Source organism: Heterodontus francisci, chromosome 8, assembly GCF_036365525.1.
Source record: "Heterodontus francisci isolate sHetFra1 chromosome 8, sHetFra1.hap1, whole genome shotgun sequence".
Classification (NCBI taxonomy): domain Eukaryota; kingdom Metazoa; phylum Chordata; class Chondrichthyes; order Heterodontiformes; family Heterodontidae; genus Heterodontus; species Heterodontus francisci.
The window spans coordinates 39883832-40004541 of record NC_090378.1 but is presented as its reverse complement, the minus strand read 5'-3'; the positions used below and the strand labels follow the sequence as shown (position 1 = coordinate 40004541).

Sequence of the window (120710 nt, the reverse complement as noted above, 5' to 3'; positions counted from 1 at the left end):
CATAAGACGTTAAACTGAAGCACCATCTTACCTGCTCAGATTGATGCAAAAGCATAGCACTTTTCCAGAGAAAAAAAAAAGCATCAAGTGTCAGTGCCCAGTGCCCAGTGTCCTGGTCAGTGACACTTTTAACACGATCATATCTTGGCTTGACACTTCCGCCCCCCCCCCCCCCCCCCCCCAAACTCCTCTGGCACATTTTACTCATTTGTGCATCTCATCTTGTTGCAGCCCTCTCACCTTTCTTTAAAAAATCGTCACTCTATACCACCCTTCCAAGTACGATTAAAGTTTTCTCACTAAGATATCTGCATTGCTTTCCTCCCTCATCCTCGGAGATTTCAACTTCCATTTCAACTCATCATGTTCTCTCTCTTCTGAGCTCACTGCCCTCTTATCCTCCTTAAATCTCTCCCTCCATGTAAATTCCCCAACCCCTATTCACAGCCACGCTTTTGACCTGTGATCTTGCTAGTATTGCATTAATTACAGATAAGGCCATCTCTGATCACTTTCTTATATCACTTATCACCCACATCCCCCTTCCATGCCCCAACCGACCACCTTCATCCATCCCTGGAAAAAAAACTATCCCCCAATTTACTTACAACTGCACTTTTAAAATCTCAACTGTCTAGCCTTTCGCCCTCTGTTCGCCACAACATTTCTGCAGCTACCAATTTGCTCAACCACACCCTCACCTCCAACTTTGATTCCCTAATCCCCAATAAAACCATTGCTCTCACCCTGGCTGTTGCCCCGATATGTCTCTCACCTCCACTCCCTTAAGTCCAAGGGATGCAGACTTGATGTGACGGACAACTGCTTCAGCATCCACCGCCAGATCTGGCTGGACCACGTCAAACACTACTGGGTCCTACTTTTTTTTTATTCGTTCATGGGAAGTGGGTGTCGCTGGCCAGGCCAGCATTTATTGCCCATCCCTAATTGCCCTTGAGAAGGTGGTGTTGAGCTGCCTTCTTGAACTGCTGCAGTCCATTTGGGGTAGGTAAACCCATAGTGCTGTCAGGAAGGGAGTTCCAGGATTTTGACCCAGCGACAGTGGTGGAACGGCGATATAGTTCCAAGTCAGGATGGTGTGTGACTTGGAGGGAAACATGCAGGTGGTGGTGTTCCCATGCATTTGCTGCCCTTGTCCTAGTTGGTAGAGGTTGCAGGTTTGGAAGGTGCTGTCTAAGGAGCCTTGGTGCATTACTGCAGTGCATCTTGTAGATGGTACACACTGCTGCCACTGTGTGTTAGTGGTGGAGGGAGTGAATGTTTGTAGATGGGGTGCCAATCAAGCAGGCTGCTTTGTCCTGGCTCGTGTTGAGCTTTGAGTGTTGTTGGAGCTGCACCCATCCAGGCAAGTGGAGAGTATTCCATCACACTCCTGACTTGTGCCTTGTAGATGGTGGACAGGCTTTGGGGAGTCAGGAGGTGAGTTACTCTGGCCTCCTAGCCTCTGACCTGCACTTGTAGCCATGGTATTTATATGGCTACTCCACTTCAGTTTCTGGTCAATGGTAGCCCCTAGGATGTTGATAGTGGGGGATTCAGCGATGGTAATGCCATTGAATGACAAGGGGAGATGGTTAGATTCTCTCTTGTTGGATATGGTCATTGCCTGGCACTTGTGTGGCATGAATGTTACTTTCCACTTATCAGCCCAAGCCTGGATATTGTCCGGATCTTGCTACATTTCTACATGGACTGCTTCAGTATCTGAGGCATCACGAATGGTGTTCAACATTGTGCAATCATCAGCGAACATCCCCACTTCTGACCTTATGATTGAAGGAAGATCATTGATGAAGCAGCTGAAGATGGTTGGGCCTAGGACACTACCCTGAGGAACTCCTGCAGTGATGTCCTGGAGTTCAGATGATTGACCTCCAACAACCACAACCATCTTCCTTTGCGCTAGGTATGACTCCATCCAGTGGAGGGTTTTCCCCTGATTCCCATTGACCTCAGTTTTGCTAGGGCTGCTTTATGCCATACTTGGTCAAATGCTGCCTTGATGTCAAGGGCAGTCACTCTCACCTCACCTCACCTCTTGAGTTCAGCTCTTTTGTCCATGTTTGAACCAAGGCTGTAATGAGGGTCAGGAGCTGAGTGGTCCTGGCAGAACCCAAACTGAGCGTCACTGAGCAGGTTATTGCTAAGCAAGTGCCGCTTGATGACACTGTTGATGACACCTTCCATCACTTTACTGATGATTGAGAGTAGACTGATGGGGCGGTAATTGGCCAGGTTGGACTTCTGCTTTTTGTGTACAGGCCATACCTGGGCAATTTTCCACATTGCAGGGTAGATGCCAGTGTTGTAGCTGTACTGGAACAGCTTGGCTAGGGGCGCCGAAAGTTCTGGAGCACAGGTCTTCAGTACTATTGCCGGTATATTGTCAGGGCCCATAGCCTTTGCAGTATCCAGTGCCTTCAGTCATTTCTTGATATCACACGGAGTGAATCGAATTGGCTGAAGTCTGGCATCTCTGTTGCTGGGGACTTCAGGAGGAGGCCGAGATGGATCATCAGCTTGGCACTTCTGGCTGAAGATTGTTGCAAATGCTTCAGCCTTATCTTTCGCACTGATGTGCTGGGCTCCCCCATCATTGAGGATGGGGATATTTGTGGAGCCACCTCCTCCAGTTAGTTGTTTAATTGTCCACCACCATTCACGGCTGGATGTGGCAGGACTGCAGGGCTTAGATCTGATCCGTTGGTTATGGGATCACTTAGCTCTGTCTATCGCATGCTGCTTATGCAGTTTGGCACACAGATAGTCCTGTGTTGTAGCTTCACCAGGTTGACACCTCATTTTGAGGTATGCCTGGTGCTGCTCCTGGCAAGCCGTCCTGCACTCTTCATTGAACCAGGGTTGGTCTCCTGGCTTGATGGTAATGGTAGAATGGGGGATATGCTGGGCCATGAAGTTACAGATTGTGGTTGAGTACAATTCTGCTGCTGCTGATGGTCCACAGCGCCTCATGGATGCCCAGTTTTGCAGTGCTAGATCTGTTTGAAATTTATCCCATTTAGCACAGTGGTAGTGTCACGCAACACAATGGAGGGTATCCTCAATGTGAAGGTGGGACTTTGTCTCCACAACGACTGTGCGGTGGTCACTCCTACCAATACCGTCATGGACAGATGCATCTGCAGCAGGCAGATTGGTGAGGACGAGGTCAAGTATGTTTTCCCCTCTTGTTGGTTCCCTCACTACCTGCCGCATACCCAGTCTAGCAGCTATGTCCTTTAGTACTCGGCCAACTTGGTCAGTAGTGGTGCTACCGATCCACTCTTGGTGGTGGACATTGAAGTCCCCCACCCAGAGTACATTTTGTGCCCTCGCCACCCTCAGTGCTTCTTTCAAGTGCTGTTCAACATGGAGGAGTACTGACTCATCAGCTGAGGGAGGGAGGGTGGTAGGTGGTAATCAGCAGGAGGTTTCCTTGTCCATGTTTGATCTGATGCCGTGAGACTTCATGGGGTCCAGAGTCGATGTTGCGGACTCCCGGGGCAACTTCCTCCCTACTGTATACCACTGTGCCACCACCTCTGCTGGGTCTGTCCTGCCAGTGGGACAGGACATACCTGGGCATGGTGATGGCAGGCTCTGGGACATTGTCTGTCAGGTATGATTCCATGAGTATGACTATTGGCTGTTGCTTGACTAGTCTGTGGGACAGCTCTCCCAACTTTGGCATAAGCCAAAGGAGGACTTTGCAGGGTCGACAGGGCTGTGTTTGCCGTTGTCGTTTCCGGTGCCTAGGTCGATGCTGGGTGGTCCGTCCGGTTTCATTCCTTTTTATTGACTTCGTAGCGGTTAGATACAACTGAGTGGTCTGCTAGGCCATTTCAGAGGGCATGTAAGAGTCAACCACATTGCTGTGGGTCTGGAGTCACATGTAGGCCAGACCAGGTAAGGACAGCAGATTTCCTTCCCTAAAGGACATTAGTGAACCAGATGGGCTTTTACAACAATCGACAATGGTTTCATGGCCATCATTAGACTAGCTTTTTAATTCCAGATTTATTAATTGAATTCAAATTCTACCTTCTGCTGTGGTGGGATTTGAACCCATGTCCCCAGAGCAATACCCTGGGTCTCTGGGTTACTAGTCCATTGACAATACCACTACGCCACTGTCTCCCTGTGATAACCAGAGTGTAACAGGAAGGGACAGAATGTACTAATATAACAGTGCACCAGCAAATAGAGACACAGAGTGGAGAAAAATGGCAAAAGACAGAACTAAAGGCTCTTTATCTGAATGAACACAGCATTCGTAACAAGATTGGTGAACTGAAGGCGCAAATAGAAATAAATGGGTATGATATGATAGCTATTACAGAGACTTGGTTGCAAGATGGCCAAGGCTAGGAACCAAATAGTCAAGGGTATTTGACATTTCAGAAGGATAGGAAGAAAGGAAAAGGAGGTGATGTAGCTTTGTTAATAAAGGATGAGATCAGTACAGTCATGCGAAATGATCTTGGCTCAGAAGATCAAGATGTAGGATCAGTTTGGGTGGAGATAAGAAATAACAAGGGAAAGAAATCACAGCTGGGAGTAGTTTATAGGCCCCCTAACAGTAACTACACTGTAGGACAGACAATGAATCAAGAAATAGTGGGTACTTGTAAGAAAGGTACTGCAATAATTGTGGGCGATTTTACTCTTCATATAGATTGGACAAATCAAATGGCAAAGATAGCCTTGAGGACAAGTTCATAAAGTGTATTGAAGACAGTTTCGTAGCACAATATGTTGTGGAACCAACCAGGGAATAGGCTATTTTAAATTTGGTAATGTGTAATGAGACAGGATTAATTAATCTCATAGTAAGGGATGCTCTTGGGAAGAGTGATCATAACATGACAGAATTTCACATTCAGTTTGAAGGTGAAAAACTTGGGTCTGAAACGAGTGTCTTAAAATTAAATAAAGGCAACTATAAAGGTCTGCAGACAGAGTTGGCTAAAGTGGACTGGGAAAATAGGTTAAAAGGTAAGATGGTAGATCAGCAGTGGCAGACATTTAAGGAGATATTTCATAACTAAAAAATATATATTCCATTGAGAAAGAAAGATTCTATGAGAAGGCTGAACTATCCATGGCTAAGGAAGTTAAGGATGATATCAAATTGAAAGAAAAGACGTACAATCCTGCAAAGATTATTGATAGGCCGGAAGCTTGGGAAAATTTTAGAAACCAGCAAAGGATGACAAAAAAGAGGGAGAAATTAGAATATGAGAGTAAACTAGCAATAAATATAAAAATAGATAGTAAGAGCTTCTACAAGTATATAAAAAGGAAGAGAGTAGCTAAAGTAAACATTGGTCCCTTAGAGGATGAGACTAGGGAATTAAGACATTTAAGACAGGGATGAGGAGAAATTTTTTCTCTTAGAGGGTTGAGAGTCTTTGGAATTCTCTTCCTCATAAGGCAATGGAAGCAGAGTTTTTGAATATTTTTAAGGCAGAGGTAGATAGATTCTTGATAAGTAAGGGGAGTGAAAGGTTTTCGGGGGTAGGTGGAAATGTGGAGTAATCAGTTCAGCCATGAACTTATTGAATGGCGGAGCAGGCTCGAGGGGCTAAGTGGCCTACTCCTGCTCCTAATTCGTATGTTCATAATAATGGGAAAAAAGGAAATGGCAATACACATTGAACAAATATTTTGCAACTGCCTTCACAGTAGAAGACACTAAAAGCATCCCAATAATAGTAGAAAATCAGGGGGGGAAAGGGAGAGAGGAACTTAAAACAATCAATATCACTAGTGAAAAAGTACTAGGAAAGCTAATGTGACTAAAAGCTGACAAATGCCCTGGACCTGGTGCTCTGCATCCTCGGGTCTTAAAAGAAGTGGTTGTAATCTTCCAAAATTCCCTAGATTGTGGAAAGGACCCAGTAGATTGGAAAACTGCAAATATAACACCCCTATTCAAGAAAAGAGGGAGACAGAACGCAAGAAATAATAGGCCAGTTAGACTGACATCTGTCATTAGGAAAATGATGGAATCCATCATTAAGGAAGTAGTAACAGGACATTTAGAAAATCATAATACAATCAGGCAGAGTCAACATGGTTTTATTAAAGGGAAATTGCGTTTGACAAATTTATTAGAGTTCTAGAGTTTGAGGAATGAGTCCGGCCAGGTGGTCGAAGTTTCAGTAGGGGAGCATTTCGGGAACAGTGACCATAATTCCGTAAGTTTTAAGGTACTTGTGGATAAGGATAAGAGTAATCCTCGCGTGGAGGTGCTAAATTGGGGGAAGGCTAATTATAACAGTATTAGGCAGGAACTGAAGAATTTAGATTGGGGGCGGCTGTTTGAGGGTAAATCAACATCTGACATGTGGGAGTCTTTCAAATGTCAGTTGATTAGAATCCAGGACCAGCATGTTCCTGTGCGGAAGAAGGATAAGTTTGGCAAGTTTCGGGAACCTTGGATAACGAGGGATATTGTGAGCCTAGTCAAAAAGAAAAAGGAAGCATTCGTAAGGGCTGGAAGGCTGGGAACAGACAAAGCCCTTGAGGAATATAAAGACAGTAGGAAGGAACTTAAGCAAGGAGTCAGGAGGGCTAAAAGGGGTAATGAAAAGTCATTGGCAAACAGGATTAAGGAGAATCCCAAGGCTTTTTATACGTATATAAAGAGCAAGAGGGTAACCAGGGAAAGGGTTGGCCCACTCAAGGACAGAGGAGGGAATCTATGCCTGGAGCCAGAGGAAATGGGCGAGGTACTAAATGAGTACTTTGCATCAGTATTCACCAAAGAGAAGGAATTGGTGGATGATGAGTCTAAATAAGGGATGGTATATAGTCTGGGTCATGTCGTTATCAAAAAGGAGGAGGTGTTGGGCGTCTGGCAAAACATTAAGGTAGGTAAGTCCCCAGGGCTTGCTGGGATCTACCCCAGAATACTGAGGGAGGCAAGGGAAGAAATTGCTGGGGCCTTGACAGAAATCTTTGTATCCTCATTGGCTACAGGTGAGGTCCCAGAGGACTGGAGAATAGCCAATGTTGTTCCTTTGTTTAAGAAGGGTAGCAAGGATAATCCAGGAAATTATAGGCCAGTGAGCCTTACGTCAGTGGTAGGGAAATTATTAGAGAGGATTCTTCGGGACAAGATTTACTCCCATTTGGAAACAAATGAACTTATTAGCGAGAGGCAGCATGGTTTTGTGAAGGGGAGGTCGTGTCTCACTAACTTGATTGAGTTTTTTGAGGAAGTGACGAAGATGATTGATGAAGGAAGGGCAGTGGATGTTGTCTATATGGACTTCAGTAAAGCCTTTGACAAGGTCCTTCATGGCAGACTGGTACAAAAGGTGAAGTCACACGGGATCAGAGGTGAGCTGGCAAGATGGATACAGAACTGGCTCTGTCATAGAAGACAGAGGGTAGCAGTGGAAGAGTTCCTATCTGAATGGAGGGCTGTGACTAGTGGTGTTCCGCAGAGATCAGTGCTGGGACCTTTGCTGTTTGTAGTATATATAAATGGTTTGGAGGAAAATGTAGCTGGTCTGATTAGTAAGTTTGCGGACAACACAAAGGTTGGTGGAGTTGCGGATAGTGATGAGGATTGTCAGAGGATACAGCAGGATATAGATCGGTTGGAGACTTGGGCGGAGAAATGGCAGATGGAGTTTAATACGGACAAATGTGAGGTAGTGCATTTTGGAAGATCTAATACAGATGGGAAGTATACAGTAAATGGCAGAACCCTTGGGAGTATTGACAGGCAGAGAGATCTGGGCGTACAGGTCCACAGGTCACTGAAAGTGGCAACGCAGGTGGATAAGGTAGTCAAGAAGGCATACGGCATGCTTGCCTTCATCGGTCGGGGCATAGAGTATAAAAATTGGCAAGTCATGCTGCAGCTGTACAGAACTTTAGTTAGGCCACACTTAGAATATTGCATGCAATTCTGGTTGCCACACTACCAGAAGGACGTGGAGGCTTTGGAGAGGGTACAGAAGAGGTTTACCAGGATGTTGCCTGGTCTGGAGGGCATTAGCAATGAGGAGAGATTGGATAAACTCAGATTGTTTTCATTGGAACGACAGAGGTGGAGGGGCGACATGATAGAGGTTTACAAAGTTATGAGTGGCATGGACAGAGTGGATAGTCAGAAGCTTTTTCCCAGGGTGAAAAAGTCAGTTACTAGGGGACATAGGTTTAAGGTGAGAGGGGCAAAGTTTAGAGGGGATGTGCGAGGCAAGTTCTTTACACAGAGGGTGGTGAGTGCCTGGAACTTGCTGCCGGGGGAGGAGGTGGAAGCAGGTACGATAGCGACGTTTAAGAGGCATCTTGACAAATACATGAATAGGATGGGGATAGAGGGATACGGTCCCCGGAAGTGCAGAAGGTTTTAGTTCAGACAGGCATCAAGTTCGGCGCAGGCTTGGAGGGCCGAATGGCCTGTTCCTGTGCTGTACTGTTCTTTGAGGATGCAACAAACAGGAAGAATAAAGGGGAACCAGTAGATGCAGCGTATTTGGATTTCCAAAATGCATTTAATAAGGTGCTACATGAAAGGTTACTGCACAAGTTAAGAGCTCATGGTGTTGGGGGTAATATGTTAACATCGATAGAAGATTGTCTAACTAACAGGAAACAGAAGCTCGATGCCATCAGGACAAAGCAGCCCACTGGATTGGCACCCCATCCATAAACATTCAGTTTATGGATACACAGTGTGTATCATCTACAAGATGCACTGCAGCAACACACCAAGGCTCCTTAGACAGCACCTTCCAAACCCGCGACCTCTACCAACTAGAAGGACAAGGGCAGCAGATGCATGGGAACACCACCACCTGCAAGTTCCCCTCCAAGCCACGCACCATCCTGACTTGGAACTATATCGCTGTTCCTTCACCGTCACTGGGTCAAAATCCAAGAACTCCTTCCTAACAGCACTAACATCATATGGACTGCAGTGGTTCAAGAAGGCAGCTCACTACCGACTTCTCAAGGGCAATTAGTGATGGGTAATAAATGCCAGCCTAGCCAGCGATGCCCACATCCCATGAACGAATAATTCAAAAAAAGAGTTGGAATAAATGGTTCATTTTCAAACTGTAACTAGTGGGCTGCCACAGGGATCAGTGCTGGGGCCTGAACTATTTACAATCTATATTAATGACTTAGATGAAGGGACCAAGCATATTGCAGCCAAATTTGCTGATGATACAAAGATAGATGGGAAAGCAAGTTGTGAGGAGGACACCGAAGCTGCAAAGGGATATAGATAGGTTAAGTGAGTGGGCAACAATTTGGCATTAGAGTATAATGTGGGGAAGTGTGAGGTTATCCACTTGGGATGGAGGAATAGAAAAGCAAAATTGTATTTAAATGGAGAGAGACTACAGAATGCTGCGGTACAGAGGGATCTGGGTGTCCTCGTACATGAATCACATAAAGTTAGCATGCAGGTACAGCAAGTAATTAAGAAGGCAAATGGAATGTTGGCCTTTATTGCAAGGCCAATGAAGTGTAAAATTAGGGAACTCTTGCTACATCATTTCAGGGCATTGATGAGACCATACCTAGAGTACAGTGTACAGTTTTGGTCTCCTTATTTAAGGAGGGGTATATGTATATTGGAAGCACTTAAGAGAAGGTGCACTAGGTTGATTCCTGTGATGAAGGGGTTGTCTATTGTGGAAAGGTTGAACAAGTTGGGCCTATTCTCATTGGAGTTTAGAAGAATGAGAGGTGATCTTATTGAAACATATCAGATTCTGAGGGAGCTTGACAGGGTAGATGCTGAGAGGATGTTTCACCTCATGGGGAAATCTAGAACTAGGGGGCACAGTTTCAGAATTAGAGGTCTCCCATTTAAGATGGAAATGAAGAGGAATTTCTTCTCTGAGGGTCATTAATCTTTGGAATTCTCTACCCCAGACAGCAGTGAAGGCTGGGTCATTGAATATATTAAAGGCTTAGTTAGACAGATTTTTGTTCTACAAGGGAGTCCAGGGTTATGGGGGGAAGGCAAGAAAGTGGAATTGAGGCCACAATCAGATCAACCATGATCTTACTGAATGGCTAAGCAGGCTTGAGGGGCCAAATGGCCTACCCCTGCTCCCATTTCTTATGTTCTTCCACTTCCATTCTTAACTGTGATAGCCAGAGAATGACTTGCAATGGCTTCTCTTCCTGCTCCCACCCCTCCCATGTCTCATCTACATGCTGCCCCTCAGCGACATCATCCAAAAACACAGCATTAGTTTACACATGTACGCTGATCACAAGGAGTTCTACCTCTCCACCACTTCTCTCGACTGCTCCACTGTTGCTAAATTATCAGACTGCTTATCTGACATTCAGTACTGGATGAGCAGAAATTTCCTCCAATTAAATATTAGGAAGACTGAAGCCATTGTTTTCAGTCCCTGCTCCAAACTCTTTTCCTCTCTCTGGTAACAGTCTAAGATTAAACCAGTCTGTTTGCAACCTTGGTGCCACATTTGACCCTGAGATGAGCTTCCAACCTCATATTTGTGCCATCACTAAGACTGCCTATTTCCACCTCCATAACATGGCCTGACTTTGCACCTGTCTCAGCTCATCTGATGCTGAAACTCTCATTCATGCCTTAGTTACCTCTAGACTTGACTAATCTAATGCACTCCTGGCTGGTCTCCCACATTCTGCGTAAACTTGAGTTCATCCAAAAGTGTGCTGTCCATGTCCTAACTCGCACCAAGTCCCATTCGCCTATCTCCTCTGTGCTTGCTGACCTACATTGGCTCCCGGTCAAGCAACATCTTGATTTTCAAATTCTCATCCTTGCTTTCAAATCCCTCCATGGTCTTTCCACTCCCTACCTCTGTAATCTTCTCCAGCCCCACAACCCTCTGCGCTCCTCTAATTCTGGCCTGATGTGCATCCCCGATTTTGATTGCTGCAGCTTTGGTGGCTGCTCTTTCAGTTGCCTCAGCCCTAAGCTCTGGAATACCCTCCCTACACCTCTCCGCCTCTCGACCTTGCTTTCCTCCTTTAAGACAATCACTAAAACCTACCTCTTTGACCAAGCTTTTGGCCATCTGACCTAATGTATCCTTGTGCGGCTGGGTGTCATATTTTGTTTCATAATGCTTGTGTGAAGCACCTTGGAATGGCTTATTCCGTTGAAGGCACTATAAAATATAACTTGGTGTTGTTGTAAACTAGTCTACATGCAATTGCACCGTTTAGAGAGTCAAAGTTCTCGACACAAACATCATAGATCTCTCAGCGCAGCTTTCTTTGAGGTCCGCAGCGAGTACCCTTGCTTTGCCACTGACTGCAAAATCTGGGCCAATGTTATTAAGCTGCTAGCCTTTTGTATCTGCCCCAGTTCCAGCAGTCATTTGCTTAGACCCATTTCTGCTCTGCTGTCCTTTAGGTCACAAAAGAACCTTCTCGATCATTCAGCTGCCTGTATATTTCTGTGCTGATTTAAGTTTACTTCTGCCTATTTACCAATTAGGTCCTGAAAAATACTCCCTAACCTTTGCCCTGTATGCACTACTTCCTGTAGTGAGTTTACCTCACTCCTGCAACCTAAAAAATTCTGGTCCTGCTTTCTGTTACTCCCTTGCCTTTGCCATGCACTTGCAACTTAAACTTCTTACCTGTTCCTGGTTTGTTCTACTCATGCTACCTAAAAGATCCTGGCCATGCCCTATATTTTCCCCATTCTACTTACTTAAAAAAGCCTCCTGACCTCTCAAGTTCTCATTCAATAATTTTTTATTATTTGTTTCATGGGTTGTTGCCGTCGCTGGCAAGGCCAGCATTTGTTGCCCTGCCCCCCCCCCCAGTTGCCCTTGAGAAGGTGGTGGTGAGCTGCTTTCTTGAACGGCTGCAGTCCATCTGTTGCAGGTACACCTATAGGGGCGGCACAGTGGCGCAGTGGTTAGCACCGCAGCCTCACAGCTACAGCGACCAGGGTTCGATTCTGGGTACTGCCTGTGTGGAGTTTGCAAGTTCTCCCTGTGTCTGCGTGGGTTTCCTCCGGGTGCTCCGGTTTCCTCCCACATGCCAAAGACTTGCAGGTTGATAGGTTAATTGGCCATTATAAATTGCCCCTAGTATAGGTAGGTGGTAGGGAAATGTAGGGACAGGTGGGGATGTGGTAGGAATATGGGATTAGTAGAAATGGGTGGTTGATGGTCGGCACAGACTCGGTGGGCCGAAGGGCCTGTTTCAGTGCTATATCTCTAAAACTAAAACAATAGTGCTGTTAGGAAGGGAGTTCCAGGATTTTGATCCAGCAATAATGAAGGAAATGCAGTTATATTTCCACGTCAGGATGGTGTGTGACTTGGAGGGGAGCGTGGTGCTCCCACGTGTCTGCGGCCCTTGTCTTTCTAGGTGGAAGAGGTTGTGGTTTGGAAGGTGCCGTTGAAGGAGGCTTGGTGAGTTGCTGCAGTGCATCTTGTATATGGTACACACTGCTGCCACTGCATGTCGGTGATGGAGGGAGTGAATGTTTAAGGTGGTGGGGTGCTGGGCAAGTGGGCTGCTTTGTCCTGGTTGGTGTTGAGATTCCTGAGTTTGTTGGAGCTGCACCCATCCAGGCAAGGGGAGAGTATTCCATCACATTCCTGACTTGTGCCTTGTAGATGGTGGATAGGCTTTGGGGAGTCAGGTGGTGGGTTACTCGACAGAATTTCCAGCCTCTGACCTGCTCTTGTAGCCATAGTATTAATGTGGCTGCTCCAGTTTAGTTTCTCATCAATGGTAACCCTTAGGATGTTGATAGTGGGGGATTCAGCGATGGTAATGCCATTGAATGTCAAGGAGAGGTGGTTAGATTCTCTCTTGTTGGAGATCGTCATTGCTTGGCACTTGGGTGGCGTGAATGTTACTTGCCACTTATCAGCCCAAGCCTTAATGTTGTCTAGGTCTCACTGCATATGGACATAGATTGCTTCATTATCTGTGAAGTTTCGAATGGTACTGAAATGTTGCAATAGTGGATATAAACTATTTATATCTTATTAAATTTCTTGTATAGGGTATGTGTTGCATTGAAATCTGATATGTAAACATTTCCATTGGGAATTCTCATGCTAAAATGCCAACAACAACCTCTAGCTATTATTTGTCACACCAATATGTCATAACCATATAATCTTTTTTTCCCACAAATCACTCAAACTGCTTTAAATAAAAAGTGTGAACTATTATTGCCATTTCTTTGTGATTATTTGAAAAGAAACTAATTACTTGCTCAAAACTTTTCAGCTTCACCCCAAAATTCACAACATTTTTTATGCCTGCCTTCTAATTCAAGTTGATTCCAAGAATAAATTGGTGTAATGATATAACTCCCACTCTGAAGTTGAATCCACTGTGTCAGGAATGTTGCTCTAGGGCTTTACCTTATAGGCTAATGCCACCAAAGCCTCAGGTCTAAATGTTACTACAGCTGTCTCTTTCTTTTCACCAGATCCACTTTCAGGCGAGCTGATTAGAGGAGCCTGTATTGAATACCCCATCACAAAGAATGCTCTGAATTCCATTAAATTAAACCCAGTGCTTTGTAGCTTGTGCAATCATGTAATTATAACTTCCAATTTTTTAGGATGCCTTTCTTCAATATGTCTTGTGCCTTGCAATTTTACATGAAACCTGAGGATTTTAAAGGTGGCTGCAATTGCTCCCTCTTGTGGGTTTGACTGTAAATGCAGTGAACAACCTTCCAGCTCAGTTTTCAGCTTTAAACATTCTGCTAATTCAAAGAACCAAGTAAAATATCCAGGAGTAAAATATCCAGGAAATAGTAGTTCAGTCAAAGGGGTTAATTCCGTAAAGTCCACCAAAATAGCTTAATTCCTTCCCTGATGTGATTTTAGAATTCAGATAAAGGCAATTCATTATCTAAAAGACAGGGGGTATCAACAAAAAGGAGGACACTTCTTGGATAAAATCCAAGCCATACTGTCATTGTACAAGGAACTTTCAGGCCTCTTATCAATGAAGCATACTTTCTTGTTAGAACTCCAGGTTTGAAAGACATGTCTGTATACTTGAGTGAGACAGAAGCAAGGGATCTGTGTAATCAAATTGACCTTCGATTAATGATTCACCTGAACTGGATTCCTTTATGACAGCTAAAGATATTTAAGGGTAAACTCAATTCACCAGAGAAGCTTACTGCTTGGCTAAATGTGAAAGTCAAGAAGGTTAATCGCGTAAGTTTTACTCACCACATACCAATCAATAGTGAACATTACAGTATGCATCAGTTTAACTCCATTAAGAAAGTAGTACCACAAAAGTAAGAAGGCAGCCAGAGAAGAGGTATGAACCTATTAAAGATAGAAAATGGGCTTGAGACTGAAGATTATCCTAATAATAGCATAGATTTTGTGGTGGCAATGATGGCAAAACTGTCAACATTTGCCATCGTTACTGAAACTGACAGCAACTTCTAGAGTCTCCCTTGCATCCACAGAATAATGCAGAAGTCCAGAAGTTGCTGTAAGTGATTCTTCGCTTCTCTAGAGGGTACACTGTTAAGGCTTCCTCAGATTGCAATGAGTGGAAATTAACTGAATTGATGAGAACTTCAACTCTTATGCTGCTAGTCTGGCTGCAAAAACACTTGACTCTTAATTTTAGCTTTTATCTTAATCCAATCAAAATCATGTATTTCTCTTTCCAAAAATTTAAAGTGAAGAATATTAAGTGGTTTTAACTTCCTGGTTTGCTGTGTGTGAATATTTCAATGTGATTGGCTGCATACCTGTTTGCTGACATCATTGCTGCTCCACACCAAGACATCCTCTTTATTTGGTACCCAATTTAAAATTACATTGGGAAAGGGCAACAACCATGCCACAGAGATCATTAGACCTTAGAGGGCAGCTTTCTTCAAGGTCAGCGGCAAGCGCCCTTGCTTTCCGCTGACCACAAAATCCAGGTCAAAAACTTCCTTCAAGTATTTACACAGCCTCCTCTAAAGGTAACCGAAGCAAAATTCATGACTTCAATATAAAATGAGATCAAAGTCCTGGAGAAGCTAAAAGGGCTCAAAAAAAATAAATCCCCAGGGATCAATGGTATTGATCCCAAAATGTTTGGAAAGATTAGGGAGGGAATTGTGAGGAATGGACACCCATTTTGAGGGAGCCACTGGATACTGGAAAGGTACTAGTAGATTAAAAGCAGTCTAATATGATGCCTATTTTCAAATAAAAGACACAGACAACTACAGAACCTTTAGTCTTCTACTTTACTGTGTAAAATAATGGGATATGTTATTAGAGTAAACATACAAACATACAAATTAGGAGCAGAAGTAGGCCATTCATCCCCTTGAGCCTGCTCTGCCATTCAATGCATGGCTGATCTGTTTGTGTTTCAAATTCCACACTGCCATCTACCCCAGAACATGAGGATTGACTATACAAGGATAGCCCTCCGCAAGATCCTCCAAATTCAGTGGTAAGAAAGGTGGTCCAACAACAGCGTCTTTTCCCAAGCCAACCTGCCCAGCATCGGGGTACGAATAACCCAAAACCAGCTCTGCTGGGCGGGACGTGTCATTTGCATGTCTGACACCAGACTCTCGAAGCAGCTGTTCTACTCAGAACTTGTTTGCGGCAGGAGACTCCCAGGAGGACAGCAGAAATGTTTTAGAGATATCCTCAAAGCATTCCTGAAGTGATCAAACATTCCCGTCAACTTGTGGGAGTCCCTGGCTCGTGACCGTTCTAGATGGAGAAAGCTCATTCGGGAAGGCATCGTACACCTCGAGGGATTTCGTTGGGAACATGCAAAGCTGACTTCTCGGCGTCGGATGGAGTGCACAAACCTTCAAACTACTCATCTGCCTGACCCTTCAAGCACCACCTGTCCCTCATAGCAGAGTCTGTAGATTATGCATTGGATTTATCAGCCACCTCAGAACCCATCAAGTCGGAGTGGAAGCAAGTCATCCTCGATCCCGAGGGACTGCCTAGGCAGAAGATTAAACAGCAGTCAACATGCCCCCATTGCAGGAAGGTCCTGCCTGACCAATGTTCTCCTTTGAGGAAGTGACATCTCAAATGGACCACAGAAAGCCCTAAGACTTCCAAAAGGCTTTCAACAAAGTTTTTTGCACAAAAGGCTATTAGTTAAGGCCCTGAGAGAGCGCAGCACCTGTCTATAGTGTTCTCTCTAAGTTGCATGGATGCATGGCCACGCAGCAACCCTGAACGCTCCAAGCACTACAACAAACAGGCCACATACAACATATGTTCGCTTTAAGGTGCATACGTGCGCAGCTGTGTAACTTTTAAAGAGATAGCACAGTGAAACAAGCAGGCTGCACACAACAATAAAAAAAAATTAGAGGGAACATTGCTTGTCTGTGCTGTGGTGCCAACCTCACTCCCAATGGACTGTGACTCATAACTCCCACTGATCTGAGGGAAAGCAGACTGCAGTAGATGAGCGACACCTTGAAATCCCTTGCTTATATGGTTCACCAGACTATCCATTTGGTGCACCAATTTCTCCACGATGGGACTCAGAGTTTGGGTGGTCGCCATCTGAGAATCCATCAAAGCTGCAAACATTGGTGACACAAGCTCCATACTTTCACATACAATCCTCAAAGTCTTTGGTAAGCCTGTAAATAACTCATAATCACTGGTGTGCCATAAGCATTTTTCTTTTGTCCCATTAAAATCGACTGGTCTTCAGCAACTTTCACATTTCATGGTGCACTGCTTGTTTCAGACCCCCAATGAACAGTTAAAAGCGAGCCAGTGGTTAGTTCGATATTCGAAGCAACAAGACTACAAAAAAAATTGGGAGGATGGTTCCACAACATGGAAAACACAAAGCAGAGTTTCTTAGCAGCTATGCTTTAGGCATAAAAACTTTGGAAGATGCAAGAGTTTTTCAGAGTGAGCATGCATTATATTTTGGAGCTGTGAAAGTTCAAAATAAGGAATTGCTCTGTGAAGTTCGATGCTTTCATAACTTTCAGACCGAGAGGCCACTTTCAGGAATTTGATTGTCTTCTTGATGAACTAGCAAATACTGGGAGACCACACGTAGGTTGTCATCAACACATCACAGCAGCCAGCCCACTAAAATCTATTGCCGGAGGCACCTCATTTCTCCATTCAGCATCTCAGGAGGATATTGAATGGATAGCCGAACTAGACATCCTATTACAAGCTTTTCCCGTTGTACAAAAATAGTCGTCGCTCTGTGAAGTTTATGAAATGGTTTCACCTAAGGAGCTCGGATAACTGCCATTTTGATTTGTGCATAGGAGGTCTTTTACTGCAAGTAAAGGCTATTTCAGCTTCTGTGTTCTGAAACTAGTCTTATTTTACCAAAATAAAAAGGACTAGTTCTACACGGTAGGGAAGTCATGGATATCCTTGTCTCTCAGTAGAATTTCATGAATCTCATTGCGTGCAAGAACGATCAGGAGCCATCAAAAACTTACAGAAGCGGATGAAGTGGGAGATTGTTAGGGAAGTCAGACATGCTTGGAGAATAATAAGCAGGAAGATCACAGAAGTGCACAGAGGCTGATAATGTATCAGTTCTGGCTGGATTATCGAAGAAACTTAGAAAAAATATTCCTTTCTCATCCTAGATCATAACCTTTTAAAATATGGGAATCCTTATGGAGATAGAAACACAGGAGTTCTCTTATGCTTTTCAAGTACTAGTGTTTGTATAAGGCTTTTAAAATATTTATTATTGTAGGGAAACTTGCAATATGAACATTCCAAAGGATACTAAAGTGAATTTCAGCTTGAAAATTAAACTTAATCATTAAAAGGTAGCCTGACTCTAGTTTAAAAATGGCATTAATGTTTTACTGGGACAACTGAGATGGCATCACTTGTGATTTATTTTTTGCTCCTAATAAAGCAAGTTGTGGTGCCCTTGGTGACGAGAATAAGAATTTGTATTTAATTTCAAGTGGCTAGGGCTATAAATGAGGCCTCTTTACCCCACAAAGTACAAAATGATCAGAGCCACATCATCTGGATAAACTAGAGAGGCTAGCAAAAGACATGGCTGGATGGTGGGAAAGCATGTTTAAAATGTTTATGGATACAGTTTTGACGGACAGATATATAATTTGTATATGTGGTCCATGTATGAAAACAGTCTGACCATCCCCTCTCTTCTCCCCCTCCCCCATCTTCTCACCCCTCCCCCCTCTTCTCCAGATTCAAACTCAATAATAGGTGTGGAAAAAGCACCACAATATCAGATGGCATAGAGATGAGCAACATCCAATTCCATTGTCTAACACTGACTACACCATCAAACCATTTATGAAAACACAATGAGAGAGAAACCTTGGTCACCTGACAGAAACCAAGTCTCTGAGGAGGAGGTTTTAATAAGACGTATTGCTGAGCCAGAAAGACAGAAGCCAGAAGGCTGAGAGAGATCTATTCCAGCAAAGAAGACACTGCCTGAATACCATTTTAAAACTGCATCGAGGCAGAGATGGAAACTTCCTACCTGAGAGATTGTAACAGGATTTTTCGCCATCAGACTGTGTCTGAGATTTAAACAATGAAGTCTGCAGCAAAGGGTCCATCCACTTGAAACTTTCTAAGTTTGACTTCAGTGAATCAGGAAAAGTAAAACCATGCCTGTACCATTTAAATTTTCCTCCTGGAAAGACAAACAATGTTGCACAACGACCTCTTTTTAGAAATACCAGACCTAAATGCATGCTATCTTTTAATCTTTTCTTGTGTGCGGCTGTGTGTGAGAGTGGGTGAAGTTGTGAATATTTTTGGGTATTGTTTAATCAACAATTATCTTTCTTTAAACCTACAAAAAAAACTTGTAATTTGTCTGTTTAATGGCCATTAAAATGCTCAAGGAGTAAAAAAACAATTCTAAACAAAACACTACGATCAGATGAGAGGTGTAATAAGGGAATCCACTCCTATCATTTCGCACCTGTACGAAATCCAATGGTCCCCTTTCCAGCCTCCCACTTTGCATACTCTGCTGCTTGTATCCTAACTTGCACCAGGTCCTATTCACCCATCACCCTGATCCAGCAAAGCCTCAAATTTAAAATTCTCATCCTTGTCCCTTCCCATCTCTGTAATCTTCTCCAGCCCCACCCCTCCCCCCATCCCACCCCTCCAAGATCTCTGCACTCCTCCAATTCTGGCCTCTTGCGCAGCCCTGGTTTTCTTTGCTCCACCACTGGGAGCCATGCTTACAGCTGCCAAAACTCTCAAATCTGGAATTCCCTCCCTAAACCTCTTGGCTTCTCCACCTTTCCTCCTTTAAGATGCTCCTTAAAACATAGCTCTTTGACCAAGGTTGTGGCCATCTGCCTTAATATCTTTTTATGTAGTTTGGTGTCAAATTTTGTCTGATAATTGCTTGTGAAGTGCCTTGGGATGTTTTACTATGTTAAAGGCATTATATAAATGTAGGTTGTTGTTTTCTGTCAGACTTTGTTTGCTTGATTACTTTAAAGGTTTTCCATCAAAGAGGTTCCTAGGGATAAATATCACAGTTCTGGCTACTAGTCTTTAGTTCCTGTGATGTACCAGACTCCTTGTGTACTGGAAGCTTGTGTATTCGAAGTATAAAATCTTACCTGCTTCAAGACTGCAGCCTGTGTCACTAAGTTTTCATATTGCAAGTTATATATTCAGGAAAGAGAACTCAACTGGTTAATCCCAAGGCACTGTCTTATCAAAAAGTTCATCGGCCTATAACATTCTCTGCAAATACTGCCTGACCTGCTGAGTATTTCCTGCATTTTCTGTTTTAAATTTACAATCTATGGAACTATCTCCATCACAGCACTTCCCAATATTTTACAAATCAAGAAGTTCCACCAATTCACAGAGTATAAGCTTAACTGCTCCAAAACAGGCATGTCTCTCAGATAGGATCTGCACACATATTTGTGAAACCTACCCCTTGACCTTGTGAGAATCAGATTTCAAATACCTAAATGTAACTCTCAAGCTCAAAGAAATGTCCCCAACACTCCTGGACAGCATATAAGTGGTTAAGAGGAAGAAAAATAACTAACAAAATAAAAAATAAATTGTGTATTTTTTTTGCTGGTCACAAAACTAAAGGCAGCAAGATAAGTCAAGGATTGGAAAAGAATGAATTTAAATCCTTGCAGAAAACGTGTGAATTTGTAATTTACAATGTGGATGCAGTAAATCTCAGTACTATTTATATTCCCTAATTCAACAGGGGGTGAGGATCAATGCTTGCAATGGTGAAAACAAACTTATCTGGGCATATATGTTGTTCAGGGACCTAACAGAGTGAAAATGGTGAGATGAACTATTTGTTTCTTTGTTCCTTCATTATCAAGTTCTAATTAATAATTTCTATAATACACTCCTAAATGCAAAACTGCTTAAAATAAATTTAGCATTTGTTTAAAATGTTACAATTTATTCATGGAGCTAACATCTATCATCAGTGCAGAGGTCAGTAAACCTCTTGTTTTTGGGACTGCAATAGCTCAACTTTCATGAAAATTCCTGTTTCACTGAATGATTTTAAGAGGCGAGAGCCACTTTTACCTAGATAAAGCATACCATTTATAATCAACTGTCTCTATTAAGTTTATAGTAAAAGCATATCTTTTACAATACATGATTTTTTTTCAAAGGCAAAAATTTAATGTTCCATTAATACCTACATAATACCCTGTTATTATACTCATGAAGAAAAAGCGTGCAGAGAATAGTGCCAATGAACACCTGAGTACAGAGCAATTATCAGATAAATGATCACATTTCCAGCAAAATTTTGGCCATGACAACAGAAGAAATTTAAGTTTAACATCCTTGGATTGAATTTCGGAATAGATAGTATGCCCTCTGCTGGTCAATTTGAATTGAAGATTTCTACTATTCGTAGGAACTTAGGAATTCCTTGAGGAAATTACGTGAGAACACCACAGTGTTGGAGAGCGTTGGGAACCACCCTCGCAGACATTTGAGCCATTATGCTGAATTGCAGTTGAGATAAAACTATAAAACATAGAATATTATCTACTTAGACACTGAAAACCATAACACAGCTTATATTTAGTTTAGAGATACAGCACTGAAACAGGCCCTTCGGCCCACCAAGTCTGTGCCGACCATCAACCACCCATTTATACTAATCCTACACTAATCCCATATCCCTACCACATCCCCACCTGTCCCTATATTTCCCTACCACCTACCTATACTAGGGGCAATTTATAATGGCCAATTTACCTATCAACCTGCAAGTCTTTGGCATGTGGGAGGAAACCGGAGCACCCGGAGGAAACCCACGCAGACACAGGGAGAACTTGCAAACTCCACACAGGCAGTACCCAGAATTGAACCCGGGTCGGCGGAGTTGTGAGACTGCGGTGCTAACCACTGCGCCACTGTGCCGCCTTGTGAAAACTATCACTGGCAGAGTCTTGGGGGAAATTACCTACCTGTCTTCTCAGCTGGTGAGATATGGGAAGGCCTAACAGGCTGAATTTGTGTCTTCATATTATCAATATTTTGTCAGTAATGGGATGGGAATCTTTTGCACTGGATCCCTACCAATTTTTTGCAGCATCACTTCGGTTGAACATGCCCACCCAAATTAAATGGGTGCCTATAATGAGGCAGTAAGGACTTGATGATGTTATACATCCTATTTTTCATCACTGTTATGATGCATTTTAATCATACCTCCATTTAAAAAAAATGACGTTCAGCTTTGCTAGGTAGCAAATAGAAAGGAAGAACAAAGCAAAGGCAGTCCCACAGAGTTAGGCAATGGAGGAGAGGTGAATGGTGTGTCCAATGATGTCAAATGCTGCAAAAGATCAAAGAGGTTAAGGACAGATAATGAACCACAATTAGAGTTGCTCATGACTAAGAGGAAAATGGCTGTAAATGACAAACATGTTTAGTACAGCACATTCCTGGTAAGTGTGCTTGATTCCTTTTGCCTTTTCTAACCTGATAAGATTATAAAACTCTTTTTTTTGTACTGAGCTACTACGTATGGCATCATGAAGGCGCCGTTTATAACAATGGCCACCTCCTTCCACTGTACCTGAGCTCTTCTTTCAGATGTCCTTCTCCTCTCTGTCTCAGACAGGACCTCTTTCCATCAGCCTTTTTTGGGCCAGTAGCACTTCCACTGATGCCTCTGAAAATGTGGGAACTCTGTGCCATACATAAGCTACGATTTACAATTTTCCTGATGTATAGCCCTTTAAGCTGCCACTTGTGTTTGCATCCTGCAGCAACATGTTATTTGCTGTGCTTTTCCTACCCCATCACCCACATTGGCAAGCTCCCAATCAGGGTCTGTCTAGAATATTTAAATGAAGCCAACCCTGGAAATTTCACCAGGGTTAGCTGTTCGTCATAAAGACAGAAAATGCTGGAAATACTCAACAGGTCTGGCAGCATCTGTGGAGAGAGGAACAGAGTTAACTTTTTAAGTCGACGACCTTTCATCAAAAACTTTCATCTCTCCACAGATGCTGTGGAGCTGCTGAGTATTTCAGATTTACTGCATCCACAATATTTTGCTCTGGTATTAGCAGTCGGTAAGTTGGGCAGGCATCGCACTTCCAGCAGAAGCCTGCCGAGGAGGGTATTCCAGATTAAAGTGTGGAAAAGATAATAACATTTTAAAATTTAAATAATTATTCAAAATATTTTACCAGAATACAGTATTATCCTGTCTGCAACACAAAATCAGTATAAACATCATATACATTTTGTTTAGTACCCATAGTGTGATGCAGCCATTAAACATCACAGTTAGAAGATAATCTCATCAAGTAAATCCATTTTTTTTCTAATTTGTCTTTTAGTCTGTAAAGACACTTTTTAGTCGTTTGGTCCACAGAGCCACCACTATTAATTCAGTTGAGAAGATGGCTAGGCAACATACTACCAGAACTCACCTAGTGTCACTCTAGAACCTGGTGCTCAACAGTCGCCTAAACCTAGGGATTGATTACTTATTCATCCTGCTGTAAAAAGACTTGTCTCCACTTGATGGTTTGTCCAAAATTGCTAACATAGAATGCAAGTAAATTGGAGCATGATTCATTATTCTATTACTCTGCAATAGTGGATACTGATAAAATAAAGGCTACTAAAATCGACTGGAAATATTAATACTGCACTCAATGGATTAAAAGCTTTCTGGAGTCGGACAGCTTCAGACTGCCTCCTATGCAGGTCTGAAGTAACTAAACCGACAGAAATGGACAAAGCTGCTTTGGAATGCAAGCAGCACTTTCTTTAACCTAGCATTAATGGAACAGCTTTGGAGTGAAAGAAGGGTTCAATGAAGCAACAACATTAATGCTACTTTGGCAAAGCTGTCAGATTTATTTGACATACATATTTTTCAGCTAATGATGGCTTTAACCAAAAAGTACTCCTTGTACTTTAGTTCCTTTTAAGTTTGTAAGTAGCACAAGAGGACACAAACAAAAAATTGTCAAGCATCCAATGAGCCTCGAGATTAGAAGAGATTTTCCTCCATATGTAGATTGCATTCTTATCTAAACTTGTTCTGTCAATTAACACAAGTAACCCTTTGAAAAGAAGCCAGACAAATATTTGACTATAAAATGGACTAAAGGTTATGGGAACAAAGATAAATTAGGTGATCAAAGGCCCTAAGGAACATCATTGCGTTCATCCAGTTGGGATCTTGGAAACTTCATTAAGGCATAAGAAAGCATGGAACAAGAAAGGATATTTGGCCCAATCAAACTCAACACTTCTATAGATTATATTTAATCCAACTACTACATTTCCTGAGGAAAGAATATGCAAGGATCTCCTTGGCACCTTGTAAAAATTCAAGCAAAAGTTCAGATATCCTAATTTACAGAATTTTGACTAGTCATATCCCTTGACATGGGATTTCAATGGTTCCAGCAGCTCAGGAAACATCGTGCTGCACATAAGGTTCATTCATGTTTATATGAGATTATCTTTATAACCCTAAATCCTGCTCCGAAACCAGATATTCATTCAACTCTTTTTAAAAGGTAGTAATTAATACTGCATTAATTCAATAGCTGCAGTCCATTCTATATATCTATTATGATAATGATAATAAAAATGCCTTGTAACCTCAATTTGCCTGAGGCTAATTATTTCATGTCCCTCTAGTTCTGCACAGACAATCCAAGTCAACAGAGAATAATGCAGTCAGTATATAGTTTTTTCCCCAGTTTTTGTTGCATGATAGCGGATGTACTACTTGTCATACTTGACCCCATGTTGAGCTTTCGACCACATGCCCACGCTTTTAATAAGACCTCCTACTTCCATCTCCGTAACAATACCAACTCCACCCCTGCCTCAGCTCTTCTGCTGCTGAAACCCTCAACCATATCTTTGTTAGCTTCAGCCTTGACTATTCTAATGCACTCCCAGCTGGCCTCCCACATTCTAACCTCTATAAACTTGAGGTCATTCAAAACTCTGCTGCCCATGTCCTAACTTGAAGCAAATTCCATTCACCCATCATCCCTGTGCCATCTGATTTAAACTGGTTCCCGGTTAAGCATGCCTCAGTTTTAAAATTCTCATCCTTGTTTTCAAATCCCTCCATGGCCTGGCCCCTCCCTATCTCAGTAATCTCCATCAATCCTACAACTCTGCAAGATATCTGCGCTCGTCTAATTCCAGCCTCTTGAATACCCTCGATTTTAATCGCTCCAGTATTGGTGGCCATGCTTTCAGCCGCCCAAGCCTAAGCTCTGGAATTCCCTCCCTAAACCACTTTGTCTCTCTATCTCACTTTCCTCCTTTAAGACACACCTTTAAACCTACCTCTTTGGCCAAGCTTTTGGTCATCTGCCTTAATATCTCCTTATGTGGCTCAGTGTAATATCTTGTTTTATAATGTCTCTGTGTAGCGCTTTGTGACATGTTATTATGTTAAAGGTGCTATATAAGCTAAATCCAAGTTGTTATTGTACTGAACGTCATTCTAAGGTTTAGACTGAAGAAAAAAACGTAATGTTTATTTACTTGTCCATTACTAATGATGCACAATTATTCTTGTTCTTTTGCTGTATTTGGAGAAAATAGCATTACTGTTTCAAAACTTACTAGTATATCAAGAGGACAAATAAACTAGTTTAAATTGGAGATAAAGAACAACTTGTTTATTTATAATACTTCAAACAACATTCCACCCCATTCCTGGCTGAAACATTCATTAAAGCAGTCTTTAAGCAGATCTTACTAGTCACCACGATTGTAGCAGTGATACTGCGCCTGTTATCTCTAAATCAAAACATCCTTCAAAACTGAGTGTGAGATCCTTGCTTAAGTTTAGCAGTAATGTGACTGAGAAATACACAATACAAGACTAGTTCCTTTCCGAGCAGCTCCATAACGCAGGACTCTGTGCTCTACAGGTTGTTCTCAGGGACACACACCGAGATACATCATTTGCTGCTGGATGACCAACAACTCAGTGAAAGACACTCTTTGGTCTGTCAGGAACTTGTTGGTCTTCAAGTTACTTGCTACTGCAACATAACTGAAAAAAAATCAGGGCAAGTGCACACCTACGGACTATTCTGAAGAAATCTTCTATTGAGAAAACTAACAATATGTGTACTGTTTGTATGAATGATAAACATTGTGTACTGTCATATAAAACAAAATGTACCCATTTTGCCAAATTCCTAATGTGTTTTCATCCAGACAGTAAACAATATGTTCGTTGTGTGCCAAAATCTGAATTACAAAAATGATTGGGGTTTTAGGGTTATTTTACATTTGCACAGGTCTTCGGCTGTTCCAAATATTGTGGGTGAAATAGCTTTTCATAAGTTGTAACAAACAAATAATACAAGACAAACCAGAACCCGTCTTTTTTCATGTTCCTTCATTTTACTATTTACTACTCATTCAGATTCTACTTTGCAATACCTTTCCACTAGCCAACAGCTTGTGCCTAATCTCATTAGCATTCACTGACTACCAGCTTCTGTTTCAGTCTGTGCATCAGCTAGCAGCTTCTATCCTGAGTTTATAATTTTTTCTCCCAATTTACATGCATCTATATGTAGAAAACGAATTATGGATATCAGTGTAGTAAAATATAACATTTTTCACTCCAAGGAATGAAATAATATGTTTAGCCAACATAGTACAGTTGTAGTGTCAGCTATTGGCAGCATACATGCATATGAGAAAAAAAAATCTCTTTTCATCAAATCGTTTCTCTCTCCACCACACCAAATTGTTTCTTGCAATTTTTTCTTTATGGCCCAGAATTTGCAGTGTTTTTGATGGCAAACTGTGCACATTCCCCTTCGTTACCCCTCTGAATTTGACTGCACATATAGGATTTAGTGCAAGCAGACTAACATGGAAATGTTGAAGTTATAGTCTGTCATACACTGCTCCGCAACAGGCTGATTGATGAAGTGGATTTGAATAATGATGGAAGAAATATAAATTAAGGTGCTCTTTTACAGAAAGGTCACTTTTCAGCAGTAACTGAAGGAATAATCCAATTGTTTGGAATGGAAACTGGCCATGCATAGAGGCCTGGAGAAAGGCAATTATGATACAAAGCTTTTGACTAAAAAAATGCTTATTTGCTTGTCCATTACTAGTGATGCACAACTATTCTTGTTCTTTTGCTGTATTTGGAGAAAATAGAATTACTCTTTCAAAACTTGCTGGTATATCAAGAGGAAAAATAAACTAGTTTAAATTGGAGATAAGGAACAACTTGTTGCTTTTTGTAATACTTCAAACAGCACATCACCCAATTTCACCACGATTGTAGCAGTGATACTATGCCTATTGTCTCTAATTCAAAAGAGCCTTCAAAACTGACTTGTGAGATCCTTGCTTAAGTTTTAGCAGTGATGTGACTGAGAAATGCACAATACAAGACTGGTTCCATCCGAGCAGCTCCGTAACGCAGGACTATGTGCTCTACAGGCTGTTCTCAGGGACACACACCGAGACAAACATCAGCTGCTGCTGGACGACCATTAAATCAGTGAAAGACGCTCTTTGGTCTGCCAGAAACCTGTTGGTCTTCAAGTGCAAAGAGCTGACCATGACTGAGTGTTGCAGACTGTCACATTCCAAGATCCAGGACTATATGCTGAGCAGTGCAATAAAGCTTGGGGCAAAGGTTCAATGGGGAAAGTCCACAGTCTAAGGCCCTCCCGCCATAGTACACCGAGGAGCCGGAAACCGTGTAAAATCCCCAGGCTGTATGCACCAGAGAATGTTTGACGTGAAATGTCTATTGTAAATATAACCTGTAATTGTAAGTGTAGTGAGGCACCTCAGAGTGCCATGTACTGTATTGAAAGAAATAGAACTGTATTGCACTTTATGTAATGTCAAATTTGAACTGTAATGTAATACACTTTTACAAATTTTATGAATAAAGTACATTTTTGAAAAATAAAATATAAATTTGCTTCCTGGGATGAGGGGATCGTAACGTATTGGGAATTGCATTGTGCATTTTGTCCACTTAAGGCTACCATACACATGTATACCAACAGAGAGAGCCTGAAGGAGAATAAGAGGAACCCATGTTTTTAACAGCATGCAGCAATTCTGTCTCTTACTAAATCTGGCTGATTCTTACTGTTTAGTCTCAAGAACATCACAATGGCAACGAGGATGGTGAGAAATAGGAAACATTGCTTTCAGATATGAAACTTCAGGTGTAAAGGTGTTGGTCTACTTTCTGCAGATAGTATTTTAAGTTGGAGACTTAGAGAACACATGAAATCTGTGTTAAACACACACAGGAAGCACGCACAATGTACACACACACACTGACCTCTCCAAAATAACCATCCAATCAAAAAAAATTGCAGTTCATTACAGAATAGTTTTCTTTGAAAGGAATGCGATCCCGGATCCCTGATCACGCACAATCACTGTGTTGCTGATTGATATAGTATTGTCTGTATTGATCTACCACCGTTTGACATGCATTCGGAACCGTAATCTGTATTCCCACGTTGGCAAAAGTGGATGCAGTGTTTCGATGGTGCAATAACAAGTTTTGCAATCACAGATGACAAAAGTGAAAAGGCCTTACTTCTACACTATGGAGGTGAAGAATTGAAGGATATCTTTGAGACACTTATACCTGAGAAAAATGATTATGACTCAGCAAAAATACCATATACGAAATAATAGTCTTCTGACAATTGACCAATATTGCACGCGATTGAGACAACTAAATGTGACTTTGGTGTTGTTGAATGGTAAATTAAAACACAAAAATTCGAAGGTTGGCTCTCTAGTCAACTACACTGAAAAGCACTTGAGAAAGCCAGAACTGTTGGAGTGAGCAAGATCAGTCTCACTCTCAGAGTCCAGAGTTACTGAAGTGGAGGCTGCCAACAGTAACTACCCCCCCATTTTCAACTCCATTAAACACTGTTCATCGTTCACACGCCAGGAAACCACCCGCAAAGTAACAACAGCAGTCTCACAAACAGAGTTGTGACTTGTCCAAAGAATGTTTCTACTGTGGTGGTACTTATCCACACTGGACAGAGTGTCCTGCTACTGGTAAAAAGTATAAAACTTGTGGAAAACCCAACCACTTTGCTCATATTTGTCGTTCTTCAGCAAAATTAACTTCCTTTCCTTCCTTTTGGTCTCCCTGTCTCAAGAGACAATGGGTAAGCGCCTAGAGGTGGTCGGTGGTTTGTGGAGCAGTGTCTGGAGTGGTTATAAAGGCCAATTCCAGAGTGACAGACTCTTCCACAGGCACTGCAGGTAAAGTTGGTTGTCAGGGCTGTTACACAGTTGGCTCTCTCCTTACACTTCTGTCTCTTTTCCTGCCAACTGTTGAGTCTCTTCGACTCACCTCTCTTCAGCCCCACCTTTATAGCTGTCTGCCAGCTCTGACGATCACTGGCAACTGGATCCTACGACTTGTGGTCAATGTCGCAAGACTTCATGTTGCGTTTGCAAATGTCTTCAAAGCAGAGACATGGACGGCCGGCGGGTTTGATACCAGTGATGAGCTCGTTGTACAATACGTCCTTGGGGATCCTGCCATCTTCCATGAGGCTCACATGGCCAAGCCATCTCAAGCGCTGCTGGCTCAGTAGGATGTATATGCTGGGGATGTTGGCTGCCTCAAGGACTTCTGTGTTGGAGATACGGTCTTGCCACCTGATGCCAAGGATTCTCCGGAGACAGGGAAGATGGACTGCGTTGAGACTTCACTCTTGGCTGACATACGTTGTCCAGGCCTCGCTGCCGTAGAGCAAGCTATTGAGGACACAGGCTTCAAACACTCGGACTTTAGTGTTCCATGTCAGTGTGCCATTTTCCCACACCCTCTTGGTCAGTCTGGACATAGCAGCAGCAGGCGCCTTTCCCATGCACTTGTTGATTTCTGCATCAAGAGACAGGTTGCTGGTGATGGTTGAGCCTAGGTAGGTGAACTCTTGAACCACTTCCAGAGTGTGGTCGCCGATATTGATGGATGGAGCATTTCTGACGTCCTGTCCCATGATGTTCGTTTTCTTGAAACTGATGGTGAGGCCAAATTCGTTGCAAGCAGCTGCAAACCTGTCGATGAGTCTCTGCAGACACTCTTCCGTGTGGGATGTCAGCAAAGCGGAGTTCCCTGATGAGGACTTTCCGTACTTTGGTCTTCGCTTTAAGACAGGCAAGATTGAACAACCTGCCATCTGATCTTGTGTGGAGGAAAGTTCCTTCTTCTGAAGACAAACGCATGTGAGAGCAGCAGTGAGAAGAAGATCCCAAACAGTGTAGGTGCGAGAACACAGCCTTGTTTCACACCACTCAGGATGGGAAAGGAGTCTGATGAGGCACCGTTATGCTGGATTATCCCTTTCATATTGTCATGGAACGAGGTGGTGATGCTTAGTAGCTTTGGTGGACATCCGATCTTTGCCAGTAGTCTGAAGAGACCACGTCTACTGACAAGGTCAAAGGTTTGGTGAGAGCTATGAAGGCAACGTAGAGGGGCATCCGTTGTTTGCAACATTTCTCCTGTAGCTGGCGAAGGGAGAACAGCATATCAATAGTGGATCTCTCTGCTCGAAAGCCACACTGTCTACCTCAGGGTAGACACACTTAGCCAGCTTCTGGAATCTGTTTAAAATGACTCGAGCGAAGGCTTTCCCCACTGTGCTGAGCAGAGAGATTCCACAGTAGTTGTTGCAGTCACCACGGTCACCCTTGTTCTTATAGAGGGTGATGATACTGGCATCGCGCATGTCCTGTGGTACTGCTCCCTCATCCCAGCTTAGGCAAAGCAGCTCATGGAGTGCTGAGAAAATAGCAGGCTTGGCACACTTGATTATTTCAGGGATAATGCCATCCTTTCCAGGAGCTTTTCCACTGGCTAGAGAATCGATGGTGTTACTGAGCTCCGATTTTGTTGACTGTTCGTCCAGCTCGTCCTTGACTGGCAGAGACTTGGCTGCATTGGTATCAGTGACATCATTTTCCCTGGAGTACAGTTCTAGGTAGTGCTCCAACCAGCAGTCCATTTGCTTGCTTTGGTCAGTGATTGTTTCTCCTGATTTAGACTTGAAGGGGGGCGATCTTCTTGATGGTTGGCCCAAAAGCTCTCTTAATGCTGTCATACATTCCTCTGATGTTTCCGGTGTCGGAGGCCAGCCACTTTGCTCATATTTGTCGTTCTTCAGCAAATCAACTAATAGCACCAATACCAACAGAAGGGTGCCGTGTATGCGTACCACAGCAAAAGGCTGACAGAATGTAGTCAATATAGAGGCGGATGACCCTGAATATACTTTTGTGCTCTTCCACAGACACAGCAAACAACCATGTGTGAGAGTGACCATTGTCTTCTTGGACGTAGATGCTGGCATAGATAAAGGAGCATCTGTCAATGTCATGGGAGACAAAACATTCAACGAACTTCAAGATTGCCCCATTCTCTGCAAACCAGGCAATATGAAAATTTTCCCTTACAATATTGACAAACTACTGAAAGTTCTCGGGATTTTTGAAACATCAGTCTCATTCAAAGATACTAGAATGAATGCTGTATTCTGTCACACCTAGAGAATATGACATGCTGATCAATTTCCACACAGCAACAGATCTGCACATCAACATTCCTATGCACATCAACATTCTCGAACTGTTGCTGACTGCTTCACTGGTATCGGAAAACTGAAAGGTGTTACATGCAAGCTGCATGTAGACCCTAATGTGTCCCCAGTCGCACATCAATGGTGGCGAATACCATTTTATGTCAAGAAACAGACAGAGAAGGAACTTCAGCGCCTACTTGATCTTGACATTATTGAGAAAGTCGTAGAGCAAGATGCTGAGGACACAGGCTTGATACACTCAGACTTTTGTGTTCCGTGACAGTGCACCATTTTCCCACACCCTCTTGGTCAGTCTGGACATAGCAGCCGACACCTTTCCCATGCGCTTGTTGATTTCTGCATCGAGAGACAGGGGTTACTGGTGATAGTTGAGCCTAGGTAGGTGAACTCTTGAACCACTTCCAGAGCGTGGTCGCCGATATTGATGGATGGAGCATTTCTGACGTCCTGTCCCATGATGTTCGTTTTCTTGAGGCTGATGGTTAGGCCAAATTCGAAAAAGAACCTATATTTATATAGCACCTTTAATGTAATAAAATGTCCCAAGGTGCTTCACAGGAGCATTATAAAACAAAATATGAATTATGTCATCAAATTAGACATCCAATTCAACAACAACTTGCATTTATATAGCACATTTAACATAGCAAATCCTCCCAAGGCACTTCACCAGGAGAGATTACCAAACAAAATGTGACACCCAACCACAGAAGGCGATAAGATAGATAGCCAAAAGCTTGTATGAATAGATAGATTTTAAGGAGCATCTTAAAGGAGGAGAGACAGGTCAGAATTTGGAGACGTTTAGAGAAGGAATTCCAGAGTTTAGGGCCTCGATGGTTGAAAGCATAGCTGGCAATGGGTGTCAAATGTATTCAGGTAGTGGATAATAATTGGGAACTTACCTGTGCTCATATGTATAGCAACAGACTGAAAGAGGTGTTATTGGTTGGTGGTGTGTGACATGTAATGCTTGTCTCTGTAAATAAAAGCTTATTAGTGCCTAAAGGTGAGGCTCTAATGTTCAATCCTTCACTACTTGGCTATCTTTGTTGTAACACTGGGGATGCACAAGAGGCCAGAATTGGAGGAGTGCAGAGATCTCAGGGAGTTATAGGGCTGAAAGAGGTTACACAGCTAAAGAGTGAGGCTGTGGAGGGATCTAAAAACCAAGATGAGAATTTTAAAATTGAAGTGCTGCCAGACCAAGAGTTGGTGGATGATGGGTAAACTGGACTTGGTGCAAGTTAAAATGTGGGCAAACCACTTCATTTTTTTTAATTTCCAAAATATACTTTATTCATAAAAATCTGTAAAAATTACATTATCAGTTTCAAACAGCACCAAGTCAAAAAATACAAACAGTGCAAAGGAGGTCCATTTGCTTCTTTACAATCATGAGTTGCCTCACAACCCTTCCATTTCATTTGTCATGCCATTAACATTTTTACATTTTACAGCAAATGAAAATTTTTCCGATACAGTTCGAGGGGTTTCCCATGGATCCAGCGCCTCCGTTCAGCTTGGTGGGGGGACCTTACACTGTGGTCTTTCCCCGTTGAGACTTTGCTACGGCTGCCCCAAGCTTTAGTGCATCCCTCAGCACGTAGTCCTGGACCTTGGAATGTGCCAGTCTGCAACATTCGGTCGTGGACAACTCTTTGCGCTGGAAGACCAGCAAGTTTCGGGCAGACCAAAGGGCGTCTTTCACCGAATTTATAGTCCTCCAGCAGCAGTTGATGTTTGTCTCGGTGTGTGTCCATGGGAACAGCCCGTAGAGCACAGACTCCAGTGTTACAGAGCTGCTTGGGATGATCCTTGGACGGCACAGTGGCGCAGTGGTTAGCATCACAGCCTCACAGCTCCAGCAACCTGGGTTCAATTCTGGGTACTGCCTGTGTGGAGTTTGCAAGTTCTCCCTGTGACCGCGTGGGTTTTTGCCAGGTGCTCCGGTTTCCTCCCACAGCCAAAGACTTGCAGGTTTATAGGTAAATTGGCCATTATAAATTGCCCCTAGTATAGGTAGGTGGTAGGGGAATATAGGGACAGGTGGGGATGTGGTAGGAATATAGGATTAGTATAAAAATGGGTGGTTGATGGTCGGCACAGACTCGGTGGGCCGAAGGGCCTGTTTCAGTGCTGTATCTCTAAATAAATAAGATAAATAATAACCACTGCATCTCTTTCCACACCTGCTTTGCAAAGACACATTCCAGGAGGAGGTGGGCAACGGTCTCTTCCCCACCACAGCCACCGCGGGGGCATTGTGCGGAGGGGGCGAGACTTCAGGCGTGCAGGAAGGATCTGACGGGGAGGGCTCTTCTCACCACCAGCCAAGCTAAACCACTTCATACAATCTGTAACTTTAAGGTGCAACTAGATTCGGAGGCAAAGTTACAATGCTGCATGCATTATAACAAAGTATCTGAGCCCACACATTTAGATGAAAGTGCCATAAATAGGCTACTTCCATCAATGTTCGTTCCTCTTTTGTAGTGTTGGAGCTGCCTCGTTAGCGAGTGCAAACATACTTGAATTTTATTTTTGATTTGACATTTTACCTTGTGTTCACTTTTTTCAAAATGAAAAAGGCAGTTTTTTTTAATCCAAAGAAATCAATAATTTTCAGGCTTAGCACGTCTATAATAACAAAAATAGTTACAGTGGAGAATGAATCAGTCAGCCTGGCATTTGGAGAAGATGATGCCTTCGACATGCGCAGCAGACGGGGGAAGTTGACGCATGTCCTGCTTCTTGCCTGGCTCTCTGAGTGGAGTGCTGCTTCAGGGTTCCAGAGTCTCCGCTCTATCTCGGGGCATCACCTGGTGGGACTCGGAGCGTTGGACAGGCAGGTGAGTGCGCTTCACTTGCCTTCTCTCCAGTACACAGAAGTTTATTACTGTTGTTTGTAACCGCCTTTTGTTCATCGAGGCGTGGCATCGTCCGTTATTGATTGCATCACTTGTTGAATGTTGTGCAAAAGATTCACTTCAAATCGGTAATAATACATTTTTTGGCGCCCCGAGACTCCAGGAACTAATATAAAAGATGTTTTGCAAATCTTTTTACTACCCAAGTTTTTATTTGGGGCAATATTGGCAAAAGGTGAAACTTTTTTGGGGGGGTGGTGGGGAGATATGTTTTTTAGTTTGTCTTAATGTTTAGGGCTTTCAGAGTTAAATTAACTTCAACCGAGTTATCAGGACTAATCGTATGAAATCGGTCTTTACTCCGATTTCAGTTTTTTTTTTGGAACAGCACTAACTGCATTGAGATCGGTGTAGGCCTATCCTGTCTCAGTATTTGGGTAGTTTCCTGCTGCATGGAGTTGTACTGTTCGCTCTGCACGGGTTCAGCTCCAGCCCAGCCTTATATAATAAAAGGAAAATACTGCGGATGCTGGAAATCTGAAATAAAAACAAGAAATGCTGGAACCTCTCAGCAGATGCTGCCAGCCCAGCCTTATCCTGCCGGGCGCGTTTAAACTGTTCGGTGAAGGAAGAACTATCATTTCTATAACGCCTTTTCGCGACCTCAGAACTTCTCAAAACGCTATACAACTTGCTGAGGAAAGCGTGTATGGCTCGGAAATCAAATTCAGGCAGCGTGGAAAGACAGTAGAAAAAGTATGCGAAACTCATACTGAGGAGTATGAGTAACTGTCCGGGGACTACAAGAAAAAACTTGACACGTTAGAAGAAGAACTAGGAAGAGCAGTGGTAAGAGTTGGCTGATGAGGACAAGCTGAGCATTCATGTGTGGCGTATACGTTATCAACCTGGAGGCAATGAATTTATTTCTGAACGAAAACATGAGTGGAATATGGAGAGTCTGTATATAGAGAAGACAATTCAGATAGCTGTTCTGACTCTGCACCCCAACCACCTAGTTCAGTTGCTCCTATAGCAACAATCTCACCCTTCAATACCTTTTGACTGATTGGATGGCAGTCTGGCTTGGGTAACATGGACCCATCACATCACAGAGGAATTGCAATTGTACCAATGAACACTGGGCGAAGATAAAGCCAGAGTCCTGTTTAAGTCTGAATAAAGGTGATGAGCTACCAATCTAAAAAGAAGCATTCTTGAGGTGTAGTGTCATAGAGAGATACAGCACTGAAACAGGCCCTTTGGCCCACCGAGTCTGTGCTGACCAACAACCACCCATTTATACTAATCCTACATTAATCCCATATTCCCTACCACATCCCCACCATTCTCCTACCACCTACCTACACTAGGGGTAATTTATAATGGCCAATTTACCTATCAACCTGCAAGTCTTTGGCTGTGGGAGGAAACTGGAGCACCCGGCGGAAACCCACACGGTCACAGGGAGAACTTGCAGACTTCGCACAGGTAGTACCCAGAACCAAACCCGGGTCGCTGGAGCTGTGAGTCGGCGGTGCTAACCACTGCGCCACTGTGCTGCCCAATGTGCTGCACTGAAGTCTAGATTGAGCTCAAATCTCTGTGACTTAGAGCAGAAGAAATTGTTTATTTTTAACTTTATTCATTATGATTGTGTGATCAGGATATTAAACTTGGATGTAGAGACCATGGCTTAAAATTGAGACATAGGGTGCTTTTACATTTGGGACTTCAGTGGTTCATAACACTAGAATTTAGACCACAGAAATGGGCCATTTGGTCCAACTGGCCTATGCTGGTGTTTGTACTCCATACAAGCCACCTCCCACTCTTATGTCTTGCCACTCTGCCTCATGACCTTTGATACATACGTGAGGGAGAAGGAAAGCAATCTTCCCTTTAATAGTATCAGTGTTGTCTGTTTCAACCACTCCATGTGGTGGTGGTCTCTACATTATCACTACGCTCTGTCGAGAAGTTCCTGCTAAATTCTTTATTTGATTTGTTAGTGGCTATCGTTTATAATGTATGACCCCATGTCCACCCTATTGAGCCACTTAATTTATAGATAAAAGCAAAATACTGCGGATGGTGGAAATCTGAAATAAAAACAAAATGCTGGACATACACAGCAGGTCTGACAGCACCTGTGGAGAGAGCAACAGAGTTAATGTTTCAGGTCTGTGACCTTTCATCAGGCTGCCAGACCTGCTGTGCATTTTCAGCACTTTCTGTGATTTATAGACTTCTATCAGGTTTCTTCATTTTCAAGAGTTATATCTGCACCCTGGTTTCTCAGTGTTAACACTGCTATAAGTGGCTTCCATATCCCAATGGGAGAAAAGTAGAGGCATTGAAAACCAGCACACAGATAATGCTATTCTGTGATTCAAAATGCCAAACCAATATGTGCTTTGTAGATTATCAAGAACTTTCCCACCTTCATGTGGATATGTGGAATAGGCACAGAGAACACCCAAATGTTGCGATGATAGCTCCTTGGAAAAAGTAGGTAAAAGTTCAGGGCTGGCAGACTTCATCTACCAGGTTTGACCTTCCTGATTCTAGGTGGGGCTGCTGCTGCATTCTCATGTCTGACTTTGAATTTGCAGATAAGTTTCAGTGAAGTATTTTTGTTATGGAAGTTTAATTTTTGTCTAAATTTTAACTTACTTCCCTCACTGCTCCTGTTGTTACTCACTGCCTCTTGCTGCCTTCATAGACCTTTTGCCTCTACATTTGCTGCTGCACTACACCCCTCCCCATCTTGAACATGGTGCCTATTCTTTGTCTCCTTTGCTTCTGAGTGTACTTCTGCCACTGCTGTTTCAAGTCTTAGACCACCTGTCCACCTTACCTCACATCTCCATTTTTAAAAATTCATTCATGGGATGTGGTCGTCGCTGACTAGGCCAGCATTTATTGCCCATCCCTAATTGCTCTTGAGAAGGGATGGGCAATAAATGCTGGCCTAGCCAGCGATGCCCACATACCATGAATGAATTTTTTAAAAAAGCATCTGCTGCCCTTATCCTTCCAATTGATAGTGGTTGCCAGTTTGGAAGGTGCTGTCAAAGGTGCCTTAGTGAATTGCTGCTGTGCATCTTGTAGATGGTTCACACTGCTACCACTGTGCGTTGGTGGTGGAGGGATTGAATGTGCTGGATGGGGTGCTAATCAAGTGGGCTGCTTTGTCTTGGATGATGTTGAGCTTCTTGAGTGTTGTTGGAGCTGCACTCATCCAGGCAAGTGGAGCGTATTCCATCACACTCCTGTCTTGTGCCTTGTAGATGGTGGACAGGCTTTGGGGAGTCAGGAGGTGAGTTACTCGCTGTAGAATTCCCAGCCTCTGCCTGCTCTTGTAGCTACAGTTCTTATAAGGCTGGTCCAGTTCAGCTTCTGGTCAAGGGTAACCCCCAGGATGTTGATAGTGGGGGATTCAGTGATGGTGATATCATTGAACATCAAGGGGAGATGGTTAGATTCTCTCTTGTTGGAGATGGTCATTACCTGGCACTTGTGTGGTGCGAATGTAACTTGCCACTTATCAGCCCAAGCCTGGATGTTGTCCAGGTCCTGCTGCATATGGACATGGACTGCTTCAGTATCTGAGGAGTCATAAATGGTGCTGAACATTGTGCAATCATCAGCGAACATCCCCACTTCTGACCTTATGATTGAAGGAAGGTCATTGATGAAGCAGCTGAAGATGGTTAGGCCTAGGATACTAAAGGCCTGCTACCCGACGGGACCCGATGACGTGTCTGGTTCGGGTCGGATCCCACTTTTGGGTCCGGCATTCAGGCTCGGGTCGGGCCGGGCCGGATAGGACATGCTCGATTGCCACCTCAGGTAAATGACTTTAATGTTAATTTACTTTTTGGACTTTAAAGGTGGTTTTGTTACAGTTATTTTAAACTTGTGCAGGTAAGGAACAAAGTGAAAAACGGAAGGTAGGTTAACTGATGGTCAGGTTGGGCGCGGGAAAAAATGGAAGGACTCTGACCGGGTCGGGCTCGGGCTTGGATGGGGTTCTGTCGGGTTCAGGTTTCATTTGCAGTCCCGAGCAGGCCTTTATAGGACACTACCCTGAGGAATGCTGTCCTGTAACTGAGATGATTGAACTCCAACAACCACACCCATCTTCCTTTGCGCTAGGGATGACTCCAACGGGTGGAGAGTTTCCCTCTGATTCCCATTGACTCCAGTTTTTCTAGGGGTCCTTGATGCCATACTCGGTCAAATGCTGCCTTGATGTTAAGGGCAGTCACTCTCACCTCACCTTCTGGAGTTCAGCTCTTCTGCCCACATTTGGGCAAAGGCTGTAATGAGGTCAGGAGCTGAGTGGCTCTTGTGTAACCCAAATTGAGCATCATTGAGCAGGTTTTGCTGAGTAAGTGTTGCTTGATAGCAGTGTAAACAACACCTTCCATTGCTTTGCCTGATGTTTGAGAGTAGGCTAATGGGATGGTAATTGGCCGGGTTGGATTTGTCCTGCTTTTTGTGTACAAGACATACCTGGGCAATTTTCCACATTGTTGGGTCAATGCCAGCTCCTGATCATCTGCTAGTGTCTTCATAGGGAATTGTACTTTTCTCTCTCAAAGCATGTATGATAAAAGCTTTGTTATCCAGCACTTTACCTACGGGCAAGCTTTATTATCCAGAATTTCAAAAATCTCCTAAAGCTTTCCCGGGCCAAATTTTCCCGAGTGCATTCTCTCACGTATTACAGGTATATTGGTGCACTGACCCCAAAGGACTAAGGGAAAATTAAAAATATGCTTTCCCAATGCTGGGCCCTGGGTACCCTTTGGTCCTCCAGCAATAACTTCAAGACGTACGGTCTGATCTCCATGCGGACAATGGTAGGTGACAGGGCTCGGTGAGGTGTGGCAGGCAGTACCAGTGCCCCATGGCTGCACCTCTGCCCGGCCGAGTGAGAACAGGAAAGGCAGAAACCGCTTTCCGTCTCTTCAATCCGCAAAGCTGAGGCTGAACTTTTAGCATTGGTTCGTGGTAAGGGGAGCTCAAGGGACATCCAGCGGTACCAGTTGGGAGACTTCTCAACCTATTGGGTTGGACCACCAAAAACCGCGGAATTAAAGTTGCCATCTGCGGATGGAAATACTACCTTGCCTCGGTGACTGATTCCCCATTCGCTATTATGTGGTTCTTGCTCCCTGCAGTCAGACGCATTTTTTTCTGGAGTTCTGCATACAGCTCCTGATTTAACTGGAATTTTTGATTATTCTGCTCCTCTCAGGTCTGGCACATGGGGATAATAAAGCTTTTACTGTGCTTTGTTAAAATTACACTACTCCATACTGGGATGCAGGACTTGAGTTTAGAATGAGGAGGCACAGCCAAGAGAGGAGATGCAGAGCGCAAAGATAAAACTGGGTCAGGTAAGCAAGGAGGTGACAATGGCGACTCAATGGGTTGAGGGGTGAATGCAGCAGAGGTTGGGGCAAAAACTAAATGACAGGGCAGGAATGGAAGTGCTTGGAGGTATTTTGGGCTGACTAAAGGGGCATAGGGTTAATGGTGGAAGAATTGACAGAAAGGAGTCAGGCAGATGGCGTGAGGGTGTAGTAGTTGTAGTTGGAGATAAGGCTGGAGGAAAAGGAAAGAGCAAAATTGACAATGAGGTGGGAGTGATCATAGTCTATGCAGCTGGTGGGGCTGTGGAATCATGATAGGGAAAGTAAAGGGGTGAAAGGAAACTGCATGGGTGGAAAGGAGGATAGGTATGACAGGAAGATAACATAGTGTTGACTGTGGGATGCGTGGCAGGCTTCAGGTGAACTACAAGTACTTTTAAGTGCTTCACTTCTCCCTGTCACCCATTACTTCCTGCCTGATGCGAAGAAAGAGGTGTGTTTATGATGAGACAAACAGGTGAGGTGTTTGAGAGAAGGAACAGCATAGATAACTAAGTGAATATTTGCCAGCTGAGCAGTGCAGTGGGTGATGCACTATTTAAAGTATCCTATTCACTTCCTTTTGTAAGTGCAGCCATTTTCTTTCTCATTAGATTATTGGAATATATTCATACAAAAACATATGAGGAAGTTGACGACGTACTTATGGAAAGTTGATATCTCACTGGAACTACTTGTCTAGCTCGGGGCTTAATCTACTTTATTTTTTTCAAGAAGTAATTTGGGTATGATTGTCATGAGCCCTGTCAATATAAAGCTATTAAAGAAACTTTGATGATCATTCACTAAGTAGAATGTCATGTGCTATACAGGCACACGTCTTTCTAATCAGCTCTGAGAGTGGAGGTTGAATTGATGATCTTTAAAAATAGGTCATGGGTGGTGAAATGGAAGAAGCCTAGTCTCAAAGGTTGGATTGACACTGGATAATTTGGATGTGCGCCAGGGTAACAGTTACCGATTATTTAACAATAAAACAATGTGCAGAAAAACGTCTGTTACAGCATTTCAGTAAGTTTCTTTTCTGAGATCATCATTGTGGCGCCTTGTGTCAGTGTAACCGTAACATATTGCTAAGATGGCTTGCATAGAATTTTGATGTCTTGTGAATGGGTTCATAGATTTAGTATCTAGGTAGATGCATGTCAAATGGCATTTGACATTGATAAATGTAGCTCTAACCACCTTTAAAAGTTAATAGTAACAATAGCAGTTTCAGAAGACAACCTCCAGTCCATTTAGCCCACCTATCTGCAGTATTCCCTCGGTACACTTCTAGAAACCCTGAATCCCATTTATTAACAAGAACCTATCTAGTTCCTTCTTGAAACCCATTCTGGTTTCTTGTTTCACCACCTGTTCCACATACTTATCGCTCATTTTAATAAAAAAAAAAGTTCCCTCAGCATTTCCTATTCTTTTACAAAGGCAAAATACTGGTGGGTGCTGGCAATCAGAAACAAAAACAGAAAATGCTGGAAATACTTAGGCCAGGCCACATCTGTGGAGAGAAAAGCAGAGTTAATGTTTCAAGCTGATGACCTTTCATGACCTGTTCTCTCCACAGATGCTGCCTGACCTGCTGAATATTTCCAGCATTTCTGTTTTTGTTTCCTATTTTCTTGTCTTTTATTTGTAGATATGTTCCTATGTAACTAAATTCTGCATATGGCAGAAGCGCATACTTCGGATGCAATTTGTGCAAACCTTTCATCGTTCTAAACAATTCTATTATATCCCTTCTCGATCTGCTCTTTTCAAGAGAGAAAAAATGCATGATTGTCAATCTTTCCATTTTCGTTATTCCCTTGAGGTTTGCTATCAATCGTCAAGGTCTTCTCTGTAGCCCCTCCAATAATTGAATATCGTTTTTGAAATAGGAAGACCAAAATTGCTCTCTAGCTTGTTGCTCCTCCTTGCCTTTAAGAGCCATCTCAAAACCTGTCTTCAGCCTTGCTTTTTGGTCATCTCCTAACTTCTTTCATCATTGCTGTGCGTTTGCTTCTCCACTTTGAAGGACTTTGAGATGTTTTCTACTTTACAGGTTCTATAGAAAAGCAAGTTAAATTCTGTAGTTGCTTAATGCTCTTAAGTCGGGTGTAATAGTAATTCTGATGTATTTGGAATATCTTTCGTGAATTGAATCATTTTTTAATGTTATATCTGGTGAATGGAGCATCTCTGATTTAGATCTGTTAATGGACTTGAAAGTTGTTGGTCCTGCATATAAATTTAACAAAATTGATTCAGAAAACATAAGGGTTCAATAAATCATCCCTACATGTACTCCCACTAACAATGAATACAAAAAAAGATGATCATTCTTCTTGCAGCTGGAAGGGTGATTTTTATATGCTCATGTAATCAAATTGTTTTTAGCAGAGAGGAAGAGAGAACACAAATCAACGCCTTTCTCCATTGCTGCAGCTTGATCTTAGATATTGTAATATTGTCCAGTAATAATATAGTTCAATAGTTTCTCATCAGGAACGAATGGATTCCTTGTTGGGTGTGTTTGCATTGCTGGTACATTGTTTTGGGAACTATGATGCACAACTCACCGGGCCTTCATCGGCACCTTCCAAACATGTGACCTCTACCATTTAGAAGGACAAGGGCAGCAATTGCATGGGGGTACCACCACCTGCAAGTTCCCCTCCAAGCCCCATACCATCCTGATGTGGAACTATATCGCTATTCCTTCACTGTCGCTGGGTGAAAATCTTGGAAGTCCCTCCCTAACACCCCTGTTTGTGTACCTACACAACATGGAGAACAGCAGTTCAAGAAAGCAGCTCATCACCACCTTCTCCAGTGCAATTAGCAATGGGCAACAAATGCTGGCCTAGCCAGCGACACGCTCACCCCATTAAAGAATAAAAAAGTGCTATAAGTGAAGTAAAGGACATGGCGTTAAAATTTAAGGTTTTGCCAAATGTTTTATGGTCAGACCTTTTTGGTTGATCTGCCCTATTGGGCACTATTTTGAAGAGCAGGGAGTTATCCCTAGTGTCCTGGCCAATATTTATCCCTCAATCAACATCACCAAAACATTATCTGGTCATTATTGCATTGCTGTTCGTGGGAGCTTGTGATGCGCAAATTGCCTGTTGTGTTTCCTACACTACAACAGTGACTGCTTCATTGGTTGTAAAGCACTTTGAGATGTCCTGTGGTCATGAAAGGTACTATCTAAATACAGGTCTTTCTTTCACACAGTTTCCTAGTACAACTCCTTTTTGTTGCTAAATAAATCTAAAGTATAACTTTGACATGTTGGATGGTTAGCCTTTAGGCACTATCTACATATTAATGTGGAGACCTGTACTGTGCACATGAAACTTGTGATATTACTTACATATTACTCTTCTTTGCAGACAGAATGTGTACACACATTGCGCCTGTTTCAGCTGACCAAAATAGGTGACAGTCATTCGCTGGTTCATTGGTCAAGGCAATACCCTGAAGAATCAGTCAAGCTGCCTGGTTTAAATTTCAAACAAAGTTTGGCAGTTAATTGTCAGTCACCATAAACTGGTGCATTCTCCATGACAATGCCTCGACCAATCAGAGTTCACTTACCAACCAATCAGCACACTCGTCTCATGCAGTATAAGTTGCTGTTTGCCCTTACATTGGTTATTCTTGCGTGTTGTCCTGATGAATGCAAAATGAAAAGCTTCGACAACATGTCTCTATTTTCAGCAATTCTCTCGTTCTGCACTACCAAACGACTGCTAGGTAATGCCTCCAAGTTTTTAATTATCTGTGTTTCTGGTTTGTTGGGCATCGTCTTAGTTTCTTCTAGCTTATCCCATATGTGTAAATATACACTATATAGTTGTCTTTTAACATCAAGATGCTTGTTTAAATTTTTTTGCAATACATTGTCCATTTTGCTGGTTTTTTTATGTTGATTGATTCAAATGGTTATTTTTTCTTATTAGCCACTTGAATTATCAGAATAACTATGGCAATACTTCTTGTACCTTGCGAGCACTTGCCACTGGATTGGTGTGCCATACCAACTGCTTCTCCAAGCAAACTTTATCTTTTTGCCCAAAACCAGCTGTGCTTGGTGGGAACTGCTTTCCTTCTATTCCAGGATCAAAAAACTTTATATAACTTGACCTCACAGTTTCTTCTTCGTGTTTTGAATACTTCCTAAAAATGTCTTGGTGCCATCTTTAAGGTTTTTTCATGGGGCTGTCTCCTTATGTGAACAGTTGTAAGCTAGCTGAGGGAAACCTTTTGGCTTATTGTCAAAAAAGGATTTATCGGACATTGTACCAATTTAGGTTTATTAATTGCGACAACAAATACTGGCATTTATATAGCGTCTTCAAAGTAGGAAAATGTCCCACGGCATTTCACAGAAGGATAATCGAATAAGAATTGACATTGACCCAAAGGAGGAGATGTTAGGACAGGTGACTAAAAGCTCGGTCACATAGGTAGGTATTAAGGAGAGGGGTGGAATTGCAAGAAAGTTTAGGGAGACTATTCCAGGGCATAGGCAACAAGTCATGGGGGAAGGGATTGGGAGGAGCATAAGGCCAGGATTGGAGCTCCCAGAGGGTTGAAGGGCTGGAGGAGTTTGTAGAGATAGGGCAGGTAATGGCCATGATGGGGTTTTTACGTAAAGTAGGGAATTTTAAATGGAGGCTTTTGGATAATTTATTTATTTATTTAGAGATACAGCACTGAAACAGGCCCACCGAGTCTGTGCCGACCAAGAACCACCCATTTATACTAACCCTACAGTAATCCCATATTCTCTACCACCTACCTACACTAGGGGCAATTTACAATGGCCAATTTACCTATCACCTGCAAGTCTTTGGCGGTGGGAGGAAACCGGAGCATCCGGCGAAAACCCACACGGTCACAGGGAGAACTTGCAAACTCCGCACAGGCAGTGCCAGAATTGAACCCAGGTCTCTGGAGCTGTGAGGCTGCGGTGCTAACCACTGCGCCGCCCTAGATGCTAGCCAATCTAGATTAGGGAGATGGGTGAGCATGACTTTTGTGTGGGACATGATACAGGCAGCAGAGATTTGGATGAGCTGCGTTTATGGAGACTGACCAGGGGACAATTTGAATATTTGAGTCTGGAGGTGACAAAAGCATAGGTGAGTGATTTGGCAGTAGAATTAGAAAATGTTTCCAAAACTGGTTAAACAAGCTTTCCTTTCTTTTCCTTTGCATCCTCTGCCTGTTGCATTGTTTTTCCCATATTTTTTATTTCTGATGTAGTTTAAAAGTTTGTGCTTAACACCATTTTTTGTTGTCTTAATGGCATTTATGGTTATTTTTGAAGTACTTACCTGTCATAATAGCTTCCCTGAGTTATACGCACTATATTGCCGTCTGACTATTTGCATCACTTAACAGTAAGCGGGGCTTAGAAACAGCGGCCAGAAATTCAGGAGTGCCCATTTTTGGGCGAGTGGGGGCTGTAAGGTTCATATCCTGTGCTAGAATGGTGATGCCTGAAGCTTTCCGGGTGCAGACCATAAATTACCAGATTCTGTCTTTTTTACAATTGACAACAAGACTTGCCATACGTTGCCAAAGGTTTGCTGGCCTAGAAATTGGTCTGCACTGCTAAGGTTCCAATGTAGCAAGCTGGAAGTGTGGCCATATTTCCAGCGCTAGCAGCAGCCTGATTTTATTTCTAGACTTTGTCGGTGATCTGTTATTCCATGCTGGCTCCTTTTTATAATGAGATCCTCGGCCCTCACTTAAGGCAAATTTTTGTAACCATGCCCCTAAAATCCATTTGTAGTATATTGTATATTAATAACTGCCGTACAATGTTGCATTCAGAACTAGTGATTCAAACAAGTTATTGTGACCTGCTTGCAAGTCGTGAAAGAGAATGCCTGATTCAACCTATTGTGCCAAAATCAACAGTGCACAAGACAGGAGAGGTGAAAATTTTGACTCCCAAGTATTTTATTTGTTAACAGTGAAATGTACAGTTTTAATAATTTTGTTTAATAAAGAATTAAAATTCGATACTTATAGCCTAGTTATATCAGTTTCCTCCTCTCTCCCTATCTGAATTGGTTTTTACTTTTCTGCCTGGTAATGCATCCAGCCAATACTAACGGATTTAACAGATTGGTGTTCAGGTTTGGATGTGAGAGCTAAAGATAAGATGCAAAGAGGATACTCCCTTCACAATGTGAATTACTGTTAGTCAGTAAGATGTTTATAACTTGTGCAGCATTTTGTTATGCTTTCTGCAAAATTGTTGGATAAATGCCGCATTTGCACAGCTTTCTTTGGCCTGTGAACCTGTGCAGTCTTTGTTTTCATGCTGCCTTTTTCTAAGTTATGGGGTTGGGCCAGCTATCTGGTCATTTTTCAATTGATTGGCTCATGAGGCAGGCAACCTTTGTGTGTTATTTCTTTCTCCAGTGACGAAGGGAGTGATTATACAAACATTTGCCTGTTTTGTATTGAGCTGTGTTTTCCCTGGTTTATTTTGTATCTATTTTGTGGATGGGAGCTTGTACTGATGTGTTTATAATAGTCTGTTCCCTATTTTCAGGAGTTGAGGGTATGAGCAATGTGAAAGATTATTCTGGAAAATAGTTAGAATATATTGAACAGCAAATGTACTAATTCTAGTTGAGATGCTCGATAACCATCTGCCACTGAGACCACTTGCCTGATCGCATATATTGGGTTTTTCTGCTGTGATGAGCAATTAGCTCATCAGTTTTACAGTATTTTTATATAGGAGTTGTATGCACAAACATCAATATCATGTGGGTGGCTAGTTTAGCTTTTACCTGGTGCCTACTGCAAAGAAAATGGATGTAGTCTCTCTTGACCTAATTCCTAGCGGGCACGAATATGCTGTGGAGAAATGTCACATTCTACTCTTGCACCCCATCTCCAGGCCTGAATTTCAGCAGTATAATTGGTTTGAATTTCGGGTGACAAGAATGTCTAATTATTTAGCTGTTTTTATGGCAATGTTTGTACTTTCTCCAGCCTTTTTTCACATCATGCCATTCTTCATTTCTTAGTACTGTTACGCAATGTGGTGTGACATGGGTGGTTCCCACAGTTCAACTCCCGACCTGACTGCAGCAAGTGTATTTGTATTAAATTTTAGCCCATTGGTGTTTTACTTTACAGATAAAGCGACAGCGACAGGTTTTCTTGTAGATTTTTTTTAAAAAGTCAATTGTTTATTGATTAATATGTCTTCTCCCAAAATTGTCGCAACCACTTCCACTCACGCATTCACTCGCACGCACACACAAGAGGAAACCGAGAAGGGAAAAAGGAAGGTGGCTTTCAGTTGGGGGGGAGTGGGGGGGAGGGGGGAAGGTTATGGTAAACCTGTTGAATTCTCTTGAGAATCAAATTCCAGATGAATGCAGGCCTGAGATAGATTCCTTTCTTGATTGAAGGTTCTGTTGAAGACAGTGGGTTACTTCTAGCTCTCATTGCTGTATAATGTAGATGTTGGATTTTTTCAGCAGGACACGTGTTTCCTGGCTTGCTGGAAGCACAACTCGTTAGATGTTGCTCTATCCTGGGTGAGCTCTGTCTCTCTGTCTTTTTTTTTAAGGTAAAACTGTGTCACTTCCCATAACCTGGTAGAAGACTTTCTCATCTCTTTCCCCATAGTGATTGCACAATGGCCCAGGATGTGGCTACTTCACACCTCCTTTTGTTTCAGAAGAAGACATTCAATTCTGGAATGTTTTAGGATAGGTGTAGGATGGGTTCCATTGACATCTTTTTTTTAGATTAGAGAGATACAGCACTGAAACAGGCCCTTCGGCCCATCGGGTCTGTGCTGACCAACAATCACCCATTTATACTAATCCTACATTAATCCCATATTCCCTACCACATCCCCACCATTCTTCTACCACCTACCTACACTAGGGGCAATTTACAATGGCCCATTTACCTATCAACCTCCAAGTCTTTGGCGGTGGGAGGAAACCCATGCAGTCACAGGGAGAACTTGCAAACTCTGCACAGGCAGTACCCAGAACTGAACCCGGGTGGCTGGAGCTGTGAGGTTACAGTGCTAACCACTGCGCCACTGTGTCGCCCTAGCTTTGAAAGTTTGTCCTTTTGTCTTTGCAGACAGTTTGAATATGCAAAAGGTATTTTGGACCATTGTTCACTTTTTTTTTAAAAAAGGTAAATTTTGTTTTTTAAAAGGACAGTCCGTTTTTCATAACTCTTCAGAGTTAGTCCATGATTGTTGTATCATTGCACTACCGGTGTGCGTGACAGTACTGTTGCTTGAGAAGATGGGCAGACCCCCTCTCCACAGGTCTCTGCCTGTTTCTGGCGATTGGAATATGTGATCAAGTGGCAGAGAGAGAGACTTTGTTTTACTTCTGCTGTCCTTGTGGATATATATGTAATTACTACTTAATAACCCATTACCCAGTGAGATGACTTGAGCTCTCGATGTCCTCATACGAAGAATCAAGCACACTAACATTCTATCACTTTGGCACAATGTGGTGTGGAGTGGTAATAATCTCTGGTACCCAAAGCTATTTCCCATAAAACAGAAAATGTAAATTTTAGCTGCAGGCTGGACATACACATGTGATTATGAATTGCATAGATGCACTTAAGGGGAAGCTAGATAAACATGAAGGAGAAAGGAATAGAAGAATAGGCTGACAGAGTGAGATGAAAATTGATGAGAGGAGGCTTGTGTGGAGCACAAACATTGGGATAGACCAGTTGGGCCGAATGACCTGTTTCTGTTCTGTGCGTTCAAGGTAACTACTCCGTGTGGTAGCAAGCCTTTAATTATACTGCCTTATAATGATTTGTTCCTTTTTTTGATCAGATTGTGACTGTACTTGATAGCAATCTTTATGCTTGTGGTCTGAATAAATGGTAAGTAATAAGTTACCTGGCCATAAGGTAGCATACTGTTGTGCGTGTAAGCTTATCAGACCTGTACTTTCTGAGTTGAAAATAACTGACTCATTTCTATCACTTATTTGGTAAGTACATAAGAAAATGAAAAAAATCATCATGGAGACATGAGGGAGTTCTCTTTATACGTAAGGAACTAGATCAAATGTATTTTCTTGGGGTAGGTAATCTGGAAAAAGTGGCTTTCCTGTGATAATGGAGCAAATTCCAATTCTTCCCTTCCATGTTATGATGCTGTCAGGAGTTGAAATTTTGTTTTGAATAATCTAAGTTCTTATGTGAAGTCTATTAGGAGCCTGCATCTTGACACATCCACTGAAGTAAATTTCTGTTTCAATACATCTTGAGTAAGCTTTTGGTTCTTCTGTTAGAACCTGCCCCTTCTTTCTCTCCTGCTCTCATCTGATTAGCATTTCAAGAGTGTGGGATGATTCACAGTTGTTTCTGGTATTTGATTTTGAACCTATGTTGCATAGACTGCAACCAGTGAGGGGGAATGTTTTATGTTTGTTACCTTGGTCAATAGGGTATATAGGGGAGGTGCAGTAGATGTGGTGTACATGAGCTTTCAGAAAGCCCTTCACAAATTGGACGATTGCAGAAGATTAATGGCTAACTAGCAGAAGATTTGAAAATTGATTAAGAACTGGTCAGGAAGAAAGAAATGAAGTTAGAGTTCAGGTCGCCATCTCAAATGTTGGAAGTATGCAGTGATCCACGTATACTGCTTTGTGGCTGTTTCTGATGACTGTGCACACTAATGATTTGAATATGGGGTAGAGGGAGTCCTGTCTAAAGTTGTACCTAAAACTAAAATAGGAGTCATAGGTAAAATAGAAGTGGGGGAAATGGGACTATTTTCATTTGGACAGAGGTGATTGCAGGTTGATTTGACAGACTTGTTCAAAATTATGATGGAGTGGGACAGGGCAGAGAGAAACCGACTGTTTGCAGTGGTTGATGGGTCACAGAAGATTAAATGTAACTTGGGGTGACAAAGCAGAAGAAACATTTTTACACAGGATTGGATAATTGTGAGATACACTACTAGGGTTGGTGATTGAAGCAGAAACCATTTCATCATAGAGTTATACAGCACAGAAACAGACCCTTCGGCCCACCGTGTCCGCGCCGACATCAAGCACCTATCTATTCTGATCCCATTTTCCAGCACTTGGTCCAGAGCCTTGTATGCTATGACGTTTCAAGTGCTCATCTAAATACTTCTTAAATGTTGTGAGGGTTGCTGTCTCTACCACTTCTTCAGGCAGTGTGTTCCAGATTCCAACCAGCCTCTGGGTGAAAAAAACTTTCCTCTAATCCTCTCTAAACCTCCTGCCCTTGATCTTAAATCTCTGCCCCCTAGTTATTGACACTTCTGCTAAGGGAAGAAGTTTCTTCCTATCTACCCTATCTATGTCCCTCATAGTTTTGTATACCTCAATCAGGTCCCCCTCAGCCTTCTCTGCTCTAAGGAAAACAGCCCGAGCCTATCCAGTCTCTCTCCGTAGCTGAAATGCTCCAGCCCAGGCAACATCCTGGTGCATCTCCTCTGCCCCCTCTCCAGTGCAATCACATCCTTCCTATAGTGTGGTGACCAGAACTGTACACAGTAACATCCAGCTGTGGCCTAACTAGCATTTTATACAGCTCCATCATAACCTCCCTGCTCTTATATTCTATACCTTGGCTAATAAAGGCAAGTATCCCATATGCCTTCCTAACCACCTTATCTATCTGTGCTGCTGCCTTCAGTGATCTATGGACAAATACACCAAGATCCCTCTGACCCTCTCTACTTTCTAGGGTCCTAATATTCATTGTATATTCCCTTGCCTTGTTAATCCTCCCAAAATATATCACCTCAGACTTCTCGGGATTCCATTTGCCACTGCTCTGCCCATCTTACCAGCCCCTCCTCACTAATTACGACACCACCAATATTCACGTCTAAATCATTAATGTAAACTACAAGCAGCAAGGGTCTGAGCATCGATCCCTGTGGTATACCACAGGGAACATATACAAATAGGTTAGCCAAGAAAAGGGCACAAAGGCTTATGGGAATAAGGCAGCGACATAGAATTAGAGAAGAGAAACCTTTTATTTATGTAGCACCTTTCACAATCTCAGGATGTCCCAGACTGCTTCACAGCCAATGAAGTACCTTTTAAAGTGCAGTCACTGTTGTAATGTAGCAAACACAGCATGGCCCCACGAACAGTTAATGCAATAAACGACCAGGTAATCTTTTGTGATGCTGGTTGAAGAATAAATATTGACCAGGCGAACTCCCCTGCTATTCTTCAAATTAGTGCCTCATTCCTCCTCGTCTGATTTGATTGTTCCATCATGGTACAAAGGCTACAGCCCAGGAGTTTTGAAATCTGCAGTGGGGTCAAACAGGAATATGTTTGGGCAGCAGTGTCTTTTTTGGTATGATTTTCTCTTTGCAGCTTCATTATGCTTCCTCATCTAGATCCTGAAGATGCGTTAATCCAACTCTTTTTAACCTTGGTTTTACATTTTGCTTGGAAGCATGCAATCATCTGTTGACAAGTTCTTTTTGCCAACTATGCAGCGGAACTTAAACAACATTGCAAAAGCTTTTTGAAGGCTTGTGATGAGTTTAGTTTAGAGATACAGCACTGAAACAGGCCCTTCGGCCCACCGAGTCTGTGCCGACCATCAACCACCCATTTATCCTAATCCTACACTAATTCCATTTTTCCTACCACATCCCCACCTGTCCCTATATTTCCCTACCACCTACCTATACTAGGGGCAATTTATAATGGCCAATTAACCTATCAACCTGCAAGTCTTTGGCATGTGGGAGGAAACCGGAGCACCCGGAGGAAACCCACGCAGACACAGGGAGAACTTGCAAACTCCACACAGGCAGTACCCAGAATTGAACCCGGGTCGCTGGAGCTGTGAGGCTGCGGTGCTAACCACTGTGCCGCCCCAGAGAAAACAGTGTTCACAGTACAGGGTGTATTGACTGCACCCAAAGTTTCCATAGATAACACTATGCTGGAAGTTGTACACAAACTTTGCTACCTAGGACCCACTGTATCTGGTAACTAATTTCTAGATGACATGCTAACTTTTTGCACGGAAAGGCAGCAACCATATTCAGCCAATTGACTAAGCACGTGTGGAATAATGGGAAATTAATATTAAAGACAACAATACTGATCTACTAAACATGCAGTCTGTGCATGCTGCTGTGTGGTAGTGAGACCTGGACCACCTGTATAGCAGGCAAGAGAGGCAAAACTCTTTGCACGTCTGCTGCCTCTGCCCTATTTTAATTATCAAGTGGAAAGACAAAATCCCTGACACCAAAGTACTCAAGGAAACTTAGTTTCCAAGTCTAATACCATTTTTTAAACAGATGTCTCTGGTGGCCTGTTCAATATTGGATGGAAAATGGAAGTATTCCAAAGGATCTTTTATATTGGGAGCTTGCAAAACTGCTGAGCTGACTGAGGCTCGGGTTGTATCATGTTTGCAAGCGGGTCTTGAAAACTTGAAAAATCAGTACCACAAGCTGGGAAGATGTTGCTAACAGCAGGACACGCTGAAGGGCTGTGCTGCATAGGGAAGTCAGAGAGGTTTAAGAGAGAGGATAGAGAAGAAAGCAAAGCGGAAAGCGCATCAGGCTTCGTGAGTTAATACTGTGGGCTTCCTCATCTGGCCATCTGATTGGTACCATTTGTGGTAAGGACTGTCACTCCAGAATCAGACTCTTCAGCTACTCATGATGCTGCAGCATGACAAAGTAACAACTGTTACATGGTATTTTGAGATGGACAGTTTGATTATAGTAGCCTGTTTCCAGTCTGCCAGTACATCCCTCTGTGCCCAATAATCCAACTTGTAATGATTGTCAATTCCTCACAAATCTCCTCCCTAACAATTGGAATTACTTGGTGCAGATCAAAAGCCATCTCATTCAATTCCAGGCATCTTGGGTGATTGGTATCCTGGGGTACTAGTTTTGATTGATTACTTCAGCCCCTTAAGAGTTACATGAGTCAGTCAGGTCAATATGGGAGAAGGGCCAATGATCCTTTTGGTCAGCTTCCGGGTAATTCAAAAAAGGCGCAAGGCTTGAACATATTCCTTTTGTTTGCAGAGAACAGGTTCCTGCGTATGAATGTATGTCACTTCTAGGAAGCGTAAATGAGCCACATTTTGAGCTTGACTGATTATCTTAAATTGGTTGTTAGTGTAGCTATTAGCACACTCGGGATTGTTCAGCAAGTGCTGCCCAATCGCGGAATCACATCTAACAGAGGTTTTGTTTTGTTCCAGAAGCTTGGGGAGGCTGTAGTTTTTTGTTGCTTTCTCCATGGCAATTCCTCAGCCAAACAGAGTCAGCTTGCCAACCAATCAGCATCTTTTCTCCTGTAGTATAAATTATTCTGATAGTTTTGAGATTTGGCTTTCTTGAATTTGTCCTGATGAGTGCAAGACGAAAAGCTTCGCCAACATGTGTCTCTCTTTTCAACAAAGTTATATTCATCAGTTGCCTTATGGTCTGATCATTCTGCCTTCCAAAGAAAGAGATCATTTGGTGGGACATGATGTATTCCATACAATGGCATGGGTTCCCTGGTATACCTCATATTGGGCAAATAAACACTTTTTACTCTTGAGGGATATGTGGTCATCTTACAGGTATGGTTATTGAACCCAAGTAGTACATCCAGAAATATAATGCACTTCATAATCTTGAAGACCTCCTAACAGATCACCCTCTAACTACTCGACTCCATGGCTGTACCATCTCATTTCTGGTACACCGCCCTTTACATTTTCCATAGCTTTTATATGCTTCCTATGATGGGTGGGTAAAGATATCTTCACAGTCAGTGAATGTGAGGCTCCTCTATGCCACTTAGTGTCAGTAAATAGGAGCCTTCCCTACATCATTTACTATCCGTGACCTATCATGCTGAAAATTCCTTTCCTCCTTTAACTTCCCTTCAACATGATTATAAAAGCTTATTGAATGATCCGACTGCAGTTCTTCATTCCTTGACGTTGTCTCCCACACTGAGATTCCATAATGTGCAAAAGCATTTGCTATAATCTCCCACTTGTACCACTTGCATTCTTGTAGCCTCCCCCATCTTGATTTCTCCATTGAGTGAGATATGAATAAAGCTGATTTTTTAAAAACAGATTTTAAAATTGTGTATGATGTGAGGAAATAATTCAAGAATAGATATATATCCATTCTTGTGTGGTGAACAGAATTGTGCATATCTGGCTTTAGTCATTTGCCTTTATTGCAAGGGGGTTAGAGTATAAAAGTAAGGCAACCTTACTGCAATTATATCGGGCTTTGGTGGAGAACTGTGCACAGTTTTGGTCTCTTTATCTAAGGAAGGATATACTTGCCTTAGAGGGGTTGCAACAGAGGCTTACTTGATTGATTCCTGGGATGAGAGGGCTGTGAGGAGAGATTAAGTAGAATTGGCCCATACTCTCCTGAGTTTAGCAGAATGAGTGCTGATCTCATTGAAATGTAAACAATTCCTAAAGGGCTTGACAGGATAAATGCGGAGAGGTTGGAGAGTCTAGATCTCTGGATCATCATATCAGGATAAGGGTTGACCATTCAGGAGTGAGTTTTTTAAATTCTTTCATGGTATGTGAACGTCACTGGCAAGGCCAGCATTTATTGCCCGTCCCTAATTGCCCTCGAGAAGGTGGTGGTGAGCTGTCATCTTGAACTGCTGCAGTCCATGTGGTGTAGGTACACCCACAGTGCTGTTAGGAAGGGAGTTGCAGTATTTTGACCCAGTGACAGTGAAGGAATGACAATATTGTTCCAAGTCAGGATGGTGTGTGGTTTGGAGGGGAACTTGCAGGTGGTGGTGTTCCCATGCATCTGCTACCCCTGTCCTTCTAGGTGGTAGAGGTCCTGGGTTTGGAAGGTCCTGTTGAAGGAGGCTTGGTGAGTTGCTGAAGTACATCTTGTATATGGTGCACACTGCTGTCACTAAGTGTTGGTGGTGGATGGGGTGCCGATCAAGTGAGTTGCTTTGTCCTGGATGGAATCGAGCTTCTTGAGTGTTTTTGGAACTGCAATCTTCCAGGCAAGTGGAGAGTATTCCATCACACTCCTGACCTGTGCCTTGTAGATGGTGGACAGGCTTTTGGGAGTCAGGAGGTGAGTTACTGCAGAATTCCCAGCCTCTGATCGGCTTTTGTAGCCGCAGTATTTATATGGCTGGTCCAGTTCAGTTTCTGGTCAGTGGTAACCCCCAGGGTGTTGATGGTGAGTGATTCAGCAATGGTAATGCTGTTAAATGTCAAGGGGAGGTGGTTATATTTTCTTTTGTTGGAGATAGTCATTGCCCACCACTGATGTGGTGCAAATGTTACTTGCCGCTTATCAGCCCAAGTCTGAATGGTGTCCAGGTTTTGCTGCATGTGGACATGAACTGCTTCAGTATCTGAGGAGTCGCGAATGGTACTGAACACTGCAATCATCAGTGAGCATTGCTACTTCTGACCTTATGATGGAAGGAAGGTTATTGATGAGATGAGCAACTTCTTCACTCAAAGGTTGTGAATCTTTAGAATTCTCTACGCCAGAGGACTTTGGATATTCAGTCATTGATTATATTCAAGACTGAAATTGTTAAATCTTTGGACACTACCATGGGTTATGGGTGTAGGGTGGGAAAGTGGAATTGATGTAGCCTCCTCCTGCCTGCTCCTATTTTTTGTGTTATGCAATTTGTTTCAATAAACTTCTTGTTGTATTGATCCGAATTAACCTATGACTTTGTCATTTATTTGAACAGAGAGGTTTGGAAGTAAATATGTTAAAATTCAATCTGTAAATTTAAGTAGGATTGAATCTAATTTGCACAAGCCTGGTAAAAGTCTTCTCTTGAAGAGAGCATTAACATCAATTTGCAATTGTCCCGAGTACAGTGCAGTCCAAAGCTGTACAGATTTTGTGATTGTAGGGCACGCCCATCCTGAGAGAATTACATAATAGTTCCAATAAAACTACCATTGTCTATGCTGCTATTATGAGCCTGGTACTTGAAGGAGCTTTGCTAATGGAATGAACCATTGTGGCCCTTTTTTTGTTGTACTGACTGATTTGACTCTGGTCATTGAATTAGCCTTTATATGTAAAAAAAAATGTTTGTATTGCTCTGTTGCAGTCCTGTGTGTTTAACATGGAGTATTATATTTAAAGTTTCTGTAATTTAGATATAAACTACAGGTTTTTAAGGAGTTCCAGTTCAACTGTAGGGTTTCTCACAAGTAGATGTATTTGGTGTAATACCAAATGTTCCTTTTTTTTAAAAAAAAAATCTGAATTTGATTCTTTGACACAGGAACTGATCTTCAGGTTCATTGATTAAATACATTATACCAATTGATTTGTCATCGAAAACGTCAGTGCAGTTCATAAATACAAGTTGATATAAAGCATAAATATAAGCCTGGAGGTGGGAAAGAAGTGGGGAAGATGGCTTTGTTTAGGTTCTTCTGTTATTAAAATTATTTCATCTAGTTTATGAATGGATTATTGGTAGAAGTGGAATATGTGAAAATGTTCCTATTTATCTATCCACAGTTGAGAGAGTCTGCCTGAAAGAGGTTTGTGTCAGTTTTATATTGTATCTCTTGAGTGACATATATTGCACAACAAATGTTTCAATCTTTAAAAATGTTGTGTTTATTCTAATAATGGAATGAAACTGGCCAGACCACCCGGCATCGACCTAGGCACCAGAAACGACAACGGCAAACCCAGCCCTGTCGACCCTGCAAAGTCCTCCTTACTAACATCTGGGGGCTTGTGCCAAAGTTGGGAGAGCTGCACCACAGACTCGTCAAGCAACAACCTGACATAGTCATACTCACGGAATCGTACCTGACAGACAATGTCCCAGTCTCTGCCATCACCATCCCTGGGTATGTCCTGTCCCACCCACAGGACAGACCCACCAGAGGTGGCGGCACAGTGGTATACAGTAGGGAGGGAGTTGCCCTGGGAGTCCTCAACATCGACTCTGGACCCCATGATGTCTCATGGCATCAGGTCAAACATGGGCAAGGAAACCTCCTGCTGATTACCACCTACCGCTCTCCCTCAGCTGGTGACTCAGTACTCCACCATGTTGAACAGCATTTTGAAGAAGCACTGAGGGTGGCAATGACACAGAATGTACTCTGGGTGGGGGACTTCAATGTCCATCACCAAGAGTGGCTCGGTAGCACCACTACTGACCAAGCTGGCCGGGTCCTAAAGGACATATCTGCTAGACCGGGTATGCGGCAGATGGTGAGGGAACCAACAAGAGGGGAAAACATAAATGACCCCGTCCTCCCCAATCTGCCTGCTGCAGATGCATCTGTCCATGACTGTATTGGTAAGAGTGACCACCGCACAGTCGTTGTGGAGACGAAGTCCCGCCTTCACATTGAGGATATCCTCCTTCGTGTTGTGTGGCACTACCACCATGCTAAATGGGATAGATTTTGAACAGATCTCGCATTGCAAAACTGGGAATCCATGAGGTGCTGTGGGCCATCAGCAGCAGCAGAATTATATTCAACCACAATCTGTAACCTCATGGCCCAGCATATCCCCCATTCTATCATTACCATCAAACCAGGACACAAACCCTGGTTCAATGAAGAGTGCAGGACAGCATGCCAGGAGCAGCACCAGGCATACCTCAAAATGAGGTGTCAACCTGGTGAAGCTACAACACAGGACTATCTGCGTGCCAAACAGCGTACGCAGCATGCGATAGACACAGCTACGCGATCCCATAACCAACGGATCAGATCTAAGCCCTGCAGTCCTGCCACATCCAGTCGTGAATGGTGGTGGACAATTAAACAACGAACTGGAGGAGGTGGCTCCACAAATATCCCCATCCTCAATGATGGGGGAGCCCAGCACATCAGTGCAAAAGATAAGGCTGAAGCATTTGCAAAAATCTTCTGCCAGAAGTGCGAGTTGATGATCCATCTCTGCCTCCTCCTGAAGTCCCCAGCATCACAGATGCCGGACTTCAGCCAATTCGATTCACTCTGCATGATATCAAGAAACTACTGCAGGCACTGGATACTGCTAAGGCTATGGGCCCTGACAATATTCCGGCAATAGTACTGAAGACCTCTGCTCCAGAACTTGCTGCACACCGAGCCAAGCTGTTCCAGTACAGTTACAACACTGGCATCTACCCGGCAGTGTGGAAAATTGCCCAGGTATGTCCTGTGCACAAAAAGCAGGACAAGTCCAACCCAGCCAATTACCGCCCCATCAGTCTACTCTCAATCATCAGTAAAGTGATGGAAGGTGTCATTAACAGTGTCATCAAGCGGCACTTGCTCAGAGACGTTCAGTTTGGGTTCTGCCAGGGCCAGCTCCTGACTTCATTACAGCCTTGGTTCAAACATGGACAAAGGAGCTGAACTCGAGGTGAGAGTGACTGCCCTTAACATCAAGGCAGCATTTGACCGAGTATGGCATCAAGGAGCTCTAGCAAATGGGAATCAGGGGGAAGACCCTCTGCTGGTTGGAGTCATACCTAGCGCAAAAGAAGATGGCTGTGGTTGTTGGTCAATCATCTGAGCTCCAGGACATCACTGCAGGAGTTCCTCAGGGTAGTGTCCTAAGCCCAACCATCTTCAGCTGCTTCATCAATGACCTTCCTTCAGTCATAAGGTCAGAAGTGGGGATGTTCGCTGATGATTGCACAATGTTGAGCACCATTCATGACTCCTCAGATACTGAAGCAGTCCGTGTAGAAATGCAGCAAGACCAGGACAATATCCAGGCTTGGGCTGATAAGTGGCAAGTAACATTCACGCCACACAAGTGTCGGGCAATGACCATCTCCAACAAGAGATAATCTAACCATCTCCCCTTGACATTCAACAGCATTACCATCGCTGAATCCCCCACTATCCTAGGGGCTACCATTGACCAGAAACTGAACTGGAGTAGCCTTATAAATACCGTGGCTACAAGAGCAGGTCAGAGGCTAGGAATCCTGCGGTGAGTAACTCACCTCCTGACTCCCCAAAGCCTGTCCACCATTTACAAGGCACAAGTCAGGAGTGTGATGGAATACTCTCCACTTGCCTGGATGGGTGCAGCTCCAACAACACTCAAGAAGCTCGACACCATCCAGGACAATGCAGCACGCTTGATTGGCACCCCATCTGCAAACATTCACTCCCTCCACCACCGACACACAGTGGCAGCAGTGTGTACCATCTACAAGATGCACTGCAGCAACACACCAAGGCTCCTTAGACAGCACCTTCCAAACCCACGACCTCTACCAAATAGAAGGACAAGGGCAGCAAATGCGTGGGAACACCACCACCTGCAAGTTCCCCTCCAACTCGCACACCATCCTGACTTGGAACTATATCGCCCTTCCTTCAGTGTCGCTGGGTCAAAATCCTGGAACTCCCTTCCGAACAGCACTGTGTGTGTACCTACCCTACGTGGAATGCAGCAGTTCAAGAAGGTAGCTCACCACCACCTTCCGGAGGGCAATTAGGGATGGGCAATAAATGCTGGCATGGCCAGCGAGGTCCACATCCCATGAATGAATAAAAAAAAAGTCATTTTCAGTATCTTGGAGCTTCACAGTAATATCTGAACTTTTTACTCTGGTGGTGTGGCACAGTGCATTGGAGCTTTTAAGCACTGCACCAGCGTGGAAACGCACTGGCTTTCCTCTGTTTACTTTCTCATTTTGGCCACGTTGCCAAATATAGGCCAAGCAGTTTATTCACAGTAGAGAATGACATTAGAGAGCAAAAAGATCCCAACTACTCTTGTGCAGCTTCTAGTACCCCATTTCAAAGTAGTGTTTTTAAGTGTTTGAGGAATAGTGATTCTTGCAACAAAAATAAATCTGTTCCAGTTGCTTATCATTTCTGTATCACATTTGCTCATGAATGCATTATTGTAAAAATAAACATGAGAACATTCCATAATTTAACAATAAAGTCACTTTAATTGTAATGTGTTAATCTTTTCAGGACTTCTGAAAAAAGAGCTTTGTGAACTTCATGGCTTCTACCTGGGAGAAGATTCGAGACTTTTATGACTGGGCAGTAGAAAATGGAGGTAAGAAAAGCAGCACTTCAGAGTGGTCTCAAGAACCTAATTTATTAACTGTTTTAAACGTTACGGTTTGTAGGACAAAAATAGGATGAAAATTGGTTGTACGTTTCACAATTTGTGTCTATATTTGGCATCAGTAATTACTCCAATCTTTTAATTGTTGGAGCATGGATTACTTTACTGCAGGAAATAGTTGAGAAGAGAGGATCATTGATATTTTTAAGGGGAAAAATTAATATTTAAAGCAGAGGAAAATACAGGGCTGTGGGGAAAGCATGGGGCAATGGAATTAGTTTTGATACCTCTGGCATACAGTTGTCATGGACCATGTGCCTACTTCCTGTCCTGTAATCTTCTGTCATTCTGTGTCATTAAGTAACTCAAGGCCTTCAGTCTTTTTTGGCTTGAACATACTTGTAAGTTTTTAAAAAATTATTATTGCAGTACAGTGGTGTGCTAAAGGAGCTTGCTTAGTCTTCCTTGGTTATCAGTAATATGCCTGTGAATTTCTGCAGTCCTCCTGTGCATTTCTGCTATATTGCTTGGGCTCTTTCCCTGGCTTCTTGGTCAGTTCCTGGATTTGGCAGGGGGTGGTGGGGCAGGGCAGGATGGCTTTTGGGGTGAGTGGGTTTGTGTGGTAGTGCAGTGGCTACATTGGTCCAAAAGAGAAATTATTCATACCAGTTGTGCCAGCACACGGGCGGAAGCCCAATGTCACACATACCTCTTGGTATGGCCCACTGCTGCGACATTCCTCTAGTAGCCGTGTACCTACTGGAAATCTTCTTTAGTCCTCCATGTAAATTGACCTGTTCTATATTTAAGGTGCTACGCATTTAATATAATTCCAATGAGTATGCTCAGGGAGTAGCAAATGTGGTTAGCAATTATTAAACTCCATTATAATCAGTGCTCTGTTTCATATATTTTAAAAATGCTTGGCAGACAATGCTCACTTGTACTTCAGGTCCATTTTTTAAAGCAAGATGGTGTGTACTACTTGTGGAAAAAGTAGGTTGTAAAATCTTGTGTATTTGTAAATTTTTTTTTAATTGTCTCTTAAAAAATTTCAGACAAGAGGACTGACCCCTGGTTCCTGGTTTACTCGCCCATTCCTGTTTTTGTCACCTTCGTAATCTACCTTCTAATCTGCAAATATGGACCAAAGTACATGCTGAGTCGTGAACCATTCAAACTGAAATATGTACTACTTGTTTACAATTTTGCCCTGGTTGCCATTTCAGCTTACATTTTTTGGGAGGTATGTATGTTTCCTTTTAATTGTTGTAATTGCAAGCCTTTTGCTTGTGCCACCTTTGAACTACGTGCTTGCTTTCTTCTAAAAATTAAACTGCCATGTGGATAAAGCAGGAGGCTGGTCCACTGCCCTTCATCTCTGGGATGTGGGTTTCATTCTACCTTTAAATAAATAGGTTGAAAGTTCTCTCTCTGACTGACTATGGAAAATAAGCTTCCACAGCAAAGACTTGCTCTAATGACATTCTGGCAGACTGACTAAGTAACTAAAAACATTTAAAAATGAAGGAAGCTGTTACTTTAAAAGTAGCTTTCGTAGAGTTTTATATAACAACAGTCCCTGAAGAAAACAACATCTAAATCTTTCTATAGTTAAGAACACTCTTCTCTGAGAGCAACTATTTATTTCTCTCAGCTCCACATTTGAGATATGTGCTTGCTTTCTTCTAAAAACTGCATAGTTTTAGCAGTTTAGTTTTTAGGTGTGTAGTTCAAAGCCAAACTCCAGTCTCTGCTTATCTATAGTTTAAAACGGGTAATCTCAGGCAAGGTTCTTTCTCTTCGATGGCATAAACAGATCTCCTTTGTCTGCCCAGAATATACCTTTATTAAAGCTCCTTATCAGAAACCCAGTTTCTCTTATGTGACCATAGTTTCTCTATCCATTGTCCTTGTAAATGGTTTCTGATGGTGAGGCCATTGTTAGACAATGGAATCCGAGTCATTTTTCCTCATTTTGCCTTGCTAAAGTAGGGCTTTTCACACTCATTCTTTGGTCAAAAAGTCTGCGACAGTATTGTTAACCCAATCAGTTGGAGAGAAGCACCCATTACCACAGAAAAGGTGATTTGCATTTTAATGGTTTCTCAGGGGTGCGTCTGGAAAGGTCATTTGTATTTTACTGACTTCTCCAAGACTCGACCAGACATGAAAATTAGCTGAGGGTTCTTTTAGTTCTATGTGTATTGGCACGAAAGGAAAGATCACCTGACCTCTTAACTCCATTTTCATTTTACAACAAAAGGGTCTATTTCGAGTTTATTTCATAAGTTCATTTTATAGTTCATAAATTCGTATTGCATGAGCGTGACACAATCCACATATATTGAACAAGAGTTAAGTTAGTCTGGTTATGAATTTGTGGCTTTTAGTATTTAACATATCAAGGGATTGAGGATTTTCTGATTTCGGTCAAAGCTCCAGTTGCTATAAATGCCATTTCAATCCATCAGTATTAAATGTCTGAAATACGCTGAGGTAGGCTTTGCTGCTTTTCATTTACTGTTAGCAAAGGTGAGGGATGGCAGCCTCTTAAGGTGATATCTCTTGATTCAAACTGAAGTGGTATTGTATCACACAATTGAAACAGTGACATCTGGTTCTATTTCACAACTTATTCATAACGATGTTGTGCTTTCTATACAACAAATTAATCTAATTTAATTTTGCATTCTAGTTCCTGGTGACATCAGTTCGTGCAAACTACAGCTATCTTTGTGAGCCTGTGGATTACAGCAACAGTGAGCTTGGACTACGGGTGAGAAACATGGATTGAAAAAGTGGTTGAAGGTCTCGTGAAATGTATTCGTAAATCAGGTGTCCAATGCTTGTCTTATTTTAGGAAGTGGGGCAAGAGCTGGAGAATGGGCATGTCCCTTTTCACTTGTTCACATAACAATGTGGATTATTTCATTAAAAGAAGTGAGAACATTTTCCTGTACAGATATGACTTAACATCTACAGTGTGTTTTATTGTCTATTCAGGGCTCATAGTATAACATTTGGAATGGGGCTAATGAGCGAGATCTCAAGTCAGAGACAAAATATTTACACTTGCAAACTCTTAACGAGTTTTGATGTGCTGTAGGTACCTTTTTGAAGTTCGGTGGTAGCAATTACGCCATAAGCTTGTAGTCTGGATCAGAAAACCCCAAAAGAAAAGGCAGTCAACAGTGGCTAACAAAGGAAGTTAAGGATTGTATAAAATTAAAAGAAAAGGCCGATAAAGTTGTCAGAAACAGTCGTAAACCTGAGGATTGGGAGGATTTTAGAATACTGCAAAGGAGGACCAAGAAACTGATTGATTGATAAAGGGAGAATAAAATATGAATGTAAATATGAATGTAAGCTAGCAAAAAACTTAAAAGTGGACTGTAAAAGCTTCTAATAGGTACATAAAAAGGAAACGTTTGGCTAAGACAAATGTGGATCCATTACAGGCAGAGTCAGGAGAATTTATAGTGGGGAATAGAGAAATGGCAGAGAAGCTAAATGATTACTTTGTGTCTGTCTTCACTGAGGAAGATGTAAGAAATCTCCCAGAATTAGAGGTCCAAGGGGCAAAGGAGAATGAGGAATTGAATGAAATTAATATTAGTAAGAAGGTTGTATTGGAGAAATTAATGGGGCTGAAGGTTGATAAATCCCCAGGACCTGATATTCTACATCCCAGAGTGTTGAAAGAGGTAGCTATGGAGATAGTGGATACATTGGTGATCATCTTCCAAAATTCTGTAGATTCTGGAGCGGTTCCTTTAGATTGGAAGGTAGCAAATGTCGCCCCACTATTTAAGAAGAGAGGGAGAGAGAAAACAAAATTACAGATCTGTTAACCTTACATCAGTCATTGGGAAAATGCTAGAATCTATTCTAAAGGATGTGATAAATGGACACTTGGATAATAATGATCTGATTGAGCACAGTCAACTTGGAGTTATGAATGGGAAATCATGTTTGACGAACCTGTCGGAGATTTTGAGGATGTTACTAACAGAATTGTTAAAGGGGAGTCGGTGGACGTGGTACACTTGGATTTTCAATAGGCTTTTCATAAAGTCCGCCACAGGGGGTTGGTTATCAAAATTAAAGCACATGGGATAGAAGGTAATAAACTGGCATGGATTAAGGATTGATTTAACAGGCAGAAAACAGAGAGTAGGAATAAACCGGTCATTTTCGCATTGGCAGGCTGTGACTAGTGGGGTACCGCAAGGATCAGTACTTGGGCCCCAGCTGTTCGCAGTATATATCAATGATTTGGATGTGGGGACCAAATGTACTATTTCCAAGTTCGCAGATGACACAAAACTTGGTGGGAATATGTGTTGAGAGGAAGATGCAAAGCGGCTTCACGGGGATTTGCAAAGACTTAGTGAGTGGGCAAGAATGTGGAGATGGAATATAATGTGGAAAAATGTGAAGTTATCCATTTTGGTAGGAGGAATAGATGTGCAGAGTATTTCTGAAATGATAAGAGATTCGAAAGTCTACATGTACAAAGGGGCCTGGGCGTCCTCATCAATAAGTCACTGAAAGCTAGCAACATGCAGGTGCAGCAAGCAATCAGGAAGGCTAATGGTAAGTTAGCCTTTACCGCAAGAGCATTTGAGTACAGGAGTAGTGCAGTCTTGCTTCATTTGTATAGAGCCTTGGTTAGACCGCACTTGGAGTACTGTGTGCATTTTTGGTCCCCTTACCTTGGGAAGGATATTATTGCCATAGAGGGAGTGCAATGAAGGTTCACCAGACTTGTTCCTGGGATGACGGGACTGTCCTGTGAAGAGAGATTGGGGAAACTGGACCTGTATTCTCTAGAGTTTCGAAGAATAAGAGGTGATCTCATTGAAACCTACAAAATATTTAAAGGGATAGACAGGGTAGATGCAGGTAAGGTGTTTCCCCTGGTTGGGGAGTCTCGAACCTGGGGACACAATTTCAAAATAAGCAGGAAGCCACTTAGGACCGAGATGAGTAGAAATTTCTTTACTCAGAGGGTTGTGACTCTTTGAAATTCTCTATCCCAGAGGTTGTGGAAGTTCAGTCATTGACTAGGTTTAAAGCAGAGATTGACAGATTTCTAAATTCCAATGACATAAAGGGATATGAGGATAGTGTGGGAAAAAGGCATCGAAGTGGATGATCAGCCATGATCGTATTAAATGGCAGACCAGGCTTGATGGACTGGATGGCCTCCTCTGCTCTTATGTTCCTAAATGCTTATGTAATTTGCATACGTGTTTCTTCAGTCTCGACTGAAGGCTAACCAAATTCGCAGTAACTGAGGTGAAATTTGGTTTGTCATCAGCTTTTTTATTTGACACACGTTAAAATGTACATGGGGCACAGATTTAAGGTGATTGGCAGAAGGATTAGAGGGGACATGAGGTAAAACTTTTTCATCCAGAGGTCTGGAATTCACTGCCAGGAATGGTGGTGGAGGCAGAAACCCTCAATTCTTTTAAAAGGTACATGGGCATTCACCTGAAGTGCTGTAACCTGCAAGGCTGTGGACCAAGTGCTGGAATGTGGGATTAGATTGGGCAGCTTTTTTTTCAGTCGGCACGGACACGATGGGTTGAACGGCTGCATCCTGTGCCATCATGGTTCTATTGTACAGAGCAGTTGGTATGATCATAGTCAGTTAGTTCAAAAGCAATTTATGTTCGTGTAATTATGCAGATGAAGAACATGCAATGCCAGTTCCACTTTGGTGGATTATCCTACTTAAACAGAATAACCCCTCTGCATTCTTTGCTGCAGCCCAGTACCAGGCTACAGGCCCTTCTGCCTTTTTTTTTAACCCTCTTGCAGCATTTTGTTCCCTTTTGATTTAGGTCTCTGTTCAAATTTTTAAAATCTTCTTTCTGTATCAAAAAGCCTGGCAATCTATTCTTTTCTACTTACAAGGCTGACACATCAGAGATTTCCAAGACAATGGCATGCGGTGTCTTTCTGAATACCCAGACAAATTAGCAGGTCATTTATTCTTGGTTTACTACTGGGGAGAAGAAACTTCCAATTAGTTTACTAACTACCTTTCTTCAGATGCCTTTTTAAGAAAAATACCCGTGAGAATATATATTTCTTGCTGATTTTTTTTCTTTTATAAAAAACCCACTTTTTCTCAAACTTTTCTGTGGAGTAATGGTCAAATAATCTAGAAATGTCACACTGTTTTGAAAAGCATAGCTTAAAAATACTTGAAGTTCATATTTATTTCTAATTTTTTTTTCAGTTTCTTCCATCAGCAAATAATATGAATGCAGCTGTTATTGATAGAATTCAAACATCCTCTGAATGGGATTACAATGTTGTCTTGCAAGTGATTGACAGTATGTAGTGTTAATCAAATTTATGCTTCTTCTGGATGAAGATTATGATGTCCTTCTCAGCCACTTTATAAAGGCAAGATGCTCAATAAATGAGATAAACCTGTCTTCAAGTCCCACCTGCCCCTGCCCTGCCCACCGAAGCCAACACATTGCTTTTGTGCACCTTTTTATGTTCAAGTTGGTTACAGAATGACATTTGGCAGAGGCCTTCGAGAATGTTACTTGCCTGTTTTTTTTGGAGTAGGTTATGATGTGTCCGGTTATCCTGAAAGGAAGCTATAAATGTACCTAATATGAAATACTGAGAATGTAAACTTATGAAAAAAAAATCATGTCACTAATTAAATAGGAACATGCTGCATTATATCAAACAATTAAAGTCAGACTTGTTGATCCTGAAGAGTTACCATTCAGGGTGAGCCATTCAGTACGCCTGCTATTTTCAATTCCCTAGTACAGGCATAGTGTATTATTACTGTTGATCAGCTTCTGCCACTGTTTAGTTAAAACAGTGGCTCTTTTGCACATCACTGCCTCGGACTTCAACAACAGGAAATACGTCTCCAATGTCTCTAAAGGGTGTGACTGGGTACAACATGCCTGTTTTATGCTGGAACATGTCATTGGGTGAATTGTATACACCTATCAAGTTTGAATGTGTAGTGTTCAGCCAAATGATCCATCAATACTGTAGGTTATTGGAGCATAAAGGAAGGAGGCTGTTGAGTTATCAATAAAGTTTAATCTGGAAATAAAAAGCCGTTCAACAAGCTGAAAATGGGAATTGAATGCCTGTACATAAATGATTCAATATTTCTTGTATGTTGCATAATCCCCTTTTGTATATTCACTCCCCACTTTTTTTTTTGTTTTTAGAACAGATATAGCTATCCCATAGAGCTATGGAATGGAGATTTATTCTTGGTCCTATCAATGCTGCAGTAGAAAGGAGTCAAAATGAGCACATTTTCACACAATGAAGGAACAAGAAAGAACTGTGGTGTGCATCATCCCAAGCCATGTTCGAGTAATAGTGGTTAGCTTCAGAGTGGCATTAGCAGAGGCCGTTGGCTAGGGATGAATGGGTTGATTTAGAGCCAGGTTGCCCAATATACGGCCCACGGGCCTGAATCTGGCCCGCCAAACGTTTCCATCTGGCCCTCGGTTGTAAACTGTTCCCGGGGCAGTTTCTCATCTTCACGTGACTGGAGATGAGAAATTTCCCTTTGTCAGACCAGCTTTTAAACTATTGAGGTGTCATTTTCACAGGTGACAGCTGCTGAGATCGGGAACAGCTGTTTCCCAACAGACTCGGGATTTTCGGGTGGGTTCTGACTTTTTGTAAAACAGGACAGAAATCCCTTGTGTCTGTTGGGCAATGGCTGTTCCCGATGTCAACAGCTGTCAGCTGTGAAACTAACAGCTGTCTTCTTTTTCAAACAACTAACCAGCCAGTTGCTGAGCATTCCACTCTCTGCAACTGTGTGTGAGAGAGATGTGGGGGAAACAGAGCTGGGCGGGGGAGGTGGAACAGAGAGAAGAGTTGGGGAGCAGAGAGAGAGGTTAGGGGAACAGATGGAATGGGGTAGACGGAGTGGGGTGAACGGACAGAGGAGGAACAGACAGAACGAGTGGGGGAGGAACGGACGGGGGGGGCTAATGGACAGGGAGAGATGGCGGGGGAACGGACAGAGAGGTTGGGGAGACGCGACAGACCGGGTGGGGAGGTGGAGGGGAAGGAGGGGGTGGGGGGAATGTACAGAGAGTGAGGGGGGTGACGGTGGGGCAGGGGGTGGGCAGTGCGGAGAGGGAGGGAGAGAGTCAGGGCCATTTACTTAAGGCACAGAAGGAGGCAATTCTGTCCATCGAGCCCATACCGGCCATCCACGGAGCTATGCAGTCAGTCCCACTCCCTGGCTCAATCCCCGTAGCCCTGCAAGTCATTTTCTGTCAGGTGGCCATTCAACTCCCTCTTGAAGTCATTGATCATCTCCACTTCCACCACCCTTGTGGGCAGCGAGTTCCAGATCATTACCACCCGCTGCATTTAAAAAAAAAAAGTGCTTCCTCATATTCCTCCTGCATCTTTTGCACAAAATGTTCAGTCTGTGTCCCCTAGTCCTAGGGGGCAGGGAAGAGAATGACACACACATACAAACACACACACCCACACAAAGCGCGGGGCGAGAGATCAAGGTCTCTCCCGAAAGATGGACATCTATCCAGAATACCCTGCATCACTACATCAAGCGTGTGGGCAGAGATTGACTACTTATTAAAGCAAAAACAATGCCAGGTATGTCACTAAATCAGTTTTCAATATAACGACGAGAAAGTAAGTCAATAAATTAATCTTATCATTTCAAGCTTCTTCACAAAAATGCGCATTTGTTGTTTTTTTATTAGTAAGATACATTTTTAATGATTTTATCCTTTGAAGTTTGCTCACTGCCCGCCCCCCCCGGCCGGGCCGAGCAAAAATTGCAATGCAACCCTCCGCACGAAAAGTTTGGACAACCCTGATTTAGAGAAAAGGCTTGAAAATAGACAAGAAAATAAATTAGTAATAAGAAAAGAAGTCTATCCCTTAATTTAAAGTAATATATTTTTAAAAAATCTACGGTAGATGTAAAACTACTTGACATTGTTGAGCTCTGTGCATGCATGAAGGTAATTGGTTTTGGTTTTTCTATCTCGGTCTGAAAACTTCAGTATTCCTCCCAGGTTAAAGTGCCAAGATGAGACTGCTTAGGTGGGTTTGTGTTGACATACGTGTGCATGGCATAGCAAATGAAAGTGAAGTGCTACCTTGCGTATTGGTAGGAAGGAGACTCAAAGCAAGAGGGAAAATCCAAGTCATCTGTCAGTAATGAACCAGCATTGATGGCAATCATGGAGCAGTCTGGTGGTGAAATCTCTTGTTTCACACTACTGGGGTATATATTACACCAAAACCTCAGCTGAGATTATGTGCTCAAGTTCTAGAGTGGGGTTTGAACCTGCTGACAGAGGTGTGTGCTAACACCGACACCGAGGTATAAAGGGGAAATTTTAAAAAACTAAATGACTAACGTATGCTGCTATTATATTAATATTCAGATTTGTGTAACTGTTCTGGGCCTCGCCAAAATTAATAAAATACCTAAAGACATTCTTCCCCACCCACTAGCATCAAGGTGTTTGAGATTGCAGCACTGTAATACTTTTCTTCTAGAATCCCCAATAATTACCATTTTCAATTGCAGTTTTTTTAAATAGATGGGTGATATTTCTGTAAAAACACTGGATGATGGGGCTATCAACTTAGAATATTCCTTCAGTAATTACAAACTGCTGAACAGCTGATCGATTTTATAACATTTATGCACTATAAATATTTTATCTTCAAATAAAAGTGCAGTTCTCTAATAGGTCAGTGGGAAAGCAAATCATACCGAGTATGATGCTGAGCAATACAGATTAAGAAGTTTGATACTAATACAAAAGCAAGATATTGCGGATGCTGGAAATTACAAACAAAAACAGAAAATGCTGGGAATACCCAGCAGCTTAGGCAGCATCTGTGGAGCGAAAAACAGAGTTGACATTTCAGGTCAATGACCTTTTATCAGATCAGTTCATGAACAGGATCAGACTATGGTATCATGCCTTGCACTCCTGCCCTGATTAACTCTCTACTGACACTCTCAGTTCAAGCTCATATATGAAAAATAGCCAGATATGTAATCTGAAACCCTGGCAACTACAGTTTAAACATTAATTGAATACTTTTAGTTCTGGTTTTCATCATTTTTTCTTTTCTTCGCTACACGTTGCCAAGGATTCTTATCAACCGAGCAGAGAGCAACATAAAACAATAGTATGAGGCACGAGATCTCTCCTCAAGATTTCTCCATGACTACCGTCGATGTTCATGACTGACAGATGACCTGAATTTTCCCTCTAGCTCTCTCTTCCCTTCCCACCAATGCAAGTTTTCAGTGGTGGTGGAATAGCACCTTCTTGCTATTGCACCAGTGAAAGCAATAAAAAGCTAGACCATTTTGTAAGGAGGCTACCACGTACAATTGCAAAACAGCTACACTAGAATAGGTTGAAAGACATAGTTCTGAATCTGCTTACTGAATTCAAGGTTTAACTTTTTAATTTAAAAAGTGTATTTTGAGAAATATGTCCCTGTGCCTCTTGGAATGTTTGTGCTACAAAGTGCGTGACTTCTTCAAAGGTCCAGTTTGATTGTGGGATCTTATGTTTACTTCTGAAAAGGACAGGGATGTAATCTCAATGTAGTTGCAGACCCAGAGCTGAAGACTGCCCACAAATTGTCTATCTCTCAGAAAATGGCTTGTGTGGAAAATGGATGGATTTACAGTGGTAGAGCAGGAGTGCTGCTTGGAGGTTGGATAAGGCAGGTTGTTAGAGTAGAGTAAAATTAGTTTAACTCTGTACCTAACCTTTGCAATAGTTTACCTCTGAATACTTGATGCTAACACTGGTTGCTCAAAATAGATAGTCCCATTTCCAAATGTTAAAGCAAAAAATCCCTTAAAGATGAAAAAGGAAAGACAATATTCCAGTCACATTTCTGTAAATATAAACTTGTACAACAGCTTGTACGATGAACAGAGGTTTACGCTACGATTGTGAAATCCCATTGACCCCAATACCCCCTCCGCCTAACTTTTAACAGCCTTCGCCTATTTGTATTTTCATTTTTCACCACATCAACACAGTTTGCGTAATGGCTTGGGATGTTTAGACTTGTATCATTGTGCAATCAATATGAATTTTGTGATTGTAAATTGTAAGACTGAAGTATAAGTGTTGATTCTTTACCTGTGTCTTCCAAGTAATGTTTTTCCCCTTGCTAGTGCAAGATTCACTCTTGAATGACACTTGAGTACAAGGAACATGAATGTAGTCACAGTAATGAACTCTGATGTCGAAACACTGGAAGATTTGTTCCAGCTCCAGTTCTGGCATGGTAAAATGCCTGATGTATGCATGCCAATTCAATTGCTTAATTTTATGTGACATGCCTGTTCAGCTGATTTCCCATTTTATTTTCCAACCAAATACTCACTCAGTCACAGATTGGATGTCATACTTCTGTTTGTGCACTTGTTGGACTGGCATTATAGAAGAATCAGATTTTTAAATACTTATTTTTAATTCTTCTTTGGCCTCCTTGTCTCGGGAGACAATGGGTAAGCGCCTGGAGGTGGTCAGTGGTTTGTGGAGCCGCGTCTGGAGTGGCTATAAAGGCCAATACTAGAGTGACAGACTCTTCCACAGGTGCTGCAGAAAAAATTGGTTGTCGGGACTGTTACACAGTTGGCTCTCCCCTTGCACTTCTGTCTTTTTTCCTGCCAACTGCTAAGACTCTTCGACTCGCCACACTTTAGCCCCGCCTTTATGGCTGCCCGCCAGCTCTGGCGATCGCTGGCAACTGACTCCCACGACTTGTGATCAATGTCACAGGACTTCATGTTGCGTTTTCAGACGTCTTTAAAGCAGAGACATGGACGGCCGGTAGGTCTGATACCAGTGGCGAGCTCGCTGTATAATGTGTCCTTGGGGATCCTGCCATCTTCCATGCGGCTCACATGGCCAAGCCATCTCAAGCGCCACTGACTCAGTAGTGTGTATAAGCTGGAGATGTTGGCCGCCTCGAGGCCTACTGTGTTGGAGATGCGGTCCTGCCACCTGATGCCAAGGATTCTCCGGAGGCAGCGAAGATGGAATGAATTGAGACGTCGCTCTTGGCTGACATACGTTGTCCAGGCCTCGCTGCCGTAGAGCAAGGTACTGAGGACACGGGCTTGATACGCTCGGACTTTTGTGTTCCGTGTCAGTGCGCCATTTTCCCACACTCTCTTGGCCAGTCTGGACATAGCAGCGGGAGCCTTTCCCATGCGCTTGTTGATTTCTGCATCAAGAGACAGGTTACTGGTGATAGTTGAGCCTAGGTAGGTGAACTCTAGAACCACTTCCAGAGTGTGGTCGCCGATATTGATGGATGGAGCATTTCTGACGTCCTGTCCCATGATGTTCGTTTTCTTGAGGCTGATGGTTAGGCCAAATTCGTTGCAGGCAGCCGCAAACCTGTCGATGAGACTCTGCAGACACTCTTCAGTGTGAGATGTTAATGCAGCATCGTCAGCAAAGAGGAGTTCCCTGATGAGGACTTTCCGTACTTTGGACTTCGCTCTTAGGTGGGCAAGGTTGAACAACCTGCCACCTGATCTTGTGTGGAGGAAAATTCCTTCTTCTGAAGACTTGAACGCGTGTGAGAGCAGCAGGGAGAAGAAAATCACAAACAATGTAGGTGTGAGAACACCTGTTTCAAGCCACTCAGGATAGGAAAGGGGTCTGATTAGGTACCGCTATTCTGAATTGTGCCTTTCATATTGTCATGGAATGAGGTGATGATACTTAGTAACTTTGGTGGACATCCGATCTTTTCTAGTACTCTGAAGAGACCATGTCTGCTGACGAAGTCAAAGGCTTTGGTGAGATCAATGAAAGCAACGTAGAGGGGCATCTGTTGTTCGCGGCATTTCTCCTGTAGCTGACGAAGGGAGAACAGCATGTCAATGGTCGATCTCTCTGCTCGAAAGCCACACTGTGCCTCAGGGTATACGCGCTCGGCCAGCTTCTGGAGCCTGTTTAAAGCGACTCGAGCGAAGACTTTCCCCACTATGCTAAGCAGGGAGATTCCACGGTATTTGTTGCAGTCACCGCGTCACCTTTGTTTTTATAGAGGGTGATAATATTGGCATCGCGCATGTCCTGTGGCATTGCTCCCTCGTCCCAGCACAGGCAAAGCAGTTCGTAGAGTGCTGAGAGTATGGCAGGCTTAGCACTCTTGATTATTTCAGGCGTAATGCTGTCCTTCCCAGGGTCTTTTCTGCTGGCTAGAGTTTCAATGGCATCACTGAATTCCGATTTTGTTGGCTGTACGTCCAGCTCATCCATGACTGGCAGAGACTGGGCTGTATTGAGGGCGGTCTCAGTGACAACATTCTCCCTGGTGTACAGTTCTAGGTCATGCTCAACCCAGCGGTCCATTTGCTTGCGTTGGTCAGTGATTGTGTCCCCTTATTTTTAACTATTGAGTTACTAAGACTGGTTTGCTCCTTAGACAAATTTCCTATCATTAACGCACAGTATGTATAATATGTTAAAGTATTTGAAAGTGTGAATCTATATATGAAGGTGCAGATAACCTACTTTGTTGATTAAAGTGGTCTCATTTGAACTTTGGAACATCGAGTGTACACATGGATCACGGGGTTGGTAGCAACTCTGCAGATAATCAGCTTATTCATTGTTACCAAGATTTAAGCATCAAATGAGGTCTGCTTCATAATTGCAAACCAAAGCAAAATATACATGTTGCATATATTATAATTTAAAAATCATCAATTTGTGGGTAACTGTTAAGGACCTAGCCTGCCAATTCTATTGCGTTGTAAATTTGAGCATTTAGTACAAAAACTAATTAATAAACAGAATCAAAACACGTTTATACTCGGGGATAGGTAGTCTTTATCCCACATTATTAAGTAAGATTCGTCATTATAAGGATTGTTTGGACCCTGGTGAGTTACCGGGAGATTGGAAATGGGCAAATGCCCCATTTTCAAAAAGGCAACAAAGTGGCATGGACAGTGACAGACACATTAATCTTCAACACCATATAAATAATGGAATCCATTAATAGGAATAAATTTGCAGATTATCTGTACAATAACTGAGTCAACTGCTGTCAATGTAGATTCAGAAAGGGAAGATCCTGCCTTACCAATCACCTATTTGACTTTTCAGAAAGTGAGAAGACAGGGGTACTGCAGATAGCTCTAGATTTACCCCTAGATTTACAAATGCATTTACAAAGCTATGGAGATTATAGGTGAATCTTTGGAATAATTAAGAAACTAACCAAAGATTAGTTATTTGTTATAGCAGTTATATTTGAGGAGGGGACTGAATGGGGCACCCCAAGGATTGGTATTGGAGCTACTACTGTTTTAAAATTACATCAGTGACTTGGATTTAGAAACTCAGTGTAATTTGGCTACTTGTGCAGGTGATACCAAGCTAAGAGGAACAGTTGAAATTAAAAAATGTATTGGACAAATTGTATCTCAGCAGAACAATGGCAGATGAAATTTAATGATGCAAGTGAGGCAACACTAAGCTCTGAAGTTTTAAATAAAAGTATTAGAAATACATAGCGGCCGGAATTTTACGCCACCTCAGCGAGCTGGATGGTGGCATTGGGGTGGCGTCAAATTGCGCAGGAGGCTCCGAGAGGCCTTCTTAGCCCGCACCTGCCTCCGGCCAACCTTATGGAGGTCGGTGGGGGGGGGGGTGGTGGTGAGGGGTGAGAAACGGTCCACCCACCCCAAGCCAATCAAGGCCCTTAAGTGGCCACTTAACTGCCACTTAAGGGCCTTTGCCCGCCTCATGGGTATTTTACCTGTGGCAAGTGAGCGTGCTAGAGACATGAAAGGCCACGCAGTGAGGTCTGCCAGCCTTTCTGTGCCCCGTTGTGGGGGGCGGGGGCGGTGCCCTGATCACCCTGGAGAGGCATCCAAAACCTACCTTGGATCCCGGCTCCATGGCATCCTCCTCGGTTGGCTGGGCTGCAGTCCCAGCAGTGGCCACCGCTCCAGGTGGCACTGCTGGGACTAAGCTGCTGGCCGGATGATTGGCCGGCAGCTCAATGAGGCGGGGTCCCTCAAGTGGGTGGAAGTCCGGCCTGGGGACAATTTAAAGCCTGGGGACCCGTAAAATGCGGGACGGTTCCCCGGGCTAGGCGGAAGTGGGTTCACCACTAACTTTTATGTCGTCAAGTTCCCGACCACCTAAAGTAAAATTCCAGCCAGCATGTTTGTCAGCATCGGAAAAATTAAAGGGGAACTCTGTTTTGAGCAGAGCCTCATCAGAAATTATTAGTGCAAAGTGCCTACTCAAAACCTTTTTTTTTCCAGATGACAATGAACTTGCTTTTCATCTCCAGTATTTTATGTTTTAGTTTTATATTTGCATCTTTTGCAGCTTTTTTTGTTTATTGCCTTTTGTCTGTTTACAGATGGCAAATGTCTGCTGGTGGTTTTTCTTCTCTAAAGTCATTGAGCTGATGGATACGGTAAGTTACCATCTTTTGATTTTAAAAATCACTGAATTCTCAACTATTTTAGTGGTTTTATTTTCAAATTACTTTTTGTTTTAAAAGGCAACATTACTGCTTTTCTCATAGTTTTTTTAAAGAAATTTTTGAATCCGAGATCCACATTCATAATTTACTTAGTTGAGCAAGTAAGTAAGCTGTTGGAAGGTTTCTTGGAACTTTTCTCTTCGATTTGAAATGATTTAGTGGCCGCACCCTTGGCACAATAGTAGAGTTCCCACTTCGAAATTAAAACCACAAGTGCAAAGGTACTTACTAAAAATGAATAAATGCATGATGGTGGATTAAGTGTATTCATTCGAACGGTGTCACTTTATGGAATAAAATCCATGTCTCACTGTTTCTGACAAGGCAGTATAGAGAGTGCTTTATTTTAGTTGATGTCACTAACCAGTATAATGTGACTGCTGGCTTAGTTCAGTTTGGTTGGTTCTCACCTGAAAGTTAGAAAATTCTTGGTTCAAGCTCCACTCCAGAACTTGAGTGCATTAATATAAGCTAACATTCCACTGGGAGATGTCAAGTCAAGGCCTCATATGCCTGTTGAATTGAATGTTAAAGGATTCCATGTGACTATTGAAAGTAGAATGAAAGTTCCCTCTATGCCCTACCAACATTCTTCCCTTAACACATGCCAGCAAAAATAAATGAAGAGGTTATTCACTCATTGCTGTTTGTGAAGCTTATTGTGTGCAAAATGGCTGCTTTATTTGCCTGCCTAACAGTCACTGCAGTTGCAAGTCATTCATTTGCATTAAGCGCTTTGAGATATTTCTGAAGGAAGTAATGAGTTGCTGTATAAATGCAAGGTTTTCTCTTTCTTTGACCTGGGGGTACCAGATGACAGTTTGAGCTTCTTTGCTACATCTGGTTCAGTCATATTATTAAGATATCTTTCTAACTGTTATTGGAGAAAAAAAGAAACTCGACATTTCATGCTCAAACTCAAAATGAATATCACTTGCCAGTAATAGTGTTGTAATTTGGATGTTTGCCGACTAGGAATTGGCTTGATCAGCGGGATTAGTATTCTAGTTGGTTTTGAATGTTATTTCAAAGCAGCCTGCCATTAATTGGCACCATCTGAAATTTGGGGTTTGGTTTATGGACAGTGAGAATGAGCTGCGAACTTGCTGCTTTTAGCACATTGGTGTTCCATTGTGCGTGCATGCATGCATAGCCATGAAAATGAAGGGAACTCTGTAAATGTATTTGCTTACTAATATTTTTTAACAATCCAGTTGAATATGATGTAAAATAAAACATCAGCTATGCCATAGAATTTTAATGAACAGTCTAAGGATATTTCTCAGTTGCAATGCTGCTGAATTATTTTGACATTCATCTCTGTGGAGTACCATGCAAGACGAGACTGAATGCAATCCTATTAGAAATTTAATCTCCTAGTGTGAAATATGATTTTCATAGCTTCAAAATGGGATTTGAATAAAATCAATACTAATATCTCCTTAGAGATGTTACACTTTAAAAAAAAAAGTGTTTTACCTAGACTAACATTATTAATGGTACTGGGCTGATGATAGACGAGTCTGTCTGTATTTGAGATAATTCGAGAGTATCCTAAATAATATGTCAAATCTAATGAGCCCTATATCACTGAATTTAACAACACTGAGGATGAAATACAGTTGATTCTAGTTCTTTGCACAGATGCAGAAATTTTATTTGTTGAGGTCACACAACAATATAAACTTTATAGACTGTTTCTTGTCCAGCTCCCGCTGTCCACCATTCAACCTTTTTGTTCACTTCCCATAGGCGACGAGGCCTAGATTGATGTGGATTTTGTGTTTTATTTCCCTATGACCTATACATATCTTAATTTACTTGCCTTGGTTTTCTAATTGCTGTGGCCCAGCTAACTCCGTTTTGTTGTTTGACAGATATTTTTCATTCTAAGGAAAAAGTACAATCAGATCACCTTTCTTCATGTTTACCACCACGGCACAATGATTTTCAACTGGTGGGCTGGAGTGAAGTATGTACCAGGGGGCCAGTGTAAGTATTATTCAAATTGTGGCCTGTAGGACAAGTACATATTTTGGCGAGGTTTACATGAAATAATCATTTACTTTTAAAATCAAATTTTAAAAGAAAATTCACCATTAAATAATTAAAATGATCAAATAAACCACCTTATTTGATTGCATCATTCAAGTTGGAAGATATTAGTCCAGTCAGTCAATTTGTTGACAAAATAGGTGGTGTTTTATAATTAACATATTCAGCTCTCCCAGTGCAGCAGTCATTATGTAGAACAGGTTTCTTGATTACGGTGAACAACCTGAGCAGAATCTCTGGAATAATAGTCTTGCAGCATAAAAGGGAGCCATTCAGCCCTTTGTCCCATGCCAGCTCTTTGAAAGAGCTGTCCAATTTAGTCCCCAGATTTCTCCCCATAAACCTGGAAATAAGTTCTCTTGAAATACATGTCAGATTCCCTTTTGACAGTTCCTATGGAAACTGATTCCACTATCCTTTCAGGTAATGTGTTCCAGATCATAACAACCCTCTGTATAAAATAATCTTTCCTTAATTCCCTTCTAGTTCCTTTGCCAATTATTTTAAATCTATGACTTCTGGTTACTGAACCATTTGTCGGAGGAAACAATTTTTCTCCCTACTTGCTCTATCAAACCCCTCATAATTTTGAATATCTCTATTATGTCTCTGTTCTAAGGAGAACAATCTCAACTTCTCCAATTTCGCCACATGATTGAACACTCCCATCCCTGATAAACCTCCTCTGTACCCTCTCCAAGGCTTTGACCACCTTCCTAAAGTGTGGTGCCCAGAACTGTGCATAGTATTTTAGCTGAGGCCTAACTAGTGATTTGTAAAGGTTTAGCATCCTTTGTTTTTATAGTCAGTACCCCTATTTACAAAGTCAATTATCCCGTATGTTTTTAACCACCTTCTCAACTTGCCCTGCCACCTTCAACGATTTGTGAACCCCCAGATCCCTCTGCTCTTGCACCCCCCTCAAAATAGTAGCTTTTCGATTATCCTACCTGTCGATGTTTTTTCTTCCAAAGTGCATCACTTCACAAATATCCCCATGAAATTGCATCTGCCATGTGTCTATCCTGAAGTGTGGCACTATCCTGTCAAGTTGTCAAGTTTTGTATCATGTGCAAACTTCTAAATTATACTGCCTGTACCCAAGTTCAGGCATGTAAAACAAAAAGCGATGGTATTTATACCGACCTCTATGTTACTGTCTACTTCACTGCAGTCAGAAAAACATCTGTTCACCACTACTGTCTGCTTCCTATGCCTTATTCAATTACATACCCAAGTTACCACTGTTCCCTTAATACTATGTGCTTCTATTTTCCAAGTATATCGGTTATGTCCCTACTGTTAGGTGAATAGAAATTGGAAATCTACAAAAGTTTAATTTCTTTTTCAGCCCCCCCACCCCATATGTTATGGGTAGGGGGTGCAGTGTGGTGGAGGTTCTCGCAGATCTTTTGTGAGATTTCCTCTATATCCAGCTGCTGGGAGCTGAACAAGTATCATTCATGATCATTGGCACTGATTTTGTTTTCCTGTCTTGTAGTAAATACCAAGTCTTTGGTACTTTCCTAAAACAGGGTGAGATTGGTAACTTGTTATGTAGGGAATTTACTGGTATTTTAGTGTGCTGCTAATCTCAGCCATCGAGGTTTTGGCAGCAGTACTGGTTACAGTTCAGAGACAAGTGATTATTCACTGGCATTTTCTGGCAACCATTATCTATCCATTGTACTCTCCATTACTCCATCGGGTGTGAAGCTTTCTCTAGTTCCCTAAATCGACTTCTAGCTTTTTATCTCCAATAAAACCGTATAAGTTTACAATACAGGAGACGATCTTCTCTGCTGGCTCTTTTGTTGGAACAAACTAGCTGGTAATGTGACAGTGATCCTTATAAACACAATGGAAATGAGGTCCAGCTATTGACGGAATCTAACTCATATTGGCAGCAAGTAAATGTTCTTTCTCCTCTTCAGCCTTCTTCATCGGCTTGTTGAATTCCTTTGTTCATATTGTGATGTACCTATACTATGGCATGGCTGCATTGGGACCACATATGCAGAAGTACTTGTGGTGGAAGCGTTATCTCACCATGCTTCAGTTGGTAGGTTTGACTTATCTTTGTAATTAGTGAGTCACTGTGTGATTTTTCATCTTAAAAGTGTACCTAATTGAATCTTGGGGTTGTCAAAAAATTGGGATTTAATAATACCTGAATATTTTATCCACCTCGTGTTGCAGATTCAAACTTGAAAAGACCTATATAGACTATCCTAAACTACTATATTTAGATGACTCAACAAATCTGCATTGCAGCTGTGAGAATTTGTTGCAGGTGTAGCTTTCAGACTATCACAAGAGATGGAATTGGCATTTGGGCTTCACTGCAGTGCTAATGCGTCATTGCCTTCTACTCTTTACAGATATAGTGCTGACCACTATGGCTCCTTACGGTAAGCTCAAAGGGCTGGATTTAGTGAAGCTGGCGGGGCTTCGGGCGTGGCCCGAAAAGGCGGTGGGAAACCCACCTTGGCCATTCGGAGCCCACCTGGCTCTATTTAATGGCACCTGGGTAATTAAGTGTCCGACGCCGGGATCCCTGTCCCGATGAGGATCCTGCCTCACAATGCTGCCAGCCAATCAGAGGGCCAGCAGCTCAGTAGTACCAGAAGCACCAGTGGGAGCGGTGGCTACTGCAGGTATTGCACCAGGCCGGGGAACCAGGCCCAGGGCTGGAGACCAAGACTAAAGGCAAGTGAGGTGGGGTCGCCATGGCCAGTCCGGCAGGCCCTGGCACTAGTGGGGAGGGCAGGTGGATGTTGAGTACAATGGGGGGAGGGGGGTCACTTCAGAAAGGTGGGAAGATGGGTTGTTTTCTGCTGGGGCCAAACCTGCTCATTTGACCAGGCGATCTCCCAGTGCGGTGGAGGGCCCCCCCCCCCCCCCCCCCCCGCAAAAAAAAAATCTCTGGCTTAATTGGCTGATAATAGGCCTATTAAGAGCCTAAATTGGCCTCTGGGCGGGAAGGCTGTCATCGGCCTATCCCGCCCCCTCCTTAATCGCGGTACGCCAGGAAGGCGACGGGCCTTCCGCTCCCTGCCTCTCGTCGCAATTATATGGGGATCCCCCACCTCTTAGCCCGTCTCCGTGGGTCCCATTAAATCCAGCTCAAAATGTGCAGCCCATACTTCACTGCTGAATAGAAGTGCCCCTTTCTAACATCATGCCAGTTCTGTGCAAAAAGGGCAACCTGTCATCAACGTTCCATCTAAGCTGTGTGGCCGAATGTTCTTGCGCAGGCCCCTTTAAGTTACCCTGGCCGTGCAAAAATATTTTAAAGGGTCTGCGTACTTAAATAAATCCCCTGCACACTACAAAAAAAATTAAGAGTACATTGCCTGTCATGTATTGAAGGTAGCAGTCATGCATGTATGATTGAACTGGAATAAGACCTCTTCCTGCAACAGGCATTCAAAAAATATTGTGGTAAATGGAAAAATAAAAATAGTTGGAAATGTACAATAAGTTGGTACTGAAAAATGGATTAATAATTTGGGTGGGCCGCCTTTTTGGGATATGGAGGGAGCTTTACAGGGCTTAGTAATGAATATCCTGACATGTTCCATTTTGTTTTTTAAATTTTAGCTCCAGTTTGTTGGAATCGCTGTACACACCTCCTATAATCTCTTCACAGACTGCGATTTCCCAGATGGGTTTAACCTATTTGTATTCATCTACATCATCACCATCATCATTCTGTTCAGCAACTTCTACTATAAAACGTATATACTGAAAAAGACAAAAAAAGCATAAACACTGAAAAGACTATCTTCATTTCCTTGACCTATTTGGGAATATCTGTAACAAAGTCCTCACATCTATCTCAAATGTGTAGACTTTTTTTTAGGCGACGGGAAATGGTTTTATATCTTAGGATACATTTGTCATTGCAGAAAACCCTTTAGCTAATTGCTGCTGCAGTCCTCAAGTGTCATCAATATTTATGTCTGTACTTTGAAGTTCCCTCTTGGAAACTCATACTAACGACCTTGTGACATATTGCCATTAAGTATATTATTTTTTATTTAAAACAAGTACTTCAGCCAAGTTTATTTGACAGTACTTAGTGGTTCTGTAATATACTGAGGTTTCTAGTTCCATGGAATCCATCTGCCTATGTTCCATTGTGAATTTCACTTTTAGCTGCAGACATTCCCCAATATCAGGGACTGTTCTGTAGAAGCCTGCCCATGAAAACATGTTATCCTTGTACAGGTGGGTGCACTGATGAGAAATGGTGGCATGAGGTGACAGTAAGTGGTACCAGATTTACCTTGCAGTGCGACAGTTGAAGCTGGAGCAGTTGAGAGGCAGCACTGTAAGGTAAATGAATTGCTTCATTTGGCTAGTACAGAATAATTTGGACTTTGCTACCATTGCCAGGAGATATGTGCAGTGAATTGCACTGCAATAGTCATGTTTTTTTTAAAATCATGTATTAAGACTTTGTATTCTGTGACTGTGAAACCTATGACTTTTTTTGAACCATGATGCAAAGTTCAGATTCCTGGTGGTGCTTACAGATCATTCATTATTCCAGCTAAATTTCACAGTGATGCCCATTTATCCATCCAGCCATCTGTGAGTACATGTGACTCTCAAAATCCTTATTGTCTCTTCATAAATGTATATGTTACAAATACAATGTGTAATTAGGTTTAGGTTCCAGTGAACTATTCCTTCATACAACTCATCTTTGTTCATATTCTCTCCTCTCTCCTGATATATTTTGGTGAAGCAAAATACAGCACAAAAACAGGTTAGTGTTTCTGCCTCAAATGATTTTCTTTAGATTTGGGTTGAACGTTTCACATTTTTGGACAGGTTGAAGAATGATCAGAAGCCATACTGATAAACACTGTCACCAAAGACCTATTTTTGTTTTAAGATTTCACTTTAATTCCAAGCAAATGTGCCTTTTCAATGCATAGGAATTTCACCAAAAGGTTGCCACAATTAAACGTGACCCCATTTTCCTATTTCTTAAACACCTCACATGAAAGAAAAATCTATTTTGTAAAAGGGGAAAAGTGGTGTTTCAAGGAAATGGGATGTAGACTTTATTTGTTGTACTTATTCATACAAGGTAACCTACAGAGGGTCAGTATGTTACACATGCCAAGCTTTTTTCAGTGGACCCCTAGTGTAGTGAAATCTAATTTACGTGAGGATAAGCATTTAGACACTGTTGGGCTGGAGCACAACTACCTGTTGCACTGTTTGTTGTTATGTTTTAAATTATATATCTCATCGCAGAAGTTTTTGCGATCTTGCCTCTCTCATTTGGGAAGGTATGACACTATGGGAGAGAATTATATTGATCATAATTCCACCCTGAATTGACAGTTACACCTTGGAAGTAACCAGGATGAATACTGAAAGCTATACAGACTTTACCTGAGTGCAGTTGTGCTGATTAGAATGAGTTTTTTTTTTTCTCAAGTTGGGTTAACCTTGTAGAGCATTGCTCTGTGCTTCACATGTGGTTTTCTTGGCCCAAGAATGGCACTTGTTCAAAAAGTGCAGTATTGTCTTCCATTCCAGAGTACTGTCATCTTATTATGCAAAAAATTCAGTCATTCGCTCGCACACGCACAGTTATAGAAATTTTTTGTACTCCTATTATGAAGGATGATGTGAAAATTCTATAACTCCTTACAATTGTTGTTTAAGTAGCAAGCCCTACAAACTTGATTTTCGTTGGACTCCTTTTTTCCTACGAAAACTATAAATGTGGGAGCTCTCCTAAGGATTCAATTGATCCCCAGTGTCTGCTTTGCTGGATGTTCTCAACTTTGGTGTTAATAGTGCTACAATTCACCTCGGTGTCCCTGAGTTAGACACATTATCAAAGCAAGAAATGGAAAATTTATTCTGTGCAAACAGCTTTCTGCTCTACCTCTCTGGCTCTATGTTCAGCTTCACAATTATTGTTGTGTCATCTAATTGCTTGTTCAGGATTTAAGTCCTGGATCACTCATTATTTTTTCTTTGTCTTAACATTGCCAAGACCATTAAGCATTACTAACTGCTTGGTCAGACCTTGCAGTACTTAATCTTGGTATCATGCTTGACTCTAGATCAAGCCCCATATCCTACCCTTCACCTAAGAACACCTTTTAGAACCTGTCTGCCTCAACCTGTACCTCACTCTCACCACCATGAAACCCTTTCCACATCCATGGCTTCATCACCTCAAGATTTTAGTTCTCCCAACACTCTCCAAGGGGCAGAATGGATTACTCCTGCTGCTATGTTCTTTGCAGGCTTCCCAATATAAAATCCAATTTATCCAAAACTCCATTGCCTACATCCTCATTTGCTGATCTCAGCGTGCTATGGCCCTTCTTGGCCTTGGTAATGACCTCTAGTCCTTTGTTTTGCCTCAGTTTTCTACTGTTTCAGTCATGGCCTACCATTCAATTTGGTATCTATCCATACCTGCTAAAGCCTCCTGAAAATATTATGTTCATCTATGCCTTCTTCAGTCATCTCAACAGTTCTTTTAATTCATGCTTAGTGTCTCCTTCCTCTCTCTATATTTCTTCTATGAAATTCTGTAACACTGAATTTGCTTTAAAAAAAAAAGGACGTATTTGGGGAAAATCAGCCGTAGTTCCTACTTGTAATTTGCATTTGTAAGAACAATCAATAGTATTGTGTAAACATCAGATGAGGACAGGACTGAGCTAGACTCTGATGCTTGCTGCCCTCCCCTATTTGTTAAATAATCCTCAAACTCACATTTGACAAGTAAGGTGAAGTACTGGAAGGCAGCCAACAACTATGGAACCAAGCCCTATTAAAGCAGTCATTGCTCTCAAAAGAAGAGGCTAATGATGAAAATTGGTGGAAAAATTGCAGTCCAGTGTTTTTCTCTCGTTGGGCTTCTGCCGACCTTTGCCTGAAGACAAGGGCTAATAGCCAAAAAAAAGTTATAGAGCTTGCATACATGATGTACCAACATGTGGCCTAGTAGGACATGTGGATGTTTAATAAATGGAGGTAATGGGGAATTTAAAGCAACCTGCTAATTTCAAACTAAGATACAGATCTTGTGAAGAAATCGCCTTGCATAAATGGAATTCATTAGGGAAGACTTCCATAGTGTCAGTTCAAGTTAATTTGGAATTGATGCTAATTAAAGACAAGTTTTAAGCATAACCCTTTCAATGTTTGTGCATGGATTGTACCCGAAGCAGACATTTGCAATTTTCTTCATTTGCCCTAGTTTTTAGAAAATACTGTTGACAGAAATGAACTGAAAATAAGAAATAAGAGCAGGAGTTGGTTACATGGCCCCTCGAGCCTGCAATATGATCAAATCCACTTGCACAGAACATTCATCAGCATGCTGCTGGTGATGAGTTCCGAAATACCAACTACTGATATTAAGAAGCAGCAAATTATTTCATAACTTGTAAACCGATTTAAACAAAAATTCTGGAGAGAACCGAGAGTTTCCCACAAAGACCTTTTCAACTTGTCTTACAGTTGCTGACTGATCTGATCTCAATTTGCACCATTTTCTGATTTTATTTCAATCTCTTGCAATTCTATTTTTCATTTTAGCACGACTGTAAGGTAGAAAATGTTTTGTAAATTAACTTTATAAAACAGTGGAAAGTGAAAGCAATTAACTGCATAGCTATGCAGTGGAAAATAAATGTTCTATTAGATGCTGCACAGCTAACTATGCACTTAAAGCAGTGATGCACAATGAGAGGCCTGCTGAATGATTTTCAGCTAGTGCTTAATGCACTGTCATTTGTAGAAAATCAGCCTGATCGTGATCCCAAAAAATGAGGCTGGTGATTTTTATTTACACTGTAATGTATGCTTTTATTATCCAAAGCTCGTTTCACTGGATTTTTTGCTTCCCTTTTGCCCTTCCCCCAAAAAGGCCAGGTGGAACATTCTGTCCTTTCAGCATTGCACACTCCTGAGAGCAGACTTGCTGGTGTTCCTGACTTAATCTAGGTGAAAAGACATAGCAACCAATTTGCTCCACTGGCATTCGGACATGTAGACACTTAATACTGTTGCATTTCAGCACCACCCTATGCCATTTTTAAGGCCATTCCTGTTGATGAATGTATTGAATGTTTGGCCTTCCATAGGCTAAGAATTATGGCCCCAACAGCCAAAGAAATTGTGCACCACTGGCTTAAGCTATTGAGAGACTGAATGCACAAATGTTTATGGTTAAGATTCTGACGGTAGAACTGGCAGGCTGAAACACTACTGAGCCCAAAATCAGAACATGCCCTGGAACCCTACCTGAGTAACTGAGTTGTCATCATACTGTGCATAGCATGCATATGATGGCGAGGAGTCTGTGTTTGTAGAAACGCAGATGTGAGTTTGAAGCATGGCAATGACTGTTTCAGATAGTTGAGGTGTGCTTGGAGTGTGCAGTTTGTGAAGAGTTGAGCCTGTTCATACCCAAGAATCTCAGGAATGCATTTTTCAATAGGAATCCTCTGGCCAAATTGTATTGAAAGGGTTAATATTGAAACAGCAGTTGCTTTTAATTTTACAAAAGTGTAATAGTATTTTGTGATTAAATATGAATCATTGTAGGAAGTATTTGTAATAAAATTTGTACTGATCATTGCACTTGAAAATAAATTGCAAAAAATGTAATGTTAAAGCTGCAGGACTTGTGTATTAAATGTCTCGAGCTATTCTCAATCTAAGATTGCACAGACAAGGGATTTTATCCTCATTTGTCTTGATTACCCGTGGTCTCAAGCAATGTAGATTCACCTCTGTTAAAGATGACTGCTGGGAGCTGGGAGACAGCAGACAGCTTTATGGGTTCTACCACTCTCACTCTAACCACCTGGTCTAGTGTTATGAACCGAAGTGGAATTCCAGCTAATATTTATTATTTTCCTCTGTTGTTTGGACATTTTGATTGCAGCCCTCATTTTGAGTGGCTGAACTCTATTGAGACCAATGCTAATCATTCAGTGAGAAGGCTTAAGTTGAGAATTTGGTCTTTTGTTACGTGGTGCTTCATGCTAATATTTTACATCTGAGCTAGATGAAGTCGTTTGTTTCTTTAATGGCCTATTATGTTTCCCAAGTTACTGAATAAAAGCTGATCGTTTGGTCCTATGATGCTTGTGTATGGTTTAATATAATACCTTAATGTCATGCATTCACCTTGCTGAGCTTCAGTTGTCTGATGTAAGCACACAAATCCTACTTGAAATAGTGGTAGCAATATTTAACTTATCTGTGGCAAGAAATTAATTGGGCACTGCAATTGATTATTGGCATTCAAATTCTATATAAATGCTAGTTTTGGGAGGTGGTATATTGCTACAGTTGAGTAGGTCACAAGTTTGCATCCATTTTCTGTTACAGCAAGCCTGTCTACAGGAACAGAGTGTGACAGCAAAGTGCTTCCCATCAGATAGGCCAAAAATTTATACAATTAAATGTTAGAACTCGCAGCACGATTTTGTCCATAGTACATTAGCTCAAACACTTCTAATAACATTCAAGGAAAGTATTCTGCATGCCCATGGCTGAACTTTTGTTTTCTTTCCTTAGGCGAAGAGCCTTGAGCTCAGACTGAATTAAATATAGTTCTGTGGGACCTGTGAAAATACCTGAAAATTGTGGGCTGCAGTAGCTGGTTACTAACAAGGGGTTCAATCGGTTTAGAACGGTTACTTGGAGTAATTATAAGTCTAATCCAAGAGGACAGATATCATGGTGTACGCTCTCAAAAGTGGGAATGTATTCCAGCTCTGGCATTTCTCACTTTTTAAAACCTTTTTTCTAAAAAAAAAAAGGTGGTTTTAAGATTGGCAGTGTTTTTAGATGATGGTTATCAGACCTCTGCTCAGAGTGCTGATTTCTAATCCAGTGTCATTTCGTTTCAGCCGTGGCTCAGTTGGTAGCACTCTTGCCTCTGAGTCAGAAGGTTGGGAGTTCAAGTCCCCCTTCAGGGCTTGAGCACAAAAATCAAGGCTGACATTCCACTGAGTGAGTGCTGTGCTGTCAGAGATGCCACCCTTCAGGTGAGATGTTAAACCCCAGCCCTGTCTGCCCCCTCAGGTGGACATATAAAAGATCCCATGGCACTATCTCAGAGAAGAGTAGGGAGGGGAGTTGACTCTGGTCTCCTGGTCAATAATTATTCCTCAACATCACAAAAAAAAACGTTATCTGGTCATTATCACATTGCTGTTTCTGGGAGCTTGCTTTGTGCAAATTGGCTGCCTCGTTACCTACATTACAACAGCAACTACGTTTCAAAAAGTACTTCAATGCCTGAAAAGTACTTTGGGACGTCGGGTGGGTTTGAAAGGTGTTACATAAATGCAAGTCTTTCTAATGTGTGGCCACATGAACTGCTGGTTTGGACACTTGCATTAACTAACTGCTAACATGGTATTTTGGGCACTGAGCATGAATATTGTTAGTAACCGTTCAGTCCACAAGTGTGACCACAAGCTGCAAGTCGCCTGCCATTTTAATTCTCCACCTTGCTCTCGCGCTGACCTCTCTGTCCTCTGCCTCCAGTTTGCCAATTAAGCTCAAGGCACAACACTTCATATTTCGATAATGCACTTGACAGCCTTCTGGATTCAACACTGAGTTTAACAATTTCAGACTGTAACCTCTGCCCCATTTTGTTCCCTTTTTCTTTGTCGGGTTTTGGTTTTACTCTTGTTTTTGCTCTCGGACTGCAACTGTTCATAATTCAGCCATTCACACCACATCTAGACACATCTTTTGTTTCTGTACTTGTCCCATTACCACTCCATTTGGCTCTGCAGCACCAACTTTTTTTTTTGTAATTTAATCTCTCCTGTTCTTCCACCCTATCACAGATATTTCCTTTTGTTCTTTTTCCCACCCTCCCGCCCTTTCACTGGCTTAAAACCTATTATATTTCTAAATTTTCCCAGTTCTGACTAAAGGTCATCGACCTGAAACGTTAACACTTTCTCCACATATTCTGCCTGACCTGCTGAGTATTTCCAGCATTTTCTACTTTTATTTCAGATTTCCAGCATCTGCATTACTTTACATTTGTATTATTAGTACAGAACTTGAATGGCTTTCTGACCAAAGGAGTGAGGCAGAAATCCTGGCTCATTTAAACAGTGGCAAGTCCTATGTCCATAAAATATGCCCCATTAACTTGCACAATTCAAGCAAATGTATTTTCTCAAAAAATAAATAGAATTCTTCATTCAGTTAGCACCTGTAATAGCAGTGCCAGAGGCTGTAGCCTAAAAAGCCTCTGATTGTAGTCATTATTCAGAGTACTGAGCTATTGGAAATTCAACTGCCTATCATTTAAATGTGGAGGCCATCACCGTACTGCAATTCTTCTATTTGACACTAGGTGTCATCATCTGCCTTTCTACAATGTATCACCTTTATTTGTATAATTTGTTATAGTCTGGCCCTGCTGATTCAGCCAAATGAATATGTATCTGTTTAAATAACCTTCTGCCCTGGCCCACACTTCCTCACAGTGACGGAAGTAACAATATTGAGTTTCCCCACAGATCATTCTTGTCCATCTCCTTGTGTCATGACTCAAGACCAGCAATAGCAGAAACTTTGCAATGGCATACATGGCTGTCCCTTTAGCAGGGGAATGGGAAGAAAATAATAGGAAATAAAAATGTGGTCAAAAATTGGTAAAACTTATGTAGCTCCAAAGCAGCAGTAGGATTAGGAAGGATTTCTTTTATGTATGCAATATCTTTCAGTAGATCAGATGAGGTTGGTAACGATGGCTCCCAATTGTACTTGAAGCTACTGGAGGCACCATATTCCATTTTCACACATCTTTATTTTACTTGCTGTTCAGCTTGACGCAAGTGATGTGAATCAAAAGTTAATGTTGCAAATGCACAGAAGAATTTATATATCAATGTGTCAAATGTGGTAAGATATGATTACATGCCAGTAATTCTTCATGAGTTCCAATCTCACTGTCACAAGGAAATTAATTGGTTGGTTTCACCAGATTGCTTGATGTCACGGATTCCGTACAATACAGAGTCCACAGAGAAGCACACAGTCCTATTTAAGGGGGAAAAAATCCAAGGGTATGCTGTCCCTAGGTCACCTGGTTTCAAGTGACACTGAAAGTGCTTGTCCATCCTGTAGGTGAAGAAAAGACACATGGCATAGCAATGTATGGGGAAACTTAAAAGAGGGGATAATAAATTTAGAGTGCCATTGGAGCTCCTGCTATCTCAGTGTCATCTCGCCCATGATCTTCCATTATTAAACAGTAACGTGGCCAGAAATTCGTGTGGCAATGGACTATTTGATTATATACATGTAATGTGTATAAATGCATTCAATTTAAATGGCCCACTTAAAGTATACCACTGTTTCAGACTGCAAATCTAGTCAAATTATTGTGTCTGACCAAAAGAGCAAGTGAGAAATTTAACTAAAATAGTGAGATGCCAGCCAATCGATGTGGTACATTGATTTCATACTAACGATGGGAAGTAGATATGGTGCAACTGCCTTCACTGCCTCGATCTCTTTTACATTTATTTTCTTTGTAAATTATTTTCTACACCATGTAATTGAGAAAACAGCTCTAATACCTCCGAGTAACTCCTACCAATACTGGTGATTTAAGAGGGGTTAGCGTGAGTAGCTTTCCAATTTCCATCCTTACTTGTTAGGAGTGTCTGATTTCCCACTCAGCACTTGCCTGTGGCAGCACAGCTCACTCGTTGAATGGAAATGAAAGGTTACCTGATACTGGTTATTCTGTATGTCTTTTATTAACCCCATTTCAAAATACCTGAGACACAACAGTCAAGAGCCAAAAAAACTTGTCTTCTAGCTGGCACAGTGGTGTAATGCTGACCCTTCTAATGAGGATGGGTTTATAAGACAATAACAGCTATTTGCATTTTTAGTACACCTTTTAAACTGATGTAACTGATTTCCCAAGGTGCTATGCAAATGGACATGAGGAAATGACAAAGTTTATGTTTAAAGAGAGAGCTTTAAGAAGATTCTTAAAAGGTGAAAAGAGAGCTGGTGATGTGGAGGCAGGCAGGGAGGGAGTTCTAGACAGGGAGACTGAGTTAGCTGAAGACCTTGGCACCATGAAGTGCAACAGTGCACAAGGAGGTGGAGCCAGATCAATAGACAGGATATAGTGCTGCAAGAGATTCCAGAGTTAGGGTAGGGCAAGGGCGTGGAGAGGTTTATTGAACATGATTTACTGTTTAACGTTTAGGGGATTGGGCATCCAATGTAGTTCAGTGAGGATGAGGGTGACTAGGTGAGCAAGACTGTACAGGACAAGAAAGCAGTGACAGACTTTTGGACAAATTAGAAGTTGTGGAGGATGGGAAGCCATCAAGGGGATATTTGAAATAGTGAAGTCTAAAAGTCACAAAGGTACATATAAGGGTCTTCGCTGCAGAAAAGCTGAGGTAATGACCCAAGGCAGGAGGAAACAGTCTTGATGATAGAAAAGATGTGCGGGTTAAAACTCCATCAATAATTGAACTCCATCATAGAACAATGCAGAAATAGACCCTTTATCCCATTGTGCTTTTTGAAAGAGCTATCCCAATTAGTCCCAATCCCCTGCCCTTTCTCCATAGCCTTGTGCAATTTTCCCCTTCAAGTATGAATCCAATTTCCTTTTGAAAGTTCATGTTGAATCTGCTGCCACCACCCTTTCAGGCAGTGCATTCCAGAAGATAACAGCACCATCTTGCATGTATATCGAGTCTATAAGATAGTGCTTCACAAGACCATCATCAAACAAAATGTGACACCAAGCCACATGAGATACTAGGATGATCAAAAGCTTAGTCACGAGTGAGTAATCATTACTGCTGAATAATCTCTCTGGCTCTTTCACCTTTTAAGGATTATCTTGAGGTTAGAGAAGTGGTGGGTTTTAGGGGTTCCAGACCTTGGGGGCCAGGCAGCTTAAGGCCTGGTCACCAATTGTGCAGCATTAAAATTGGCCATGCACAAAAGGGCAGAATCGGAGGAGTGCAGAGTTCTGGGAGAGTTGGAAGAGATTACAGACAGAGGGAGGAGCAAGGCCATGGAGGAATTTGATAAGGACGAGAATATTAAAATTGAAATGTTGCTTTAACTAAGTCAGCCAGCACACTGTGAATAGGACTTGCTGTGAGTTAGGCTACGGACAGTAGAGTTTTGGACGAGTTCAAGTCTTGAGGTAACAAAGGCACTGATGGTTTCAGCAGCAGATGAGGTGAGGCAGGGCAATGGCGGGAGAAATTAAGGAGGTAGAAGTATCGAGTCTTTTTTTTTTTAAAAGAGATACAGCACTAAAACAGGCCCTTCGGCCCACCGAGTCTGTGCCGACCAACAACCACCCATTTATACTAACCCTGCAGTAATCCCATATCACCTACCTACACTAGGGGCAATTTACAATGGCCAATTTACCTATCAGCCTGCAAGTCTTTGGCTGTGGGAGGAAACCGGAGAACCCGGCGAAAACCCACGCGGTCACAGGGAGAACTTGCAAACTCCGCACAGGCAGTACCCAGAATCGAACCTGGGTCCCTGGAACTGTGAGGCTGCAGTGCTAACCACTGTGCCACTGAGTCTTGGTGATGGAGCAGATATGTGGTTAGAACCTCATCTGGGTGTCAAATATGACATCAAGTTTGCAAACAGTCTGATTCCACTTCAGACAGTTCAAGGGAGAGGGATGGAGTCACTGGCTTAGGGAACAGAGTTTGTGGCAGGGACTGAAGACAATAGTCAGAGTTTTGCGGTCAGTGGCAAGAAACTGCGCTCACCATTCACTTCACTGATAGCTGCCCATGAAGATTTTGCAGGCTTTAGAGTGGAGAATTGCTGTAATTCATCTGATCCAGTGTGTGTGCTCTCTGAGAAAAAGGCTCTTCAACTGATAAATTGAAGAAGCCTCACTTGAGACTGAGTCGATGCCAGGAAGTACAAATCAAATTTAAATCATGTGCAGAAGTGAAAGAAAGATTGGGAAAGAAAGGTGGGATTAAGAGAGGCAGAGATAAGAGACAGTAAGAAAAAGTAATGAATTGTATATTTTTTAAAATGTCCAATACAAATTATCTTCTAAGGGAATGACATTTCACACTTGTAACATTACTTTTTCATAGCCAGAGAGGTTATTCAGCAGTAATGATTACTCACTCGTGACTGCACAGCTTCAAGTTTTTCAAGCATCTTCAGTGGGGAATTATTGGCACGAAGGCTAAGTTTACACTGAATTTGCTTCGGTGCCAAGTCTATTGGCAAGGACTGCAACAGTGCAACCTATAGAGGAACAGAGTATCTCTAACAGTAACTTCCGGATTTCTGCGTTTAACTGCCCGTATGCGGCTGCCAGAAGTTGCTGCCTGATTTACCCCATTAGAATGGTGAACGCTGTTAATGTCACTGTTACTCTTATCACAAAACCCAGCCCAATGCCTTCAGATTTCCCAATATTTAGTTGGAGAAAATTTCTGCTTATTCAGTACTGAATGTCAGACAAGCAGTGAGACATCGAGAGAGGTGGTGAGGTAGAGCTGGGTGTCATCTTTGTACATGTGGAACCTAACATGTTTACGAATGATGTTGCTGAGGGACAGCATGTAGATGAGAAATAGGAGGGGGAAAAGGATATCTTCTTCGGGGACTCCAGAGGTAGTGCTGCAGGAGCAGAAGAGAAGCCATTGCAGGTGATTTTCTGGTTACAACTGGATAGATAACAATTGAACCAGGCGAATTCAGTCCCACCTAGCTGGATGATGGATAATAGGCATTGGAGGAGGATAGTATGGTCAACTGTGTCAAAAGCTGCAAACAGATCAAGGAGGGACAGTTTATTTTTGTCACAGTCACATAGGATGTCATTTGTGACTTTATTCAGGGCTGTGTCAGTACTGTGGTCGCAACTTGCTGCTTAAAAATAATTCTCCTCATCTCGCTTTTGATTCTTTTGCAAATTATCTTAAATCTGTCTCCTCTGGTTACCGACCCATCTGTCACTGGAAACAGTTTCTCCTTATGTACTCTATCAAAGCCCTTTGTCTGGTTCAGCCCAAGAAAATAGTCAGTAGCAAAGGGATAGAGTTTGCAGTAACACAATGGTTTTGTTTTAACTGAGGTCACTGTTATAGCTGTAATATTACTTTTGAGAAGGGTGTATTTGCATCATGCATGTAAATATCCTTCACTCCAATCAGCCTCTTGCCTGTGTTGGTCATCACTGATATGTATTCCAAAAGTAAATTATGTATTGGGCAGGCTATGTTATTATAGTAAAGGTGTGTTCAACATTTATGTAAGATAATACATTTAAGGTATATGGAGTAGAAAGGATAGTAAAATGTAACATAAGGTTTCATAGTCTTTACATAAGCACTATGTAAACATTAAAAATGTTTTTCAATAATCCAAGTAGAAAAAATATACAATTCACTTTATAGTTTTGTCCTGTTTTTGTGTGTCTAATTTTATGGTGGAACAAGCTCAAGGGGCTGAATGGCCTACTGCTATTCCTATGTAACTCATATACCATCACTATTGAACTGAAGGTCCAATTGAGCTTAATTGTTGGTTAGTAATGTTGAACACTTGCTTTGTGTATTTTCACTTCTATTTTCTAGATTATTTTCTCCCATTCATTAGGTAGCACACTTTTCAGAGCAAGCAGGCTGTTGCCAGTAATTGCCTTGCACTCTTGAACTGGCCATTGAGGCTTTTGCGTGTCACTGATCAAACTTACCTCCCCCTTTTTTCCCCAAGCTTCTGCAATGTACTCTGCATTTCTCTTAGACAGCCTAGCAGATAATGGGAAAGAACATGTGCTGGCACAGTGACAATCAGTAATAAGCTAATTTTAAATGTTACACGTAGATGTAAATTACATAGGAGGTGCAGCACAGAAACAGGCCATTCGATCCAACAGATCCACACTGGTGTTTATGCTGCACATGAACCTTCTCCCCTCCCTCTTATAATCTTCCCAGCATATCCTTCTATTCCTTTTTCCCTCATGTCTTTACCTAATTTCCACTTCCATGCATCCATGCTATTTGCCTCACTCACTCCCTATGGTACTGAGTACAAAAGCCTAACCACTCCTGAATTCCTTATTGGATTCATTAGTGACTATCTTGCTCCTAGTTTTGGACATCCACACAATATTTTTCCAAGTTTACCCTATCAAACCTTTTCTTAATCCTAAAGACTTCTATCAGGTAAATAATCAGTGAAATAATTTTAAATCAACAGTTTAATGTATTTTTATATAACAACTTTAATTTATGTAGTGCCTTTAACTAGTAAAACATCCCAAGGTGTTTCACAGGAGTATTATTAGACAAAATTTGACACTGAGCCATGTAAGGAGATATTAGCTAGGACAGGCAGTAGGTATAGAAGAAAGGAAGAAGGTAGAAAATAATAGAGTGTCAATGATTTTGAGGGTTTGATGGGGCGGGTGGAGAGGAAATAAAAATACCTTATTTCAGGCAACATAATGACTAAGAACATCAAAATATGGAATGCTAGTCTTTCAACCCTTTTCTTCCACAGACTGTGTAAAGTGCATCCTAGGGGCAACTGTACTCAATTTATTTATTCTCAAGAGTGAACAAATTTGCCAAATTTCTCCCATCCCCAATAGGCCCTGCCTATTCCCAAAGGTATTCGAGTGAAATTTCCAACTATCTATCTAGTCCTTTGGCTTCAATTATTCAGTTCCAACTGTTCCCTTCCACAGGATATTTCCACAGTCCCAGTAGCACAAGAACCATTCCATTCAGTGGAATATTTGAGCATCCTTGCAAACTTCAATCACTTGCAGTATGAAAGGTATGTAGAAACAAATTTATGTTCTTTTCAAAAGGTAGCGCTAATTTAAAAAAAATTATCTGTGTACAAATCTAAACCGTAAGTTCCCTGAAGTAATGAACACTGTTTTAGTTTTAGAGATACAGCACTGAAACAGGCCCTTCGGCCCACCGAGTCTGTGCCGACCATCAACCACCCGTTTACACTAATCCTACACTAATCCCATATTCCTATCACATCCCCACCTATCCCTATATATTTCCCTACCACCTACCTATACTAGGGGCAATTTCTAATGGCCAATTTACCTATCAACCTGCAAGTCTTTGGCATGTGGGAGGAAACCGGAGCACCCGGAGGAAACCCACGCAGACACAGGGAGAACTTGCAAACTCCACACAATCAGTACCCGGAATTGAACCCGTGTCGCTGGAGCTGTGAGGCTGCGGTGCTAACCACTGTGCCGCCCCTAATGTGCTCTATACTCAATTCTGTGTTCCCAGATTGTTCTGAAACTCGCTAAAATGATCAGTAATAGCACAGCATACTCAAGCACTGGAAGTGCTGCAATCACATTTTGCCATACTGCCAACTGCCAGATTTTAGCCACATTATAATGGGGAATCACCCAGTAGAGACTAACCAGTTCCCTGCTATAGGGATCAAAGACGGGGTGGGTGGGTGTGGGGGGGAAGAGTTTGGCCATTAGAGTTGTTATGTGTCTCACAGTGACTGTCTGAGAGTGGCATTAGCAGTGGTCTTGGATCAAGTTCACTTCTACTCCTGTAGATGGTGTACAACTATGGACAATTGGAAATAGTAGCAAAATTCCAACAGAAACAGCTGTTCCTGCAACACTAGAATATTCATTGCTCCAACAATAATGTAATTTCTCCAGACCACACGCAACCCTCACCCCCACGGCTTCACCCATCCTAGTCACGATCAGGCCGCTCTTGCACCCTACATAGCTTTTACTATAGGCCCTAAGTCAATCTGGGCCTTATGTCCTCCTGTATACACACATCAGTGGAAAAGCACCAAAAGGTGTAGATAAAATTAAACTGCAATATAATATGGTAAATAAATCAGCCCATATGTCATTCGCGTGAGCATTTTAGACTGAAAATGAAAGTCAGCCATTTTGGAATCAGGCAAAAAAAAACGCTAAACATCTGCAGCTACAATAGTTTTTTCTGTTTCACTTACCAGTGGTGCCTGCAAGCTTTCATCTAACCAAGGAATTCAGATGGTGTTATTAACATGAGAGAAATGATTGTGAACTCTATAACCATCACCTGAAGCTTTCAGTCAAATTGCAGTGTGTAACTATTCCCATATATATGTAGCATCTGCCTTGTGGTCGTGTGATAGAATTGGTTTTTCACCTTTTATATTGCTACTTTTGCTGGCTTTATACTTTTGATTTATTACTTGTATAAGAGCTAAGATCTGCATTGTTAACAAGTAATACTCACACTGCAGGATTAATGATTGGATCAATTTTGCAGCAATAACATCACAGAAATAATGATTACCAGGAAATATGGCTGGTCATAGTATAATAAACATAGACACTCCTGAAGTCGAATGATTGTGCTTCATAGGAAGCAAACATGCTAGCATAGGCTTGTATTTTAACTCATGCATAACCTTATTAGCATGAATAAGCATTTAACATGACAGAGGTGAAAGAAGATTGAATTGTTAAATCGTGCAAATGGGAGGTTCCTTTTGCCTTTATTTGGTTTCTCTTTTTGGTAAATAACACATTACATATTCTTCATTATTTATAATACAACCCTGATCAAATATCAGCAAATTGAATTTTAATTTGAAAAATGATACCTAAATAGCTCTAAACTGTCAAGAATTCTAAAACTCCAGCTCTATTTAAATGTGACACTGCAGTGGGAAGTGTTTATGTCTGTGTTACAGCTGCAGTAGACGCAGCTAATCTCCTGTGAAAACTTCTGATTTTTAATTCATTTTAAACATTGCATATCCTTAAACTTTTGATAATTATGTTCTTGTCTCTCAATATTAAATGGATCTTCGGTTCAGCTGACTTGAGAATGAGATCCTCTCATTCCAATTTTCCAAGATGTAATTCAGCTCGATCCATCTCGTTAATTCACTGCACCTTGGAGTGGAATCTCCCATCTCCCCATGACAGGAGCTTGGCAGTGTGTGAAGAACTCAGCCCACTCTGCAGGGGCCCTGTGTCAGGAGGAAGGCCTCATTAACTGCCTTGCACCTCAAGGGCACCAGCTAACCTTTTCAGCCATCAATAAGGGTTTTATCTTTCGCCTTCGTCAGGTGCATTAGTTGGACCAAACCATGCAATGTGTTTTCATTAGAGTAGGGTTATTTATCAAATGGGGGCAGCTTTGATGATTAATTCATCTTAGATTCATATGGCTCCTTTTTTTTTTATTAATACTCCGCAAGGGTGCATTCATTAGTGCTCCAATTACAGACTTCCACAATTGATTGCAATCTCTGCTTTTAAATAAGAAAAGAATTTCTGTGAAAATTTCAGACAACCATCCCTGTTCAAAGAAAATTGGAACTATTCATCCAAAGTAACATATTTATTCACAGCTGTACTTAAGAGATTCTAAGATATTTTGGTTTATTTTCTTCTTGTGCTCAGTCACTTCCATGCCCAATAACTGCATGATTCATATTTGTGAAAGTGAAAACTGACCAGTGTTAGCTTAGTAATTATGTTAAGAGTGTTAGGCTCTCAGCATTCAAATTCCTGCCTTGATGACAGTTTGTTCTCCAGTGTCAGCTAAATGCTGAGATTATAGGTCTCATCTGTATTTTTGTAGGAGGGAGCGATTACGTCTGCAGGTCAAACCATCCACTCCAACTGGAACTGGATTCTTTGGCTGAGTGGACAACTAATTTAGAAATGAGATTATATATAGTCAAAATAGGAAGTGAAGAAAATTTACCAGTAACATTGACATTTAGAAATAAAACAAAAACGCCTCTTTTTGTCAGAAGCAGCATATATCACTTGAAGGACTCACAAGCAGCAGATTGTAATGTGACCTATGAAATGTAGCTGGAGCATTGCATTACATTACAGAATGGTTCAATTGCTTTTAAGGAGTTCGCAGTCCACAAACCTAAATAGGTTTGGTTGATGCCTTATATAATCGTAATGTAAGTAATTTGGTAGCATTTAGGTATTTGCAATAAAATGTATAATTCCCCAATTTAAACCTCTTTAGAATTCCATTTTAGTTTGGATCTCATTTTTAGTGCCAAGTGAAATGAGTTTATCTGATTTTAATCCAGCCCCCAACACGGAAATACACTCAATACAGAAAAATAGGTATGAACTTGAAAACTTAATTCAGACTCGCTGTGAACATAAATCATCTGAGAAATGAAAAAATCGCAGTGCTGCATTAGAGGGCGCTCTTCTGAGGTTGTTGCTGAGGCATAGAGAGCAGGAACTGTAGAACATTATCTTAGCTGAAGCTTCAGCTATTAAAACCTGTTCCTTGCCGAACTCACTCTCTCTTCTCCCTCCCCACTATCACTCAATCACATACACACACATTTAGCATAGATGCACACATTTGTGTAAAAGTATACATAATAGACAAATACATATTGTTATATGTATTGTTATATTGCTTCAATTTTTGAATATTTTTTGAGGACTCGTGTATTAGAATGGTGGAAACGGATTCATTTGGAGGACTGAAGTGATTCCATAGATGCTGGACTTTTTTTGAAAGAAAGGTAATTGGAAGGACTTTGGGACTTGAGCTTTCTGTTTACAAACAACCCTTACTGGATGTCATATGTCTTAAGCTAAATAAACAATAGGAGCCTTGGTGACTAGGGGGAATTGTTTACAGAGAAGTGACATGTCAAAATTTATGGTGGTCAAGAGTTGGTTTCGCTTTGGGTTGTTTTGAGTCAGTTGGGGGGGGGGGGGTGGGGGGGAATCGGTCTGCTAAGAGAGAAGCCACCACCTCTTTCTTTTCTGCCTCTCTGAGAAACCCTGAGAATCCAGTGTGTGGCAGCTGAAACCCCTGAAGCCGCATTTCATCTGGAAAGCCTGCCAGACTAATCTTTGATGTCACCTGAAGAGAATTGCTCCAAAAAGATCCCAATGGCAGTCATCTATGCATATTTGGGATAGCAGAAAAGGTGAAACTGATGTTATTCCATATCATATCATTTTCCTTCAAGAATTAACAAGTATTTGGCCAAAGTATTTTTATTTTGTCTTTTTTGTAAAGCGATTTCTGCAGAGAAAACCTCTTTATTTTTCTTTAACTGGTGTGTGTGTGTGAGTGAGCGTTGGGCTAAGTTAGAAGGGAACTTTCATATTTCAATCTGTGTATTAATGCTTCGCATCTTTACTGAATACGTCTTGTTTTATAATAAATTGATAATTTTGTTTATTAAAGAAACCAGGTTGGTGGATTTTATTCTGAAATAAAAATAGAGTATATAATTGGCCGTATTGGTAACTGGATAAACATTTAAATATGTGTTGTGACCTGTGGAACTAGAGAAAGACAGTGCACTCCTCCCTCCTCAGTTGTAACAATATGCACCCGCATACATGCAGAAATAGGTATACATGGAGCTTGTGCATGCACTTTTTTTTTTTTAAAAAACACTCTTCACTTGTACCTAGCTTAAAAAAACAGTATGCGATTTTTTTTTTAATGCTTAACTGCAAAGCCAGACAATGACTGTCAATCAAAAAATCATAGTCCTGAGGTTAGTAAAATAATGCTTAAATTCATGAATTAAAAAAGAAAGATGTGCTGTTTGCATCTCATCATTATAGACAGAGAAAAATGAATGTTTTGTAAATAGAATTTCAAGGTTATTGAAGAAGCTTTTCTGACTTGGAAACTAGATTACGAGTTGGAAAATGAGTTATAGATTTCATGCATTCATTCATGCGGACAGCACAAGAACCCCACATATGATGTTATGCTCAAATCATAACATCACTTATTGGAGAGTGAAACATTATTGCTGCTAAATAAATAATCCAGGTGATATATTTTATGATAAGCAAAATAAACTTTATTGAAAAGTAAATAAATAATACAGAAATATACAGGGTAATGTATTTTAAAAGATCCATCAAGCAGTATAATATTTAACATTAATGTGACCTTGCAGCATGAAGAACAATTTTTCTTTTCTCTGCACTGAGTTCTTAGCCGTTGAGTTGAAAGATAACTTAATGTAGTAATAAATAAGTTGTTTTTTCTATATAGCATGTGGAATTGCAGGTGGAAAATCTGAAAAGTGAAAGAAGTATGCTGAGCAGTGCAGTGGGCGTAGAAGTTTCAGGTCCAATGTTGCGGTTCCAAGTTAAGTGGTGTAGTTTAATATTGAACGATACAGTGGAGCACATTTGTATCAACTGGTGCAGTTTGGGTGAGTTGATGCCAAATGTACAGTTTCATGTCGAGTGGGGCGGATTCATACTGAGTGGGTCAGTGGTAGTTTCATGCTGAGTCAGGTGGGTTCATGCCAAGTGGTACATTGGTGTGAGCTTATACTGAAGGCTACAGTGACAGTTTCATGCCACAACCTTCTGCATACCAAGTTCTTGATCTCCACCACATTGTCAGCACCCCTATGCCTTCTTGCCTTTCTCTTAATTTAATCGGTGCTTGCTTAAACTTTTCTCATTCATCCGAAGTTCCAAATATACTATCCCATGTGGTCTTCTTTTTCTCTGCATTTGTATTGCATTGAAATCCTGGCTCATTGCAGTGTCACTTACTCTAACTTCTTTTTTCCCAGGACCTCAAAATTGTGGATTTCCTTAATGCTCTCAATTCAATCTCCCACAACGTTTTAGAACTCAATCTTGCCGTCACCTGATTATTATGCCTTGAGTTGTCTCATCATCTCAGCTGTGGTGGTGGTGTCCTGCACTGTGGATCTTTTGATTTGATTTGATTGGATTTAGAGATACAGCAGTGAAACAGGCTCTTCAGCCCACCGAGTCTGTGCCGACCATTAACCATCCATTTATACTAATCCTACACTAATCCCATATTCCTACCACATCCTCACCGGTCCCTATATTCCCCTACCACCTACCTATACTAGGGGCAATTTATAACGGCCAATTTACCTATCAACCTGCAAGTCTTTTGGCTGAGCTCACATTGATTTAATTTTGTAACATAGTGTTTGGAATGGAGTTAAAATTGTATGTTATTATCTGAATGCCTGTTAACTGGTAATCGCCAGTTAATTTACCAACAATAAATATATAACATTGACCAGGTTGGGACAATTTGAATGGTACAGCTCAATTTTATAGTGTATGTTTGGAATGACAATCATCCATTGGATCATTGGACAGGGAGCTTTGGTCTAAAACTGATTAAAAATAGAGAGAGGCGCCCCAGGCTCAGAGTTGAATGGGACTGAGATTCAATATTAAAAACCCCCCAGCTATTTCACAAAATCAGCCTCCCTGTGTTTAATTTTCAGAAAACATGTTCTTGTTGATTCTGTGCCTCAGCCAAGATCTTACCACAAATGAATGATCATACCAACTCCAGGACCATGCTTATTCTGCTAGATATTTCAATATCTAAAATATTAACACTATATCTCTTTTCTCCTTCGAAATGTAAATATTTAAACATAATAAAACTTCCAAATGATGCAACCATAGACAATGCTGCTAATACTAGCTAACACTAACAAATTTATTGGCCAATCCACTACTGAGCTATTTGAAAACTGTCTTGAATTGCATGTCTTGGGTATTATATGGCAGTCATAATATCATATTAGAGTTGTTTCTTAATTATTTAGTTTACAACATTATCCTTGACTGCTGATTGGTTTGTGCTGCTTTGGCACTCTTGTAATCATCGCTCTCTCCTTTATTAGTGAGTCTCCCAGATTTTGTAACCTTCTTGTGATGTGTTTGTTCAGTACACTGCCACCTTATTTAGTCTAGCTAGAGAGATTCTTAGTCTGTAGTAGTTAAACATTAATCTTTATTATATTATAACTATTTACACTCCACACTAGCCTGTGTGACTCCTCCAAAGGCCACACTGCATCTGGCTTCAAGTCTGTCTCCCATGTGATCTCTTACACCATCATGATCGGAGGTATTCTTTACACTCTTTCAAGATTAACGCTTTGAGACCCTTATGCTACATCTCCCAAGTCTCTGACTTCATAGATGTAATCTGTCAGGAGGCTTCACACCTCTTCCTGATCTTCTTGTCATCAGATGTGGAAAACTGGTAGTCTTTCTCTGATCTCTTGGGTCTTGACTTTGATGGCCTTCATTGAGTTTTGTAGTAATGGTGCTTTCCGAATTTCCAGTTCAACATCTGATTTGTCTAAATGTATGACTGACCATGCCAAGAAACCGTTGAAGATCATGGACAGAAATAGGAAGTGGAAATTCACTAATGGCTCTCATCTTTTGTGGGTCTGCCATTATGCCGCTACTACTACAATGTGTCCTAGATTATGTTCTTTAATGGACTCGCCGTGAATTAGGATGTCATCCAAATGGCATATTACACCTTCAAGGCCCAGTAGAATGTTTAACATAGTTCTCTGGAATATTTCCAATGCTGTCTTCAGTGATCTATGGACAAGTACACCAAGATCCCTCTGACCTCCTGTACTTCCTAGGGTCCTACCAACCATTGTATATTCCCTTGCCTTATTAGTACTCCCAAAATGCATCACCTCACACTTCTCAGGATTAAATTCCAAAATATTCCAAACGGAGTAATGAATGCTGTCAATAACCTTGACTTCTTATCTAATAGAACTTGCCAAAAGCCACTATTCACGCCATGTTTTGTGAACACGGAACTTTTGGATAACTTTGCCAAGCTTTCGTCCACTGAGGACATTGGACGGCATTCTCGTGCCACAGCCTTATTAAGTAGAGTTAAGTCTACACAAATGTGAAGATTACTGTTTGGTTTGGGAACAGAAACAATTCCTGAACACCACTCTGTAGTCTCAGGAACAGGAGAAATGACTCCTATCTTGGCCATGTCTTCTAGTTGATGTTGGACTTGCTTAATTAGTGGGTGTGGAATCTTCCTAGGCATGAAAAGGTGTACTGGTTTAGCATCTTTCCACAAAGTAGTACCTATATTTGGTCTTCAGTCTCCCTAGAACAGTGAACAATTTTGGGAATTCGTCTTCTAAGTGACTCCAGGATTCTTGCTGTTTAACTTCTACTTTCTCTATAAGTTGAAGGTCAATATAAGCTCTTTTACTTAAGAATGAGAACTCATGATTTCTTAGAACATAGAACATACAATGTTTCTAATATCTGCTTTCCTCTGCACTGAAGTGTTACCTGTAACTGCCCCTTTACTTCAAGTTCAACCCTTCCTGGACCATGTAACTGAGTTTCTGTTGGTTGCAGAAAGTATGTGGATAGCCATGACTCTTTGTCTGTCTGATAAGACTGTTACACTTGTTTCTGTGTTGAATTTGGAATTCGTGATATGTCCATTGACCAAAATGCCTGATTCGGGTCATTGATCTTGCCAAGAAAATGTTTTGATTGCTCTGCTGCAGGAGGTTGTTTAACTTTGTGAACCACTCGATTCTTAAATGCTTTTCCTTTAGAACTTGAGATAGTTGAGAATTTATTTTGGCACATTTTACTGAAATGTCCATTTTTCTACAATTAAAGCATTCTGCGCGATTTGCAGGACACTATTCGCGTCTGTGGGTACTTTTGGCTCCACAGCGTGGCAGGGTTTAATGGCGTCTTTTGCTACCCCACCCTGCCTATGTACCTTTTTTCCTGATGCCTCTTTTTCAGCCCTCTGGTGAAGGAACTGAACAATTGCAGAAGGTTTCCTGAACCAAGGTCTTTCTTTACCTCACAAGATTGCTCTTTTGGACCTCAGCTTGCCTCACCAGCTGAATAGCTTTATCCAGGGTGAGGTCTCCTTTCAACTGCAATAAATTTGATAGGGATTCATGAGCAACACCCACAACAATACGATCTCTTATCAATTCTGCTTTAAGGTCTCCATACTCACATCCATCAGCTCGTCTGTAAAGGTCATTGATAAGAGCATCGACTGTTTCGCCTGGTTTTTGAACCCTTTTGTTGAATCTTGCTCTTTCTAAAATCTTATTATTCCACACATTGAAATAAGAATCAAAAGCTTTTAAAACGTTTTCAAATTTGGCAGATGCCTCATTAAGACAGTGTCTGGCAATAACATCATCTCTATAGTCCCAGTAGAATACAACAGTGTATTCACTTCATGATATTGTTGCTATCACAGAGACATGGTTGAGGGAGGGGCAGGACTGGCAGCTCAATATTCCAGGGTATAGAATCTTCAGGCGTGACAGGGGAGGGGATAAAAGAGGAGGTGGCATTGCACTGTTGATCAAGGAGTCAATTACTGCAGTAAGGAGGGATGATATCCTGGAAGGCTCTTCAAATCAGGCCATATGGTTAGAACTTAAAAACAAAAAGGGGGCAATCACTTGGCTGGGAGTGTAGTCTAGGCCTCCAACAGTCAGGGAGAGATAGAGGAGCAGCTATGTCGGCAAATCTCAGAGAGGTGTAAAAATAATAGAGTAATAATAGTAGGGGATTTCAACTTACCGAATATCAACTGAGATAGTCTTAGTGTAAAAGGCTTAAAGGAGGCGGAATTCTTAAAATGCATACAGGACAGCTTTTTGAGCCAGTACGTTGAAAGTTCTACAAGACAAGGGGCAGTACTGAACCTAATCCTAGCTGGACAAGTGGTAAAAGTGTCAGTGGGGGATCATTACGGGGATAGTGACCATAACTCTGTGAGATTTAAGGTATATATGGAAAAGGGCAAAGACGGGCCAGAAATAAAGGTACTGAATTGGGGGAAGGCCGATTTCAATATGATAAAACAGGATCTGGCCAAAGTAGACTAGGAGCAGCTACTTGTAGGAAAGTCTACATCAGACCAGTGGGAGTCATTCAAAGAGGAAATAGTGAGGGTTCAGAGTCAACATCTACCCGTTAAAGTGAAGGATAGGACCAACAAGTCCAGGGAACCCTGGATGTCAAGGGATACAGAGGATTGGATCAGGGAAAAAAAGGAGGCTTTCGGCAGATTCGGAGCGCTGAAAACAGCGGAGGCACTAGAGGAGTATAGAAAGTGTGGGGGGTGGGGGTAAATAAAAAAGTAATTAGGAGAGCGAAGAGGGGACATGAAAAAACACTGGTGGGCAAGATAAAGGAAAATCCTAAGGTGTTTTATCAGTATATTAAGGGTAAGAGGATAACCCCAGGGAAAGAGTGGGGCCCATTAGGGACCAAAGTGGCAATCTGTGTGTGGAGCCGTAGGACATAGGTGAGGTTTTAAATGATTACTTTGCATATGTGTTCAATATGGAGAAGGACGATGAAGGTGTAGAGATCAGGGAGGGGGATTGTGATATACTTGAACATATTAGCATTGAAAGGGAGGAAGTATTAGCTGTTTTAGTGGTCTTAAAAGTAGATAAATCCCCAGGTCCAGATGAGATGTATCCCAGGCTGTTATGTGAGGTAAGGGAGGAGATAGCAGGGGCTCGGACACAAATTTTCAAATCCTCTCTGGCCACAGGAGAGGTACCAGAGGACTGGAGAATGGTGAATGTGGTACCATTATTCAAGAAGGGTAGCTGGGATAACCCAGATAATTACAGGCCAGTGAGTTTAACATCAGTGGTAGGGAAAATATTGGAAAAATTCTGGTGGAAAGGATTAATCTCCACTTGGAGAGGCAGGGATTAATCAGGGATAGTCAACATTGTTTTGTCAGGGGGCGATCGTGTCTAACTAACTTGATTGAATTTTTCGAGGCAGTGACTAGATGTGTAGATGAGGGTAAAGCAGTTGATGTAGTCTACATGGACTTCAGTAAGGCTTTTGATAAGGTACCGCATGGGAGATTGGTTAAGAAGGTAAGAGCCCATGGGATCCAGGGCAATTTGGCAAATTGGATCCAAAATTGGCTTAGTGGCAGGAGGCAGAGGTTGATGGTCGAGGGTTGCTTTTGCGAGTGGAAGCCTGTGACCAGTGGTGTACTGCAGGGATCGATGCTGGGACCCTTGCTGTTTGTAGTGTACATTAATGATTTAGACGTGAATATAGGAGGCATGATAAGTAAGTTCGCAGATGACATGGAAATTGGGGGTGTCATAAATAGTGAGAAGGAAAGCCTTAGATTACAGGACGATATAGATGGGCAGGTAAGATGGGTGGAGCAGTGGAAAATGGAATTTAATCCTGAGAAGTGTGAGGTGATGCATTTTGGGAGTACTAATGAGGCGAGGAAATATACAATGGTTGGTAGGACCCTAGGAAGTAGGACCCTCAGAAGGTCAGAGGGACCTTGGTGGACTTGTCCATAGATCACTGAAGGCAGCAGCACAGGTAGATAAGGTGGTTAGGAAGGCATATGGGATATTTGCCTTTATCAGCTGAGGCGTAGAATATAAGAACAGGGAGGTTCTGATGGGGCTGTATAAAATGCTAGCTAGGCCACAGCTGGAGTTGTGGGCACCACACTATGGGAAGGATGTGATTGCACTGGAGAGGGTGCAGAGCAGATTCACCAGGATGTTGCCTGGGCTGGAGCATTTCAGCTATGAAGAAAGACTGAACAGGCTGGGGTTGTTTTGCTTAGAGCAGAGAAGGCTGAGGGGGGACATGATTGAGGTATACAAAATTATGAGGGGCATTGATAGGTTAGATAGGAAGAAACTTCTTCCCTTAGCGGAGGAGTCAATTAGCGGGGGCATAGATTTAAGGTAAGGGGCAGGAGATTTAGAGGGGATTTGAGGAAAAATGTTTTCACCCAGAGGATGGTTGGAATCTGGAACACACTGCCTGAAGAGGTGATAGAGGCAGGAACCCTCACAACATTTAAGAAGTATTTAGATGAGCACTTGGAAAGCTAGAGCATACAAGGCAAGGGGCCAAGTGCTGGAAAATGGGATTAGAATAGATAGGTGCTTGATGGTCTGCATGGACTACGATGGGCCGATGGGCCTGTTTCTGTGCTGTATAACTCTATGACTTGCTCTGCTTCAGACTGGCTGTCTAACTTAAATGCAATTTTGTGTTTCAGAAACCTTTATCTCCATTATACTCAGTTTTGAATCTGATTGGGTCCCTCTTGATTTTGAAAACTCTCTGGCATTCCCAATTTTTGATCCATGTTACTTTATTTTAGAGACTTTTTTTTAGTGTTGCCATTTAAGAAATTCTTGCTGTTCAGGATAGCTTGCTTTACTGGAGTGTCACAGGTGCTGAGAACTTAACTTTTTCAGGCTAGCTTGCCTTAATGGACTTGACACAACTGTTTGAGAGTTCCCTGCTGTTTTAATCGGCTGTCCTAGGGGTTTCCCCTTTCCTTGAGAACTTCTGTTTTTGTTTTTCTTCTGGCATGGTTGCCTGCATGGAGTGTCCCTGCTGTGTTCGGGGGTGGGGGGGATGGGGCACTTGCCATGCTTTTTGGCAGTTTTCACGCTTTTTGGGGGTTTCGCTCTTCGCACTCACGTTCCCCAAGTGGATTGAGTCTGTCCCCATTTTTTCTCTCAATCATAGAATCACAGAATACAGTGCAGAAGAGGCCCTTCGTCCCATCGAGTCTGCACCGATACATTAAAAACACCTGACCTGTCTACCTAATCCCATTGCCAGCCCTTGGCCCATAGCCTTGAATGTTATGACGTGCCAAGTGCTCATCCAGGTACTTTTTAAAGGATGTGAGGCAACCTGCATCTACCACCCTCCCAGGCAGGGCATTCCAGACCATCACCACCCTCTGGGTAAAAATATTCTTCCTCAAGTCCCCCTTAAACCTCCCGCCCCTCACCTTAAACTTGAGACCCCTCGTAACTGACCCTTCAACTAAGGGGAACAGCTGCTCCCTATTCACCCTGTCCATGCCCCTCATAATCGTACCCCTCGATCAGGTCACCCCTCAGTCTTCTCTGCTCCAGCGAAAACAACCCAAGCCTATCCAACCTCTCTTCATAGCTTAAATGTTCCATCCCAGGCAACATCCTGGTGAATCGCCTCTGCACCCCCTCCAATGCAATCACGTCCTTCCTATAATGTGGCGACCAGAATTGTACACAGTACTCCAGCTGTGGCCTTACCAAAGTTCTGTACAACTCCAACATGACTTCCCTGCTTTTGTAATCTATGCCTCAATTGATAAAGGCAAGTGTCCCATATGCCTTTTTCACCACCCTATTAACCTGCCCTTGTGCCTTACGAGATCTATGGACAAACACGCCAAGGTCCCTTTGTTCCTCGGAACTTCCCAGTGTCAGGCCATTCATTGAATACTTCCGTGTCACATTACTCCTTCCAAAGTGTATCACCTCACACTTTTCAGCGTTAAATTCCATCTGCCACTTTTCTGCCCATTTGACCATCTCGTCTATATCTTCCTGTAACATAAGACACTCCACCTCATTGTTAACCACTGGGCCAATCTTTGTGTCATCCACGAACTTACTGATCCTACCCCCCACATAGTCATCTATGTCGTTTATATAAATGACAAACAATAGGGAACCCAGCACAGATCCCTGTGGTACGCCACTGGACACTGGCTTCCTCACTGACCCGAAACGTTAACTCTGCTTCTCTTTCCACAGATGCTGCCAGACCTGCTGAGTGAATCCAGCATTTCTTGTTTTTGTTCCAGTCACTAAAACAGCCGTCTGTCATCACTCTCTGTCTCCTACAGCTAAGCCAATTTTGAATCCTCCTTATCAAGTTACCTTGTATCCCATGTGCATTTGCTTTCTTGATAAGTCTCCCATGTGGGATCTTGTCAAAAGCTTTGCTGAAATCCATGTAAACTACATCAACTGCACTACCCTCATCTACACACCTGGTCACATGCTCAAAAAATTCAATCAAATTTGTTAGACATGACCTCCCTCTGACAAAGCCATGCTGACTATTCCTAATCAAATTTTGCCTCTCCAAGTGGAGATAGATTCTCTCCTTCAGAATTTTCTCCAATAGTTTCCCTACCACTGACGTGAGACTCACTGGGTCTGTAGTCCCCTGGCTTATCTCTACAACCTTTCTTAAATAGTGGGACCACATTAGCTGTTCTTCAGTCCTCTGGCACCTCCCCTGTGGTCAGAGAGGAATTAAAAATTAGGGTCAGAGCCCCTGCAATCTCCACCCTCGCCTCCCACAGCATCCTGGGACACAAATCGTCTGGACCTGGAGATTTGTCCACTTTTAAGCCTTCCAATACCTTGTCACTCCCTATGACAATTTGCTCAAGAACCTCACAGTCTCTCTCTCTAAGTTCCATATCTACATCCTCATTCTCTTGGGTGAAGACAGCTGTGAAGTATTCATTCAACACCCTACCAATGTCCTCTGGCTCCACCCACAAATTTCCCTCATGGGTCCTACTCTTTCCCTGGTTATCCTCTTCCCATTGATATACTTATAGAATATATTGGGATTTTCCCTACTTTTACCAGCCAGAGCTTTCTCATATCCCCTCTTTGCTCTCCTAATTGCTTTCTTAAGCTCCATCCTACACTTTCTGTATTCCACTAATGCTTCCATTGATTTGCTCTCCTTGTATTTGCTAAAAGCCTCTCTTTTCCTTCTCATCATACCCTGAATGTTTCTGGTCATCCATGGTTCTCTGGGCTTGTTGCTCCTACCTATTACCCTAGAGGGAGCATATTGGGCCTGTACCCTCTCCATTTCCTTTTTGAATGCACCCCACTGCTCTTCTGTAGATTTCCCAACAAATAACTCTTTCCAGTCTACCTTGGCCAGATCCTGCCTTATTTTATTAAAATTCGCTCTCCCCCCAATCCAAAACCTTTTTTTGCAGCTTGTCTATTTCTTTCTCCATAACCAGCTTAAATTGTACCATGTTATGCTCCCCCACCAACACATCAACCACCTGTCCAGCTTCATTCCCCATAATTAGGTCCAGCACTGCACCCTCCCTTGTTGGATCCTCTACATTTTGAGCTAAAAAATTCTCCTGTATACATTTTAAAAACTCCACTCCATCTAAGCCCTTAACATGATGACTATCCCAATTAATGTTGGGAAAGTTGAAATCACCTAATATAATTACCCTATTATTATTTTTACACACCTCTGCGAATTGCGCACATATTTGCTCCTCAATTTCCCGCTGACTATCTGGGGGTCTATAATAAACACCTAGCAATGTGGCTGTCCCTTTTTTATTCCTAAACTCTACCCATAAAGCTTCATTTGATGCCCCCTCCAAGATATCATCTCTCCTTACTGCAGTAACTGACTCCTTAACTAATATTGCAATGCCCTCTCCTCTTTTAACCCCTCCTCTGTCTCGCCTGAAGATTCTATATCCCGGGATATTGAGCTGCCAATCCTGCCCCTCCCTCAACCATGGCTCCGTGATGGCTACTATATCACAATTCCACATGTCAATCCTTGCCCTTAACTCATCCGTTTTACCTGCAATACTCCTGGCATTAAAGTAGAGGCCTTCCATCCTGGTCTTACTCCCTTGAAATTTACTTCCGCAGTATTCCCTCTGACTTGTTCGCTTTCCTGTGCTTAGCTGTGTCCCTATTCTGCTAGGAGTCTGCGTCCCCTCCCCTGCCAAATTAGTTTGAACTCCTCCCAACAGCACTAGCAAACCCACCAGCAAGGATGTTAGTCCCCCTCTGGTTCAGATGTAGGCCGTCCCACTTGTACAGGTCCTACCTTCCCCAGAAACAGTCCCATTGGTCCAGGAATCTAAAACCCTCCCTCCTGCACCAACTCTTAAGCCACACATTCATCTGTGCTATTCTCCTATGTCCATACTTGCTAGCATGTGGCACTGGGAGTAATCCAGAGATTACAACCCGAGAGGTCCTGCTTTTTAGTCTTCAGGAAATAACTTTAAGTCCTTCAAAGGCCTTTAACGTGATTCCTCAACTGTCGGCACTGTAACTCACCCGATCGCTGGAATTTATTTGCAGGTAACCACACTTCCATTCTTTGGCGCAGCCTGTCTTTCACCACAGCTGCCAAGCTTCTCTCAGCCTCTTCTCGAGATCTGCAGTTTTTTGGCACTTTTTCCCAGGTCAGGCCTTTTTAGCTAGTTGCTTTAAATTATTCTTCTGGGTGTAGGCTGGGAAGAACTTCTGTTATTCTTGATCCCACCACTGATCGCCATGTTATATGTCTGTTCAGTATGCTGCCACCTTAGTTAGTCTAGCTAGAGAGATTCTTAGTCTGCAGTAGTTAAACATTAATCTTTATTACATTGTAACTATTTACACTCCACACTAGCCTTTGTGACTCCTCCAAAAGCCACATTGCATCTTGCTTCAAGTCTCTCTCCCATGTATCTCTTACATTATCACGGTAGGAGGTACTCTTTACACACACTCAAGATTAACCCTTTCAGACCCTTATACTACCATTCTGACCAACTGTGATAAAGGAGAAAAACCCTTAGGTTAGCAGGCTAACCGACCCTAGGCATTCAGGGTTTCTTTTTTGTCCTCACTGTATTCTAGCTTTTTTCCCCAATTGTTGTCACTAATGTGTTTCTAGGACTGTGCTGGGCTGAATGATTTTTTTTTAATCTACTAGCTGGAAACCTGAATTTTTTTTGAAAAAATGAACAGATAAAATGTGATGCTAGCAGTTAAGATGGCCACCACAATTTTCATCAATATACCCAAAATTCCAGGAGTTTTGAGTTACCTGTCCTGCTCCCATTAACAAGACATTAAGGCATCACTTGGGACATTAAACTGGTGGAGACGAACCACTCAAACGTAATCACTTGAACAATGGGACCCTGATTGAGAGAAGGGAATGCCTAGACGTGAACTAATTAAGTTGCAAGAGAGATTACACAATGATAGCCAGCATGTTGAATCACTGGGTGACAGTCTTGTGACAGGTCCACCATCTATGTGTTTAAGCTGTAGTTTTCTCTGTAGCAACAGAGACGAGCAACTGGACACCAACAAGCACAGACCCAAGTGGGGGGTGGGGGCGGTGTGTCCCTTCTCTCTCTCTCTCCAGTCCACTTTACAAGCTTCAAACCCTGTCTGCTGGCTGCAACCACCTCGACCTATTACTACTGCAGACAGAGCTCCCGTGAAGATAATTATCAGCATCGCTGTCTCCAGGAAAATCCTGAATCAGCTGGCCACATCTGCAATCCAGAAGCCTCGGGACCACTGAGTTCAGCTGGAAGCCAGCCAAGTCACCAAACTCCACAGACTGTACACCCCTTTTTATTGCTCCAGACTCTAATCCGACCAATTTATCCTCTCCCACTCTGTAACTTTTGTGAGTGTGTGTGTATGTGAGGAAGTTGGAGCATATGTTATTATTTTACTTATATTGGTTTAAGTATAATAAAGCTACCTCTTTCTTTGATAAACTCAAGAAAACCTGTGCAATTGGTTCGTTTATGATCATAGCTTGTAAATAGTTAAAGACTCATCCACTTTAAAAAATAAATAAACCCTGTTGCAGTCAAACAGGGAGAGGGACAAGAGGGGAGCCCTTCGACCCCTCCTCACCTGATCATAACAAGCACTAAATTCTCAAAGTTGTAAAGCAACCATTCTTTTTATAAGATCATTGCCTTTTTTTTATTCCTTCAACAGCACAAGTTCACAATCTCAGTCAGGAGTTTACCAAGTCGATGATGGCATTAATCCTCTGACTTGGTTCCCTCCAATGGATTCAAATACAGTTACATAATATAGTCTTCAAGATCTGGTCATTGATTGGTTCTGAGCTCCATCTTTATCATCAAAATATCCCAGCAGGAAGTTTAGGAAAATGAGAGATGAACTATTTAACAAAGAGCTTACTTGACAGTTGCATGGTTAAAAAGGGGTTTACCTGACAGATGAAGAATTTAACAAGGAGTTTACTTGACAGATTAACAGTTTAATAAGGAGTTTACTTGACAGATGAACAATTTAACAAGGGGTTTACCTGATATTGCATCCAGCTCACTGCACTGAATCAAAGGCAACATTAATCTGTGAGTCAAACTGTATCATTTCCAGACTGTAATCAGTATCTGATCCCCTCCCTCCATTAGGTGAGGTAAATCAACTGGAAATTACCTACACTTCAATATAAAATACAATTTAACTGGATTCCAAACACTGCATTATAAAAGAACAACAAATGTGGCAATTATTCTTAGAATATAAAATGTCTCATTGACCAAAATACTGCATGGCGAGGTGAAATATGAAGAATATTTGCACCAGTGGACTCACCGAATAACTTTAGAGAGTTACCAGAACTGAGTGATTGTGGTCAGTATATTTGAAGCAGAAAAGAATATTTCACTTTCCCCTCCTTTGCGGAATGTTTAATCATGTATTACTAATTGGCTTATTTATCTTTAAAAGCAAATGTTACTCTTATTTCACAATTGTCTGCAGCAGCATCTATTATATCCCATGACTGTGACAGCAAATTTGCTTGCTGTATTATAATTTTAGAAATATCATACTTCTTTCCACAGTTGCAATAAAACTTATATAGATGATATCATACAAAGTACAAGTTGGCTGTAGCACTTGCAGAAAATGATGAAAGGAATCTAGATTTGAATCACCAGAGATCAGGTTGCCAATCCTAAAGTCTGATTCCAGAATTGTCTTTGTTTGACTATATTGGTACATTTTCGACAACTCTGTACAGACATTATGAGAATCAAATGCCTACAGAAAACTGGAAACAATTTCCTAATTATGATATTAGAGACAATAGGGCAAATTTTCATCTTCACTCCCTGGGTGGTAACCTAGTGGAGCAGATCATAACATATTCTAGAACCGGGTTGTCCAACCGTTTCGCGTGGGGGGCCACATTACAATTTTTGACTTGCATGTGGGGCCAGTGAGACAATTTCAGAAAGATAAAGACAGCGACCCGGGTTCAATTCTGGGTACTGCCTGTGTGGAGTTTGCAAGTTCTCCCTGTGTCTGCGTGGGTTTTCGCCCGGTGCTCCGGTTTCCTCCCACCACCAAAAGACTTGCAGTTGATAGGTAAATTGGCCATTGTAAATTGCCCCTAGTAGAGGTAGGTGGTAGGGGAATATAGGGACAGGTGGGGATGTTGTAGGAATATGGGATTAGTGTAAGATTAGTATAAATGGGTGGTTGATGGTCGGCACAGACTTGGTGGGCCGAAGGGCCTATTTCAGTGCTGTATCTCTAAATATATTAAACAACGAAGGTGCATTTTTGTGGAGAAGCTTTAATTAAGATTAATTTTTATTTATTTAATTATACAGCACTGAAACAGGCCCTTCGGCCCACCGAGTCTGTGCCAACCAACAACCACCCATTTATACTAGTCCTACAGTAATCCCATATTCCCTACCACCTACCTACACTAGGGGCAATTTACAACAGCCAATTTACCTATCACCTGCAATTCTTTGGGAGGAAACCGGAGCACCTGGCGAAAACCCATGCGGTCACGGAGAAATTGCAAACTCCGCACAGGCAGTACCTAGAATCGAACCCGGGTCCCTGGAGCTGTGAGGCTGTGGTGCTAACCACTGTGCCGCTAACCACTGTGCCGCCCTAATTTATTGACTTACTTTCTGATCACTATATTGGACATTGATTTAGTGAGATACCTGGCATTTTTTTGGTTGCACAAATCGTCAATGTTTGCCCGCACACTTCTTGTAGCAATGTGGAATATTCTGGATAGATGTCATTCTGTCAGAGTGATCTTGATCACTCTCTCTCCCGCCCGCCCCCCCCTCTCTCTCTTTGCCCCCTTTCTCTGTCACTCTTCTCTCTCTCTCCCCTTTTCTCTCTCTCTGATCACTCTCTCTTCCATTTCTCTGTCCCCCTCACTCTCTGTCCCCCTCTCTCACTCTCTGCCCTATTTCTCTCTCTGTCTCTGCCCTATTTCTCTGTCTCTGCCCCTCTCTTTCTCTGTCCCCCTTTCTCCCTCTCTCTCTGTCCCCCTTTCTCCCTCTCTCTCTGTCCATCTTTCTTCTCTCTCTCTGTCCCCCTTTCTCTCTCCCTCTCCCCCCTTCTCTCTCTCTGTCCCCCTTTTCTCCTTCTCTCTCTCTCTGTCCCCCTTTTCTCCTCTCTCTCTGTCCCCCCTCTGTCCCCATTTCTCCCCCTCTCTCTGCCCTCCTCTCTCTGTCCCCCTTTCTCTCTCTCTGTCCCTTTTCCCCCTCTCTCTCTGCTTTTCTCTCTCTCTCTTGCTCTATCCCGCTCTCTCTATCTGCTCCTCTCTGACCCCTTTCTCTCCCTCTTTCGAACACTCTCCATTTCTCTCTGCCCATCTCTCTCTCTTCCCCCTCTCTCTGTCGCCCTTTCTCCCTTTCTCACTGTCCCCCTTTCTCCCTCTCTGCCTCTCTTCTCAATTCCCCTTTCACCCTCTCTCTCTCACCCTTTTTCTCTCTCTCTCACCCCCCTCACTCTGTCCCCTTTTCTCTCTGTCCCCTATCCCTCTCTCTTTGTCCCATTTTCTCCCTCTCTCTGTCTCCCTTTCTCTCTCTCTCTTCCCCCTCTTTCTGTCCACTTTTCTCTCGTTCTCTCTGTCCCTCTCTCCATCCCCCTTTCTCTGTTTCTCTCTCTGTGTCTCTCTCCCCCTCTCGGTCCCCCCTTTCTCTCTCTCTCTCTCTCTCTGTCCCCCTTTTCCGCCTCTCTCTGTCTCCCTTTCTGCCTCTCTCTGTCTCTCTCTCTGCCCCCTCTCTCTTTCCCCCTTTCTCTCTTTCTGTCCCCCTTTCTCTCTCTCACTGTCCCCTTTCCCTATCTCTCTCTGCTCCCCTCTCTCTGCCACTCCCTCTCTCTCTATCCCCCTTTCTCCCTCTCTCTCTATCCCACTTTCTCCCCCTTTCTCCCTCTCTCTCTGTCCTGCTTTCTCTCTCTCTCTTTCTCCCCCTTTTCTCTCTCTCTTTCTCTGCCCCCACTCCTGCCCCCCTTTCTCTCTCTCTCCTTTTCTCTCTCTGTCCCCCTTTATCTCTCTCTCTGCCCCTCTTTTTCTCTGACCCCCTTTCCCTCTCTCTCTCTCTCTCTCTCTCTGCTCCCCCTTTCTCCCCCTCTCTCTGCCCCTTTCTTTCTCTGACCCCCTTTTCCCCCTCTCTCCCTCTCTGCCCCTCCTCTCTCCGTCCCCCTTTCTCTCTCTCTGCCCCTCCTCCCTCTCTCCCTGTCCCCCTTTTTCTCTCTCTCTCTTTGACAGTTGAGAGTGGAAAAGCTCAGCAGATGGTTGATCAGTTTAAAAAAAATTTCAAGTCAGTTTTACAGCGGACAGATCCTGACATTGGGAACAGCAGTTTCTGAACTTCAGACTGATTCAGAGTTTTCCGGTGGCCTTTTTAAAAAAAAAAACTCCAAATCTGTCTGAAGTTCAGAAATTGCTGTTCCTATGGTCTGGATTTGTCAACTGTGAAACTGACGTAATCTTTTTTAAAAGCCAGTCTGACAATACAATAGGCACAGCGGTTAGTACCGCAGCCTCACAGCTCCAGCAACCCGGGTTCGATTCTGGCTACTGCCTGTGTGGAGTTTGCAAGTTCTCCCTGTGACTGTGTGGTTTCCGCTGGGTGCTCTGGTTTCCTCCCACAGCCAAAGACTTACAGGTTTATTTATTTAGAGCACTGAAACAGGCCCTTCGGCCCATCGTGTCTGTGCCAACCAAGAACCACCCATTTATACTAATCCTACATTGATCCCATATTCCCTACCGCATCCCCACCATTCTCCTACCACTTACCTACACTAGGGGCAATTTACAATGGCCAATTTACCTATCAACCTGCAAGTCTTTGGCTGTGGGAGGAAACCGGAGCACCCGGCGGAAACCCACACGGTCACAGGGAGAACTTGCAAACTCCGCACAGGCAGTACCCAGAACTGAACCCGGGTCGCTGGAGCGATGAGGCTGCGGTGCTAACCACTGCGTCACTCTGCCGCTGTGGTTGCCAGGTAAATTGGCCATTGTAAATTGCCCCTAGTGTAGATAGGTGGTAGAGAATTGAGGGAAGGTGGGGATGTGGTAGGGAATATGGGGTTAATGTAGGATTAGTATAAATGGGTGATTGTTGGTCAGCACAGACTCGAAGGGCCTGTTTCGTTGCTGTATCTCTCTATGACTCTAATACGGAATTCCTGATCTCCAGTCACAGACCCCTGGCGAAGATGAGGAACGGCCCTGGATACAATTTACATCCGTGGGCTGGATGGAAACCATTGGCGGGCCGGATCCTGGCCCACAGGACGTATGTTGGATAACTCTGTTCTCAAACCTACCCACTTTTCATGTCATTGTGAGTTCCATAATGGTCAAGTGATCAGTTCTACCAGATTATCACTTGTACAATGATCAATTTCGCATCACATCCTCCAGCAATTTTCTCTGTGTTGTTTGCATCATTATGTCACTGACTCTGCAATGATGTGATCACATCAATTTGGAACAAAATTGACAGGGCAAGCTATACCCTTATCTCAGCTTCTTAAATTTACTACACTATCCAAGACAGCTGTTATTTTTTGATTGTGTATTTTGCTTCCAACTATTTCCTCTTTTCTCCCCTCCTTTCCTGACCAGGGCATCATGCTGCAGTACTGTTCCATGGGTACCAGCAACCCACCAGATATTTCCTCTCTCTAGCCTAATATGCTGAGGTCATCTAGCTCAGCACAGTCCAAGGATGGAATCTGAATATTCTATGTGGCTTCACTTCACAGTACATTTATCTCCTTATTTTAATTTCTTTATGGTGCAATCAGTTCAGCTATTTGTTCTGTCCCTGTTTCATTTCCCCCTCTTTAGATTCCCATTTTTACAGTGCACTTTTAGATTCCCATTTTTTACAGTGTACTATTTCCCAAATTATAAAAGTGGATAATTTATTAGTTGTTCTCTCTGTATGGGTGACACTGCCAAAACTGGATTGATTACCTATCTTGGGTCGCTCTGACAAGGTGGTGTTGAGTCTTCTCTTTGACTTGCTGCAGTCTTTGTGTTGATGCTGTTTTTGCAATGTTATTAGGTAGGGAATTCTACATTTTGACTCAACAACAGTGAAAGGACATAAAAACAAGAAATGCTGGAAATAGTCAACAGGTCTGACAGCATCTGTGGAGAGAGGAGCAATGTTTCAGGTCAGTGACCTTTCATCAGAACAGTGAAAGGATGGTGTGTGTGTTTGTGTGACTTGGAGGAGAACTTGGAAATGATGGTATACTCATGATATTTATATCTAGACTCATGTGGAGCATAAACACTGGCATGAACCTGTTGGGCCAAATGGTCTGTTTCTGTAATGTAAATTCTATATAATTCTGTATTGCTGCTCTTGTCCTTCTCAGTGATGGAGGTTGTGAAGTTGGGAGCTGTCAAAGTAAGCTTGGCAAGTTGGTGCAGTGCATCCTGCAGATAGTACAAACTGCAGCCACAATGTGCTGACAATGGATATTGAGTTCAGTGATGGGCATTGATCTCAATACAAGAAGAAAAGAAGGACTTACATTTATATAGCCTGTCATGACATCCTCAAAGTGCTTTACAGCCAATGAAATACTTTGGAAATGTAGTCACTGTTGTCATGTCGGAAACGCAGCAGCCAATTTGACCACAGTCAGGTCCCACAAAGAGCATTTTGATAATGACCAGATAATCTGTTTTAGTGATGTTGATTGAGGAATAAATATAGGTAAGGACACTGGGATTAACTCCCCTGCACTTCGAAATAATGCCATGGGATCTTTTACATCTACCTGAGAGGGCAGATGGGGCTTTGGTTTAACGACTCTTCTGAAAGACTGCATCTCCGAAAGTGCAGCACTCCTTCAGTACTGCAGTGGATTGTCAGCCTAGATTTTTGTGCTGAAGTGTTTGGAGTGGGGCATGAGCCCACAACCTTCTGACTCAGTGTGAGAGTGCTACCAACTGAGTTACATTTGACATTAAAACTGCTTTTGTCCAGTTCTGTAACATAGACATTAGCCTCATCTCCTAACTCCTCAGGTTTCTTTGTCAAGTACTTTTCCATTAGGCCACAGCTGGAGCCTGTCTTTCCAGGACAGCACTAGTGCTCTGACTTCAACCCTTGACTATAAATTATCACAGTTGTCTGGGTTGCTGTTGTCCACCTTATCTCCCGTTTCCACTTGACTTACTCAAAGGCATGTCTTTTATCTCTGCAAGACTAACAACTGTCTGCTAGGAGAGGATACTGTCTGGATATACCAGCTCAAACTAATTTCAGTCACCCATAATACATAATACTTTTGTTAGCCATTTTCTTCTATTACCCTTAAAAGTCTATATCCAGATCCTGATTTAGGCTGGCATGAACTTTTTATTATCAGAGGAGTTGTGAATGGAGTTGAACACTGAAGTCAGCAGTGAACAGCCTCCTAACCTTATGATGCAGGAAAGGGTACTGATGAAGAGAACTGGATCTAGAACACAGTTCCAAAGAACTCCCTCGGGGCTGTAATGATTGGATTCTGATATCAATTACCATCTTTCTGTGTGATTCCAGTCTCTGAAGCGTTCCCTCCTTGATTCCTACTGGTATTAGTTTTGCTCGGATTCCTTGGTGCCATACTTGGTCAAATTCTACCTTGATGTCTCAGGCAGCTACTCTCCCTCTCTAGAATTCATTTCTTGGATGGGTAGATTTCTGCAACCAAGCCTTGTATCAGTACTGCTGTTGAACAAGTTACTGGCTGGTATATGAGGACAGCGCAGGTTCATTCTCTTAAGGTCAGGCTGAAATTGAAAATTCTTCATGGAGGGAATCAAATTGAGGTGAAATCGTGTCTCTGTGGCAGAGAATGGTTGTACCCTAGGCTGACCATAATCCATTTTTATAGGTACTTCCATGAGCTATTTATTAAAAGCAACAACTGTTACAATGTTTATATAGACGGGCCAGAGGTGGCGTCAGATGAAAGAACTTGTACTTACATAGTGCCTCATTAATTCCTCAGGATATTCCAAAGTGTTTCACGTCCAATTAATTCTTTTCAATGTGCCATTCACCATGAATTATGTAGGAAAGGCTGAAGTAGGGAAATTCCGATAAATCTAAATTAACCTGGAAGTCGTCTGATTGGGATTCAGAAACATTCCATCTCACAATTGTAAAAAATACATTGATTCTTAATAATGGGATCTTTACTGATGAGCTTTTAGAAATTTGAAGCTTGATTTTCTTTTTCTCCAGGGTTTCTGATTATCTGAACTTTGATTTTGGAGAGATTAATTAATCCAGAGATGCTTGAGAAGGTTGGTTTCAAAAGCGCAATGATGTAGTGGAAAGAAATTTGAACTCTTGCCCTTAGGAATGAGTTCTAACATTTAAAAATTAATTATATTGTACAATTCACATCATTTTTTAATGTATTAAGATTAGCAAAATATCATGTTTAGTGATGCTGTGACAGACAATGACCCTGACAGTAAACGTGGTTTAGTTATTTATCCAGTAAGACAGTTTTGAATTATAGTCTAGATAGGCCAATAGAGAGGAAATTTAATCTTTCATTTATTTATATATAATTTTTAAAACTTATTTTAAAGTAACAAAACCATTTTAGGGAACCATTTCTCCTTGATCTAATTC

At 42.2% G+C, this 120710-nt stretch overlaps 1 protein-coding gene and 1 long non-coding RNA gene across 6 annotated transcripts; one reads left to right on the top strand and one right to left on the bottom strand.

The window, feature by feature from the left end:
- Window positions 1-20707: 20707 nt before the first annotated feature.
- LOC137372773 (uncharacterized) lies at window positions 20708-34001 on the bottom strand. The gene is made up of 3 exons (XR_010975497.1): window positions 33813-34001; window positions 21717-21843; window positions 20708-21026 (listed from the first exon to the last, which is right to left on the bottom strand). It is a non-coding gene; the product is annotated as an uncharacterized lncRNA (long non-coding RNA).
- Window positions 33861-86346, top strand: elovl8b (ELOVL fatty acid elongase 8b). 5 transcript variants are annotated; one of them, XM_068036993.1, is made up of 8 exons: window positions 33861-34002; window positions 59472-59559; window positions 60630-60817; window positions 62270-62350; window positions 75025-75081; window positions 77028-77142; window positions 79140-79267; window positions 80809-86346. In XM_068036993.1, exons 2-8 carry the CDS (start codon window positions 59502-59504, stop codon window positions 80974-80976), a joined length of 795 nt encoding a protein of 264 aa, XP_067893094.1. In that variant the 5' UTR covers window positions 33861-34002; window positions 59472-59501; the 3' UTR covers window positions 80977-86346. The 5 variants fall into 5 exon arrangements, with proteins under 5 accessions (XP_067893094.1, XP_067893097.1, XP_067893098.1 ...); XM_068036996.1 differs by lacking the exon at window positions 33861-34002 and adding an exon at window positions 34126-34148; XM_068036997.1 differs by lacking the exon at window positions 33861-34002 and adding an exon at window positions 34653-34869.
- Window positions 86347-120710: the final 34364 nt, after the last annotated feature.

Bases quoted from the DNA above. Each gene is read 5' to 3' on its own strand.
- elovl8b (XM_068036993.1), top strand. From the start codon at position 59,502: ATGGCTTCTACCTGGGAGAAGATTCGAGACTTTTATGACTGGGCAGTA. The intron at 75,082-77,027 runs GTAAGTTACCAT...GTTGTTTGACAG, and splicing joins TCATTGAGCTGATGGATACG to ATATTTTTCATTCTAAGGAA. The intron at 77,143-79,139 runs GTAAGTATTATT...TCTCCTCTTCAG, and splicing joins GTATGTACCAGGGGGCCAGT to CCTTCTTCATCGGCTTGTTG.